Genomic DNA, 123,096 nt, shown 5'->3' on the forward strand with positions numbered 1-123,096 from the left:
GGCTGCTTAATTGATAGATCGGACGTATTGTAAACAGAGATTTTTCTACAATAATTAAATCAACAAAAAGATACACTTATTGACCGTTATTACATTTGTTGAGATAGATGGATAGGTATTCCAACAATCAGTCGATATTGTAAAAAATATATACCAATTTGCATGCGTTTTGATCGACAACTTGTTTTTGTATTCATGTGAAGCAGAAGTAACCATTTTTTTCCTCGACCAAAACGACAACATGCAAAGGTATACACAATTACTTTAGTACAAATAATCTTGATGTACATCTGCAAAGCTGTATTTAAACTGTATAGCTACAAAGCTGTATATACACTGTACATCTGTAAAGCTGTATGTAAACTGTACATCTGTACATCTGTAAAGCTGTATATAAACTGTGGATAGATACCGTATCACACATTTAAGAATGTTTAGTTAATGGACATGTTTACATAGTTTCATTTTATATACAGCTTTAAAAATGTATAGTTTTACAGATGTAAAGTTTATATACAGCTTAACAGATATACACTTAATATACAGCTTTAAAGATGTACAGTGAATATAAAGCTTTAAAGCTGCACAATTTATATACAGTTTTACAGATGTACATTTGATATACAGGTTGAGAACTGTACATCAAAATTTCTTGTACTAATGCAGCTGTGTATAGTTTCACGTTTTTTTGTTTTATTGAGGTTGTCCTGTCACTAAATAAATGAGATGAATAATACTACTGTAAGTAGTATGTCTGTTTCAAATCTTGATACTTTGCTTTATAGCTAAACAGGGGACAACATCAAACTCAAAGCAATGAAAAACGTGAAGATAAAATTTCAATGTTCATCTTCCCATTTCCAAAAAGCAAAACAACTTCTGTCCGATCGTTAGCCGTTTCTATATTTCAATAATTACATTACGCTTTTGTATGTTAACACTTTTACAAACGTTTTAACAAGGATATACTCCTTACACTCATAATGCATCAGCAGAGTTATGAAAAAGAACGACCGAAATGGACACTACATAAGTATATCAGTTACCACCATGAATTGATTGACCGATGCAATGTTGTGTGTATATGTGGTTAACAAGTATAATATAGTTCATTCTGTGTACTTACTTACTAGCTACTGTACTGCACTTTCTAAGAATTCTAGATACCATCAAAGGTCTCAGATGCAATTTTACCGATAATGCTTTAAACCTGATTATGACATTTTCATGAGTGTGGATTCACATATGAGTAATGTATAGGATGAGATGTAATTTGACGACACATTCGGAGCACGCTGTTTTTTCGAGTTCGTGCGATTCATTCAGTTTTTTAACCTTGCTGTGCATCTTCGATTGATCAGATATTCTTATCGTTACATGAATGCTGCCTAAATTTTTAGGTGTGACGACATCTTCGGCAAGAAAACTTCTTTACATATAAGAAAACTTCATAATGCTATTGTTTTTCTTTATATATATATATTAGTCTGTTTCATTATTTTCGTCTGATGAGTTCGACTGTCCCTCTGATATCATTCGCCTCTCTTTTATAGAAGAAGCTCAATTTAAATGGTTCATACAACAGATAGTATCAAACTATCATAGCTGTGAAGTGTTTTTCAAGCCAAACTACTGTTTGAAAGGGAGAATGGGAGAAAAGGTTCAACTGTTGGTTTACTATTATTGACAATGAATAGTTGATAAACTTGAAACCAGGGATGGCAAAAATGGCAGATGAGAAAGTTTATTATATCTTTTCAATTAGGAGTTGTTTTTGTCGTATGTTTATAACTGTTGTATACGTAGCAATGACTGTACCAGTTTTTGTAACTTGTAATATGTGAAATCAAGAAGAAAATAATCACATTTATAGTAATAATAATAATTATTATAACAATAATGACTGAGCAAATACAATAAGTGATACACTTCGTTTTGAAGAGTTCATTAGACGGGTATGGTGTTAACCGAGCATTATATGATATAGAATTATTAGTTGTAGATTAATCTTATAAATAAAGAACATTTCATAAATATTACAAGTACATCATTATTTCAACTATTAGACAATCTCAAATTGTGATATTACAGTAATTAGTCGTTGTCATGGAGATAACACATCATGTTTGATTCCAATAAAAGAGAAATCCTTTGAAGTGATTACTGCAGTGGATAATAATTCTAAGGTTCTATTATTCCGATTTCATTTACCATTGTAAGATAGAGATAACATTTCTGTGTTAATTATATTTATATCTATTGTTATGAATCAATAACTGCTGACTAGGTATATATAAATATATATAGGTACAACTCACCATATCTAGTAATGGTAAATAGATAAGTAGATTATAGTTGTGGTATTGGTATATTTTAGTTGTGAGTCGACTACCGATGAAGGGCGGGAAATAAAGAAACTGTAATTAGAAAAAAAATAAATAACGACAGAAATGTAATATTCCACCTACGGATACAGAGTTGTTGAAAGAATTCTTCGATTTGAGAGAGCTCCATCCTAACGTAGGTCAATTTAAGGCCATATTCTGACAGGAAGTGACTGGTTTTTTTTTAAATTGTTTATCTCGCACAGCCAATAGAATATTCTTTCTCTTGAAGCTTGGTTAAACTGTAAAATGAGAGAAGTACAATGGGCTATATTTTTATACCACAGTCAACCCTTGCTTTTTTGTTTCGAATGCGATAACTTATAACCATAAACCATAAACAGATATAACTTAATTTAACTTTGAAAATTATTATTCCTCTCAGTTTGAAAATGTCACTACAGGAATCGATTGAATCCGGATCTATGCCGTCAGACTGATTGGCGGGCTTTTTATATTTGAATGTCCTTCATGTGTCTGCTACCCCTCATGTCTGATCAAAATTCAAAAAAATCAGCAGAAAGAATGGTTCAGTAGCAACAAATGACATTGGTGTCTTCTATTAAAAAAAAAAAAAAAAATAACTCACTTATAACCAAACAAAATATTAAATTAAAGGGCAAAGTGATAACTGAATTTAAGTTCATGAATTAAATTCTGTTGCAAAAAAAAAATCACATTAGTGCTTAATTTGCTGTCTGAAATAGCCTTCTGGACACTCATATATCGGCAATTTATGGTCAAGTTTGGTTTGTATAGCTATGTAATAACGAATGCTCAAAAGCCTCTGACAAGCTTAGTATACGGTAAATTGCGTAAAGAACCTAATTTGTGAATAGAATACGAGAAACAAATACTTCCAGTTTTAACTATATAAATAAAACTTTGCATTATTTGATAGATTTATATAAATGTGAACTCATATTCAAGGGGCTAAAATGCTTTTGTACATTACCCTTAGGAGTGTTGATCAATGACTCTTATATCATTGTATTATTCAGCTATATATACGAAATGGTGTCAATATGTTACTAATAGTAGTTTATTTATGAAATATTAACAGTGTATCGAAAAAAATATATTTTGCACAATTATATAAAGGGTTCATTTCATTACCGTTTTGGTTCTCCAAAAATCTTAAACTTTGAAACAAATATAGAATTTAAGGTTTTCTTTAATTGCGTTTTTTTACTTTTTTTGTTTTTAAAATAATATCAAATCACTCACCATTTTATGAATTGATAATATTTCTCTGTTCATGCTCGTAACGAGTTAGAGATTTACAAAAGTCTATTCTATTCAGTAGAAGTAAATACATTAATAGACATTTAATCTAAAATTGGATTTTAAAATTAGCCTTTATACTTTAGAATCGACTTGTAGCGTACTATTATATCATAAGCACGAATTATATGATAAGAGACGAAGAAAAATTGATGGACAAGTTTGGTGTCAGTTTAATCGATATACTTGGTATGGAATTAATAGTGTCTGCAAATTACATGAAACTTTGCGGAGTATGTGTTAATTCTGACATTGATAATCGAAAATGTTTCGTTTCATTTTAAATTTGTGAAAGAACCCAGCAGGAACCAGATACACTAAAAGATAATATTGGCAATGTGTCAAAATAAAATATATTGCCGCATGTTTTTTAATTATTGTAATTGGTAAGTTATTAAACTTTGATATGCCGTGTAGCAAAAATTCGATGCAATCTTTTCATTAAACACCTTAACATACAATAACAGAGATCCTCAGACAAACACATTTAGCCAGTTACTTTTATGTTTCTTTAATTTCTTTTTTAAATTGCTATTGTTAAAATGTTTCTACTCTTTGTACGGAAATGAAAAAAAACACTATATTAATTCTAATACAATCGATGCCATATACTAGTTGTAACTTCATTACAGATGCACAAACCCAAATATTTGAAAGCCGATGAATTGTAAATATTTGAATATTTGAAGAATTATATAACTAAAAACGGACATAAAAGAGTAGTCACAATCACCTAAGGTCAGTTATGAATGAGATTGTTTTTTTTTGTTTTTTTTATATAATTTATCAATTCATGGAGGATAACTTGACTGCATGAATGAACTATTGTATGTGTATTAGCGCTAGGTTGATCAATCGTATATTAAGTTGAATAAAACTTATATTTTTATCATTCTCTGTACAAGTCATGGTGTTTTTACACCTCTATTTGGTTTTTTTTCTGGCTTTTACCATATTAAAGTCAGTGAAATATTCGTATGCCCCCCTCAGATTAAGGAGACTGGTGTGAATATAAAAGATGTTGGACAGCAAGTCAATCAGTAAAGACAAAAAACAAATTAGACTCAACATGTATTATCATAGTAAACATTTGTTATACCATTTTGAACAAATTACATACGTCTATAGTATAAGAATTGTTTGTCAATGTAAAACTGACGCATAAGTGAATTATTTGATATTCCAAATTGAAAGTTCCGAAATTGAAATTTCAATTTCGACATCCCTGATGTAGTCAATTTTCAATTCTAAAATCGAAATTGTAAGTTTTGAATTCACTATTATCAAATTATAACCCAGCTTTCATGTTATTCAACTATTACAGTGGATGAAGTTCTGTTTTTATAATAACATATAAGAATGTATTGTATCATTGATGTGGAAATAAAGAATAAGTTCTTCAAACGAGAATAAGACTAAAAATAAAAATAATGTAAATGAATTTCATGATGTTTTAAGTCTTTTCTTTAAATATGTTTTCTTGATTGATAATTTTCTTATATTCTAAAACAATCTATGAGAATTTAACCAAACTTAATTTCATTAAATTTTATTGCAGATGTTAATGTAGCACTTTATTATAGTTTCGTGCTTCCAATGTGTACTTCCAATGTTAGTTAAAACAATACAAGTCTAGGAAGAGAATTAAAGATGATACGTATCGAAGATAACGGGATTAGTATCTGCTGTGTATATGTTTCGCCCATGATGTGGTAACAAGAAAAAAAAATCTTCCCTTTAATCAGTGGCTCAGCAGAGCAAGCAGCATAATAAATAAAGGCAACAGTAGTATACCGCTGCCATAAATCGATTAAGAGAAAACAAATCCGAGTTACAAACTAAATCTGAAGGAAACACATTAGATATAAGAGACAAAAACGGGTTATAAAGTCAAACGGACAATAAGCCTATAATAAACATTTGGAAATGCTTGGCTTATCAGATCGACAGTAAGCACACAAAAGAACATAAGAAAATGAAAGGTACCGATCTCAATATACTCCCCTCTTGTGTGTGAATGATCATGAGTATATGTCGGATTAACAGTTTTCTGTGAATTGATTTAAACTGATTAGATAACCACGAATTTAAAGTTAAATATAATTTTCTTAGCTATAGTCCTGAGATGAACTTTGTATAGATCTGCACTGATTCATTAAAGATACACCGATGATAACATTATACAAATCATTGAGGGTTTGATAGACAACACATACGAGTTGTTGCACAGATAGTTGAATAGACAGTTGATATTCCAATGGGTTCTTATTGTGAATTCATATGATGCACAATTCATTAAAACGATCATCTCAAGATAGAAAAAAAAGATCTATCAATGCAATTTTTCAGTCTTAATTAATTGATGATTCCCTGTCACTCAAATATCCACATCTCAGTGAGTAGATGTATCTCATATATCCCCGATGAACTTCAGATATTGTTACCGGAACTTTCATATCATGGTCATTTAGTCGATTTTGACACTGAAAGCTGACCTAAAACTAGAGTCAGTAACAAACGTGAATTTTTCAACTTTCCACTCATTAACCTCCCATTAAAAGAAGTAACATGTAATTTGAACCAGGTTTAATCCACCATTTTCTACATTTGAAAATGCCTGTACCAAGTCAGGAATATGACAGTTCTTGTCCATTCGTTTTTGATGCGTTTTGTTATTTGATTTTGCCATGTGATTATGGACTTTCCCAATTGATCTTCCTCTAAGTTCAGTATTTTTGTGATTTTACTTTTTGCCCCATTGTTTATCTTTTACATATATGAATAGGTATGTGATTAATCGTGCATGTATACAGAATATGGAACTCATTACACAAAAAGAGGTCTAACGAAGAATGACCGAAATTGAAACTACACAAAATCACGAAACCACATGTATATGTGTATAGTCACTGGAGACGTGTTTTATTAGAATTCTCGACACAAGAATAATCGTCTAATCTGTAAGTATACCAGCTTTATCCCTTTCCTGATTTAGACATTTTTTATTGAGTGTGGATTTCTATGGTGGATGATAAATACATATCATGAGAGATTTACTGTGCCGACGAACCGGTTGTCACTTCCTTAGGAATTCACGATTCCCTCAGTTTTTGTTTGTGAAAGTATATTTATGAGTTTTAAACATCGGTAAACTCATGTTGCCTACATTAAGTATGTGCCTTCAAATATGTCCGAGGCATTGCTATGCAGAGAGGCACATACATAAATAACAATTATAGAATAAGAGGGATTTTGTAATTTGAATACTTTTATCAACCATCGTGTGTGTGTTTTTAAAGAAATGTCTGTATAGTCAAAGTGATCCTTTATAATTGCTATTGTTAGATTATATAAATTACCAAATGATTTATCGCAACATCTGATCATTGTATATAACATTGGAAGTGGTTACACGAGACCTTGATTCGTTAATGGAATAAACTGTTTTTCATATAGAACAAATCCGTTCCAAAATCCATTCATAACAGGAATTTATCAAATATTTTAACAATACTTTAAACAATGTCACAAAAAAGGAATGTAAGCCATCAAAAGAAATTTCATTTGTTATTTCGTACATATTGAAAAAAAGTAAAATCACAAAAATACAGAACTGAGGAATATTCAACAGGGAAAGTCCCCAATTGATTTATATTAAAAGAACAAGGCAATCGCTTTCAAAATGCTATTATTCGCCTTTTTCATTTTTTATAGAACGTTGGCATTTTGATATAAAATAGGAAAATAGCTAACATAAGCTAGACAGATATCTGTAGTTGTATCGATATTGATGTAGATAAACATGTACATTGTAAAAGCAATATTTCTCCATAAATATTCTTGACAAATTAAATTTCACTGACTCCTCTACGTTATAGCTTTATCTAAATGAGATCAAAGGACTCAGTACTTTATAAACGGGATGATATATGTAAAATTGTTTACTAAAAAGAGGTGAGAACGGCTAAAAGTTCATAGTAATTGAGAAGTCTTTAGTGCATGTACTTATGCCATGATATGATTAGTTTTAACCATATCTTATGGTTGAATTTAAAAAAAAAAAGGTTGACTTTTGGTTCGTTTTCAGGTTTCGGATTTAATTGGGGAGATAAACCAATCAAACTTTATGGTGTTTTTTTTTGCCATGATATAGAAGAATGCAAAAAATTAAATTGGGATTGTAAAAAAGAAAAAATGATAAAAATGTTCAAGACGTGGGAAAAAAGAAATCTTTCAATTTTAGGCAAAATACTTATTATAAAAACACTTATCTTGCCTTTATTTACATTTTTTTTAGAAGATTTTGGCTAATTTTCGAAAATTATTTTAAAGAACTAGAAACACCACGAAGCTTTGAATATATTTGGGATGGGAAGCTTGACAAAGTAAATAGAAATCTGATAATACATCCATATGAAAAGGGGGCTTACAAATGGTTTATTTTAAATGTATTGGATATCGCTTAAGGCATAATTGGTATATAGACTTGTTAATGGTAAAGATGGCTACTGGAAGCTTATACCTTTTAAATATCTAAAAGTGTCAATTAATATTTTGTTTATATTCAACATTTATTTAAATGATATAAAACATTTAGAATATTTCAAATATGTTTCACAAATTTATAGGGAAGTAATAAAGGCTTGGATTTTGACTTGGGGTGGGCAAACAAACAGCCAGAAACATATGTTGATATAAGAATGCAAATAATATGCATTAATGTGTAAGGTAAACTGGATTGCTGAATTTCATAAATTGAAACAATCTATTCTACATTAGTGGATTCATATTGTTAAAAAAGAAGATTCTGTTAAAAGTACAGCAAATGTCCATAGAAATAAGATCACATGGAAAAATCGTTATTTTGAGACTACATGATTTTCAAACAAAATGTTATATGATTCACTAGTGTGCAATATCAACGAATCATCAGTAGGGATAAACAAATGGCTTAAGTTTTATCAATGCAAGAAGCTCCAAATATGAGTTCATTGTATAACTCTATTTTCAAACATTCAAAGGAAAATAAATTAAAAATCTACAGTTTATGGTACCAACAAAATAGCTGCTATCACAATGGAAAAAAGCTAACAATAATAGTGTATTTTTTGTAAAAGAGGGACGAAAGATACCAGAGGGACAGTCAAACTCATAAATCGAAAATAAACTTACAACGCCTGGCTAAAAATGAAAGAAGACAAACAGACAAACAGACAAACAATAGAACATATGACACAACATAGAAAACTAAAGAATAAGCAACACGAACCCCACCAAAAACTACTTGTGATCTCGGGTGCTCCGGATGATAAGCAGATCCTGCTCCACATGTGGCACCCGTCGTGTTGCTTATGTTATAACAAATCCGGTAAATAGTCTTATTGTAACCTAAAAGAAGACCTGCTCATTAATTTGTTTATTGTTCTTATTTGACAAGATTTTGGCAACAAATAGATGATCGCCTAAAAAGATGTAATACAGATTTTGTGATACAACTACAACATGTAATATTTGGGTACAAAATCACAGAAAACAAGTATTGCTCAATATTGTTTTAAATCAAAATACTTAGTTTTTCTATATATAAGACATACTATGTATCTGAAGAGAAAACAAAATATATAGATGTCTACAGATTTTTTGTGAATGAATATACTAAGAGAGTAGACACAAAGAGATATAAGATAATAAGTCCAATGATATTAGAAATAAAAAGAAACATAATAATATAGGGTTATTGCATGAATATTGGGGAATATTGTCCCGAGTAGAACTTTATATTGCACGAGCTTGCGAGTGCAATATATGTTCTACGAGGGACAATATTCCCCAATATTCATGCAATAACCCTTTTATTGTATAGCAATATAATATTTGAAAGTAAAAATTGGTTTAAACTAATATTTTGTCATTGATGACGTCATGAATTTTAAAGATTTATTGCACTAGTGCAATAATAGAATTTATTGCACGCTAACTTTTGGTTACTTTCTGTTGGAAATATTATATTACTATACAATAAAATGAATAATGTGATAGTATTGTTATTCTATTGTTATTTAATAAAATGTATATCTGTCAATGAATCTAATCAGCTGATTATTCCCTGGGTAGTCAGTAGAGTGTAACAGGTGGTGTCAAGAGAAGCTTGGAATCTTGATAGTTTTTGTAACAAGCAATATTTGATTATAATGTTGTTAAGAAATGTTGGTTTTTCAAATATATAATCGACTTCAGAACAACTTAATGGTTGTTAATTCTCAAGTTTATATATCGCGTGTTCCCGCGCATGAATGAAAGTCATCGAATGGATTGTTTTAAAACTGGAATTATGTTGAAGGACACACAGGAATGTCAATAAAACAAGTCCTGGATTATGACGATATCAGATAATGGTTTACTTTTACAAATTGTGACTTGGGTCGAGAGTTGTTTCATTGGCACTCATTTAACATCTACAAAAACTATATTTGCTATTAATGTATATCTATGGAATATTCATATATCCAACGTATACATTTGATATAGGTATTTTTCATGTACACACAGATTTAGATATGTTTCCGAAGTGAGTTTATAGAAAAAGGTTACACCAGGTCAATACCGTAAATAGAAAATAGTTCTAAAAACTATATCATTGAATAAATAGACCACTCAAGTCAATGTCCTCCTTGAGTCCAGGACAGGAATCTATCAGCAGTTATCTCATTGGCTTCGTACCGTCAAAGAATAATGACGTTTTGCTTCTGAAGCTCTGTAATTAGAAACCCCTACGGCGGATCTGCATACGACAGAATAACGGCATAGAATACAATCAGTTGTTTGTGTTGAACACAAATAGTTATTTTATGGTGAAAACGTAAGCTGTAGTTCAGTCGCTGACAATGTTATTTAGTAATTACCTTTTAGTATTAAACAAGGAAAATATCGCTGTACGACTTATAAACACAGAATGAGGAAGATACTCTTTGTTTTAGGTCATGGAAGTTCTGACTTGATGAAGAACCACATCGATTACCACACATAATATAAGGATGAAATCATCATAATGAAGGACTTTTTGATTGACATTCCTGTTTAGATAAGTGGATTGACATTCCTGTTTAGATTGGTGGATTGACATTCCTGTTTAGATTGGTGGATTGACATTCCTGTTTAGATTGGTGGATTGACATTTCAGCAAGCACTTGGTATCCCATTTGATACTTACTGTCCACCACTACTGGCCAACATGTTTTTAATACTCATATGAGTTAGATATAGAACAAAACCTTCTTAAAGAAAGGAAAAAAAAACGATCTTAAAAAAATCGTATTTTTCTCTCAGCTACTAGTATATTGACATAATGGATGCTGTTTTGTCACTGAAGTTCCAACAAATGCTTACATGCCATGTATTCTAGTGAATTTTAGATTAAGGAGACTACCGCAGTAAACGGTCTGCTTCATTTGTTGGTCTTTTTGTTGCTTTTGACATAGATGAACGACTGCAAACTTAATTTTATGACAAACATGGCAATTGCGATCTTCCAAAAGTAACCTTCAGATTTTCCTGCAAAAACACACCTTTTTCTCTGGCATTAAAATTTCTCAGTGAAAACTGCATGTAAAAATTATACGGACTTGTTTTCTAACAGGGTTGAGCTCCCTACACAAAAACTGCACCAACGAACTGAATGACTGATATCGGCACCACATACATTTTACTGACATCACGAACTGTTTGACAGAAACGATGTGCTATTGTCTCAATTCACTTGAATATTTATATTTCATACCAGCAAAATCGTTTGATCTCAATTGTTGTCATTGTGTGTCCTTTTCCACACTAGGACCATATTCACTGAGTTTTTTTTTCGAAAAGCTGGTGATTCAAGAAAAGCAGGAGACGCTTAGACTGTTCAACTACCAGTGCGCGCTCTATTTAGGTAAATAATGATTACAATTTCTAATACCTTCACATATACTTGAATATTAAATTCTTGTTTACGAAGTAATTTTTTTCATAATATTCTGCAAATAATTTTGACCACGTGTTGAATAACACTGTATTTTTTCGCTTTCTAACTTTAAATTTTCTGAAATGATTGTTTTCCTTGAATACTTTACAATTTTTTTTTATCTAATGATAAATTAGATTTCAACTTGTATATTGTTACTTTTATTGGTTAGTATTGGTTAGTATACACTAAGATGAGGAAGTTCAGTTGTTTTGAAACGTTCCGGAAGAAACTCAACCATTTTAATCATGACTTGAAGCACTGTGATAATGGTTGTAGAATATGCGGCACCTACATTTTTGTTTAATTAAATTAACATAACAGTAGGTTTATTGTGAAAGTGAAAAATATAAACAAACATTTAATTTTTTAAATTTCTTTAAATTGAAGATCTAGTAAATCAAGGCAAACATGATTATATGACTGCTATCAAGTAGATTGACCGCCTCGACCTAGAGGTCTGGTGTTGAAAGTGGCATAAACATCAATCAATCAATTGATTAGATTTTACAAGAAACAAAACAAATAGTTTGTTTGTGTTCTCTTTTTCACAAACACCTGATATATAAGTCGTCATCAAACAACTTCTATCAATAGATCAATTATAACATTATTCGATTGATCAATATGAGCTAAATTTGATGTCAACGAAAAAGTATTTGTAAAAATAATAACTAAATTTTAAATGCAAATGTTTGTTTGTCATTAATTAAGGTTTATATTCTGTCAAGTCTAAATATCACGTTCATTTATTTTCATGACATGTTGAGCAGTTAATTCAGTTTAAACAAACGGTTCATATTTTTTAATGTTGGTCATATTTAAAAGGGGAATTTATAATAATCATAGAGACCTTTTGAATTTTACTGAAGTATTTTTGTGCTATTTTCACACTTTCCGAGTCGTGCAAGAAAAAAAATTCTTATCACTAGTGAAATGTGTGTTCTTAACAAATGAATGTTCGAAAGTGAATTAGGACGTTAAAATTTCTTCAGTTATCTAAATTTCCTATTGTGACGCCCTGTAAAAGGGCACCTATAACTTATGACGTCACATATAATAACACAACTTTCTGCAAATCTTTGGAAAGGAAGGATAACAATCATTAGACATTCCAAGACAATAACTCGTGTATAATTCTCCACTCTCAACAGTAAAATCTTAATTATCTAAAAAGCTAAGCAGGCCTCGCACTTCAAATACTAAAATTTAACTGTCTCGACTGAAGAAATATCGTAATACACTTGTTGCAGTGATGGAATCTATATGTTACTTTCTTGGTAGACAAAACGTGTGTTTTGCAAACCAAACTACTAGCCTGGTGTTGTTGCTTTTTAATAACATTAACGATTTGCTTCTCATAGCCAGCATTAAATCTGACAATGAGCATGTTGATCGCTTCAAGTTTTCTTCTAATTACCAAATGTTATCCACTAAAATAAACGTACTGATACTTTTGTGTTCATTTCATTTCTTCTGAAAAACATAAATGTAAATAAGATCAGATGGTGTGCTATACAAACATTGCTCTTTCAGGTTTCACTGAAGGAGTTGACAAAAGTGATAAAATTGGTAATAAATGCAATATTTAAAAGGATAAACAGGAATCGGCAAACACTCCACACAGGAAACAAAATCACACCAACACCCATCGCATTTCAAACATACAACAAAGAAAAATACAACAAACAATAATTTATGGTTTATGTAGCCTGACTATGCACTAGCTAAAACTGCAGTAATGATAAATCAGTTTAATATGTAAGTACCCTTCTTTGTCTATCTAGACTATATGTGGTAAAACAAGACCAAACAATAAAATACATTCACAGTGCAACTTCTATCACGGGAGCGAAAGTGTGCACATTATTTGAAAGAATACTCTTATTTATTTATTTGTGTTTAATGTGTATCTTACATCAACATTGAATAAACTAATACGGTATTAAAGTGTGTGTGTATTTTTATATTTATAAAAAGAACTAACATAAATTATTAATAGCTAGAAAATTGGATAAAACATAAATTACTGTTCCAATGTTTAAATTCCATTTGTTTCGTTGAAATTTTTTTTGGCCATTTCGCCGAATTTGAAGGACTTAAATCACGACAGGATAAATCACGTGGGATAAATTCACAAGCTTGCGCCATTATCATTTCTAACACAGCATAAAAGACTCAGTAAGGAACTGCTTAATCAAATTTTTCCTTAATTGAAAAATATACCATTATATATTATACAGTAGAATAGAAGAAAAACTTTGAATAAGATGATGTAACCTCTGTTAACTTTACCGCAGTTAGACGTGAACTTTCAGTGTTATCCTGTATAATTAGAATGACAACTCCGAATAGAGAAGAAATAAACATCAGACATGACGTCTCTTGAACAAATTGATTGCATTTAGTTATTTATAATATGACAAATCTGTGTTACTGGAATTTCATTTATTCAGAATGTAACAATTAAAAGATATTATATACAAACAATATGAATAATTTTTACTTTAACAGTGTATCATATACATATCAAATGAAATGTTATTCCTCTAGACCAGTTTTATCTAATTAGTTTTGAACAGCGGTATACTACTGTTGCCTTTATTTATGTATTCAACCACAAATCAACCTCTTGAGGTAGATATATGACAGCAACTTTTTTGTTTTTGCTTGTAATATATGTGCAGCTTCTACTATGATAATTTTTTCAAATATATGTTTTAATGACGTTTTACTTGAAATCAGCCAAATAGTCAGTGTACCACCACACATTAGGTCTTTAATTCCAAGTATGAATTATAGTACAGACTTCTTTATTGACATTACACCCTTCTAAAAATATCATCATCAGACATGCTTAAGACATAAAGTTTCAAAACAAGGCGATTAAACATTGTATAAAATCAAAACCAAAAAGACTGATACAACACAGGCAAGATTGTATATGGTAATTGTGATTTATTAAAATGCAACACTTTTAATAAAGTTTTACTTTAAGTTCTACATTAGAGAATGTCTGTACCAAGTATGATAGTTGTCGTTCATTCGTTTGATGTCTTTTGTCATTTGAGTTTGCCATTTGATTAGTGAAGTTCCGTTTTGAATTTTCCTCAGAGTTCAGTATTTTTGTTATTTTACATTCTAGTGCGTCCGGTTTAACACATATCTTTGAGATAGTACCAGTACCTAAACATTAGCGAATAAACTCATCATAGATATCAGGAATAAAATTTAATATTTACGCCAGACGCGCGTTTTGTCTACAAAAGACTCATCAGTGATGCTCGAATCAAAAATGTAAAAAGGCCAAATAAAGTACGAATTTGAAGAGCATTGAGGACCAAAAATTCCTAAAAGTTTTACCAAATACAGCTAAGGTAAACTATTCCTGAGGTAGGAAAGCCTTCGTTTTTCAAAAATTTAAAGTTTTGTTAACAGTTAATCTATAATTATGAACAGATCAATGATAACTCAAGTCAACACAGAAGTGCTGACTATCAATGATAACTCAAATCAACACAGAAGTGCTGACTCAGATAGACAGATGGAACCTATCAAGAGCAATGTTTACCCAAATCTTCTGAAGAAAATACATATTTTATATATTAATCTTATACAATTTCAAATCAGTTATGAATGTATTAAAGTCTGGATCTGTAAGAACACATTTTTCAGATCACTCCGATAACCAGAAAAATTGAAAACAAGCTGTCGTCTTTAGTTGATTGATAAATAACGTATTTCTACATTAGAAATGTGCGCTATATCAATTCTACAGACATATGAGGTTTTAACAATGTTTCAGTTAACACTTGTTCAAATAGATTAATGTACATTGCAATAAAAAATAAATAACAACAATAGTTATGTCATCATAAAATGCATTAGCCCGATTTGCATAACTGACGAAAATATCACTATAGTAAATCGGATTTGAATTGAAACGGAATTTTTTATCTGAACAGATTTTAAAACACTGAACATTAAATCAGTAGTCAAGTCAGTGTTTGGTTTAGAACATTCAGTACCTGTTCTGACACTTTGTTTGGTAGAACATTCAGTACCTGTTCTGACACTTTGTTTGGTAGAACATTCAGTACCTGTTCTGACACTTTGTTTGGTAGAACATTCAGTACCTGTTCTGACACTTTGTTTGCAGTCAATTTCAAAGATTTGCCATTTTTGTCATATTAATACCAAAGCTCAATTACCTATTTCTGGAAACAAAAGCACTTTCGTTATTGAGACAAACTCTGTTAATTGGTTTCAGTGAACTTGAAATTATGATGCTATTGATATTAAAAGGACTGCTTCATGCCTTGTGTGAATTCGCTTTGCTACACGATGATTCTTGGTATTTATTCATTCAACATTTATTTATTTAGTTACGATGTTTCTTTTGTAAGCATGTTTAGATATTGTATTTCATTATACTTCACGTTGAAATGCCATATTTTGATTAACTTATAGGAGGGTGTTAATTTACTCTATCACATGGCTGAGCGGGTGACAATTTTTTTGAACGGCTTCGCCGCGGTTGACAATGTTTCCTAGGGGTACCAATCTGCTTTAACCCCTCTCCGTTATGTGTTATTTATATAATGTGTTATGGTTTGTGGTTTGAATTCTGTGTTTTCGGTACATTTCAAACATGTTTTATTAAAAATCGTTAACATGTACCAATAGCTCTGATGTCATATTGAAAAAATAAGACGTCTTGGTTTTTTCCTTATCTTTTCATTCATCTTGTAGTTATAAGGAGTGACAATATATTATCTGGATAATACAAGGAGTTCGACCATTTCGTTAAAGCCGTTTAACTGTAACACAAGTCTTTGTTTATTTACATAGAAAATTTTTCATTTTAAAGTCACGAACCAACAGTTATACATACAGTATTTTTTATATGGATTAGACCATTGGTTTTCCCGTTTGAATGGTTTTACACTATTAATTTTTGGGTCCCTTTATAGCTTGATGTTCCATGTGAGTCTAGGCTCCGTGTTTAAGTCTGTACCTTGACCTATAATGGTTTACTTTTATAAATTGTAATTTGGATGGAGAGTTGCCTCATTGGCACTCATACTACATCTTCATATATCTAGTATTTGATAAATATATTTTCTTTCTACTTGATAATAAATATAATGTTGTCAGTGGCCATTGTCAGTCTGGTGTAAGGACTGGACACTTACATATATATCCTTTTACATAATGATGAATTAATGTAATGATACAGACTATTTAAAGGGCTTTATTTCATAGAAAGGTTTGAAATAGATGGGATGTCATGTTTGTCTAAAGAGTTGTATTTATATTTCATTGATCTTATCATTAATTATTGTACGTTGTCTTGTAATTATGTTTAACCTAGCTTTCAAGGAAATTGTTTACGTGTAAAATCTAATATGACTTATTTGTTCTATATCATGTATATATCTGCATTCATATGAGAAATTATTGAAAATTGAATAAGGCCAAAGAGGGCGATTCATCATAGACGTGGCAGCTCGACTAGATGTGTTCTATTCCAAATCTAGACTTGTTATATTTCAAAGCGAAAAGACTAACATACATAACTGTAGCAAATAACGTATAGACGACTTTATGTTTACTACTGCAGCGATGTATTATACACTTGTTTGACACGAACTGCCGTTTTTGTAATTAATGTATTTCATTTACCAATGAAAGAGATAAAATAATATTTTTCTGTTCAATATCTGATTACCATTGTGTCCAAGTAATACTCCCCGTGAACATATTTATTGACTTCTTTGTCCAGATGTCGTAGAAAAAGGTCAAATTAAGTTTATATAAGAATGACACTAATTTGGCAAACGGTAAATTGAGATATAGAACTATCCTGTCACGTCTGGAAAACTATTTTACATAAATAAAATGATTCTGTTAGTTACATGTTCGTAACATAGAACCTTAACTTTTAAATTAGCAGCAATCTGTTATATATGTACGGTTTTACACAATGGGACATTATTATTTTTGTATTTTAAGCCTCTGTTAATATAAAAAGGAAGATGTGGTATGCTTACCAATGAGACATCTCTCCACAAGAAACCAAAATTACACATAAATTTACAACTATATGTCACCGTATGACCTTCAACAATGAGCAAAGCCCTTTCCACATAGTCAGCTATAAAAGGCCCCGAAATGACAATGTTGAACAATGCAAACGAGAAAACTAACGGCCTTATTTATGTACAAAAAAATGAACGAAAAACAAATATGTAGCACATAAACAAACGAATAATTAACAAAACCAATCATTAGACAATCATCTGGACCAACTTGAACCTAGTCTTTCGACACCATATTTGTTGTCAGTTCAGCACCAAATTCTACTGATGCTTATTATTACGGTAACGACAGACATGCATAACAAACATTACACTATAATTAATACTTGTCTCTATTTCAATACTTCATTTATATTAGCAAAAAAATTGCTCACAACCTTTCCATTTTATTATTACTGAGTGAATTATTTGAAAAAAAAGTGAATAAATGTATAAATGTCTTAAAATCACCAAAATCTTTGAATACCAATCAAAAGTTTTCTCAAATTATTATGTGATGTAGAAACATGAACCTCCGTTAAAATGATGTTAAGATGGTAATATTAAGCTCTTCGACTTCGTTTTTAGGGTATTCGTCAGTAAAAGTAGTTTTCTAAGTGAAATACTCTAATACAAACAAAATTTGTATTGAGCGTAACGTCTTCGCGTTGAAACCCGTTAAGCATCTATATACAAGAACGAAGTCGGCGTCCTTTTATTTTGAGCATTTAATTTATTTGTTATATTTTCGTCAATGGAGAATTGATGAAGCTTAAGGTATCAATCATGTTGCTACCGGTAAACATGCCCAACGTTATCGATTAACTAAATCTTAAAAAAGATAAATTCAAAACTATGATTGCTAGAAAACATTCGGTTTTAATATTCACTAGTGTCCCAGATAAGCTATACAGCTCTTTGAAGCCTCTAGTTTCTAGATGTGTGATTTGTTTTAAAGTATGAAACTATCCAAAGGTCATTTTAAATCAAAATCCAATTATAACGTATTCTTAAATCTATATTTCTTAAACCAACACGCTATACTATAGTAATATTATTTTGATGGATGTAGAGGTCTGTCAAATAAATGAGAAATCTCAACATTAATTCTTGCATTTGCTGCCTTAAACAATAAAGTTAATGTGACTTGAGAATGGCCTCACGATCCGCCTATGTAAACATTGTTGATCTCGTCATTTTGCTTTTATCTTATTATATAACTTCTTTGAAATTAAGACGGACATATTTCTAAACTCTCAGGAAATGTACTTTTGTTGACACGCGTGACATATAGAGGCGAAATATTAAGTAGACAATTCTTGAATACACAACTCCCCATTTGCAATATTGACAGTTTGGAAACAAAAATTGATCAAAATGTCATTTATATCAGAAAAATCGGATTGGAATGCATTTTATATGACAAAAAATAAAGTGTTCTGTTAATTTGTACTGGTAACCCTAGCAGAACGACAACGCAAGTCGGTCTTATTCTGAAATAGTTAGCTTGAAAACACACATTAGATTGAAAACACACTTTAGAGATATACTTCCAACAAACTATTGGCCGGATAAAAGGGAATTAATAATTAAGATACCATTGTTCAAGTACATGTTTGGGGCTTAATTTTTGTTACATATTTGTTTTAGTTCATGCTTCCGTAAGGTTAATTCATTCTACATATCATTGTCTGAATGTCAGACGCCTGTAATTGCTCTGCTTCTCTTTAAAACTTCCTTATATTATAATTAAGGACGTTTTCGGTTTATTCTGTTTTATCTTGAAAAAAGTTTAATGAAATGTTTAAATTCATGTTTAGTAATTAAATTCATAAAAAAAAGTAGAAGTTGAAACATTTTTTTCCGATTTTTTTTCAATGATTTTACATTCTGGTATTAGTATTGAGAATAACACCTTATAACTGATCACTTATAAAAATTACTACTAATTACCACAGATGGGGTCCTTAAAGAACGGTTGAGAGTCGCATTTCAGTTTTGGAGTTATAGACCTATTTCAAAAGAAACACGGTTCTTCATTTTCTTAGCAACGACTAATTCACAACTATGATGGTTTCGCATGATTAATCAAATGCATGAGAGTGCACTCGACTCCAATCTTAATTGACTAGGATTGTCAGTTTTCCTATCGAAGTCGGTGGTTTCTCCGAGCACTCCGGCTTCCTCTACCAATAAAAACTGGCCGCCACGAAATAGCCTAAATGCTGTATTTAAAAGTGACGTTAAAATGCCAAAAATCAATCAGAATCAAATACATTGAGAACAAACAAATCATGTTTTCCAATGGTTGTCTTGTGGCATGTCATATTTTATCAATGATAACAGCATGTCATGTCGTGTTACGTCAACGGTTGTCTTGAGACTTATTTACGACTTTTGACATTTCAAATGCAAAATACAAAACTTTATTCCTAGCTTATACAAAATGATTTTCGAGCGATCATTGGACCACACATTTACGAAATGTAGCAGGTAAATATTTGTGTTACTAACTTATGTTTGAAATGAATTAGATGTAAGGTCTAATTATATAGTGTTGAAAATTTGAAGAAAAATATTGGCGCCATAATCTAACAGATCGAACCAACCTTGTCGAAAATTAAATTGTAATTTTGCCTCTTAAAATGAAAATTGATTTCAGCCAGTCACCTTCTTTACAACTTGCGTTTGCTTTGCTTCTATGGAAGGAAGCAGATAGTTTTACCTACTAAATTAGCATGGAATAATTTACTCTTCAGCTCCTTAACTAAAATGACTGACTAGGTACAGAAATATCACATGAACTACAACGTACGTTGGCTGTTCGGGACCACGACCATCTGTACAAATATAAAACTACATCTAAACGGAATAGGGACGTTAAATGCTATTCAGGCAAAATGGTTGTCCGGTATTCAACAACCCTCTTTTTCGATGGCAGTATAAAAGGTTACTCGTCTGGAATTTTTGAAAGAAATCACACACCAAGTTTTATTGTATATATAGATGCATAGAATATCAAGCCAACTCTTGGTTACGGTTATATTAGTAAACGGTAAATGTTTTAAACGACAAACAAGAACCTGATACTCTTGTCGATTCGTCATTGTGAGTGAATACTGACACATTGTATAACTAATATAATGTTTCATATATGCACAAACTAATGATAATGTTATGTTATTAATATGAATAAAAAAGTAAAAAATATGAGTTTTATGCCATTACAGGAAAGATTTACAGCAAACCAAATGAAAACCTTAAGAAGTTTAAAGTGCCAAAAGAACGTACTTTGCCGTATGTTAAAACATTGTCCGTGTCAAAAATCAAGTATTGATTGTAATGTACAAATAACATATAGAGTTCCATGGAACCATTGACGACACTTAAACAAATATTAATTTAGCATTTCTTTTGATAAATGATCAAAGTCATAACCTGTCTTTTGTATAAACTCATAAAGTACGTTTCTTGTGTGCCGATACTCCATGAAAGACAAATGTCCCGTTGATGACGATGGTTAGAATTGCTGATAAATGTCATCAAAGTAATAATCATATTACAACAAACTATACTAACCTTAAATTATTTGAACTACAGACATCAGACAGATATTTCTAAGCTGCCTATTTTGTACCTCGGGAAACTATTTCTGTTTCAACACCTCAGAACAACGTCGACAATTCCTATACTGGTATTTATATTATGTCGTTGGAAGTTTATCATTTATACTTATGTAAAGTACTGGCGGTAAAACGTTTAGCAACTATGTATAAAAAATAATCTACATTGCCATATTGTTCGATGTGTTATCATGTGGTAAACCTTCTATTAAAACCATGGGTAAAACAGAAAACTCTAAAAGGTTTGGCGGACGATACCAAAGGGACATTTACAGTAATTAGTCGAGGTATGAAAAAATGACAAAGCCAAAGTTAAATGTGCAAAAATCACAGTACACAAAACACAACATACAAAAATATGACTGAGCAACACGAACCCATAAAAAAACTGGGAGCGACTGCCTCAGGTGCTTTAGAAGAGCAAGCAGATGCTACTCCACATGTGGCGCCAATCGTATTGATCTTGAGTTGCAAATACAAACCCGGTGATAAGTCATCTTCGGTAGGCCACGTTCGGGGAAAGGGGATAACGTTTAAACGTCCCTAAATTCGGGAACGGTCAGAAAGAAGTCCATAAGCAAAGTGTTTCTTTTCACAAGATGCAGAATATTTTAGTAATTTGATATTAAATGAAAGCTGAATGATTGGTTAATACTTTTTGACTGATAATTATGATTATGCTAAATATGCATGAAATGGAAAAAAAAAGACGGTAGATTTTGCCTGTTTTTCAGATCTGAAGTACTAAAGGATCTGTTTTGAAACGGTACCATCTTTATTCTGGAAACCAGTACGTTCTTGAACATAATATCTTCTTCTTCTTCCGAATACGGGAGTAGACTCCTAGGTAGGAGTGTAAAACTTCCCGGAACTTGTGTGCTATGTACATATGGACTTAATTTAAAATATATGACAAAGAAAAATCGTTAACAATAACATGTATACATTATGTACAGTGGCTTTGCAGTTTAATAAGTTGTTGTGGATCCTTCAAATGTTAGAGTGCGTATGCCACTTTTGAAGGATTCCAGGGTGCCAGACATACCTATTGATTCAGGAAGTGAGTTCCAGTCCGAAATAGTGCGAGGATAAAAGGAAAATTTATGGAAATCTTTATTTGTTGATATTTGCCTAAATTTATGTTTCCCCCTAGTACGTCTATCAGATATCGTTAAATTGTCCTTAGGAACTTCAACTAACCCCAATTTATTTTATACAGCATAGTTAATCTAGCTTTTTTCCTTCTTATTTCTAAATTTTCCCATTCCAATGATTAAATTAAATTTGAAACTGCTCCAGGTGATCTGTCTTTATAATCATTGAAGACAAACCTGGCTGCCTTACGCTGTACCTGCTCAACCTGAGTGATGTGTTGTTTTTTGTACAGATCCCAGACAGGGGAAAACCTTACGTGTGCAGTTTTTCAAGTTCCTACGAAGGAAACCTAAGGTTTTATTTGCCTTACAGGTAATATTGTTTATATGTGTTCCCCAATCAAGATCATGGCTTATAGTTACTCCTAAATATTTACTGTCTTTTACTAATATACACTGAGAGCTATGAATGCTTGAAATTGAACCATTTAACAAAAAAAAGCAAAGGGTTTAATAATTCATGGTGTACATCCTTAAATCTTATCGTTAGAAAAAGATATTAAATTTCTGAATACAGTAAAAATCAGAGTTATTTCACAAGGCTGATATTGTTTGTAAAATTGTATTGCTAAAATACTTGTTTGATGTAGTTTTATAGTTTTAATAGGTATAGCGAAATTCTTTTTTTTGTTTAATTAACAGGGTTTAAGTTTTGTATAATTTTTTAAATCTGCAGAAATTTGAATATGCATACCGTCATTCTATAAATCCTATAAAGCTTGAACAGTTTTCCAACATTATAATACCTCTTACTATAACAACCCTAAAATAGCAGTTCCTCTAAGATATGAGATACATGTAATTATGAAGTAAGTTCCTTGAATAATTCAAATGACACACCTTTTATTCAGGCGTTAACATCTAGCTAAAAATATTAAGTAAAAATAATCTAAAACAATTTTTTTCAGTAATTGAGCATTAATTTTGTTCAAAAATGCAAGAAAGAACTTCTGGGATAAGAATAGTTGATAGATAGGCGAAATTAAGCAATAAAAATAATTGGGCAAACTCTGTTAGGGATTGTTTAGTCCAGAAAATGATTATTATATTACTGAATAAATATTTTAACTGGTCATAAATATGACAAATTGTGATATATTAATTCTAAAAAGACACTTAGAACATAATTTATATCACCATTTTCTTTATTAATTATGATCTCAATCGAAAATATTAATAAAGAGATTGCTGTTTAAAACAATCAAATTATTTTATAAATACACAGTTTTGTTTTTAACCTAAAAGATAATGAGTTTTGTTTTTAACCTAAAAGATAATTAGAAAGAAAGATTGCAGATCGAACACCAGCGTGAATCATTGAAAGGGAATGATAAGTTAGTGGGTGGGAGAGATTGTTTTCTCATAAAAAGGTTGTTGCACTTAAAAGAACAGAGACCAGGATAGTGTCGTCGTGATATATGTTACATGTCCAATACTTTCCAATTGTGAGGCTTAAACAGTAATCATAGTGTAAATTATTCATCTGACTTTTTATTTATTTCAGAAGCGGGAATATCATGTCAATATCATATAAAGGTTATATTGATCCAGGATGATGTTACCTGGTATGACTTTGAAAAATAATACAACCATGTTATGACTTTCTTGTGTGTTAATATGCTCAGTAATTTGAAGAAAAGAATAATCTCAACAAATTCTACAGGCAGTGTGACAAGAATATGTGTCAAAAACAATAAAAATGTAACTCTTGTTTCGTGTATCTTTGCAGTCGATACTGATTAAACACGTCTTGAAAAGAAATACATCAACATATAATTTCAATAGTTTCTGACAGCCAAAAGTGTGATAATATATTTTCCAAAAATCTGTCAAATTTTCAAAAAAAAAAAAAAAAAAATACAACAAAGTAGTTTCTAGCAATCTCATTACTTCTTGTCACGAGAATTTCAATATTTCATAAATGTATTGTCCCTTTGAAAGTATAAAGCATTAAAATAACTTCATCAAAAGTCTAGATCGAAAAATTTGATTAGAAAAAATAGTTTTGCTTTAAATCTTAAATAATAATTTTAATTTTACTCATTGTTGAATGCCGTTCAGTGTCATTTGTTAATTTCTGTGGCATTGTGTCTCTTGTGAAAAGTTGTCTTAATCTTCTTCGTAAAACAAAGGGTTTTAGAGTTAGAGTATAATTATTCAAATCCTTTGTATAAGACCTCATTCAAACTTCAAATGTAAGTTGTATATTTCACGACAATGCAAACTATTCATCATTTTTATTGGAATTTAAATGTTTGAATCCAACTTCGTTTCAGTAGCACTATACTTATATCCAATCAATTATATTTTCAACCAGGATACCGGGTATTTTATATTGGGTTCACGGTAAAGGGCGTATCAATTATTCAATCGAGTCTTTCCAGGTTTCCAACTCCCTCAGACAAATCTGCCCTTTTAAGTTTTTTTGTATTCTAATATAGATACATGCAAGCTCAAATACAAAATTGCAGCGAACTTTCGACAATTAATAATTTGCCAACGGACGTTAAACATGCAACCAACAATCAATCAATCGACAATCAATACGAGAACTGCATAACAAGATAACAGGAATCGCCAAAAATAAAGTACAATACAAAATGAGAATAGTTGCATAAATAGCGTGCGTCAGAAGTGATTTTTTGGACTAACCCTCATCAAGAACGCTCAATCTGAAACAACTGAAAGCCAAGGATGTATAATAATAGAAAAATGGGAGAATCTGTGTGACGAAAAGGACCTAAAAGTAAACAAACAAAAGATCAGTATATTTGAAACTACTTTAAACCAGATCGCCATTCACATTTTATGTAGTGTACAGTTAATTTTGGCGTGGCTCAGTTTCTTTATACCCCAACAGTGTATTATTGTGCTATCATGGTCATTTTTCGTATTAATGTCTTTCATTTTTGCTTATATGCTTTGTCTGTAGAGTATACAATTTAGTGTAGAAATGGGGAATATGTCAAAGAGACAACAACCCGAACAAAGAGCAGACAACAGCCAAAGGACGCCAATGGGACCTCAACACAACAGCCAGAGGACGCCAATGGGACCTCAACGCAGCGAGAAAATCCCACACTCGGAGATGGTCCTGACTCAGCTTGCCCCCTAAATGAAATTGTGTGCTGCATAGTTCAATGAAAATTGACGTCACACCAGACTCCAAAACATAAAGAAACTAAAATTAAAAAAAAATTGTAAGAGTTCCGCGGAACCCTGTGTCTCGCCTACAGTTGCTGTTAATCACAGGCCCAACAAAAATGAGGAAAAAAATTAATAAATATATTCCTCTCGATACTATCTTTTGATTGTAAGAAGCTTCTGTCCAAGTTTGGTACATGTACAAATCCAAAATAGTTTAAGAAAGTTATTATTTTTTTTTAAACTTTAACCACAGAGTGAATGTAATGTTTCCTGGCAGAAAAACAAAGTCCATTTATAAGTAAAATACGGAAAAACAGGACGATTCCGACGACGACAACGACGAAGCCATGCGCGTAGCTACGTTTACGTCAAAACGCCCGGGCGTACACTTGAATTTGGTCAAACAAAATATTTTCATCTAGATATTATTAAAAGAATTGGTTAACAGTACATCAACCTTCTAAGTCTTTCTTCAATTGCTTGTAATTTGGAATAAAAATGACAAAATTGGTGTCATATTTTATATTTGTTCATTTTCTGTCAAAGTCTAAATCTACCGTGATTTCTATACTCGCTTTTCTTTTTTAAGCAATTCCTTATGTATTAGATTCGAAATGTGGTTTGCATTTTTTTTAATTACTACTGTGAAGATATAGGTTCAGTATGTGGTTGAAGTTTTAATGTATCAATAACTTTGTCAAACCATCGTATGATTTTACGATAGCTGGACAAAACTGTTTATGGTCAAAAGAGTATCCAGCGCATAATCATGGAATTTTATATGATGAATTTTCACGTAATTCAAAGGAATTTCTTGAAGTATTTACATTCTAAAATTAAAATTTGGTACACATAAATTATTTGTAAAACCGTGTTCAAAGTTAATGAAAATTTCTTGGAGGAAAACGCGTATAGAGCAAAAATAAATTTCCATCCTGGTATCTATGATGTCGAGTTAATTTAAATCCTCCATATTTTGTCATGAAACTTGTGCAGAAATTAAATGAAAATATTTCTTTTGTTTAAATCCTGTAATGGACTGATAAATGAATAAACTTTTCGCAGGGAGAAATTTCAGGCGAGAACCAGGGTGCTATTTACACACTTTAATATTGCACCTGAACAACTCAGAAAAATAATCATTTCATGTTCATTTACGATTCTAAATAAACAATGAATAGATTAAACATAAAAAAGTAACCATTTTGAATCTAAAGAATGTTGTTATGGATATGAGTTTTCAATGTCAGGAATGGTATGTCATTCATGATAACTTTAAAACTTCCAGAGGCTTAGCACCCGATCATCTACATTGACCTGGATCCAAATAACGACGCCGACGACGGAATGTAGGATCGCTATGTCTGACTTTTTGGACAAAAGTCGAAAGCTCGACAAAACATACAAGACTAACAAAGGCCAGAGGCTTCTGACTTCGGACAGGCACAAAAATGCGGCGGGGTTAATCGTGTTTTGTGAGATCTCAATCCTCCCCCTATTACTCTAGCCAATTTAGCATAAAAAACACATAGCAATACGTACAGTTAAACTCAGTTTAAAATAAGTCCGAGTCTAGATTCCATTTAATTATTCTTTGTTGACATAGTTGTTTGTTTTTATATAGCAATTAAGATTGTAACACAATGTTTACTGCTGTACCTCAATTTTTGACATTTTAATCTATCATGTCTGTTCGTTTTGTTCACACATTGTTGTCAATATTATGGAATTTTATGCGATTTTTATACAAGTGAGTGGGTTGGCTAGCCATTAAACCAGATTTAATTCACCTGTCAACATTAGTAAATGTGTGTACCAAGTCAGGAATTTGACAGTTGTTTTCTATTCGTTTGATTTTTTAGTTCTTTAAAATATTTTTTCAAAGAGAATCTCATACCGCCAGAGGCTACGAGTGGATCCCCTCAACATATATAATTAACAAAGATTTTTGTTTTGTTTACAAAATGTCAAAATAAATCACCGGACTACACGCATTCGTTTGATGTGTCTGGGCATTTGATTTTTTCGTTTTGAATTTTCCTATGAGCTCGGTATTCTTTGCTACTTAACTTTTTGATAAGAGTATTTCTTAGAACAACGTCATGGTCAATGCAAAATAATGAATTTTAATTTAATACTTAGAAAAAAGGGATTCTGGATAAAGTGTGGTGCATTGTATATACATGTATATACATGTAAAATTGAGAATGGAAATGGGGAATGTGTCAAAGAGATAACAACCCGACCATAGAAAAAACAACAGCAGAAGGTCACCAACAGGTCTTCAATGTAGCGAGAAATTCCCGCACCCGGAGGCGTCCCTCAGCTGGCCCCATAACAAATATATACTAGTTCAGTGATAATGAACGCCATACTAAACTCCAAATCGTACACAAGAAACTAAAATTAAAATAATACAAGACTAACAAAGGCCAGAGGCTCCTGACTTGGGACAGGCGCAAAAATGCGGCGGGGTTAAACATGTTTATGATCTCAACCCTCCCCCTATATCTCTAGCCAAAGTCCGTTCAAGAGAAGTCCGAGTCTGATGTCAATGATGTAACCAAAGAAAATAAACAAAATGACAATAATACATAAATAACATCAGACTACTAGCAGTTAATTGACATGCCAGCTCCAGACCTCAATCAAACTGATTGGAAGATTATGATTTCATCATATGAATATCAGGCACAATCCTTTCTGTTAGGGGTTTAGTATCATACCATCATAACATATATGAGAAGAACATAACCCGTGTCATGCCAATAACTGCTTTTTGAATAAATGTGTTTAGTTCCGATGCAAAGACCCGATAAATGAATCAATATTAACGCCAAAATATGCAATCTTTAATGACCTGACAACAGTATCGTAACTATATCCCTTCTTAATAAGTCTATTTAAATACATTAAAAACCATTATGTTACCAATAGCTATCTCGCATGCATGCTATAGTGAATATTCACGTATAACGAAGGATAACCATTACATAAAAATTACATGTACTTTTGTGACAATCAATGTTTTATGTTGTGTTTAAAATAAAAATAAAAAAAAAAAAACAACATTTAAACACACCATTAGAAAATATAAAAGTCGTAATTGCATCATTGTTGTCTTTAAAAAAATTCAAGGATGTACTATGGGAGCTACCATTTGATTTTTATAGGGGCTAGGATGAAAAATTTTGTCCTGCATTTTTTTAAGCTGTAATTTCCTGACTTTTTTTTACCTATATTGTCCTCCTGACTTTTGTTTTTGCAAGTGACTCATCCTGCCTTTTTTTTACTCAAAACTCCTGTCCTGCTTATTTTTTTCAAATTTTATCCTAGCCCCCCCCCCCCCCCCCCCCCATAAAAATCAAATGGTAGCTCCCTAAGCTATATAAGATTTAGTACAAAGAAATATTTCTGATATATAAGGCTTTTCTCGAATGTGCAAAATGATGACGTCGTTTTATTATCTCTTTGAGCCCTTATTTACCGTAAGCTCATTAATAATTTGTATAAGTAATCTAAGTAATCTTTAGGTTTCCCCACAACATTTGCTATAACTATCAAATATTGGTTGAAGTTATGCATTATAATAAATATTTCATACAGATGCACTTTTTTACCTCTCAAGTTAGAACATGACACCTTGTTCACTTTGCTCTGTCTAGTCGAAATTATTGTTTAAAGTAGCTTAGCTACATGTTTACTAAGTCCCTACTAATTTGCTTGGAACCGTAGACTAATTCCCGATGATCATGACACAAATCTTTATTGTTTTTATTTAGAATTTTATACAATTAGCTTTGTGTGGTTAACCAAGGATTTCTATAGAAAGATAGTAAAAATCCTTAGGTTAACGTACATGTAATAGGAATACAATTGAGAATGGAAATGGGGAATGTGCCAAAGAGACCACAACCCGACCATAGAACAGACAACAGCAGAAGGTCACCAACAGGTCTTAAATGCAACGAGAAATTCACGCACCCGGAGGCGTCCTTAAGCTGACCCCTAAACAAATATATACCAGTTCAGTGATAATGAACGCCATACTAAACTCCAAATTGTACACAAGAAACTAAAAGTTAAAATAATACAAGACTAACAAAGGCCAGAGGCTCCTGACTTGGAAGAGGCGCAAAAATGCGGCGGGGTTAAACATGTTTGTGAGATCTCAACCCTCCCCCTATACCTCTAGCCAATGCAGAAAATGAAATCTACAATTTGGAAGTCCCGCCAGGCCAGTTTTCTAGTTAATGTATAATTCCCGCCGGATCACTCTTACATCAGAAGAAAAACTTAACTCTTTACATGTTGAACATATATACTAAAGACTTAAAATTAATGGGGTCTATCCGAACTGTAAATAAAAATACACTGTATATAACGACTTTAAAAAGTATGGCCAAAATGGCATTGAACAAATTAACCCGAATAATCCAGTTGTTATATTACATTTTTCTCGCGAAAAGTAGTGGATAGTATCGTCACATAGGACCGGTGCAAAAAATAAAAACATTTAATAAAAGTTACAACCCTATGGCTTTCTGACTGAAAAAAAATGATGTCCTATGCCAACCTAGTAATAAAAAAGTTGGTGTCCTATATCCTACTTTTCCAATGTATTGTAAATAAAAGTATACTTAATAGAGGCATTTAACATATGTTGTCTTTCTAATATGACCAAAACCCTCTGACCACCCCTCAAATTAGCCTTAGTCGGTCTTAGTCATTTAAACATAATTCATATCCTACCTTTGGCATGTTAATAAGGCTCTCAAAAGAAAAAGCACTGATGGATTGTCCTAGAAGCATATTTTATTAGACTAATTATGGTCTATATATAAGCAGTTACATTTATTTCATGTTTGAAACGGTGCAAATTTTTAACTTGATATTACTTTTACCAAAAGAAGCATTGTAGCAAAGGAGAAGTATAATTGTGGTCTGAGGCCAGACACACGAAAATAATTGAATTTAACAGAAAGAAAACAAATATCGGACTTTGGAAAAAGGGAGAGGGCTTTTGATACCTTTTATGAAATTCTCCATACATAACATTGCATAATGCAATCAAACCACAAATAGGTGTTTGTTAATAAACTGAAAAATTAATGAAACTGCATACTAGTGTGGATCTAGCCGTCGATAGCAGCCGGCGTTAATATTCATGAGGCCAGCCTTCAATAATATTCATGAGCCGTCAATAATATTCATGAGATGACTTGCGTTCGAAGAAGTGTTGTTAGAAACTATGAACGATAATTATAATTAAATAGCGTTCCTATTTATATTTGATATTACTTCAAATAGGCATGTCAATGGGTGTCTTCTTCGAGGTCCGCGTTTATTGAATCAACTTTGGGTCTTCTTCAAGGTCTGCGTCTTTAAACAACATTGTAAATGTAATAAAAACAATGTAAATGCCTCCATAAATATAAAACAAAGAAATGGTTTTTTAACATTCTGTGATTAGAGAAATAATGTAAACTGAAGCAATAACAAGTTTTAAAAAAATATAATTAAATATAGAAATTAAACGGGACATTACAACAAACAAATAAAGTAAAGAACAGTTCTTATTAAAATTTTGTGATAATTAAATCAATGTAAGCTACAATAAATTTAAAAAATTGATTAAATATAGAAATTTAGGAATGACAGAGAATTGATGGTCATTTGTTCGTTGTCTACAAATATAGTCCAATCATGAAACTAAAACATACAATATTACGACAGTATTTTCTATTTAAACATATCAGAAAAATAGAAACATAGTTAATTGCAGAAATAAAAATAACAGAAAAATAAGAACTGTCAATTACTTTTTCAATGACATATGATTCTTCAAAATTATGGAGACCAATCTGAGTCATTATTAACAATTCATATTATTGCCTCTAAAATGGCCAATAGCACTTATGCCCTAGACCCGTACGAGTTAGTCAGGAGAGAATAAGGGGGTACCCTGGTATATCACAAATTCGAAAATGAACTATTGCCGGCTGGCCAAACAAAGAGATTCTCCACGTGGGCAATGGTATCAGACGAAGAGGTACTTATTGCCTTTAAAATGGCCCATAGCACTTATATCCTAGACCCGTACGAGTTTGTCAGTAGAGGGTTCAAAAGGGGGATATGGTATCCGGTTTACAACGAATTCTTACTGAACTATTGCCGGCTGGCCAAACTAAGAGATTCTCCACATTGACCATCATAACAGAGGTAGAGGTTGGTATTGCCTCTAACATGGCTCATAGCACTTATGCCCTAGACCCGTACGAGTTAGTCAGGAGAGGATAAGGGGTACCCTGGTATATCACAAATTCTAAAATGAACTATTGCCGGCTGGCCAAACGAAGAGATTCTCCACAAGGGCAATGGTACCAGACGAAGAAGTACTTATTGCCTTTAAAATGGCCTATAGCACTTGTACCCTAGACCCGTACGAGTTTGTCAGTAGAGGGTTAAAAGGGGGGATGTGGTATCCGGTTTACAACGAATTCTTACTGAACTATTGCCGGCTGGCCAAACTAAGAGATTCTCCACATCGACCATCATACCAGAGGTAGAGGTTGGTATTGCCTCTAAAATGGCCCATAGCACTTATGCCCTAGACCCGTACGAGATAGTATGAAAAGGATAAGGGGGGTACCTGGTATATCACAAATTCGAAAAAGAACTATTGCCGGCTGGCCAAACGAAGAGATTCTCCACGGGGGCAATGGTACCAGACGAAGTGGTACTTTTTGCCTTTAAAATGGCCTATAGCACCTGTACCCTAGACCCGTACGAGTTTGTCAGTAGAGGGTTAAAAGGGGGATATGGTATCCGGTTTACAACGAATTCTTACTGAACTATTGCCGGCTGGCCAAACTAAGAGATTCTCCACATCGACCATCATACCAGAGGTAGAAGTTGGTATTGCCTCTAAAATGGCACATAGCACTTATGCCCTAGACCCGTACGAGTTAGTCAGAAGAGGACAAGTGGGTACCCTGGTATATAACAAACCCGAAAATGAACTATTGCCGGCTGGCCAAACGAAGAGATTCTCCACATGGGCAATGGTACCAGACGAAGAGGTACTTATTGCCTTTAAAATGGCCCATAGTACTTATACCCTAGACCCGTACGAATTTGTCAGAAGAGTGTTCAAAGGGGGGATATGGTATCTCGGATACAACGAATTCGAACTGAACTATTGCCGGCTGGCCAAACTAAGAGATTCTCCACATCGACCATTATACCAGAGGTAGAGGATGGTATTGCCTCTAAAATGGCCCATAGCACTTATGCCCTAGACCCGAACGAGTTAGTCAGAAAAGGATTAGGGGGGTACCCTGGTATATCACAAATTCGAAAATGAACTATTGCCGGCTGGCCAAACAAAGACATTCTCCACGTGGAAAATGATACCAGAGGAAGAGGTACTTATTACCTTTAAAATGGCCCATAGCACTTGTACCCTAGACCCGTACGAGTTTGTCAGTAGAGGGTTAAAAGAGGTGATATGGTATCCGGTTTACAACGAATTCTTACTGAACTATTGCCGGCTGGCCAAACTAAGAGATTCTCCACATTGACCATCATAACAGAGGTAGAGGTTGGTATTGCCTCTAAAATGGCCCATAGCACTTATGCCCTAGACCCGTACGAGTTAGTCAGGAGAGGATAAGGGGTACCCTGGTATATCATAAATTCTAAAATGAACTATTGCCGGCTGGCCAAACGAACAGAATCTCCACACGGTTAATGGTACCAGACGAAGAGGTACTTATTGCCTTTAAAATGGCCTATAGCACTTGTACCCTAGACCCGTACGAGTTTGTCAGTAGAGGGTTCAAAGGGGGGATATGGTATCCAGTTTACAACGAATTCTTACTGAACTATTGCCGGCTGGCCAAACTAAGAGATTCTCCACATCGACCATCATACCAAAGGTAGAGGTTGGTATTGCCTCTAAAATAGCCCAGAGCACTTATGCCCTAGACCCGTACGAGTTAGTCAGGAGAGGATAGGGGGTACCCTGGTATATCACAAATTCTAAAATGAACTATTGCCGGCTGGCCAAACTAAGAGATTCTCCACATCGACCATTATACCAGAGGTAGAGGTTGGTATTGCCTCTAAAATGGCCCATAGCACTTATGCTCTAGACCCGTACGAGTTAGTATTAATAGCATAAGGAGGGTACCCTGGTATATCACAAATTCTAAAATGAACTATTGCCGGCTGGCCAAACGAAGAGATTCTCCACGTGGACAATGATACCAGAGGAAGAGGTAATTATTACCTTTAATATGGCCTATAGCACTTGTACCCTAGACCCGTACGAGTTTGTCAGTAGAGAGTCCAAAGAGGGGATATGGTATCCGGTTTACAACGAATTCTTACTGAACTATTGCCGGCTGGCCAAACTAAGAGATTCTCCACATCGACCATCATACCAGAGGTAGAGGTTGGTATTGCCTCTAAAATGGCCCATAGCACTAATGCCCTAGACCCGTACGAGTAAGTCAGGAGAGGATAAGTGGGTACCCAGGTATATCACAAATCCGAAAATGAACTATTGCCGGCTGGCCAAACGAAGAGATTCCCCACTTGGGCAATGGTACCAGACGAAGAGGTACTTATTGCCTTTAAAATGGCCCATAGCACTTATACCCTAGACCCGTACGAGTTTGTCAGTAGAGGGTTCAAAAGGGGGATATGGTATCCCGGATACAACGAATTCTTACTGAACTATTGCCGGCTGGCCAAACTAAGAGATTCTCCACATCGACCATTATACCAGAGGTAGAGGTTGGTATTGCCTCTAAAATGGCCCATAGCACTTATGCCCTAGACCCGTACGAGTTAGTAATAAAAGCATAAGGCGGGTACCCTGGTATATCACAAATTCTAAAATGAACTATTGCCGGCTGGCCAAACGAAGAGATTCTCCACGTGGACAATGATACCAGAGGAAGAGGTACTTATTACCTTTAAAATGGCTCATAGCACTTATACCCTAGATCCGTACGAGTTTGTCAGTAGAGGGTTCAAAGGGGGGATATGGTATCCCGGATACAACGAATTCGAACTGAACTATTGCCGGCTGGCCAAACTAAGAAATTCTCCACATCGACCATCATACCAGAGGTAGAGGTTGGTATTGCCTCTAAAATGGCCCATATCACTTATGCCCTAGACCCGTACGAGTTAGTCAGAAAAGGATTAGGGGGGTACCCTGGTATATCACAAATTCGAAAATGAACTATTGCCGGCTGGCCAAACTAAGAGATTCTCCACGTGTACAATGATACCAGAGGAAGAGGTACTTATTACCTTTAAAATGGCCCATAGCACTTGTACCCTAGACCCGTACGAGTTTGTCAGTAGAGGGTTAAAAGAGGTGATATGGTATCCGGTTTAAAACGAATTCTTACTGAACTATTGCCGGCTGGCCAAACTAAGAGATTCTCCACATCGACCATCATACCAGAGGTAGAGGTTGGTATTGCCTCTAAAATGGCCCATAGCACTTATGCCCTAGACCCGTACGAGTTAGTCAGGAGAGGATAAGTGGGTACCCTGGTATATCACAAATCCGAAAATGAACTATTGCCGGTTGGCCGAACGAAGAGATTCCCCACGTGGGAAATGGTACCAGACGAAGAGGTACTTATTGCCTTTAAAATGGCCCATAGCACTTATACCCTAGACCCGTACGAGTTTGTCAGTAGAGGGTTCAAAAGGGGGATATGGTATCCCGGATACAACGAATTCTTACTGAACTATTGCCGGCTGGCCAAACTAAGAGATTCTCCACATCGACCATTATACCAGAGGTAGAGGATGGTATTGCCTCTAAAATGGTCCATAGCACTTATGCCATAGACCCGTACGAGTTAGTCAGAAAAGGATTAGGGGGGTACCCTGGTATATCACAAATTCGAAAATGAACTATTGCCAGCTGGCCAAACGATGAGATTCTCCACGTGGACAATGATACCAGAGGAAGAGGTAATTATTACCTTTAATATGGCCTATAGCACTTGTACCCTAGACCCGTACGAGTTTGTCAGTAGAGGGTCCAAAGGGGAGATATGGTATCCGGTTTACAACGAATTCTTACTGAACTATTGCCGGCTGGCCAAACTAAGAGATTCTCCACATCGACCATCATACCAGAGGTAGAGGTTGGTATTGCCTCTAAAATGGCCCATAGCACTTATGCCCTAGACTCGTACGAGTTAGTCAGGAGAGGATAAGGGGTACCCTGGTATATCATAAATTCTAAAATGAACTATTGCCGGCTGGTTAAACGAAGAGATTCTCCACACCGGCAATGGTACCAGACGAAAAGGTACTTATTGCCTTTAAAATGGCTTATAGCACTGGTACCCTAGACCCGTACGAGTTTGTCAGTAGAGGGTTCAAAGGGGGGATATGGTATCCGGTTTACAACGAATTCTTACTGAACTATTGCCGGCTGGCCAAACTAAGAGATTCTCTACATTGACCATCATACCAGAGGTAGAGGTTGGTATTGCCTCTAACATGGCCCATAGCACTTATGCCCTAGACACGTACGAGTTAGTCAGGAGAGGATAAGGGGTACCCTGGTATATCACAAATTCTAAAATGAACTATTGCCGGCTGGCCAAACCAAGAGATTCTCCACGTGGGCAATGGTACCATACGAAGAGGTACTTATTGCCTTTAAAATGGCCTATAGCACTTGTACCCTAGACCCGTACGAGTTTGTCAGTAGAGGGTTAAAAGGGGGGATGTGGTATCCGGTTTACAACGAATTCTTACTGAACTATTGCCGGCTGGCCAAACTAAGAGATTCTCCACATCGACCATCATACCAGAGGTAGAGGTTGGTATTGCCTCTAAAATGGCCCATAGCACTTATGCCCTAGACCCGTACGAGTTAGTCAGGAGAGGATAAGTGGGTACCCTGGTATATCACAAATCCGAAAATGAACTATTGCCGGCTGGCCGAACGAAGAGATTCCCCACGTGGGCAATGGTACCAGACGAAGAGGTACTTATTGCCTTTAAAATAGCCCATAGCACTTATACCCTAGACCCGTACGAGTTTGTCAGTAGAGGGTTCAAAGGGGGGATATGGTATCCCGGATACAACGAATTCGAACTGAACTATTGGTTAAAAAGGGGGATATGGTATCCCGGTATACAACGAATTCAAACTGAACTATTGCCGGCTGGCCAAACTAAGAGATTATCCATATCGACCATTATACCAGATGTAGAGGTTGGTATTGCCTCTAAAATGGCCAATAGCACTTATACCCTAGACCCGTACGAGTTAGTCAGGAAAGGATAAGGGGGGGGGGGGTACCTTGGTATATCACAAATTCGAAAATGAACTATTGCCGGCTGGCCAAACTAAGAGATTCTCCACATCGACCATTATACCAGAGGTACATGTTGGTATTGCCTCTAAATTGGCTCATAGCACTTATACCCTAGACCCGTACGAGTTTGTCAGTAGAGGGTCCAAAGGGAGATATGGTATCCCGGTAAACAACGAATTCGAACTGAACTATTGCCGGCTGGCCAAACTAAGAGATTCTCCACATCGACCATAATACCAGAGGTAGAAGTTGGTATTGCCTCTAAATGACCCATAACACTTATGCCCTAGACCCGTACGAGTTAGTCAGGAAATGATAAGGGAAAGTAGGACTCTTGTATATCACAAAGACCAAAATAAGAGATTCTCCTTGTGGGCTATTAAAAAGATTAACGTAGGTGTTTCTCTAAAAAGGCCCATATATCGTATATCATAGATCCGTACGTAGTGGTAGGAAAAGGATAAGGGAAGTACTCTTGTATATCAAAATATTCAAACATATTTTTACTTGCTGGCCATTTTAAAGGCAATTATTACCTTAACCTCTGTATCATGGTCCATGAGGAGAATCTTTTAGTTTGACAAGTCGTCAATAGTCCAATTCGACTTTGAGATATATAAAGGTACCTACCTTTCTCTTTGCTGACTAAGTCGTACGGGTCTAGGGAATAAGTAATATGGGTCATTTTAGAGGCAATGTCTACTTCTTCCTCTGATATAATGACCCACGTGGAGAATTTCTTAGTTTGGCCATCCGGCAATAGTTTGTTTCGACTTCGTGATGAGTCAGAGTACCACATACCCCTTTTTACCCTCTACTGACAAACTCGTACAGGTCTAGGGCATAAGTACTATATGGGCCTTTACACAACTACTACATCTACCTCTGATGTCATGACCCATGTGGAAAATGTCTTGGTTTGGCCAGCTGGCAATAGTTCATGTCGACTTTGAGATACATAAAGGTACCAACCTTATCCTTTCCTGGCTAAGTCGTACGAGTCTAGGGCATTAATGATTTGGGTCATTTTAGAGGCAATGGGTACCTCTCCCTCTGATATAATGGCTCGCGTGGAAAATCTCTTCGTTTGGCCAACCAGTAATAGTTTATTTCGACTTCGTGTTAAATCGGGTTACTACCCTTTTAACCTACAGCTGACAAACTCGTACGGGTCTAGGCTATCGTTTAGTGGATAAATCGGGCAACTATATGGCTAACAATAACAAATCTCTCTATTCAAGCCCTAATGTCAACATGTCACACTTAGGTGACGTTACAAAGAATAGCGGCAGCGAGAACGTTACGTTTGTGATTTTGCTCCCAACATGCTTGGGCCGCACATGAATTACTTTACAATAAATGAAAGTAATCACAACTTTAATTATTAAAGTTCTAATAAAATAAATTAAAACTTGAAAGTTTATATGTAAAATATTTAGCAGCCCACTTTTTATATTCATTTTAATGTCCATATGCTAATCACACATTATCATTTTACTTTTCACAATTTGCATTTAACACATGTAAGTCCAAGTTTTTGTTTTCGTCTTTGCCTCACTCTGAGCTGCTCTATTTTCAAGTTCCAAAGAATTCAGTTCTAACGGATAAAATTTGATAATTGGTCTAGATATCAAACCAGTTTTTGTTCGATTATGGCTGATCGTGTAAGTCCATCTTTGCCGTAAAATAATTTGTCAATTATTGCCGAAGTCCAATTTACTCTTGATACATAGTCCTGAATCTGAACTACATCTCCGACTTTAATGTTCTATGTGTTTCGATCTGTGTATCGGTAATATTCCCTAAGCGAATTTATGTATTCCTGCTTCCATCTTTTTATGTAGTTTTTAAGAGTTTTAATGAAAGAAACTTCGATTGTCTAGCCAGTTACTGATTCATGCGTAGTGTCTTTGGTTCCTGGTTGTAAACTACAGTCTTCAAGTCCGTTATACGGTAGCGTCCTGGTCCGTTTTCAATATAATAAATGTGACGGACTAAGGGGTTCGTCGTCCGTTTGATCCGATGAAACGTATGTTAGTTTGCGATCACTGAGTAAACTTTCTACTTCAGTAATTATCGTGTTTTATTGTCCATAAGTGCTCGTCCTTATACTTTTTTAATGCAGTTTTTCGTTATTCATCTCAATCTCTCCCACCATCCGCCGAACAAAATTGTTCCATAAGAATTAAGCTTCTCGGTTCCATATGATGATTTTGATAAATGTTCAATTTCTTATGCTCCCGCATCATACAAATCATTTACAAATACTCAACGTGATGCATGAAAGAAGTCTAATAAAGCTCTTTGTTGATCAAAGCTCGAAATAATATTGTCGACATAAAAGTCTTTCTTTAACATTGTTGTCCAGTCTGTGGAATTGCAGTCAAATGTTTACGTATAACAGCATTTAGGATAAACGGAGAGAAAGTTGCTCCAAATTATACTGACTTGAATCTGTTTGCGGTTAGTTGACTATTTGGGTCATCCGGGTTACTAAGTTAAACGAATCTGGTAACATCACGATCCTCTTCATCCAACCCATATTAAGAAAGGCTTTTTTCTATATCTGACTACACGGCGTATTTGTGCATTCTAAATCAGAGAAAAATTCCGGTTAAATCATTAAAGTTTAGCCAAAGATCCATCAAACAATCATTTAAGCTTAGACTAACAGGTGAAGGTTTGCAGCTGCAATTCTGATGGGCGTGGTTGACGACTTTTTACAGTATGATGATGCGGTATAGAATGAACATTTGTTTTGGTTGATCGTTCATCAACTCTCTCGATAAATCCACGTTTTTCTTGTTCATTTATAATATTTCCGTTTTTCTATAAAAGTGTAAGTTCACGACAAAGACGCTTAATGAAATTTTCTGTTCTCCGTTGTGCAATACTTCTGTTGTCTAGTAAGGTGTGGTGTTCCTCCTTACAAGGTAACTTAGCAACATATCTTTCTGTTTCCATATGGTAACCTCTACTATTTGATTCATATACCTCTTGGAATTGTCTGTTTTCAGATTTGTTGTCAGTATTATTTATACTAGCAGCTTCAACTTCCCAAAATTTCTCCAATATATGCTCTTCAACTTTGTGACCTACTAATATGTTCATCATTGACGTAAGTGTGTGATCTGGATTTGCAGGTGTTCAATTGATAGTGCCGGACAGAAGGTTACGGATTTCCGACTTTACGGTAGTAGGTCCTGCTCCTCATACTATTCTATCATCGACAATTGACCAGTAATAATCGAATTAGATAGAATTCAATAGAGAAACTTCAACCATTGGGTCATGTGAGACCGGATGGGCTAATTTCAAGACAAACAAATACTTTAAATTTGTAATATTATGTACATAAGTTTTCATTGGTACAGCTATTTCTGGTACAATCAAAACGTTGATAGGTAATTTTCCGTTGTCTGTAAGTAAGTAAATGGTACCATTATTTAGATGTCGAACTGTTTTGCCCTCACTTGTGTCACCAAATCCTGACAAGTTTATGGTCTCCTGTCTGGTTATTGTCAAATCAAGCTCTGTAGCTTATTTTTCTGTGATGAAAGACATCTGTGCGCCCTTGTCAAATAATATGTTTGTGTTAGTACATTGAATGCCCGAACTTACTTGCGCTACAGCAGTTTTTAGTCTGTGTCTGTGAGTGAAGAACTGAGCCCGTTTTCTTCGCGTTGTGTTGTGTTTCCTGAATTGTGTTAATATTTACATTAGTGTTACTCTGTTTTTCATCTTTTTCAACCTCGTCTTTGCATAAACTAGTATGGTGTCATATTTTACATTTCCTGCAACTTTGGTGTGATTTGCAATCATCTATATTGTGAGGTCAAAGACAGTTAAAATATAAACGATCGCGTTTAACAATAGAAATATTTGCTGTGTGATCAATTATCTTAGTGCAGTTAACGGGGACATGTGATTCGTTACAAAAGTACACATGATTTTACGTTTATTTGTCTGTTGATTTATTTTGTACGTACCTTTGCATTGGTGTTAAATGCTGCTGTAGCGGTATACGTTTCCGTATGATCATGCAGAGGAATTGCCTTCCTCCATAATGTTGAGTTCGTGTTAGTAGTAGTTCATTTAATAGCCAACTATTTGATTCATGGTGTCTTGTTAGATTTATGCGTACGTCCCCCGGTAACTTTTTTCAATATGATAGGGACCAATAATGGGCCATATGTATTCTCTGTCTGACCAAGGGATTCTAAACCACGTACATATGTTTCAATTTTCTTGTAAAAAATAACGTCAGCTCTTATATGAAGGTATGTAAAATAATGCATTCATGTACTTTTGTGTGATGTTGTGAACTTGTGGCATTTGTGTTTAGCGTTGATGTTTGTACTTAGATAAATTTTGCTATTTAACGTATTTTTGTTTCTAAAATTAAATAAGTACTCATCAGAGTCAACGATTTCTGTTTCGAAAGTTCATCGGAATCAACAAGTTCTGTTCCGCTCTCCCCATTTTCGTCGAATTTCTGGAATATTCTGAAAACGGCGCTATGTCCTGCTAGTATCGATTTCAGCTTCAAATTCATCCTGGTCACTTGACACCAATATCGTTAAGTGGATACATCGGGCAACTATATAGCTAACAATAACAAAAGCGAAAAGAATGTATGTATACCTATTCGGACTCTAATGTCAACACGTCACACTTAGGTAACATAACAATGATTAACAGCAGCGAAAACTTGATCAATTACTCCTTAACAAATTGTTTAAGTATCGGTACCCAATACGATTGTAGTACGTAAGTAAGCGTAGCACTGAGTCCAAAATGAAGTGAACGCTCGCGTGCGTCTGTCACTATCAGTTTGGTAAGTAAATGATTCGCAGGTAATAAATACGGAAATTTGGTATTCTCTGAAATCGTTGCGGTGTGAATCCTTCCATTGCATCTCACAAAGCCACGTCATCTATGAAGAGTCCTAATTGTTTAATGCTAGGATATTTCCTTGTGTTTTTATCTCAGATGTTTGGTATATCGGTATATTGGTAGTTGGATATGAACCACTGAACGTAAGCAGTTACTCGAATCACTTTCCTGAAAGTTCCATATTTCGAATTATCTATAACGTTACTGATACCATAGTGATCAGTATGAACTTCATTGTTTAGAAATTCCTCGTCTTCGTTTTCTTCTGTAATTGCCAATACCTTTAACTAATTCGGTCGTTTTTTAATGACACTATCGATGTATTGATCGACGTCAATTCCTCGTGTTAAGAGATCGGTTGGGTTGCATTCTTTTGGGCAATATCTCCATTAATGTTGATTTTGTAGATTTTATTACTTCTCGCACTCGATTCACAATAAATCGTTTAAACGGTTTCGATGATTTTAACCAGTGCAATACTATACAGCTATCCGACATGAAAACCACGTTTTTACATTCAAAGGTCGATTTTACATGAAAAGCTAGTCTAGTTCCAATAACTGCGGCCATATGTTCTAGTTGCGGTTATGTTAGGTTTTTCACTTGCGCTAATTTGCTTTTCGCAATCACTAATGTAGTTTCGGTTCCGTTGTTCAGATATGCAGTCGCAAAATACGTGTAGTTCAAGGTATTCCGAAGATTAGATGAAGCAAAGGAGAATACAAATTTCGATGAAGTAGAAGTCATGCCAACACTAGGAAAACTTGTGCAAAAACAAACATTGTTTAAGGACTTGAATGAACAAATTCTAAAGTTAACGGAACCGGAAGATGTGGTAAATAAGATTATTTGATTCAGATGAATTTTCGATTAATATGGTAAGGAAGATTCGACACGTACGTAAGTTCATACAAAATGTCCAAAACCCTGCTGTCCCGTCATATTGAATCAAATACTTAAGTAGTAGAACGCACACTTTAAATCCAGAAACTATACCGTTTGTTTCAACGCACAACATAGCCAACCCACACAACGTACAGTCGTTTGAAAACCAGTTTGCCCAATCTAGTCTCACTATCAACACGCAACAAAGTACATTTTCTGCAGCTATTAACCAAAACTTACGCTTCCAACTTTCTAAGGCACCATTTTAGAATGGCAAACCTTCTGGGACTCATATGAGTCGGCCGTACATCTGAACCTGTCACTTACAAATATACAAAAGGTGTAGCTGCTTGAAAGCTAGAACACGAAGCACTAGGTTTAGAAATTCCTTCGCCTATAAATCAGTTAACAAGCTTATGAAGTTTTTACGATCAAATTGAAGATAGTCAGGGTCTAGAAACTTTGGGTCAGACACATGAAACATACGGCACGCTACTTGTTCCCATTATTGTGAACAAATTACCCGTGGAAGTCAGAAAATATCTCGCGCGAGAACATAGAACAAAAACCTTTGTATTACGGGATCTCCGTAAAAGCATATAAGATGAGATCGTTATACTGGACACAGGACAATAGAGTCGACACCCGAAATTGATGAAATCTAAATCTTATAAGAATATTGAGACTAGACCTAGCGTTTTCTGTCACGAAATACACGCACTAACTCATTGCAGTAAAATAGCCGACACAAAATCCCGTATGAACAGCTTAGTTATTCTTTAACTGCCTTGTTATACACAGACTAAACGAATGTAAATCTAAACACACATGTACACATTGTAATGAGAAACACCATACAAACTAATGTAATGCACTTCCAAGAAACAACATAAAACAAGGGAATGAGGTTAGCCATAGAAACAAGGGTAGAAACTCAGCGCATACGAATTTTCGCGCAAAAGGAAATCAGAGCAGCAACCCGTTAAACCCACAATTTTCGAATTCGACCAACGTTCAACTCATGAATGCCATTCATAATACGGAACATGATGCTACTATTTTGTATTCTCAATCGACAGAATTGCAATCAAATGTAATTTTGTAAACTGCCGTCGCACAAGTAGGCTCAAATCAGTACTTTATCGATACGAATATTCATTTTGACGAAGGAGCGCAAACATCTTTTTTAACGCAGAACTTAACTTAATTTACAGATAGCGGGAACAGAAATAATATATTTATCGGCATTTGGAGGTGCAGAGAAAAACGCGAGACACATAGAAAAGTCAACAATCTATCTGAAAACCGTTGCAGGACACGTCTTGTCAATCAAAGTACAGATGATCGGCATGCCTCTACAGAATCACATACGTAACATTGATAAACAGAACGGTTATTTGCGTGGTTTAAAGTTAGCGCACACGGTGACAAAGCACGATTCATTCGAGATATCGTTGCTGGTAGGCGCATATCACTACGGGGACATTGTTAAAGATTATGTAGTACGTGGAAACGATCCGACCGCCGTGAAAACCAAGATCGGATATATGCTTTCGGTACTTACACACGGTACGAAAACAAACACATCGAAAACTAGTATGTTTAATGTTCTAATATCACACAAAGTTGAAGAATACAATCTAGAGAGATTTTGGAATTTAGATTCAATAGGAATAAAAAGCAGGGAGGTAGACGAAGACGACAATGCATATATTAAAGTCTATCAGGACAGATCAATTGAGTTCTGAGAAACTAAATATTTCGCTAGGTTACCTTGGAAACATGATGAATTGCCTATAAATTAAGCAGTCACGAACAGAAGGACAGAAAACGTCCTTCAAAGACTTACTCAAAACTCAGATATGTTAAAGAAGTACGGAAACATTATACAAGAACAGGAACGAAGAGGATTCAAAGAGAAGGTAGATGAAACAGCTAAACTTAAGAAAAATATCACTACATTCCTAATCATCCTGTACAGAAGGAATCAAGCACTATGCCTATCAGAATTGTTTACGACTGCAGTTGTCGACAGTCGCATAATTCGCCAAGTTTAAATGACTGCCTTTTGGATACACCGCCGAAGCTAAACGACCTGAAAAAAATTCTGATGAGATTTACAGTCAATCCTGTCGCCATAACAACGGATATTTAAAAAGCCTTTTTACATGTAGGATTAAAAAAAGGGTGATCAAGACGCTACACGTTTCTGGTGGCTAAGTAACCCATCCGACCCAACAAGTTATTTACAGACTTAGAAGTTCAAATCCGTTCTGTTCGGAGCGACTTGTTCGCCGTTTATACCAAACGCCACAATACTTAACATTTACAACGTAATAACACTATAACAGCTACATTGATGGAAAGAGATTTTTATGTGGACAACATTCTGTTAAGTTTACAGAACGAGGGTGTGCTGACTATAAGGAAGGGAGAACAATGATGGAGGAAACTGGATTCTATCTACGATCCTGGACGTCAAACAGTGTGGATATACGTAAGCTAGCTAAGACAGAAAAAGTACTATATGCGGACAAAACACAAAAGTACTTTGTATGTTATGGAATAGCTGATTCGATGATCTAATGTACCAGAAATTAATACGGCCGCTTTGTGAAAAACTGTGCAAATCTTGCTACAAGAATAAAATTTGGCATAGACCTTCCTCAGCTATAACTCTTTTATTTCAGATAAGGAGGCATTTGAAAAAAATGTCTCACTTCCGGTAAAAACCCAAAATGGCCGACATCATACTTAAAACATTCAAATATCAGAGGCTAGTGTGTGAAAAGCGGTTTTTATCATGCGGCTATAATAATATTTGGTACAAACCTAGGTTATGTACTACTTTTGGATATATTATATAGATTAGATGTCTTTAAAAACCCTACTTTCGGTAAAATCCAACATGGCGGACATTGTACTAAAATAAGCTTATTTTTTAGGGAGGGTGATTGAAACGTGTTTTGACGCATTGCTACTATCATTAAATTGTTCATGAACCTTTATTTGATGCTGATAATGGATACAATAAATAAGAGATATGTCTTTAAAATCATTACTTCCGGTTATGGATTTGGCTTTAAGTTATCCTCTAAACCACTTATTCTATTCTATAGATAATGATTAAATACAAAGTTAACACTTCCGGTAAATAAAACCAATTTTGCGTAAATTTCAAAGATGAGTCCTCAGTCCATATCTTCCATGTAGAGTTTTGGATAGATTGATGAAAATAAAATAAAATCACTTTAGTACTAAAACATCTTTAAAATTACGGATTAATGGCCGCAAATACTCACAATCGGAGAGCTGATTTTCCTCATTTACAAAGACAGTGGTATTGTTTCTTACATCAATAATGTACAAGCTCCTGATAAGGTGAAGAGGCCTCACAAAGAGTTGTCCAAAAGGGTTCCAATGGTTCATATTTTTCCTTTCGCCATACATAAGCGTCTGGAATAGTAAGCATAGAAACCAATCCCAAGCTTGTTACTCATCCACACCCGCTATGGTATATTGCACGTTTTACATGCTGAAAAAACTGGACCGAGTCGTTCAAATAGCCTCATAAGCGTCTGGACTAGTTAGCATAGGAAAAAAACAAGCTTGTTACTCATTCAAACCCACCATGGTATATTGCACGTTTTACATGCTGAAAAACACTAGACCGAGTCGTTCAAATAGCATCAATAAGTCTTTCCACTTCCAAAAACATGTTTTCTTGCTTCATAAACCCCATCTGATAAGTTTGTTCGATCTTACTACAAAACCACTTATCGTTTTATCAATGACATTATCAAATCCATATCTGGTGATGTTGGCTGATCAATCATCATTCTAAATCATAAAGTCACATCTTCAAACGCCATCCATGTCAACAACGAAGTTCCCTTTCAAGTAAACGTGCATTGGAAAGGTCATGGATAGATTATATCTAAAGCTTTTCCCACTTCCAAATGCAAGCCAAAGTTCGTCTGCCCCTTTGTCACGGAATAACGAAACAGCAATGACGGCAGCATCAGTATCGACTGTTCAAGTCATGACTCAGTTAAGTCTGTGTATCACTGCATTAGACACATGTATATTGATTCTATAGTATAAGCCTCTTCATTTTAACATGGGGCTAAACTTGAAACACCATCATGTGGTGAATAACACAGAACATCCTGAGCATTTGTTGCTACAACTTACTCTCCCTCAAAATCTATTGAGCAAGCTCCTTATAAAAAATAAAGACTAAAAAGTTCGTTCTTAATGTCGTCTTCTCTCAGAAAACTTTACCAATTTTGAGATTTGTTTTGACTCTGGATTCGTCTATGTATTCCCTTACCCCTAAATGTAGCTCTTTTTTCTTGTGGCAGCCTTCAAACTACCGGTATTGTCTATGTACGCATTCATCCACTGTTGTTTACAGTTTCAAGTTGTTTCATAACGAGTATGCTGATAGGGTGTTATGCCCTTACCTTAAAAAAACATGAAACTATTATGATGAAGTCTTAAATGCATATGACAGTTGTAGCAACACATGTTCAGGATATTCTATCTTTACCACCACGTGATGCATTTCAAGTTAAACACCATATTCATATTAAAAGGCTGACACTAGAATTATGGTGCATGTGTCTGATGCAGTGAAACACGAACTTAAACTTAATTGCACTTAAGCGGCAATTATTCGAACAGTCGTTTCTGATGATGCTGTCATTACTGTTTCGCTATTCCGTTACATAGGGGTAGACAAACTATGGATTGTGTTTAGGAGGAGGAAAAGCTTTGGATACATATATATCAATGACCTTCCAAATGCACTAGCGATGAGTAATCACACACAAATATTGTGATCCATATATTTTCCGGTTGTGATACGGTTCTCTGTTTTCTTGAAAAGGGAAAAAAAAGACTGCTTGGGAGACATTGCATTTGAAGATGTGACTTTAACATAAAGAATGATAATTGATACGCCTAAATCACCGGTGTTTACTGTAAGATAGCACAAACTTATCATATGGGGTTAGCATGGTTAACAAAGCAAGAAATATCTATTTACGCAAAAGGGTAGGTTAATTGAGGCTATCAACTTAGTCTAGTCTTTTCCAGCATGCATGCAAAACGTACAATATACTAAGACACGTGTTAAGGGGACGAGCCTGAAATTGGCTCTTATGCTACCAAGTCCAGGCGCTAATGGATGACGACGGGACAAAGAGGATCACTTTAAAAAAAAACTCCTTCTGAGGGATCATCATGTTGTCAGAAGCTTGCACATTGTGGATGTAAGAAAAGTTGTCGCGGTTGTTGTTAATGTGGAAAATCAAGTCTCCCGTGCTCTGCGTCGTGTGCATGTGGTGGTAACTGGGAATAAACATATTTTGTTGGCCAAATGGTAGTTTTTAAAATGTTTTATTACTTAAGTGATTTTATTTTGTTTAAATTGTGACCAGGTGGAATAAGGCTCAGATAAATCTAATTGCAGAAAGTTCAGATATTTTAATAAATATAATATAGAAGGCAACGACAGATCTGAAATATACAGATAATGACAAATAAATACAACTTTACATATAAATGCATATGAATATATCATTTTGTAGCAAATAATGATTATTATGTTTAATTACACAATTGCAAATAAATAATAATGCAAAACACAGTTAAATGACAACTCTGAATGTAAACAATTTGTTAATCAATGCTAATGAAAACTGTTCACTAAAGTAAGTTGACCATACTACTATATAAAATACTATATAACATTGAAAGTTAATTACAGGTAAATAAGAAAATATAAAGTTTGAAATGCAATTAGCAAAGTAAATAAAACTAAACAAAATATTTAAGTCAAAAACATTTAACCATAAACTAATTTGAAAAACCCTTAAATGTAAATACCTTATAATGCTGGCTACGGCTCTTGATGTTGTTTCTGGTGTTACTTATTCTGCATTGACAATATAGTTAAAAAGTACAATATATATAGTCAATAGGTGAACTGTTAAACTAGATAGAACCAGATAAAACAACTATTAAGAAAGGTAGTTTGTCCAATAGCCAGTGGTGAGTGAATATCAAAGAGCCCAAATAGAGTATTTTGGATTCATTGAACCATATAATACAAAATATGTTCAATATAGTAAGATCATTATAGTATAGGGTAAAATAGATATAAACTAAGTACAAAGTTGGGAATAATATCAAATAGATAATATGTATATAAATGAACTTGTCCACAAAATCAATCTATCCAAAACTCTACATCGAAGATATAGATTGAGGACTCATCTTTGACCTTTACGCCATATTGTTTTTTTTACCGGAAGTGTTAACTTTGTATTCCAATATCAACTACAGAATATGATTAGTAATTTAGAGGATGAATTAAAGCATAAAGTTAATGACCACCACAAAAAAAAACCACTTTCTTCACATTTTGAAAAGAAGTTAAATATCAAAATAAAAAAAATGATATATTTATGTCCGCCATTTTGAATATTACCGGAAGAAAGGGTTTTTAAGACATATGTCTTCTACATTGTATCCCTTAAAAGCATCGAAGAAAGGTTCCTGCACAATTTAATGATAGTAACAATACGTTAAAACACATTTCAATCACCCTCCCTAAAAAATAAGCTTATTTTAGTCAATGTCCGCCATATTGGATTCTACCGGAAGTAGGGTTTTTAAAGACATCTAATCTATATAATATATTCAAAAGTAGTACATAAAAAAGGTTTGTATCTTTTAGTTTTGCCAGTCGGCAATAGTTCAATTCGACTTAGTGATATACCAGGGTACACCCCTTTCTCTTTGATGACTGACTCGTACGGGTCTAGGGCATAAGTGCAATATGCCATTTTAGAGTCAATGCCTACCTCTACCTCTGGTATTATGTCCTACGTGGAGAATCTCTTAGTTTAGTCAGCCGGCAAAAGTTTATGACGACTTCGTTGTAAACAGAGCTACCACCTCCCCCTTTTTACCCTTTGCAGACAATTCGTACGGGTCTGGGTCATAAGGGCTATAGGCCATTTTAGAGTCAATTCCCACCTCTACTTCTGGTATAATGGCCTACATGGATAATCTCTTAGTTTAGTCAGATGGCAATAGTTTATGTCGACTTCGTTGTAAACAGAGCTACCACCTCCCCTTTTAACCCTTTGCAGACAAACTCTAGTGGGTCTAGGGCATAAGTGCTATAGGCCATTTTAGAGGCAATACCCACCTCTACCTCTGGTATAATGGTTGATGCGGAGAATCTCTTAGTTTGGCAAACCGGCAATAGTTCAGTTCGATATCGTTGTAAACCAGGAAACCATATCACCCTTTTAACCCCATGCTGACAAACTCGCACGGGTCTAGGGTATAAGTGCTATAGACCATTTAAAAGGCAATGAGTACCTCTACCTCCAGTATCATTGCCCACGTGGAGAATCTCTTGGTTTGTTCAGCCGGCAATAGTTCATTTCGAATTTGTGATATACCAGGATACCCCTGACTAACTCGTACGGGTCTAGGGGATAAGTGATATGGACCATTTTAGAGGAAATACCCACCTCTACCTATGGTATAATGGCCAATGTGGAGAATCTCTTAGTTTGTCCAGCCGGCAATAGTTCATTTCGAATTTGTGATATACCAGGGTACCCACCTTGTCCTTTCCTGACTAACTCGTACGGGTCTAGGGGATAAGTGTTCTGGCCCATTTTAGATGCAATACCTACCCCTACCTCTGGTATAATGGCCGATGTGGACAATCTCTTAGTTTGGCCAGCCGGCAATAGTTCAGTTCGAATTCGTTGTATCTTGGATTCCATATCCCCCCTTTGAACCCTCTACTGACAAACTCGTACGGGTTTAGGGTATAAGTGCTATGGGCCATTTTAAAGACAGTAAATACCTCTTCCTCTGGTATCATTGCCCACGTGGAGAATCTCTTCGTTTGGCCAGCCGGCAATAGTTCATTTTCGAATTTGTGATATACCAGGGTACCCCCCCCCCCCCTTATCCTTTTCTGACTAACTCGTACGGGTCTAGGGCATAAGTGCTATGGGCCATTTTAGAGGCAATACCAACCTCTACCTCTGGTATAATGGTCGGTGTGGAGAATCTCTTAGTTTGGCCAGCCGGCAATAGTTCAGTTCGAATTCGTTGTATCTTGGATTCCATATCCCCCCTTTGAACCCTCTACTGACAAACTCGTACGGGTCTAGGGTATAAGTGCTATGGGCCATTTTAAAGGCAGTAAGTTCCTCTTCCTCTGGTATCATTGCCCACGTGGAGAATCTCTTCGTTTGGCCAGCCGGCAATAGTTCATTTTCGAATTTGTGATATACCAGGGTACCCCTCCTTATCCTTTTCTGACTAACTCGTACGGGTCTAGGGCATAAGTGCTATGAGCCATTTTAGAGGCAATACCAACCTCTACCTCTGGTATAATGGTCGGTGTGGAGAATCTCTTAGTTTGGCCAGCCGGCAATAGTTCAGTTCGAATTCGTTGTATCTTGGATTCCATATCCCCCCTTTGAACCCTCTACTGACAAACTCGTACGGGTCTAGGGTATAAGTGCTATGGGCCATTTTAAAGGCAGTAAGTTCCTCTTCCTCTGGTATCATTGCCCACGTGGAGAATCTCTTCGTTTGGCCAGCCGGCAATAGTTCATTTTCGAATTTGTGATATACCAGGGTACCCCCCCTTATCCTTTTCTGACTAACTCGTACGGGTCTAGGGCATAAGTGCTATGGGCCATTTTAGAGGCAATACCAACTTCTACCTCTGGTATAATGGTCGGTGTGGAGAATCTCTTAGTTTGGCCAGCCGGCAATAGTTCAGTTCGAATTCGTTGTATCTTGGATTCCATATCCCCCCTTTGAACCCTCTACTGACAAACTCGTACGGGTCTAGGGTATAAGTGCTATGGGCCATTTTAAAGGCAGTAAGTACCTCTTCCTCTGGTATCATTGCCCACGTGGAGAATCTCTTCGTTTGGCCAGCCGACAATAGTTCATTTTCGAATTTGTGATATACCAGGGTACCCCCCCCCCCCTTTATCCTTTTCTGACTAACTCGTACGGGTCTAGGGCATAAGTGATATGGGCCATTTTAGAGGCAATAATATGGACTGAATTTAAGATTAAAGACTCTTATTGATCTCCGTAATTTTGAAGAATTATGTCATTGAAATAGTAATTGACAATTTCTATTTTTCTGTTTATTATATGTCTTCAATTAACTATGTTTGTTGTTTAATGATCTTTTTAATTGTGTGATACTATCATATGTATTGTATATTTTAGTTTTAGAATTGGACTATATTTGTAGACAACGAACAGATTATGGAATGCCCATATGACAATTAATTCCATTTAATTACCCTCTATTTAATCATCTTGTTTTAATTACTAAAGTTTACATTGTTGAAATAATAACAACATTTTAATGATCATAATTGCTTTGTGTTGTGTGAGGCAATGCAATTAAACTTCATTTACTTTCATTTTAAATGACGCGGACCTTACAGAAGACACCTATTGGCTTAATATTTCTTAATTACTTTATATTGCTATAAATAGCATAACCATAATGGATATTGACAGCAAAATTTATTTTATTGTCACAATCTAATAACTACCCAAAACATTTCATCGAACGCGGTTTTGATCTCATGAATATTATTGACGGCTAGCCTCATGAATATTAACGCCGGCTAGATCCACACTAGTAAACTGCATGTATCTTATATAGAATTTTATCAATACCTTTAAATATGCATTATAAAAATAAGCTCCAGGAGAAACATGAAACTCAATAGCATTTGGTTTAACTCTCTATATATATTTGAACCTGAAGACCCATAGGTTGCCTTGGAATGTGTGTTTTTTTTTTATTAGGAATGGTAATAATTGCTTTAACATTTTCCCATTTACAGAAAATGTACCTGATGTGATCCCGAATGATTTTTGCTACTTTGTTAGTTGATGTAATGTACATAATGCATGTTTGTTGCACTTCACCATATACCTTCTTATTACTGAATTTAATAATTACATGTACATGTAGATAACTCTGCAATAAGGGAGGTAACAGTCATGTATAATGAAAAGACTGAATAAACAAAAGGAGATATTCAAGCATGACTTTTTAGATGTCTTTACTGCAATGTCTGAATTTTAAAATGACCATTTATCTTAAGAGGGTGGTAAAAGGGGGGGGGGGGGTGCTTGCACGAAAAAAAAACGTGAAATAAGACATAATTTCACGTTAAACGTGAAATAATTTCTGTAATGAACGTTGCACGAAAAATAAATACTTTTATTTGAACCTTTTGTGACCTTCTTGTATATATTAACTCTTTGTTTTACTTGATATTCCCGATTTAGTATACACATTTATTATATAATTGGTTTACGGCTTTTAAAAAAGTATTTCTTGACGATCCCTGTCAAGTGTTTGAATTTTATTTGAAAAATACCGAGCACGCAAAATAAGACTTTGAAAATCACGATGCACGTAAAATTAAATAAGCAGAACACGTTGAACGAGGCACCCGTCTTGCACGACTGTACGTCAAATAAAAAAGTAAAAACACGTTGAACGTGAAATAAAAAAACGGCGATCACGTTGCACGAAAATAACCCTTTACCACCCTCTCTTAATGTAATGTAGTCTTGAAATTTATTTGGCAAACAGATACGTCTTGATCTCGATGAACAAGTGTGCAAAATGATTTCACTTTGTAGGTCACTATTTTCCTCTTCACTTTCATCGCTTTGAATTTAACTTGATTTTATGATTTTTCTTATTCTAGTCATTACATGTAGTTAAAAATGCATAACTTTATTGACATTATTTTTTTAATTCAATTTATTAAAACATTACTGTTTACATGTACATAGTTATTCCAATTATGTTAATAATTCCAATTTCATTAGATAGTTAGATACTTCTTCTCTATTCTTTCCTCCACTATCTGGAGTACCACTACATTTGTAGTGTAGCACGGATTAGCAACTGATTTACTGTAAGCAACTGCATGTGTGCATGTGCAGGAATATTATACAGTGTATATGATCGGTGCATATAAAACCAGTATTATTTCGCCTAAATATATTGTTCTAGATACTGGTGTAATGGACGTCAACACAGCCTGGCGTACCCACCACCAATTTACAACGCAACGGCAGTTGGTCTTATCCAAATTGAGCTAAGGCTGCGATCCCAGCTAGGAGCTCAATTCAAACATAAAACTTTAAAATAACTTAATGTCAAATCACTTTTGTAAACGTGCAGGAAACTGTTCCATCACCATACTATATACATTTGAACTCCATATAAATCACATATGTTATATCAAATATACACTAATCAATGTCTATTACTTTAAAAGTTCATGCACTGTGGCATATACTAAAATCTAAAATTACTTCATGTACCACCAAATTATCAATGTTACTGTGGCAATTTGTTACTCAGCATATAACTCAGCTTTTTATTGTTCATTCTAAATTAAACCAATATGCCATCTTAATTGGTACTTCACTCAAGTTTCCTTACACTGCACCAGTAGCCTTATATCTCCTACTTCACTAGAAAAAAAAACACACAACAATTTAAGTTGCTTACATAATAGTTACTTTATCACTTAGATCGTCTTTTACATTTATATGTTATACTATAGACTGTTATTTCAAGTTTTGTTATAATGTTAATAAAAATTATTTCAAAGTAATCGTTTGAAAAAAAAACTTGTGTCCTATGGATATTATCTGTGAAAAAAGTGATGTCCCAACAAAAGCGATTCCGGAAAAAGTATCTGTCCTACTGCACTTTGCATCGGTCCTATGTGTAGGTAGATAAATTTTGACCGGTCCCTTACGAAACGGAAATAATTCCGTGTTCAATTTGTATTTTACCTTTCAGAAGCTATGGTCGGCAAAACTCTTAAAAGGACGATAATTTGGACGAAAGATACAAGCTACGTAATTGCATCGAAGAAAAAAGAAAAAATAGATAATTTTTGCGAAATCTTACTTACAGTTAGCTTTTAGTTTTCATTCTATCTCCAAGATGCATAGAAGAGGCCATGGAATAGGAGCAATTAATAAAAAGACGTTAGCACAGGTAACCAAAGTGTAGACTGTCATATCATGTCATATGTTTACATGTTGGATATAATTTGGCACTATAATTCAAACTCCTGTGATTATTGTAAATGCTGCAAATTGCAGCATTTACAATAATCACAGGAGTTTGAAATCATAGCAATAACGGTGTAAAAATATGCCAAACTCGACTATCACAGTAGAGCTTCTCTCTTCGCAGTAGAGCTTCTCTATTTGAGAGAAGATCTACTGTGATAGTCGAGTTTGGCATATTTTTCGAGAGAACCTCTAATTATCAAAAATCTGATGAATAACTGGATACCATTAGCAAAATGATTAGAAGAACAACAATGAATGAACGGACTTGTTACATTTGAGTTATTATATTTCAGACTTTAATCTGATGTACAGTAGTTGTTGTTTGTTTATGTTTCTCGTTTCTCGTTTCTCGTTTTTTTATATAGATTGGACCTATGGTTTTACACTTGTAATTAAGGGGCCCTTTATAGCTTGTTGTTCGTTGTGAGCCAAGGCTTCGTCTTGAAGAATGTACATTGACCCATAATTGTTTACTTTTATAAATTGTTATTTGCATGGAGAGTTGTCTCATTGGCACTCATACCACATCTTCCTATACCTATTTAGGTCAGAGCTCCAGATAAGAATTCACAAATTGGGTTTTTTACCCACCATTTTCTTATATAATTGGGTGATAAAGTTTTTTAATTGCATTATCAATTCCAATTCACCCCTCATGTTAATATCAAATTGGGTTTTTCACCACCAAGCTCCTTAATGTATTGGGTCTTTTCATCAACACAATATTGTATATTTAGGCAATATCAACCCCAGATTTTTTTCTATCTTAAATATGTTTCTTTCTTTGTTTAGCTGTTTTATTTGGTTTATTGACTGAGAAGCAATTGTAGGTTTAATTTGTGTTCCGTTTCAAACCTTCTGCCAGTTTTGTTTTTTCTCATATAAACTGTAAAAAAAACGGATATGTGTATTCACAGGCACTCGTCTTATACCTTTATATAATAAATTCTGAGACCAGTGCCTTTGTGTGTATTCATTAATTAACCGTAAAATAAAAAAAAAAAAATAGTATATAAACTCTAATTATACTTGAATGTTTTTGTTTTATTCCAATTTTCATAAATCTGGGTTTAGTTGTCTTTTATTAGAACTTTTCAAGTTTTGGTTTCTGATGCTTCATCATGTCATAATTGATTTGGCCTTTCATCTTTCCAACTGATTTCGTTTTTAAGGAAACCCTGCTTTTATTAGCAATGTTCTCTTTAAGGTTCGCACACACGCCCGTGTGTTCGATGGACGCTTCCTAAAAACACTGGCTGAGTCTTGTTATCATCATAACTTTCCCTAAGCTTTTCAAAAGAAGCAGAAAACATGCTTCTATTCAATATTTTTAGCGTACATTCACTTTTGTTTTAATTCAATGTATGTTATGATAAATCCCGAGCAATGCGAAAAAAAATATGACTTCATGACACACGCTTATTGGATAAACGCCGAGAAGATCGAAATGTTTTTAAAAACATGTGTACCTATTGAGCAATGGAAAACTCTAACAGGGACCCGGCCATTTCAGCTACTTGATGCAGGGATCTATTTTCAGAACGAAAGGAAATTTCCAATTATAAATATTATAAAAATAGTTTACGCGACGACTGTAAACAGATAAGGGTAAATAACGCAAATGGTAGCCAATAAAAGGGTTGAGAACTCATGGTTTTGGAATATAATTGGGTTTTCCTTTGAATTAATTGGGTTATTGAACCCTGCAATGGGCAATTGCATTGGATTTTTTATTATTTGTATTGCGTGATCACGCAAATACGCAGCTTATCTGGAGCTCTGTTAGGTCATGTAGGTGTTTTATTGTAATAGACCATTTGCAAATTATCGATTTGATTCTGTTATTACACACTTTTTAAACAAATTACTTCCCTTTGTCAATTGTAGACTGGTTCCATACTGGACAAAATGGCTTTCACCAATGCAAAGTATGATGAATTGAAAGTGATGTATCGGAGGTTTAACTACTTTTTCATAAAAAATAATTTCTGATGTCAAAAGTATTTAGATTAACAACAAATTAATGTTATTGAAAGATTTGAAAGCCTTAAATATTACTCAAATTATGCACAGGTAAATTTGCTTGTTCTACTATCTCTCCATTATAAATGAAAATTAATGTCCCTCATAAGGGAAACATCTGAAAGAGGGATCTCTAATTACAGGGTCAATTATGGGAATTGTCAAATAGCCTATTGACATAACATTTTTTTATTCTGTGCTTAAATAATTCTAAATATTGAAATTTATTATTCATAATTTCTGTTGCTAAAATAGCCATTACTTATTTCACTTTATCACGAAAAGGGATTTTGAAATCTTGCACTAAAATGGGTATTGATCAATAAACCTTACACTAAAATGGGTTATACTTTGGCACTTCAGTGTGCGATTTAATTTTCTGAAATGTCCTCCGCTGCTATTAACTCCAAAATTATTTTGGAGATTATATACATATATTATTGTAACAATATTTTCTTTTAATAATGGAGGGGATATACAATGTTATAGATGTAAAAATGTATATACAATGTTTATAAATGTGGACAGATATATGTATGTGTATGTTTGTAAGATTATGTATCATGTGTATAGCCAATGTTTATTGTTTTGGTAACAATCCTATAATTTTGGATTTTAAACCAATTAATTATCTTACATGTATCTTCTCTATTGTTGAATTTTTGTTGTAGGCTAAGTACAAGGACAAAGGAACAGAAATAGCCGCAGACCAATTGAGTCAGGTAAAAGAATTCTAAAAGTATAGACATGAGAGACATGACACACAGTTCACAATCTCAGTGTTTCCAAGGCTGTTTTAGGATGATTTTCAGAAATAAAAGGCTACTGCAAAGTATGAAGTGTCAAAAGGGATATGTACAATGAACATGTATAATGGTTTTGAACCAATTTACAATGAAAAATGAAAATTGGTTATAAAAAGTTTTAGCTTATCAAAAGATTAAATATCTTGTTAAGTGAAGGTAAATTAATTGTGTATATATATATATTTTAGTACATCATGTACATTATGCACAGATAGTCATGATAATGTTGTTCTTTCAGCAAGCTCTTCATTTTCAGTAGGAAAGCAAATAGACTGTTAATGATTCAAGTTCAAAAACCATATTGTAAACATAAACATGATGAAGATTAAAAAAAATTGTGAATTACAATGTTCAATTATCATGATTATGTCAATACATTTTGTACAATTGAAAGCAGGATACATTGAGTTAGTCTGAAATGCCCTTACAGTACAAAAATATAACAGTTTCCATCCCACAGCCTTCTAGAAACAATTTAACAAAAAAAATATTTTGGATTATATGATCATGTTGATTGAATATTATTGTTAATGTATTTTAAGATATATTGAACAGAAAAGCAATCATGGCAATATTGATAATGAAAGTGGTAATGTTTTTTCAATTTTTGAAATGAGTAAATTTCTTTTTTCTTAAGAGCAGACATATTTCTCTATATATATTTTCTGTGAACACTTATATTTCAATTTATAAAGTTCTAAATTTATGACAAATATCCAAAAGATCTACATTATTTCAATGTTTTTATATTTTTTTTAGTTTTTAAAAGATTTTAAAAAGGTATAAAGCTATGATACAGCTATATATACATACTAGAACACACTGCGAAATTGCGGGCATATACAGCTTGTGAACTGTTGTAGGATGATTTTTTGTAAAAGATATTATGTATGGAGATTATTTCCTTTCTGTTAAATTCATAAATATTCGTGTTTCTGGCCTACGACCACAATTATTCTTCTCCTTTGCTACAATGCTTCTTTTGGTAAAAGACAAATCAAATTAAAAATTTGCACCGTTTCAAACATGAAATAAATGTAACTGCTTATATATATAGACCATTATTAGTCTAAAAAATATGCTTCTATGACAATCCATCAGCGCTTTTTTTGAGAGCCTTATTAACATGCCAATGGTAGGATTTGAATCATGTATAAATGACTAATACCGACTAAGGCTAATTTGAGGGGTTGTCGATGGGAGGGGTCCTGATCCTGAAATCCCGGGCTTAAAACCATGAAATCCCGAGATGCAGAATTTAAAGAAATTCATATCTCGAAATCGATAAATATATTCCCGGATCCCGTAAGGATCAATCCCCAAATCCCGCGCTTAAAAACACCCGATTCCGACGCCTCAAAAAAGGTCCTGCCTCCCTCTAATCTCTACCTTACTTTCATTTTTGCCAAATCACTATTTTCCCTTTTAACAATAAGTTATGCCCCAATTTATATAGGCATTATATTTTGTAGTCTGTACATCCCTGCATTCGTTTGTTCGGTCGTCCGTCCGTCTTGTCCTTCTGTCCCACTTCAGGAAAAAGTTTTTGGTTGAGGTAGTTTTAGATGAAGTTGAGCATGTTTTACTTATTTTAATATATATGCAAGTGGTATGACCCCTTAAATGGTAAACATTTCAAAGAAAACAGTAAACAGAATCAGGGACTTTCTATACTAACATAGAAATTCCCTGACAGAATACAAAGAGTCACTATATATTAAAGTAGTATAATCGTAGTTTACATGTAGATAAATGCGAAAAATATTTGTCCCTTCTAAGGAGGTATAATAGTTGTGATTTTTGCGATCTGAACACCATGATATGGAGAACGCTCTACGATTGGTTGTACTTGTGTCACATGTTTTACTTATTTTAATATAAATGCAACTGGTATGACCCCTTAAATAGTAAACATTTAAAAAAAAAACAGTAGACAGAATACAGAGAGACTATATATCAAAGTAGTATAATCGTAGTTTACATATAGATAAACGCGAAAAATAATTGTCCTCTCTAAGGAGGTATAATAGTTGTGGTACTTGCGATCTAAACACCATGATATGGAGAACGCTCTGATTGGCTTATCTATTTTTCATTTTTGTTATCTATCATACGATTGGTTGTATTTGTGCATGTTTCAAACAGGAAGTCTTATCTATGACTAAAAGTCAGTCTGATGACGGAATCATATCCGGACTCCTTTTTTGTCGTTTTTCTCCCAAAATAACTCAATCTGAATAATCATAAGAATGGATGACAAATGCGACTATGCATGTTACCTATAGGACACAGAGGCATGATGATTGATTTATTGTGGAAGGAAGAGAAGCGACACACAAAATGAGGTCTTCTCGTTTAATAGTATAGATATGTATGAAGAAAAGTACATTTACATTCATATATATTATAAATTAAAGTACATCAAAACAAATTTCTTTTATAAGAATTATATTTTACTATTGATAAATTCATGTCATCTTTAATTGGTGGATACTAGTTTTCCATGGATCTGGTAGGGGAACTACATATTGAAGTGTTTGACAAAGTTTCCATGGATCTGGTATGGAAACTACATATTGAAGTGTTTAACAAAGTTTCCTACAGGGTTGTAAACAAATATTTGTAAAACAAAAAAGTCAAGTATACATAGAAATACTCTTTTTTTCTTCAATCCATGAAATTTTTGCCTTTAAAATATGAATCAACAGTATTACAGTTAAACCACCAGTTCAAGGGGAGATAATAATTTAAAAATATATATCACTAGCTATGTATACATGTACAAAACCTGTATATGAAATTGAAAATTAATTATTTGATAACACCATCATCATACATGTATGTTTTGCAGGAAATGTAACTCATTAAATTGTGATCTTACTACAGAATATTTTTCATTGCACTTTTTTTAATTGTTGAATTTTTATCATAGAACTATTTTTTTTTTATTGAAAACACATATTATAAAAGGAACATTAGGGTACATGTACATTGTAGTAATAGAGTAACCTAATAACTAAAATAAAAGAAGGAAAGATACATGTATAGTCGTTCAGCATACATACAGTCTTCAACATTATAACATTTCTTTACATAGAATCAGGCTCTAAATTAGCCTATATAGGTAAGTCTTATAAGAGTTGTAAATAAATTAAACAGGCACAATTAAGATTATATTTATAAGATTTAAATACGTAGGTGTGATTTTTTATGAATTTATTTTTTACCATTTAAGATGGCTAAACAAATGGAGTCCTTCAAAGGGTATTTGGAAGACTTTGCTGCTAAGCACAAAGATCAGATTAAAAAAGATGCTGAATTCAGAGTAGCTTTTCAGGAGATGTGTTCCACAATAGGAGTAGATCCTTTAGCTTGTATGTATAATATGGGGACGAAGTCCCCAATTACAGTAGAAAAATCAATAAAAAAAAAAAAAAAAAAAATCGGGAAAATTTTCCCGAATTTTTCATTGTACTAATGAACTCAAAATCGGGAAAATTTTTTTTTGTCGTGTTTTTTAATTTCCGGAATTGCGCAGAACGCAGAAATCTACTTCCTTTTTCCGGTCTTGTTGTCGTGAGACTTTGATTAGTCTAGTAAAATATAGGAACTCAAGGAACACAATACCAATATTTCATTTTTAATCATTCTTTGTCTTTGATATGAATAAACGTTACCTGATGCATTGCGTTATTTTGTTTACATTGAACATGACATCATAACTTAAATAACGTCACAAGTAAAATCCCTAACAACAGAACCAAAATCGGAAACGTTACGGTATTTCCGTTTCTTTTTTTCACAAATATTTTAAAAAGTTACAAAAAAAAATCATACAGACTTCATCCCCATTCACAGGTAATGCCTGCCTCATATTAGTTATACCACACATTACATTTTTCTCAGTAGCTACAAACAATATCTTTTATAGGATATTCAAATTTAAAGCTTCATATGAATTAATGTACTGTAGGTCTGTCATACACCTACTATTTGTAATCATGTGTCCTCCTTTATCTTTGTCCATCACAGATTTTTCTGTTGAATTTTTATCATTAGCCCACTAATAATACATCTTGGTATTTAGTTATTATCTTGCAACTACTATATATATGTATCATTTTCATATTTTTACCCAAACATGTATGTCTCAGTTCCATGAAATTTTCTTTTCAAATCTTTTCGTATGCAAACAGATGTGCATCATGTGCATGTTGTTCTATAACTTGGTAGTATCACACCTTTCCATGAGGATTCAGCCAATAGGTCTCATACATGTACAGGTTTACATTTATGACTGGTTGCACACATTATATGCATCTGTGGTTTTACATTAGTTACCACTGTCTAGTTGACTTGGTTATAAGGAAAGAAGTTATTTTTGACAACCCTTGGTCTAAATGAAACTACGGGAATCAAAATCTAATGAAATAGATACAAACTAATTCTTCCCATATATGAACAAGTTTTTCAAACACTCAGTTGTTTCATTAATAATGTTATAAGATAAAATTGTATTCAGGAAAAGATCTGCCATAGGCCAATGCAACACATAAGATTACGTAATTTAGATACAGATATTTTGGTAATTTTGGTTTGACAAAAATCTATATATCCTGTGTATGATTTTTTTAAATTCCGGTGTATCCAATATTTTGATAATTAGTGTAGCTTGCAGTTCACATGTGGTCTATTCCTTATGTGAACTTCTCCCCTTAAAGTCGTCATCGTAAGTTACAAATACAAAATTCGTTCATTGTGTATGTGTAACATTTAATGGTTTAAATCTTTATTTAAAAGAGAGAGATATGCAATGTTCTCCCAGCTTTCTTCATTTCCCAGCAAGTACAAATACAGGTTGTATTTTCCTACAATGTACAAAATAAATGTTTTAGGGGACAATTTATGATTTACGCATGAAAACATGTACCTTATATTTTACCAACTTTAATTTTCAATAAAATCGACAATATTTTAACGGGGACCGAAAAGTAAACTGCAACATAAAAAATGATTTCAATATCCGTTAGCTTCTAATAGAAACAAGATAAAGGATACTTATATACTTTTATATCGATATAGTAAAATGGCCGACTTCAGTCCTTCTTCCAGCATCACACGGAAAACAACATTTGCCTCAGCCGACAAAGCACGGTTAGGTTTAAATTAAGTAAGTCATGGACATTTGGTTTAAAGTTGTTAATCAAATATTCTATATTTATCAGCATATTCATTTTTTTCTTGTATTTATAAACGACTGTTCACGTCATAATCAACAGAACGTTTACTACGTCTATACTTTAGCGGACCATCGCACTTTAGTGTGTGTAGGCATCGCACTTTAGCGAAGACCATCGCACTTTAGCGTGACCATCATACTTTAGCGTCCCCATCGCACTTTAGAGTCCTACATATATATATATATGTAATGTATAAATAACTAAAATATTTCAGCAAGCAAAGGTTTTTGGGCAGAAATGCTAGGTGTAGGCGACTTTTACTATGAATTGGGAGTACAAGTAATAGAAGTTTGTATAGCAACAAGTCACAGAAATGGAGGTAAGTTATTGATTAATTCAAAGAATTTTTTCAGTGGAGATTGACAATTTGTGCACCATGTACATGTGGATTCCACCACTGCATTAACCAGTGTTAATTTTTTCAAATATTTTCAAAAATTAAGACATATGACTTGCTGATCTTTTGAATTAGATTTTACTGTTGAGAGTGGAAAAATTAAGTACATTTGTTGTAATACATGAGCTAAAATGGAGGGATCAAGTCTTTCATGATTTTTAACAGACATCGTAACAAAGTTTATCCTTCCTTTTAAAAGATTTGCAGAAAATTGCTGGTTGAGCACAAAAATATATGGTCTTTTCATACTCTGAGCAGTTTGTAGTGTATGTTAATGATAATCAAACAACGATCAATCCATCTTATTTTGCATTCTTATCACAAACATATGTATTGTAACTTCCTCTATGATATAGCCTTATATAGGCAAGTACATGAATTGACTTTGCATTAACCCTTTGCTTTAAAATTGTATCATAATAGAAGACTTCAATTAATCATTGTCTTTTCTTCTCTGTTGAATAAATACCCTTTTTATACAGAAGATTTTTTTCTTTCATTAACTAATTATCATGATCAATTTGGACAGTTTTGAAAGGCATAATGATCTTGTTAATATGTACCAGTATGTTGCAAAAAAATCATCTTTTTAGGAAATTAGATCAGTTTACCGTAGTAATATTATTTTAATATAACTTGAAATAGTGCATCATTTTAAGCTTATATTTTACATGAATAATGATGTTTCTCCAATATAGGCTATCCCTTCCTTCACATCATTTGCCAATACTTTTGTAGGATTAATAGATATAGAAGAATTAAGGAGTAGATTGTTAGCCTCCAGAGGAAAGAAAAGTCAAGATATATCTGTGTAAGTTGAGAACAATGGAGAACAGATCAATTGAATTATCCCTCTTTGCTTGTCATAGCAGTGCAGATGTTGAATACAAAACTTTCATACTAGTTTTCTGGATATTATTGATTAAACAAGTAATGCCATGCATAAAAGATAAGTTGAATGCACTCTTGTATAGAAATACTGTAATCTATTGATAAACTGTAGACAAGACTTACAAGACTATGTTAAAACAAACTACACTATACCAGTACCCCAAGATTGAAACCATCATTGTTCCAGTTTGCAACCAAAGATTTTACAAAGTTTTCCAATCAAACTTACATGTTGAAAAATTACTAAAATGTGTCACATTAAATCAAACCAAAAAAGTATTTGCAGTAATTGATATTTGAAAATAAAACTATATGTGAAATGATGGCAATAAATTTTCAATAAGCTGGATAAGAAGTTGAAAATGATCTCCCTTCAATATTCACCAACCTCTCAAGTATATAAATATTTCAGTCTCAGAAAAGAGATATGTACCTTAATATCTTTCATTTTATTAAAACAGATATGTGAGTTACCCTAGTTAATGTATTTATAATGATGATTTTAGGGATGATTTACTGAGAGCAATAAAGAAACTGAAAGTTTTAGGCAATGGTTTCACTGTATTACCAATAGGTACAACCTACCTAGTACAAAGTATTCCAGGAGAACTAAGCATGGATCATACAGCAGTGTTACAACAATCAGAGGTAAGATGTTCATGGTTGCACTGTACTACCAATAGGTACAACCTACCTAGTACAAAGTATTCCAGGAGAACTAAGCATGGATCATACAGCAGTTTTACAACAATCAGAGGTAAGATGTTCATGGTTGCACTGTACTACCAATAGGTACAACCTACCTAGTACCAAGTATTCCAGGAGAACTAAGCATGGATCATACAGCAGTTTTACAACAATCAGAGGTAAGATGTTCATGGTTGCACTGTACTACCAATAGGTACAACCTACCTAGTACAAAGTATTCCAGGAGAACTAAGCATGGATCATGCAGCAGTTTTACAACAATCAGAGGTAAGATGTTCATGGTTGCACTGTACTACCAATAGGTACAACCTACCTAGTACAAAGTATTCCAGGAGAACTAAGCATGGATCATACAGCAGTTTTACAACAATCAGAGGTAAGATGTTCATGGTTTCACTGTATTACCAATATGTACAACCTACCTAGTACAAAGTATTCCAGGAGAACTAAGCATGGATCATACAGCAGTTTTTCAACAATCAGAGGTAAGATGTTCATGGTTGCACTGTACTACCAATAGGTACAACCTACCTAGTACAAAGTATTCCAGGAGAACTAAGCATGGATCATACAGCAGTTTTACAGCAATCAGAGGTAAGATGTTCATGGTTGCACTGTACTACCAATAGGTACAACCTACCTAGTACAAAGTATTCCAGGAGAACTAAGCATGGATCATACAGCAGTTTTACAACAATCAGAGGTAAGATGTTCATGGTTGCAAAGCCACTGTACTACCAATAGGTACAACCTACCTAGTACAAAGTATTCCAGGAGAACTAAGCATGGATTATACAGCAGTTTTTCAACAATCAGAGGTAAGATGTTCATGGTTTCAATGTACTACCAATAGGTACAACCTACCTAGTACAAAGTATTCCAGGAGAACTAAGCATGGATCATACAGCAGTTTTACAACAATCAGAGGTAAGATGTTCATGGTTGCAAAGCCACTGTACTACCAATAGGTACAACCTACCTAGTACAAAGTATTCCAGGAGAACTAAGCATGGATCATACAGCAGTTTTTCAACAATCAGAGGTAAGATGTTCATGGTTTCAATGTACTACCAATAGGTACAACCTACCTAGTACAAAGTATTCCAGGAGAACTAAGCATGGATCATACAGCAGTTTTACAACAATCAGAGGTAAGATGTTCATGGTTGCACACTGTACTACCAATAGGTACAACCTACCTAGTACAAAGTATTCCAGGAGAACTAAGCATGGATCATACACCAGTTTTACAACAATCAGAGGTAAGATGTTCAAGGTTGCACTGTACTACCAATAGGTACAACCTACCTAGAACAAAGTATTCCAGGAGAACTAAGCATGGATCATGCAGCAGTTTTACAACAATCAGAGGTAAGATGTTCATGGTTGCACTGTATTACCAATAGGTACAACCTACCTAGTACAAAGTATTCCAGGAGAATTAAGCATGGATCATACAGCAGGTTTACAACAATCAGAGGTAAGATGTTCATGGTTGCACTGTACTACCAATAGGTACAACCTACCTAGTACAAAGTATTCCAGGAGAACTAAGCATGGATCATACAGCAGTTTTACAACATGTAGAGGTAAGATGTTCATGGTTTCACTGTATTACCAATAGGTACAACCTACCTAGTACAAAGTATTCCAGGAGAACTAAGCATGGATCATGCAGCAGTTTTACAACAATCAGAGGTAAGATGTTCATGGTTGCACTGTATTACCAATAGGTACAACCTACCTAGTACAAAGTATTCCAGGAGAATTAAGCATGGATCATACAGCAGGTTTACAACAATCAGAGGTAAGATGTTCATGGTTGCACTGTACTACCAATAGGTACAACCTACCTAGTACAAAGTATTCCAGGAGAACTAAGCATGGATCATACAGCAGTTTTACAACATGTAGAGGTAAGATGTTCATGGTTTCACTGTATTACCAATAGGTACAACCTACCTAGTACAAAGTATTCCAGGAGAACTAAGCATGGATCATACAGCAGTTTTACAACAATCAGAGGTAAGATGTTTATGGTTGCACTGTATTACCAATAGGTACAACCTACCTAGTACAAAGTATTCCAGGAGAACTAAGCATGGATCATACAGCAGTTTTACAACAATCAGAGGTAAGATGTTCAAAGTTGCACTGTACTACCAATAGGTACAACCTACCTAGTACAAAGTATTCCAGGAGAACTAAGCATGGATCATACAGCAGTTTTACAACAATCAGAGGTAAGATGTTCAATTTACAACAATCAGAGGTAAGATGTTCATGGTTGCACTGTACTACCAATAGGTACAACCTACCTAGTACAACGTATTCCAGGAGAACTAAGCATGGATCATACAGCAGTTTTACAACAATCAGAGGTAAGATGTTCATGGTTGCACTGTACTACCAATAGGTACAACCTACCTAGTACAAAGTATTCCAGCAGAACTAAGCATGGATCATACAGCAATTTTACAACAATCAGAGGTAAGAAGTTCATGGTTGCACTGTACTACCAATAGGTACAACCTACCTAGTACAAAGTATTCCAGGAGAACTAAGCATGGATCATACAGCAGTTTTACAACAATCAGAGGTAAGATGTTCAAGGTTGCACTGTACTACCAATAGGTACAACCTACCTAGTACAAAGTATTCCAGGAGAACTAAGCATGGATCATACAGCAGTTTTACAACAATCAGAGGTAAGATGTTCAAGGTTGCACTGTACTACCAATAGGTACAACCTACCTAGTACAAAGTATTCCAGGAGAACTAAGCATGGATCATACAGCAGTTTTACAACAATCAGAGGTAAGATGTTCATGGTTTCAATGTACTACCAATAGGTACAACCTACCTAGTACAAAGTATTCCAGGAGAACTAAGCATGGATCATACAGCAGTTTTACAACAATCAGAGGTAAGATGTTCAAGGTTGCACTGTACTACCAATAGGTACAACCTACCTAGTACAAAGTATTCCAGGAGAACTAAGCATGGATCATACAGCAGTTTTACAACAATCAGAGGTAAGATGTTCAAGGTTGCACTGTACTACCAATAGGTACAACCTACCTAGTACAAAGTATTCCAGGAGAACTAAGCATGGATCATACAGCAGTTTTACAACAATCAGAGGTAAGATGTTCATGGTTTCACTGTACTACCAATAGGTACAACCTACCTAGTACAAAGTATTCCAGGAGAACTAAGCATGGATAGTACAGCAGTTTTACAACAATCAGAGGTAAGATGTTCATGGTTGCACAGCCACTGTACTACCAATAGGTACAACCTACCTAGTACAAAGTATTCCTGGAGAACTAAGCATGGATCATACACCAGTTTTACAACAATCAGAGGTAAGATGTTCAAGGTTGCACTGTACTACCAATAGGTACAACCTACCTAGTGCAAAGTATTCCAGGAGAATTAAGCATGGATCATACAGCAGTTTTACAACATGTAGAGGTAAGATTTAGGAAATGGTTTCACTGTATTACCAATAGGTACAACCTACCTAGTACAAAGTATTCCAGGAGAATTAAGCATGGATCATACAGCAGGTTTACAACAATCAGAGGTAAGATGTTCATGGTTGCACTGTACTACCAATAGGTACAACCTACCTAGTACAAAGTATTCCAGGAGAACTAAGCATGGATCATACAGCAGTTTTACAACAATCAGAGGTAAGATGTTCATGGTTGCAAAGCCACTGTACTACCAATAGGTACAACCTACCTAGTACAAAGTATTCCAGGAGAACTAAGCATGGATTATACAGCAGTTTTTCAACAATCAGAGGTAAGATGTTCATGGTTTCAATGTACTACCAATAGGTACAACCTACCTAGTACAAAGTATTCCAGGAGAACTAAGCATGGATCATACAGCAGTTTTACAACAATCAGAGGTAAGATGTTCATGGTTGCAAAGCCACTGTACTACCAATAGGTACAACCTACCTAGTACAAAGTATTCCAGGAGAACTAAGCATGGATCATACAGCAGTTTTTCAACAATCAGAGGTAAGATGTTCATGGTTTCAATGTACTACCAATAGGTACAACCTACCTAGTACAAAGTATTCCAGGAGAACTAAGCATGGATCATACAGCAGTTTTACAACAATCAGAGGTAAGATGTTCATGGTTGCACACTGTACTACCAATAGGTACAACCTACCTAGTACAAAGTATTCCAGGAGAACTAAGCATGGATCATACACCAGTTTTACAACAATCAGAGGTAAGATGTTCAAGGTTGCACTGTACTACCAATAGGTACAACCTACCTAGAACAAAGTATTCCAGGAGAACTAAGCATGGATCATGCAGCAGTTTTACAACAATCAGAGGTAAGATGTTCATGGTTGCACTGTATTACCAATAGGTACAACCTACCTAGTACAAAGTATTCCAGGAGAATTAAGCATGGATCATACAGCAGGTTTACAACAATCAGAGGTAAGATGTTCATGGTTGCACTGTACTACCAATAGGTACAACCTACCTAGTACAAAGTATTCCAGGAGAACTAAGCATGGATCATACAGCAGTTTTACAACATGTAGAGGTAAGATGTTCATGGTTTCACTGTATTACCAATAGGTACAACCTACCTAGTACAAAGTATTCCAGGAGAACTAAGCATGGATCATGCAGCAGTTTTACAACAATCAGAGGTAAGATGTTCATGGTTGCACTGTATTACCAATAGGTACAACCTACCTAGTACAAAGTATTCCAGGAGAATTAAGCATGGATCATACAGCAGGTTTACAACAATCAGAGGTAAGATGTTCATGGTTGCACTGTACTACCAATAGGTACAACCTACCTAGTACAAAGTATTCCAGGAGAACTAAGCATGGATCATACAGCAGTTTTACAACATGTAGAGGTAAGATGTTCATGGTTTCACTGTATTACCAATAGGTACAACCTACCTAGTACAAAGTATTCCAGGAGAACTAAGCATGGATCATACAGCAGTTTTACAACAATCAGAGGTAAGATGTTTATGGTTGCACTGTATTACCAATAGGTACAACCTACCTAGTACAAAGTATTCCAGGAGAACTAAGCATGGATCATACAGCAGTTTTACAACAATCAGAGGTAAGATGTTCAAAGTTGCACTGTACTACCAATAGGTACAACCTACCTAGTACAAAGTATTCCAGGAGAACTAAGCATGGATCATACAGCAGTTTTACAACAATCAGAGGTAAGATGTTCATGGTTGCACTGTACTACCAATAGGTACAACCTACCTAGTACAACGTATTCCAGGAGAACTAAGCATGGATCATACAGCAGTTTTACAACAATCAGAGGTAAGATGTTCATGGTTGCACTGTACTACCAATAGGTACAACCTACCTAGTACAAAGTATTCCAGCAGAACTAAGCATGGATCATACAGCAATTTTACAACAATCAGAGGTAAGAAGTTCATGGTTGCACTGTACTACCAATAGGTACAACCTACCTAGTACAAAGTATTCCAGGAGAACTAAGCATGGATCATACAGCAGTTTTACAACAATCAGAGGTAAGATGTTCAAGGTTGCACTGTACTACCAATAGGTACAACCTACCTAGTACAAAGTATTCCAGGAGAACTAAGCATGGATCATACAGCAGTTTTACAACAATCAGAGGTAAGATGTTCAAGGTTGCACTGTACTACCAATAGGTACAACCTACCTAGTACAAAGTATTCCAGGAGAACTAAGCATGGATCATACAGCAGTTTTACAACAATCAGAGGTAAGATGTTCATGGTTTCAATGTACTACCAATAGGTACAACCTACCTAGTACAAAGTATTCCAGGAGAACTAAGCATGGATCATACAGCAGTTTTACAACAATCAGAGGTAAGATGTTCAAGGTTGCACTGTACTACCAATAGGTACAACCTACCTAGTACAAAGTATTCCAGGAGAACTAAGCATGGATCATACAGCAGTTTTACAACAATCAGAGGTAAGATGTTCAAGGTTGCACTGTACTACCAATAGGTACAACCTACCTAGTACAAAGTATTCCAGGAGAACTAAGCATGGATCATACAGCAGTTTTACAACAATCAGAGGTAAGATGTTCATGGTTTCACTGTACTACCAATAGGTACAACCTACCTAGTACAAAGTATTCCAGGAGAACTAAGCATGGATCATACAGCAGTTTTACAACAATCAGAGGTAAGATGTTCATGGTTGCACAGCCACTGTACTACCAATAGGTACAACCTACCTAGTACAAAGTATTCCTGGAGAACTAAGCATGGATCATACACCAGTTTTACAACAATCAGAGGTAAGATGTTCAAGGTTGCACTGTACTACCAATAGGTACAACCTACCTAGTACAAAGTATTCCAGGAGAATTAAGCATGGATCATACAGCAGTTTTACAACATGTAGAGGTAAGATTTAGGAAATGGTTTCACTGTATTACCAATAGGTACAACCTACCTAGTACAAAGTATTCCAGGAGAATTAAGCATGGATCATACAGCAGGTTTACAACAATCAGAGGTAAGATGTTCATGGTTGCACTGTACTACCAATAGGTACAACCTACCTAGTACAAAGTATTCCAGGAGAACTAAGCATGTATCATACAGCAGTTTTACAACATGTAGAGGTAAGATTTAGGAAATGGTTTCACTGTATTACCAATAGGTACAACCTACCTAGTACAAAGTATTCCAGGAGAATTAAGCATGGATCATACAGCAGGTTTACAACAATCAGAGGTAAGATGTTCATGGTTTCACTGTTTTAACAATAGGTACAACCTACCTATTACAAAGTATTCCAGGAGAACTAAGCATGGATCATACAGCAGTTTTACAACAATCAAATGTAATATGTTTATGGTTGCACTGTACTACCAATAGGTACAACCTACCTAGTACAAAGTATTCCAGGAGAATTAAGCATGGATCATACACCAGTTTTACAACAAGCAGAGGTAAGACTCCTGCATCATAGAAGGGGGATATCCTGATTTTCCTCTGTCCCATGGCCTGACTGTCTGTTTTTCATGTATGTATGTCACAATTTTCTTAGGAACTGTTATTAACTTTTACTGATAAGCAGCTCATGCAAAAGATCTGGTCAATTTAGTACAGACGTGTGTATCAAAATTTAAAGGTCAAATGTCCATCTTGTTTGGAGTGCAAATGTGATTTTGTGTTACAGGTGGGGAAAAAAGCACAAACTTTCTGCACCAACACAAGAGAAATGTAGCTTGATGAAAATTTAAGAAAAAATCTTTATTCATTTAGAATTTATTCATAAAATTTAACCTGGATTGCCAGTGACAAGCAGGTCTAGTTATAATTAGATTCTGTCTGTCAAATTCACATTTAATTGTCAAACAAAACTATTTTTGGCCACTAAAAGCTGTTAAGAGTACCTTGTTTCTGTCGTACGTAACTCAAGATTTCAATCTGATTAAAAATGTGTTATTCCTATTTTGGGGAAATTATTATTTTTTCTTTGTTTTCCAATGTGTTTGAAGTTCCAAGGATCCGGATTTTTTTTTAACCTAAATTTGGTCATTTTGAGATAACTTTAAGTTGGTGCCCTTTTTCAAAAAAAGATTGTTAAAATCACATTACTAAGTATGCTCATACTTGTAGCCTCAAGGAACTTGTTTTACTGTTGCTTGCAACGCATTTACTGCATGAATTTTCCTACCATTTTCCTAAAATCGTTCAAGGGCAATTAAGGGAAAGCAACAGTTTAAAAATGGAATGATTTTAATGACTCAAAACGATAAATTTCTCAGACAAGGCATATGTTTCTTTTGATTTTGAAGACAAAATTAAAACCGGATGTTTTGCGAAATTCTGAAACGAGCCATTCTGGACATTTCTGCGTTAAGTCTTGTTCATCAAATTCACAGGAAATCATCGGCTTTATTTTTTTTTACCTTTGATAGTGTTTGAATATGAATGATAATAGTTGCACTTGCTTTATTTAGCATGAAATCATTTTCAATTTACGAATTAATGTCTAATCTGCAGAAGAGGATTTTGACATGCGTATTACATTGTAAACAAACTACGTTTGTTAGTAGTGACAAAATACTTTTTTCTAGACTACGTAAATGAAATCAAGTTTTAATTTAATTTCAAATCAGAATTGACAATTGTCTTAGCTGAAATTTAATTAAATAATGAAGACATTTGTTATGGAGCTTGTGATTAATAGCCAGGTGTGAATTAAAAACACAGGTAAATAGATTAGAGATCATTAGCTAATATTCCCCTGAGGCATTAATATAGATATTAGGAGGGCCTTCAGGATTATAACACTATACTGGAGTGGCAGTTTTATTACAGGAAAGGGATAACAAAACAAAAACAAGTTTAAAATGGGGATTTAGAAACTAGATCTTAACAAAATGATCGAAATTATTTCTATTAAAAAGAAAATTTGTCCTAAATCCCAATTCCATGTTTAGGACAAACACTTTCAGTTTAGGACAAGACTTGTAAATAAGACCATTTCTGGACCCTTGGTTGGAACTTATATAGCTTGTTCGGGTAATCTGCCTGAATATCCCAGTCATAACTATACTCATTCATAGATATATGTCAGTGCTATAAAAATCAGCCTTATTCTTAACTTTTGAATGAAGGCTTTCTAATAAATAAATATTTCATCCTGAATATTAAACAAACAATAATAGATCAATCTTATATATAATGCTCTTTATGTGTTAGACACTTACTAACAGTAGTTTGGTTGTTGTAAGTCAAAAGATTCTATTAGGTGTGAAATAATGCAATGACGATAGCAAGGTCATTAATTATTCAAATTTCATGTATTTTAATTCAAAACATGGTTTATATTTGTTTACCAAAAGTCATCAGGGAATTTCATTTGTAAAAAAATAAATTTCATTTGTAAAAAAATAAATTTCATCAGAAAAGTTTTTTTAAACATAGTTCCATTGGGGTAACAAAGTATAACTTCATTAAAATCAATCTTCATAAATATGCAATCAATGTTTTGTAAATTTTATCAGTTATCTTTGGAGTTCAAAAAACAGTCAAAAGTTCTGAAATGTATTAATTACGAAAGGTTATATGAATTGAGAATAAGATAAGAATTTTGTTTTCAATACGTGTTTGTATTTACTGATTTTTTTTTACATGTTTAAACAAACAATACATCAAATGAATTATTTATATCTTCATATTTAACTCTCTGGTTTGTTGATAATTAATTCAAGAAATTTTGTTTTGGACTATTTTGATCTTTTATATTTTCATTCAATCTTTGTTTTTGATTACTATCTGGATTGTTAATGATCATTAAACTTTTGTATTTGGCCAGCTGGTTATTTTATAATCACAAAACATCTTTGAATATGATTGTATTGATCTCTTATTATTGTATTGATCTCTTATTATCATATCATGCATTTGTATTTGACTCTCTGTTCTTGTAAACTTAGCATGACAACCTCTATGTGATAAAAAATTGACATTAATGTTATGTTATCCTGAAGCTGTCAAAAATGTTTGTCCCAGAGAGTTATTTTTTCAGTCTTGAATTTCTTTTCTGTTTGTTTAAAGACTAATCTCAATGTGAATGAAAAGTAAAAGCATTTGATGGAACAAATTAAAAAAAAATTTTGGCCCAATTACTTCAAATTGAAGAACTTAAATTTTATATACAACTAGCTAATATTACTCATTCATGTTGGAAACTTGAAACACAAAATTTCTTGTGTCTACTTGGTCAAGTTTTCATCAATATAAATACTTGCAAAATATGAAGACTCAGTCCCTTAGTTTCTATCACCTTTTCATGCAAATGATTCAGTGATTGACATTAAAAAGAGTTTTAGTTTATGTATTTTAATATTTTCATTAAGCATTAATTAAAGGCAACAGTAGCTATTCAGATGTTAGATTATACATAGCTGATCTTGTTCTCAGTTCAAACATTCATAGACAATTATGATCAACAGTTTTAGTATTGAGTTTACATAATTGTGTAAGATTAATCATAATTTAAAGCTCTTGTCTACAACACAATTATACTGGTATTATCTTGTTTCTTCTCTGCTTAACACATGAGTTAATCTCTATATACTAGAGTAAGATAATACATATTGCATGAACCTGATTAATTGTATAATCTAACTCTTTACTTTCCTGAGACTAACAGTAATTTGGTGTTTTTTTACAGTCTAATGGTTTTATTACGAAGACTGAGTTGATGTCCCAACTGAAGTGGGAGGATGAAAGAGCTAGCAGAGCTTTGGTAGGTTTTTCATACTAATGAGTCTTATGTTGAAATATGCTATTGAGATGAAGTTCAGTTAGTGTAGGAATCATACACATCTCTAGTCAAATGTTGTAAGACAAAGTTCAATACAGAAAAAGTACTTTTGATATTTGTGTTAGCAATGATTTAAACGAGTTCATGGACTGTCTACTCTTGGTCATGCACAAGCGAGTTTCATAGCATTTATCCCCTCAAATTTTATTATCTTTCAGATATAACTGTTTGCAGTAATAACATATAGCTTAGAATAAATCAATTGATAGATACAAACAATTGTTGACAGATTTTTAATGATAGTAATTCATTGCTTTTTAAAAGTACATTTTATGCATTTATTGATCTAATTCTCACATTTCTAATGGATTGTAGCTTTAAAAGTATAATTACTACATATATTATTATTTTGATATTCATATGCAGTTCTAAATGCATACAAACTTTTCTCCCTATTATAAGATCACTATAATTGTCACTTAAAGAATTTGCTATCATTCATGATTTATAATCAGAAGCTGTTGCATTATAATTGGAGATCTCATTTCAAGATGATTGTTAATCCTGTCTCTTTTAAAGTACTACTATTAATCTGAATTAATATAATCCTCACTAAATTGTTACTATTTTTGGGATAAGGTTCCATAATTTTGTACATCACCGCTAGTTTTTGGTGGGGTTCGTGTTGCTAAGTCTCTAATTTTCTATGTTATGTCTTGTGTACTATTATTTGATTGTCTGTCTTTTTCGTTTTTAGCCAGTTTATTTTGGAACTATGAGTTTAAATACCCTGCCCCTCTTTTCTTTTGCCTCTAAAAGTAGTTGTTTCACATTAGAAAAAAACCTGTAACTGAGAAAGGGTGATGATGACAGTGTAGGATGGTACTATCTTTAAGTTATATCATCTGAAAAATACCTGTACAAAACTTGGAGCTTTCAGATTCTATTTGTAAATGATAGAAATAAGTTAAATGATGGTGTCATAAAACTATTTTTAAAGATTTGTTAAAGATGATCTTTTTTGAAATTTTTTGGCAAGGTAAAACCCACTCTTATAGGGATTCTAATGGTTTCTAAAATAAATTGATGGTATGGAGTATTTAACTGTGATAGAATGACTCCTTTTAATTAGTTCTGAAGTTTATCAATTTCTTAGATATTTATCAAAATGTCAGAGAAAATATTAATTGACATTATTTAAACTAAATTGGCACTATTTTATAGATCTTTGAGTTGTGATGTAATCGTTGTACATTGTATTGTCGTAATTGTATAATATTTATCAGTGTTAATAAATTCCAATTATAATCAAATTTAACAATGTAAAATTAATAAATTTTATAATGATAAGTTGTATAGTGCAAGAGATTTTGAGATTTGCCAAGTAATAAAAAATGTAGTACCTTCCTATTTTTTTACAATTCTTAGAATTTTTATTTTCCCTTCTGAGCATAGATTTTTTTTTGTTACATATTACTCAGATTCTGTAATATGAAATGAATTGCTATTTAGTCTGATATTTTGTAAGATGAGATGTGATGATTTTCATATTTGCTGGCCATTGACTTCCTGGTGATGAATCCTGATGATAAGTTGATACCCATTGATTTTTTATACCCACTTAACATGGTATTTTTGATCAGTTTTAGTCAATGTTTGATACCAAATGGGGGTATATACAGTCAAACCTTCTTTAGACACCACCTGTATTATAAGACCATAAATTTTAGATCCCTCTGTAGAACATTTCATAAAGTTCGAACCTGTATTAAGGATGTACACCTCTGAGGAGCCAAAAATTTCTAGAATTAAACTTTTTTTCTTAACCTGATTTTAGGGTTTTTAAGACTTAAAAATTATTAGTGAAGGAAAAATCATATGGTGGTGCACTTCTTTTTTTGCTACAGCCCTTTGAAAATGCCCAATTTTGATGATTTTCCCATTTTTCATCGATTTTTGGAAAATGACGCAGTCATTGTTCCATTACTGGCGACCTGAACTTCATTACATTTCTCTGCCTACCGCGCTTGGTTTCGTATTTACTATTTTCTATACAAACTGGAATTTGCTTGTGTTATCATTATGCATGAGAGGTCATTGTGTAGTAATCAGCCAGGAACCAGTTTACAAACTACTGGTTTCTGCTTGTATTCCACTACACTCGAACAAAGTGTTGTAGTTTGACGGGAACCAGTTTAGAATTTGTAAACTACAAAACGTAATCGGTTATTGTTCATTCCGTTTTGGTATTTCATACCGACTTTTATGGTTTGAATAAGCTTAAGACCCTTCAAACATTAATGTGATAGGTATATTAAAGACTGTTTTACAAAAGGATGGAACTGTTTTGCTTTCAAAGTCGTACTATAGTGATATCTGTTATGTACGGATTTCCACTCTCACCGGTTAATTTCTTCTTTTACACGTGCTTTTGAAACTTCCTGTTTAAACATCGCAAGTTTTAAAATTGTTTTTTGAGTGAATTTAACTTATTTTAACAATCATGAAGCGTTCCAGAATCATTTTCAAGCAGTTTCTTCTTCTCTTTGATGATGGAAAATAGGTTTTTCTCAAGAAAATACCGCAAACGATCGCAGAGGAATTGAAACGTACAAGTCAAGTCGGCACCTGGTTAAATTGGCATCTAGTCAAATCGGCACCTATTTGACGTCAATTCGGCATCCAATAATTTTTGTTATAATATTTTCTATTCAATTAATTAATAACTGTTACCAAGTACATAGTGAATATGTTGTTGTGTATTTAGGTAAACAACGAAACCAAAGTGAAATTATGTTGTTGTGTATAAAGGTAAACAACGAAGCCCTTACCCAAGCTGTTGTTTTAACAATTAGACAATTATTAAAATGAAATGGAAAACTATGAGTCCCTTTCAATAAATCAAACTTTCATGCAAAATAATAAGCAAATTTAAGGTGTTTTTTCCAGTAAAGTTTAAAAAGCATTAAACAAACAATCCTGTAAAATGCTCAACTGGTTTGAAAGTGCATAAAAATATCCAATATCTCATGTATTAGTCCAAATAATTATGACGTCTGGCAAGGCTATTTTATTTTTTTCTGTGATGTCTTCCTACAAAGTTCGTAGGAAGGCTTCGTAGGAAGGCGTCCCAGAAAAAAATTAACATAGCCTTGCGGTCATAGAAAGGTGTCCCAGAATAAAATTTAAAAAGCCTTGCCAGACGTAATAATTATTTTGACTACTCATATATATATATCATTAAAAATACACCAAAAAAGTCATTAAGTTGAGAAAAATAAATATATACAAAATGTACATGAACACCCAAAAATGTGAAAGTTAGTATTTAACTCTTATTGCTTAAATACTGAAAAAAATTCTGGCAACCCCTTACTTATTTTTACTCTTTTTGCTTAAAATACTGTTCAAATTTATATTTAACATGGGTAACGAATTGACTATATCAGGTGTCGATTTAACAAGGTGCTGATTTGTCCAGGTGCCAATTTAACCAGGTGCCGGTTTGACTAGAATTCTTTGACAAATGTTAGAAATTACCTGAGTTTCATTAGACCTTTGATAACAGTAACAAAAAAATTATTTACTTAATATTTTGTGGGAGAAGGGGGTTCAGACTATGTGGTATCAGGTCTGTTCGCGCCCAATACACTTTCGCACCCTACACGTTCGCACCTCGCACGTTCGCACCCAAGGTCTGTTTGCACTCTACTCATTCGCGCCCAATTTTAATTCAAATTCAAGTTGAATAATTGGAAAATCATGATTGTTGTTTTAAATTGCTTTGGTGTAAATACTGAATGTATTTATAGCTTGGTATGAGTAAAACATTGAAGATTTTAAAGGAAAAACACAAAAGATAATTGTTTTTAACAGCTTGGTCCCTTTGATCTGAAACAACGAAACAATAAAATATAGGAACCAAAATATAGCAATCCACTATTATAACCAAAACATGATAAAATCTATTCAACACACAGAAAAAAACATAGTCAGAATCTCACTTCATTTTGAAAGAAGTCAATGAAACAAAGTTATAGCAATACACTAACCAAAACATGATTAAGAGTTATTCAACACAAAATAAAACGTTGACAAAATACCACTTTATTTAGAAAGGATTATTATAATTTTTAACAATACGCTATCTAAAACATGATTAAGATTTATTCAACACAAAAAACAAATGCTGTCTCACTTTATTTTGAGACAATGACAACAATTATACTTATAAGAAAACACTTGCTTACAGAGTTATTAAACACAAAACCAATTAAGATTGGGTGCGAACATGTAGGGTGTGAAAGTGAAAGGGGCGAACATGAGTGGGCGCGAACGGACCCCGATTCAGACTATGTACCAGTGAGAAATATACAAGCCTTTCTACGGTATTTATTTTTACAATTCAGGTAGTCTTGACCTATTCATTTGTCTTAAAAAACAGCCAGTTGTCACCTTCACTTCACACACACACACATATACGAATATCAATTATATGCTTACGAGACATGTTGCATTGTTAAACTAATTACGGTATGTGAAAATCAAGACTTGCATAAAAACTATCCCAATATTAGAGACAGTGGCGTCATTTTTCTTCAGAGCTTTCAGCTCTTTGATTACCTATTTTGGGGCTATTATTGTGAAAAAAGTCACAGTTCTACAATTAAACTTTTTTTTAATACTTTCCATAAAGATGAAGTGGACCAATCTGAATAAATTTCACTTAAAAAAAAACTATAGGTAGGTGTTAATATAAGAAAGTTTTATCATATTTTGACGCTTTTTTGTGTAAAATTTACCATGCTGTCCATTTTGTATTTTTGTGATTTTTCTCAGTTTGAAGAACAAAATGCATATTATTATACCCCACGCAATGAAGTTGCGGAGGGTATAATGTTTTTGACCCGTCCGTCCGTCAGTCCGTCCGTCCGTCAGTCCTGTTTCTTGTCATCGCAACTCCTCTCAAACCACACAACAGAATTTCACAAAACCTTTTTATATGAAAAGGACATGTTATGTAGTTGTGCATATCGACAGGAAATTACGATTCAATATTTTTTCTAGGAGTTACGCCCCTTTGAACTTATTTGCCTCAATGTACTACTGCAACAGTTTGTCATCGCAACTCCTCTCAAACCACACAACAGAATTTCATGAAACCTTTTCAGATAATAAGGACATACTACGTAGATGTGCATATCGACAGGAAATTACGATTCAATTTTTTTTCTAGGAGTTACGCCCCTTTGAACTTATTTACTTTAATGTACTACTGCAACAGTTTGTCATCGCAACTCCTCTGAAACTACATAACAGAATTTCATGAAACCTTTTCAGATAATAAGGACATACTATGTAGATGTGCATATCGACAGGAAATCACGATTCAATTTTTTTCTCTTTGAACTTATTTGCTTTAAGGTACTACTTCAACAGTTTGTCATCTCAACTCCTCTAAAAACATACAACAGAATTTCATGAAATTTTGTAGATAATAAGGACATACTATGTAGATGTGTATATTGACAGGAAATTATTATTCAGTATTTTTTCTTATACAATTTTTTTTTCTTATACTTACTTATTTAATTTCTCCAATGACAATGTGGGGACGTGGGGTATGTGAGCGTGCTCACTAAGGTTCTTTAATTTCAACTTTTTTGTTATAAATGATTGGAAAAATACATATCTAAGAAATTTGAAAAGACCAAAATGATATGGGATGTACATGATTCTTGAAAAAACATTTTTTGTATCCCTAACCCATTTTCTCAAAATTTTGGCTAAAAATACTGACTTGATTGGTCGTAAAATTTGAAAACTGGATTATTCAAAAACTATTCATTGTAAATACACAATTTTTTCACAGAGTTATGTTTGATTATAACATTTTAAAAATTCATTGATATTTTCCACTTGTATCACATGTTTTGGAAATAATTCAAGAACTAGATTTCAACGAGACTGAACGAGACTGATAAGTCAGAAGAATATATCCTTAAAAGACCACCTGTCTTTAGAGACCCCCTGTATTATTCTCCCTTTAGTGGTCTCTCAAAAGAGATTGCACTGTATATATACTTTGCAGGACATCACATCATACAAAATTTGTATAAAAGTTTTTGTTTGTTTTGTGTTATTTGATCAACTGCTTTATATGTTAACAGTATTACACAGTTAAAAGCTGTCAATGATTTTATTACAATGCATGTGATACAGATCTGTGTGTTTTACATTTGAATTATTTACTATTTAGCAATAATGAGTAAGCAGTATACTTACACGTGATCAATTTGAAGTATTTAATATGCTATTGCATCTACCTCCATACTTCTTACATGAAGGCAGATTCTGCAGTTATGCACCAATGACTTTGAAATTATAGAATTGATCATGTTGATATGAATGTTTATGAAGTAGTAGTTTACAACATTTACTATGTATGATTTGCTGTTGAAATACAATTTCAATTTCAAACAGAATGTTCAGTCTTACTTCAGTGACCATGTGCAAATGATAAGTTTTCTATGAATAATGTGTAAGATAAAGTATTTAATTTATGAGATGCTTTTATTATATCCCACATAAAATATAACAAAGTTGCGTAGGGTATGATGTTTTGACATGTCTGTCAGTACTGTTTTTATCACAAAAACTTACTTGATACCACAAAATCTTAGTAGATAATAAGGACATACTAATGTAGATGTTAAAACCATGAATCATGGTTTATTTCTAGTTTTCATTCACTTTCAATTTAGAAATTAGGACATAATATACTTTTTGATTCAAGCATCACTGATTAGTCTTTTGTTGGAAGAAATGTGCGTTTGCATACAAAATATTAATTCTGGTATCTATGATAAGTTTATATACTATGGCAACAGTTTTTCAGCACTACTCCTCTAAAACAAACTACAGCATTTCATGAAACTTGTTATTGAAAACATAATATGTAGATGTGCATATTCATAAGACATTTTTATCGGTTGACTTTTACAGGAAGAATAAAGGCAACAGTAGTATACCGCTGTTCAAAACTCGTAAATCTATGGACAAAGAACAAAATCGGGGTAACAAACTAAAACTGAGGGAAACGCATTAAATATAAGAGGAGAACATCAACACAACATTAAAATGTAACACACACAGCAACGGACTAAGCATTAGACAAAATCAATTGAGAATAACAAATATAACATCAAAACCAAATACATGAATAAGGGATAGAAAAGTACCATGACATGTCTTATACTATTCTAGAGGGATAGAAGTTATGGAATTTACAAATGTACCAATATGAATTAAACAACAAAATGACTCTATTAAAGGTTCGTTCCAATGCATTGGTTATTTTTGACCAATTCTTGCATTTTTTGAAAACTTGAAAATTATAATAGTTTGGCTGAAATTGTAAACAACAAAAGAAATCAGCAATAAAAAAAAATCTACAACAATGCCAAATGACTTAAACCATCAATTGTTTTTGAATAAATAATATTTGTTTTGGAGAAGCAAAATAAAGCTAAAGCAATTGCAAAATAGCATACATTTTAATGACAATTTACAATGATTAATGACAGTAAACAAAAAACTACTCAACAAAGCCATGTCAAGCATATAACTACAACTGTTATGAAATGAAAATTTATAATCTTAACTTATGCAATACAAATACAAATACAAAGTTTTTTGTTGTCAATTATGACGCCCAATAATTTGAGCGGTACATTTAAGATCAATTTCATACAAGTGATTACATATTGATTACATTGATTATTTAACAATTAAACAAAGTCAAATCTTTTTCAACAAAATAATTTCTGCAGAAATAATATATATAGTTTTGAAATATAATATAGATGGACAAACTACCAGTGACTAAACTGTATCTAGAATTGATTTTCTCTCTTTGAATAAAGTACACAATAATAAACTTACTTTTTTAATTATAACATTATCCTCAGATGACATTAACCATATTGATTTTGATTTATTTGGGAGGCTTTTGAAGTTTTTGTTAACCTTAACCTTATGTGCTGCATGAAGAATTTAACACAATTTGTTTTGTTACTCCATATCATAGTTTTTATCCCTTAAATGATGATTTGTGACCAAATCTTGTATTAATTTCCTCTATTTTTTTGCTAACAATTAACCATATAGTGAGGCATACAAAAAAGACAGCAAAAAAATATCAGCTCCTAAAATATTTAAAAATCATAAGTCATTCTTTATGCATACTAATTAGTGACAAATACTGTCTCCTTTGGGAGTCTCTACTTTTTTCAATCTTCCAACATTTCCTCTGTTGTCAAACTTTTATTTAAATTAGAAAAATAACAGTTGCCAATTACATATTATTTTTAAGTAAAATAATTATGAAGGGAAATGAAGGACTTGCAGTTGTGTAATTTGGTAAATGAACACAACATGTTATGCATTTTATATTGATACAGTTGATTTCAGTAAAAGTTGCTTTAAAATTTAAGGATTTTAAATGGTTTATTCGGTAAACTTTAATTTATACAAGGCAATGTTACTTGAGAATATAATTGCATGTACAATATATATCTGATGCAAATCATACTTTAAGTAGTGTAGAAAGGTAAGTATTTATTAATGGATGATTATCAGTTTGGGATATATCCTTCATTGTTCCCCACTGTCAGTGTTGGCACTAAATACATATTAACAATATTGATTTATGAAGGATTTTAAAATTGAATTCTGCCCAGATAGTAAATTAAAATGCTGAAGAGTAAATTTATTCAGAGTGTTGACTTGATCATCATTTCCAAAGGGAATTATCATTGTAATTTAGAAATGTATTAGATTACTGTTTTTTTTCCTAATTAACTCTCTGTTGCTAAATCTAGTGTGTAATGGCCATGTATAATGATACAACCTTATCAGCTTATTATAGTAAACTTTTAAAAAGCATGCTATTTACATGATCAGTTGGGATTTCCTCTGTAATGAACAATAGGATTAATCTAGTCTTTTGAGTTGCCCACTACAATTTTCCTTCCTTCCTGTTTTATACAGTTTGTGATTTGAGTAGAGAAATTTGATGATGTCCAACCTACAGATACATGTAATACCCTCCTACTTTACACTATTATAATTGAACACATTGTCATTCATGTGCAAGAATGAACATATCATTAGTTACCAATTCATGATTATTGAAATAGTATATGGTAATCATTGAATATTTTACTTACCAAAAAGAAAACTTAACAGGGAATTAACTCAAATATTATTGTCTGTCTAAATAACATCTTTTAAAACTTATGGTGTTAAGGGGGCTCCTTGGTAAAAATCATTTTTTTTTTGTAATATAGGATTTCGCTATATTTTTTTATAAACGAACTTTATCATATTCTTAAAAGAAAAATGAAATAAAAAAATGGGGTCACCGTTCATTTAAGCTCACAATCTGCCTCCAGAAGAAGCATACAATTTTGTTAATGTCCTTTTTTTCTGTTGAACTAATAGGAGAAATAGAGGTAATATCGAAATAAAAGAATAACCTAATTACAGAAATCGATTAAATTTTACAATTATTTAGTTTATGTACAGCTTATTTGAAAACAATAATAAAAAATATAGGTCACTGATGAGTTAAAAAAGATATTTCAAATTTAATGCCAAAAAATGGCATTTTTGCACCAAAGGGAGATAATTTGGAGCTTTTTCAATGTTATAAACATTTAAAAAGTCATCTGGGGCCAAACCGAATCGATTTTTTGGGTTGATTTTTTTACCATATCATAAAGTAATAACTAATAGTGTAATAAATAAAATGTGTAATGAAAAAATAGAGGTTCATTTTTTTGCTGAAATTTTTGTACCCGCGAGCCACCATAATCATGTTAATTGAATGTGCCAAAAATCACTAGGCATCTATCTTGCTTTTCTATCTGAATTGCTTTTAGATATTTAAGATTGTACCAATTTCAACAGCTTTCATCTCAAATTAACTAATGACTACCAACTTTGAGTTGTCAGCTGCTTGTAAACATATAAAGTTTTGATTATTTCAGTAATTGCCTCAATCCAAATTTAATTCAATGTTTTTATTCATTGTTTAGAATGCAGCAAACAAACACTCTCATACCTGAAAATGGTTTTCAATTTCAGTTAAAATGGTAATATTATTTTTCTCTTTTAAAAATTTAAATAGTAACATGCCATTTTCCAATTCTTATTTTACTCTCAATATGAAATTGATATGTCATGGTTAATTGAAAACGTTGGATGCATTTACCTAACAAGTGATTTGGAATTATTTAGATCTGTTGAATGATTGTAAAAGTGTAGTCTTCTTATCATTGACATTTGACGGCAGATTTTGATTGTTTATAGAACATTCACTCACAGCTTGACTAGACAGTTGAGATCTTGGCATGTTTTTTTGGCATCTAAGGCTACATTAGAAAATGAAAATGAAACAATACTCCATTACAAAATAACAAGATATCTAAATTAACATACTCACCACTTATTGCAAAACTTTTAGGAATTTTGGTCATCAATGCTCTTAAACTTTGTACTTTATTTAGCCTTTTTAACTTTTTTTGGATTCGGGTGTCACTGATGAGTCTTTTGTGGACGAAACGCGCGTCTGGCGTATATACTAAATTTAGTCCTGGTATCTATGATGAGTTTATTATTAACCTCAAAGATTAGCTCAGAGATACTCAAAGTGACCTATATGAAATTTGAGTTTAATATTAAAGATAATAAACCAAAAATTAACATCACCAAAATGTAAAAGCCTGAGAAGTGAAATTCATGTGCATTGGGAACATAACCTTTAAGAATTAAGTAGTTTTACATCATTTTGTCAACTGAAAATTTCTCAAGTGTCACTTTCATAGCTATATCACGCCAGTTCTAAAACATTAAATGTTTGGTTTATTTATTGTACATGGGGAAGCTTCTTTTCTTGCTTAAAGTTACTAGTATTAGAAATTACAAATTCCTTTCATCAAACCATTCAGCATGGTAAAATATACTCTTCATAATCCCTAGTGAAAAACATATGATTAACTGGAAATATACATGGAAAGATATAAATTTCAAAGGTTTAAGCTTTTAAAATTAACATGCTTGAATGTAAAATGTGTATGCTTTAGTAATCAGAGTCTGTAAACAGTAAAGTTTTCAACAAAAACAATAAATTCCTTTTCTAAGACCTCAAAAAAAAAAAAAAGATGGAAACTGAAATGAATTATTCAAACTACAACTAAAAGACTAAGCAGAATACAGGAAGCTTAGTTACTGGTAATTTGTATTTGATTTTAAAACGTTTCATGTTTTAAAAGTTTGCTTAATTATGTAAATACATATCTGGTAAATTATTCTTACATTCTTTAAAAAAAGATCACTTGAAATCATGCTGTATTCTGAATAAAGGACCTGACTTCATAGATTTGATGAGAGATGCATGTTACCACGCCCAACATCAGTACACAATTTACTTCTATTGAAATTCACTAAATTCATTACACACTTGTTTACTATGATATTAAATGAAACGTAGGACGTGTGTGGATGTACATGAGACATGAAATCTAATTATCACGAAAGATGAACTTTTTTTAACAAATATTTATTGAATTCTGTAATGAGATTATGAAGAAAACTTTTATCTGTTTGGTACACTTAAATTGCTGATGCTACTGACACTTTATATTACAATCAAGTGTAGACCTACTGACACTTTATATTACAATCAAGTGTAGACCTACTGACACTTTATATTACAATCAAGTGTAGACAGTCATGTTGTAGACACTTTATATTACAATCAAGTGTAGACAGTCATGTTGTAGACACTTTATATTACAATCAAGTGTAGCCAGTCATGTTGTAGACATGTTAAGGGTTAATTAGGGGGAAAAATCATTTATAAACATTTATTTTGTTTACAAGAATTACTTTTAAAATTGCTTCATAACTGTAAATTTTAGAAAATCACAATTCAAGAATTTAAGGATTACCAGTCTTCATGCTTGACAACAGTTGACAGGCTTTAAAAATATCTTAAATTGCTGAAAAGTCAAGGAGAAATATTTCTCTAATATCAGTAACCATACAACTTGTGAAAAGAAATTCTGACAATTGATAACACAATTATATACAAATACTCCAAAAGACCAGATGACATGAAAGATTACTTTTGCTTACAGTTATAAAATTTGACTAATTTTCTTTCTCCGACTCAGTGATCAACCAATCTAAATACTGGACTTGTGTTTTAAACACAAATTCAGTATTAAAAAAATGTGTACATGTATGACTGCATTCCTGATGTATATTTTCAGTGTTTGATCTCTTATTGACAGTTAAAGATCCCAAATGGTTTGATCCAGTTCACTTGGTTTTGACATAATAACTTAAGAACGTTCGATGGATACATATAGTTTTCTTTTCTTTTTTTCAGCTTTCATAATATACACTGAGAGAACCTGCATGAATTTCTTGTCATTTTTTGTTACCTCAATGCAGAAATTGGGGAACTACTATCCATTTCGCCAGGGCTTTGATAATTTTATTCGAGTTTGGATAGTTCCAAAACACAGTCAGCACAGGTTATGTTCACATTGACAGCTTTTATTTCTGCTTGAAGTTATCTTACAAATCTTTCCAGTATGTGGTATATAGTCTTAGTTGGTTGTATTAAGCAGATAGTATGCATTTTATGTTTACTGTTCGTTGTCAGTTTTATTATTAGTAAAATACCCTTCCACAGTAAACCAATACAGAGAATCAGTCCTAACTTTTGAAATGTAGTGCATTTTGAAAATCAACTTGGTATAGATGTCCATTGGGTTATTCAGGTTCCATCAAGACATTGAGCTATTCAGTATGAATGTAAGACTATACTGTAAGTTCATTAAGTCTCCCAAACAAAGTTTGGAGACTTATTGGTTTTGCTCAGTTCTTATTAAGGTCTTTCCTTTTACAAAAGGGAAAGACCTTACTGTATTTCTTCTGTTTATTATTAAGGTCTTTCCTTTATCTATAAGGAAAGACCTTACTGTATTTCTTCTGATTAAGGTCTTTCCTTTTACTAAAGGGAAAGACCTTACTGTATTTCTTCTGATTATTATTATTATTATTATTATTATTATTATTATTATTATTATTATTCTTTTTGTTCCGCCAAACTTTGACGAAGTTAGCCTCCGTAACCGTAAGACTTGTCGCTTTCATGTTCACACTTTGTATCGGTGTCATGAATACCTATCCGGAACTCACCCTGTGAGTCGAAATATTTTGTCGGTTCGGAGTAATCCCTCCGAAACCCAAAAACCTTGTTATCATTCAAACTCCATAACCATAATAGGTAGAAAAAAAACAAAGGGAGGAATTTGTTCAGGAACAGACCCCGGTTCTTCGTTACATTTGGATCGAAAAGATTCAACGACTCATTGATAGGGTTATGCCCCTATGAAAATTAACCGGTGTCGGTTGGCCACCAAAACTCAGAAACCGTAAGTCGTAGACACCTAGGATCTTCACCAATCATCATCAATTCATGTATCTTTGAAAAAAACCTCAAGGTCAAATTTGTATTTTGACCTTGACCTTTGACCTAACACCTTGTTATGGGATAATCTCAGAAACCATTATACTTACAGAAGTTTTAAATAGTGGAAAATGTTAGGGTCATTACGGCGCAACTTTGTTACATTTCGACCGAAGAAATTTAACCTATTTTTAAGGGGCATAAAGCCTGTTTTAGGTTTCTGAAAAGACAAAATCAGCTTTTACTACATAACCAAAGGTCCTAGACCCATGGGGTCTTCAGCAATGACATTGGGGACTAATGACCTTGACAAAGGTCAAAAGGTCAAAGGTCAAGGTCAATTCCCATATATCTAATTATGTGTTTTTGACCTTATTTAAAGGATTTTCAGTGTGTTTTAAAGCTTTTCAATGCATTTTACGTCCATTGAAACATGTATTTTACGTTATAAAAGGAAAGACCTCTCAATTGTTCAAGAACAATTGACAGTTTAATTATTATTATTATTCTTCTTGTTCCGCCAAACTTTGACAAAATTTCCCTCCGTAACCGTAAACCATGTCGCTTTCATGTTCACACTTTGTATTGGTGTCATGAATACCTATCCGGAACTCACCCTGTGAGTCGAAATATTTTGTCGGTTCGGAGTAATCCCTCCGAAACCCAAAAACCTTGTTATCGTTCAAACACCGTAACCGTAATAGGTAGAAAAAAAATGAAGGGTGAAATTTGTTCAGGACCAGACCCCGGTTCTTCGTTACATTTGGATCGAAAAGATTCAACGACTCATTGGTAGGGTTATGCCCCTATGAAAATTAACCGGTGTCGGTTGGCCACCAAAACTCAGAAACCGTAAGTCGTAGACACATAGGATCTTCACCAATCATCATCATTTCATGTATCTTTACAAAATACCTCAAGGTCAAATTTGTATGTTGACCTTGACCTTTGACCTAACACCTTGTTATGGGATAATCTCAGAAACCATTATACTTACAGAAGGTTTAAATAGTGGAAAATGTTTGGGTCATTATGGCGCAACTTTGTTACATTTTGACCAAAGAGATTTGACCTTTCTATAAGGGGCATAACCCCTGTTTTAGGTTTTTGAAAAGACAAAATCAGCTTTTACTATATAACCAAAGGTCCTAGACCCTTGGGGTCTTCAGTAATGGTATTGGGGACCAATGACCTTGACAAAGGTCAAGGTCATGTCCCAGATAGCGAATTTAGTGTTTTTAACCTTATTTAAAGGATTTTTAGTGTGTTTTCGAGCTTTTTTAGGTTGACCTTGACCTTTTCAATACATTCTACGTCTGTTGGAACATGTATTTTACATTAAAAAAGGAAAGACCTCTCAATTGTTCAAGAACAATTGACAGTTTAATTAAGGTCTTTCCTTTTACAAAAGGGAAAGACCTTACTGTATTTCTTCTGTTTATTATTATTATTATTATTATTATTATTCTTCCGCCAAACTTTGACGAAGTTAGCAGCCTAAACCGTAAGACGTGTCGCTTTCATGTTCTCACTTTGTATCGGTGTCATGAATACCTATCTGGAACTCACCCTGTTAGTCGAAATATTTTGTCGGTTCGGAGTAATCCCTCCGAAACCAAAAAACCTTGTTATCGTTCCAACACCGTAACCGTAATAGATAGAAAAAAAACGAAGGGTGAAATTTGTTCAGGACCAGACCCCGGTTCTTCGTTACATTTGATTCGAAAAGATTCAACGACTCATTGGTAGGGTTATGCCCCTTTGAAAATTAACCGGTGTCGGTGGACCACCAAAACTCAGAAACCGTAAATCGTAGAGACCTAGATTCTTCACCATTCATCAACAATTCATGAGACTTTCAAAAATACCTCAAGGTCAAATGTGTATGTTGACCTTGACCTTTGACCTAACACCTTGTTATCAGAACAACTCAAAAACCATTATACTTACAGAAGTTTTAAATAGTGGAAAATGTTTGGGTCATTACGGCGCAACTTTGTTATATTTTGACAGAAGAGATTTGACCTTTTTTTAAGGGGCATAAATCCTGTTTTAGGTTTCTGAAAAGACAAAATCAGCTTTTACTATATAACCAAAGGTCCTAGACCCTTGGGGTCTTCAGTAATGGCATTGGGGACTAATGACCTTGACAAAGGTCAAAAGGTCAAAGGTCAAGGTCATGTCCCAGATAGCGAATTTAGTGTTTTTAACCTTATATAAAGGATTTTTAGTGTGTTTTCGAGCTTTTTAAGGTTGACCTTGACCTTTTCAATACATTCTACGTCTGTAGGAACATGTATTTTACATTACAAAAAGGAAAGACCTCTCAATTGTTCAAGAACAATTGACAGTTTAATTAAGGTCTTTCCTTTCTCTAAAGGGAAAGACCTTACTGTATTTCTTCTGTTTATTATTATTATTATTATTATTATTCTTCCGCCAAACTTTGACGAAGTTAGCAGCCTTAACCGTAAGACGTGTCGCTTTCATGTTCACACTTTGTATCGGTGTCATGAATACCTATCCAGAACTCACCCTGTTAGTCGAAATATTTTGTCGGTTCGGAGTAATCCCTCCGAAACCCAAAAACCTTGTTATCGTTCCAACACCGTAACCGTAATAGGTACAAAAAAAAACAAAGGGTGAAATTTGTTCAGGACCAGACCCCGGTTCTTCGTTACATTTGGATTGAAAAGATTCAACGACTCATTGGTAGGATTATGCCCCTATGAAAATTAACCGGTGTCGGTTGGCCACCAAAACTCAGAAACCGTAAGTCGTAGACACCTAGGATCTTCACCATTCATCATCAATTCATGTATCTTTGAAAAATACCTCAAGGTCAAATTTGTATGTTGACCTTGACCTTTGACCTAACACCTTGTTATGGGATAATCTCAGAAACCATTATACTTACAGAAGTTTTGAATAGTGGAAAATGTTTGGGTCATTATGGCGCAACTTTGTTACATTTTGACCGAAGAGATTTGACCTTTCTGTAAGGGGCATAACCCCTGATTTAGGTTTCTGAAAAGACAAAATCAGCTTTTACTATATAACCAAAGGTCCTAGACCCGTGGGGTCTTCACCAATGACATTGGGGACTAATGACCTTGACAAAGGTCACAAGGTCAAAGGTCAAGGTCATGTCCCAGATAGCGAATTATGTGTTTTTGACCTTATTTTAAGCATTTTGAGTGTGTTTTAAGTGTTTTTAAGGTTGACCTTGACCTTTGACCTTTCAACTTTTTAGTCGATATCTCAAAAACGGTTAATCTTACAGAAATAGTAAACAGTGAAAAATGTTAAGGTGACTGAGGCACAACTTTTTTACTTTTTGACCGAAAGGATTTGACATATTCTTAAGGGGCATAACCGCCGTTAACGGTTTCTGAAAAGGTAAAATTAACTTTAACTCTTGAACGAAAAGTCCTAGACCCATGGGGTCTTTTACAATGACATTGTGGACCAATGACCTTCACAAAGGTCACAAGGTCAAAAGTCAAGGTCATGTCCAAATTATCGAATTTATTGTTTTTGTCATCTTTTATCGGTTTTATGTGTGTTTGAGAGCTTTTCAATGCATTCTACGCCTATTGGAACATGTACTTTACATTTCGAAAAGGAAAAACCTCTCAATTGTTCAAGAACAATTGACATTTTAATTAAGGTCTTTCCTTTTACAAAAGGGAAAGACCTTACTGTATTTCTTCTGTTTATTAAGGTCTTTCCTTTTACTAAAGGGAAAGACCTTACTGTATTTCTTCTGATTATTATTAAGGTCTTTCCTTTTACTAAAGGGAAAGACCTTACTGTATTTCTTCTGATTATTATTATTATTCTTCTTGTTCCGCCAAACTTTAGACAAAATTTCCCTCCGTAACCGTAAGACGTGTCGCTTTCATGTTCACACTTTGTATCGGTGTCATGAATACCTATCCGGAACTCACCCTGTGAGTCGAAATATTTTGTCGGTTCGGAGTAATCCCTCCGAAACCCAAAAACCTTGTTATCGTTCCAACACCGTAACCGTAATAGGTAGAAAAAAAATGAAGGGTGAAATTTGTTCAGGACCAGACCCCGGTTCTTCATTACATTTGGATCGAAAAGATTCAACGACTCATTGGTAGGGTTATGCCCCTATGAAAATTAACCGGTGTCGGTTGGCCACCAAAACTCAGAAACCGTAAGTCGTAGACACATAGGATCTTCACCAATCATCATCATTTCATGTATCTTTAAAAAATACCTCAAGGTCAAATTTGTATGTTGACCTTGACCTTTGACCTAACACCTTGTTATGGGATAATCTCAGAAACCATTATACTTACAGAAGTTTTAAATGGTGGAAAATGTTTGGGTCATTATGGCGCAACTTTGTTACATTTTGACCAAAGAGATTTGACCTTTCTATAAGGGGCATAACCCCTGTTTTAGGTTTTTGAAAAGACAAAATCAGCTTTTACTATATAACCAAAGATCCTAGACCCTTAAGGTCTTCAGTAATGGCATTGGGGACCAATGACCTTGACAAAGGTCAAAGGTCAAAGGTCAAGGTCATGTCCCAGATAGCGAATTTAGTGTTTTTAACCTTATTTAAAGGATTTTTAGTGTGTTTTCGAGCTTTTTAAGGTTGACCTTGACCTTTTCAATACATTCTACGTCTGTTGGAACATGTATTTTACATTAAAAAAGGAAAGACCTCTCAATTGTTCAAGAACAATTGACAGTTTAATTAAGGTCTTTCCTTTTTCTAAAGGGAAAGACCTTACTGTATTTCTTCTGTTTATTATTATTATTATTATTATTATTCTTCCGCCAAACTTTGACGAAGTAAGCAGCCTTAACCGTAAGACGTGTCGCTTTCATGTTCACACTTTGTATCGGTGTCATGAATACCTATCCAGAACTCACCCTGTTAGTCGAAATATTTTGTCGGTTCGGAGTAATCCCTCCGAAACCCAAAAACCTTGTTATCGTTCCAACACCGTAACCGTAATAGGTAGAAAAAAAACAAAGGGTGAAATTTGTTCAGGACCAGACCCCGGTTCTTCGTTACATTTGGATCGAAAAGATTCAACGACTCATTGGTAGGGTTATGCCCCTATGAAAATTAACCGGTGTCGGTTGGCCACCAAAACTCAGAAACCGTAAGTCGTAGACACCTAGGATCTTCACCATTCATCATCAATTCATGTGACTTTGAAAAATACCTCAAGGTCAAATGTGTATGTTGACCTTGACCTTTGACCTAACACCTTGTTATGGGATAATCTCAGAAACCATTATACTTACAGAAGTTTTGAATAGTGGAAAATGTTTGGGTTATTTAGGCGCAACTTTGTTACATTTCGACCAAAGAGGTTTGACCTTTCTGTAAGGGGCATAACCCCTGATTTAGGTTTCTGAAAAGACAAAATCAGCTTTTATTATATAACCAAAGGTCCTAGACCCATGGGGTCTTCAGCAATGACATTGGGGACTAATGACCTTGACAAAGGTCAAAAGGTCAAAGGTCAAGGTCATGTCCTATATAGCGAATTATGTGTTTTTGACGTAATTTAAAGGATTTTCGGTGTGTTTTAAAGCTTTTCAATGCATTTCACGTCTATTGGAACATGTATTTTACGTTATAAAAGGAAAGACCTCTCAATTGTTCAAGAACAATTGACATTTTAATTATTATTATTATTATTCTTTTTGTTCCGCCAAACTTTGACGAAGTTAGCCTCCGTAACCGTAAGACGTGTCGCTTTCATGTTCACACTTTGTATCGGTGTAATGAATACCTATCCGGAACTCACCCTGTGAGTCGAAATATTTTGTCGGTTCGGAGTAATCCCTCCGAAACCCAAAAACCTTGTTATCGTTCCAACACCGTAACCGTAATAGGTAGAAAAAAAACAAAGGGTGAAATTTGTTCAGGACCAGACCCTGGTTCTTCGTTACATTTGGATCGAAAAGATTCAACGATTCATTGGTAGGGTTATGCCCCTATGAAAATTAACCGGTGTCGGTTGACCACCAAAACTCAGAAACCGTAAGTCGTAGACACCTAGGATCTTCACCATTCATCAACAATTCATGAGACTTTCAAACATACCTCAAGGTCAAATGTGTATGTTGACCTTGACCTTTGACCTAACACCTTGTTATGGGATAATCTCAGAAACCATTATACTTACAGAAGTTTTAAATAGTGGAAAATGTTTGGGTCATTACGACACAACTTTGTTACATTTTGACCGAAGAGATTTGACCTTTTTTTAAGGGGCATAACACCTGTTTTAGGTTTCTGGAAAGACAAAATCAGGTTTTACTATATAACCAAAGGTCCTAGACCCATGGGGTCTTCGGCAATGACATTGGGGACTAATGACCTTGACAAAGGTCAAAAGGTCAAAGGTCAAGGTCATGTCCCATATAGCGAATTTGGTGTTTTTAACCTTATTTAAAGGTTTTTCAGTGTGTTTTAAAGCTTTTCAATACATTCTACGTCTGTTTGAACATGTATTTTACATTACAAAAGGAAAGACCTCTCAATTGTTCAAGAACAATTGACAGTTTAATTATTATTATTATTCTTCCGCCAAACTTTGACGAAGTTAGCAGCCTAAACCGTAAGACGTGTCGCTTTCATGTTCACACTTTGTATCGGTGTCATGAATACCTATCTGGAACTCACCCTGTTAGTCGAAATATTTTGTCGGTTCGGCGTAATTCCTCCGAAACCAAAAAACCTTGTTATCGTTCCAACACCGTAACCATAATAGGTAGAAAAAAAACAAAGGGTGAAATTTGTTCAGGACCAGACCCCTGGTTCTTCGTTACATTTGGATCGAAAAGATTCAACGACTCATTGGTAGGGTTATGCCCCTATGAAAATTAACCGGTGTCGGTGGACCACCAAAACTCAGAAACCGTAAGTCGTAGAGACCTAGGATCTTCACCATTCATCATCAATTCTTGTATCTTCGAAAAATATCTCAAGGTCAAATTTGTATGTTGACCTTGACCTTTGACCTTACACCTTGTTATGGATTAATCTCAGCAACCATTATACTTACAGAAGTTTTAAATAGTGGAAAATGTTTGGGTCATTACCGCGCAACTTTGTTACATTTTGACCGAAGAGATTTGACCTTTTTTTAAGGGGCATAAAGCCTGTTTTAGGTTTCTGAAAACACAAAATCAGCTTTTTCTATATAACAAAAGGTCCTAGACCCTTGGGGTCTTCAGTAATGGCATTGGGGACTAATGACCTTGCCAAAGGTCAAAAGGTCAAAGGTCAAGGTCATGTCCCAGAGTGCGAATTTAGTGTTTTTAACCTTATATAAAGGATTTTTAGTGTGTTTTCGAGCTTTTTATGGTTGACCTTGACCTTTTCAATACATTCTACGTCTGTTGGAACATGTATTTTACATTACAAAAGGAAAGACCTCTCAATTGTTCAAGAACAATTGACAGTTTAATTATTATTATTATTCTTCCGCCAAACTTTGACGAAGTTAGCAGCCTAAACCGTAAGACGTGTCGCTTTCATGTTCACACTTTGTATCGGTGTCATGAATACCTATCTGGAACTCACCCTGTTAGTCGAAATATTTTGTCGGTTCGGAGTAATCCCTCCGAAACCAAAAAACCTTGTTATCGTTCCAACACCGTAACCATAATAGATAGAAAAAAAAACAAAGGGTGAAATTTGTTCAGGACCAGACCCCGGTTCTTCGTTACATTTGGATCGAAAAGATTCAACGACTCATTGGTAGGGTTATGCCCCTATGAAAATTAACCGGTGTCGGTGGACCACCAAAACTCAGAAACCGTAAGTCGTAGAGACCTAGGATCTTCACCATTCATCATCAATTCATGTATCTTCGAAAAATATCTCAAGGTCAAATTTGTATGTTGACCTTGACCTTTGACCTTACATCTTGTTATGGAATAATCTCAGCAACCATTATACTTACAGAAGTTTTAAATAGTGGAAAATGTTTGGGTCATTACCGTGCAACTTTGTTACATTTTGACCGAAGAGATTTGACCTTTTTTTAAGGGGCATAAAGCCTGTTTTAGGTTTCTGAAAACACAAAATCAGCTTTTATTATATAACCAAAGGTCCTAGACCCTTGGGGTCTTCAGTAATGGCATTGGGGATTAATGACCTTGCCAAAGGTCAAAAGGTCAAAGGTCAAGGTCATGTCCCAGAGTGCGAATTTAGTGTTTTTAACCTTATATAAAGGATTTTTAGTGTGTTTTCGAGCTTTTTATGGTTGACTTTGACCTTTTCAATACATTCTACGTCTGTTGGAACATGTATTTTACATTACAAAAGGAAAGACCTCTCAATTGTTCAAGAACAATTGACAGTTTAATTATTTTTATTATTCTTCTTCTTCCTCTTCTTCCGCCGCTTTAAAAAATGAACTTGTCCGCAGCGTTTCTCCAAAACCGCTTGTCAGATTGACTTAGGATTTCATAAAATGGTAGACTAATATGTCTAGGTGAGCCATCAATCTTTTGTTTGTGCATTGGGGTCTATTAAGGGGTATTTTGGGGGGTAGAAAGCAGGGAGGGTTTTACTATAGAACCCTATGGGATTTTATTTTCAAATTTTTTTAAATGAATATAACTTGAAAACTATAAGTGATAGATACATACAGTCTTCAGAAATAATTAAAGGACAATAAAATAAATCACATGAAATATAGGGGGATGCCCTGGGGGTCATCCCCACCCCCTTCAATTTGAGAATGTGCTATTCTCTTGTAAACGGTTCAGATCCCCACCCCTAAACCATATATATTCTTGTAGGGGACAATAAAACAAATCAAATGAAATAAAAGGGAAGTCCCTGGGGGGTCACCCCACCCCCTCTTGTTGGAAAACTTTTAAACGGTCCAGATCCCCACCCCTAAACCATATATATTCTTGTAGGGGACAATAAAACAAATCAAATGAAATAAAAGGGAAGTCCCTAGGGGGTCACCCCACCCCCTCTTGTTTGAAAACTTGTAAACGGTCCAGATCCCCACCCCTAAACCATATATATTCTTGTAAGGGACAATGAAACAAATCACATGTATTTAGATGGAAGTTCCTGGGGGTCACCCCTACCCCGTTCAATTTGAGAATGTACTATTATCTTGTAAACAGTCCAGATCCCCACCCCTAAACCATATATATTCTTGTAGGGGACAATAAAACAAATCAAATGAAATAAAAGGGAAGTCCCTAGGGGGTCACCCCACCCCCTCTTGTTTGAAAACTTGTAAACGGTCCAGATCCCCACCCCTAAACCATATATATTTTTGTAAGGGACAATGAAACAAATCAAATGAAATAAGAGGGAAGTCCTTAGGGGGTCACCCCACCCCCTCTAGGTTGACAACTTGTAAACGGTCCAGATCCCCACCCCTAAACCATATATATTCTTGTAGGGGACAATAAAACAAATCAAATGAAATAAGAGGGAAGTCCCTAGGGGGTCACCCCACCCCCTCTAGGTTGACAACTTGTAAACGGTCCAGATCCCCACCCCTAAACCATATATATTCTTGTAGGGGACAATAAAACAAATCAAATGAAATAAAAGGGAAGTCCCTAGGGGGTCACCCCAACCCCTCTTGTTTAAAAACTTGAAAACGGTCCAGATCCCCACCCCTAAACCATATATATTCTTGTATGGGACAATAAAACAAATCACATGAAATTAGATGGAAGTTCCTGGGGGTCACCCCCACCCCGTTCAATTTGAGAATGTACTATTATCTTGTAAATGGTCCAGATCCCCACCCATAAACCATATATTATCTTGTAGGGGACAATAAAACAAATCAAATGAAATGTAGGTAAAGTCCCTGGGGGTCACCACCACCCCCTCCTGTTTGAAAACTTGTAAATGGTGGAGATCCCTACTCGTAAGTCATATATATTCTTGTATGGGACAAAAAATCAAATCAAATGAACATGGGACCATATGAATGAGGAGTTATCGGAGCTTTGTTTGGGAGACTTCGTAACAGCATCCTGTTACAATTACTTCTTGTTTATTAATTAATTCACATATATCTCTTGAGTAATTGCAAAGAATCAACATTTTTAAAGCTAATCTTTATATCAAACCATTTCTGTTTCAGAATTTCATGGTAAAAGAAGGACTTGCTTGGGTAGATGATCAAGGAAAAGAAAGGCAATTTTGGTTTCCAAGTTTTTTCCCATACTTGAAATCTGCAAACAACTCTTAGTGCAATTTGTTTAAAGTGTATAGAATTTTATGTATTATTACGTTTTAATGAAATATAAATTATAGATGAAATATTTGTTTTATTATTCACCCATTCATAAATATTTTGTGTTAATGCAAATTTGAGAAAAAAAAATGCATTTTAATGGCGAGATTCAGTAACAAAAGAGTAATCATCGTTAATGATTTAGGTTATCTAGTTTAAAAAATGTGTCTGTTGACCCATCCAACCAACCAAGATTGCCACCATGGCTAAAATTGAACATAGGTGTAAAATGCAGATTTTGTATTATTTTTAATTTTAGTTTCTTGTGTACTATTTGGAGTTTAGTATGGCGTTCATTATCACTGAACTAGTATATATATTTGTTTAGGGGCCAGCTGAAGGATGCCTCCGGGTTCGGGAATTTCTCGCTGCATTGAAGACTTGTTGGTGACCTTCTGCTGTTGTCTGTTCTATGGTCGGGTCGTTTTCTCTTTGACACATTCCCTATTTCCATTCTCAATTTTATTTGGCTTATATCTCTGAAACAAAATCATTTAGACCAAATCTGACATGTGGTAAAATTGTTTATAAGGTTAAGATCTATCTGCCCTGAAATTTTCAGATGAATCTGGCAACCCTTTGTAAGGTTGCTGCCCCTGCATTAGTGTAGTTTCATTTATCATCATTTATTTACAACCGCTAAATATATTTTACCTTTATATAGTTCTTATTCAACAAATGTATGTTTCTGTGTATATATCAACAAATGTATGTTTCTGTGTATATATATCAACATATGTTTGTTTCTGTGTATATATCAACAAATGTTTGTTTCTGTGTATATATATATCAACATATGTTTGTTTCTGTGTATATATCAACAAATGTTTGTTTCTGTATATATATCAACAAATGTGTGTTTCTGTGTATATATCAACAAATGTGTGTTTCTGTGTATAAATCAACAAATGTTTGTTTCTGTGTATATATTAACAAATGTTTGTTTCTGTGTATATATCAACAAATGTTTGTTTCTGTGTATATATCAACAAATGTGTGTTTCTGTGTACATATCAACATATGTTTGTTTCTGTGTATATATCAACAAATGTTTGTTTCTGTGTATATATCAACAAATGTTTGTTTCTGTGTATATATATATCAACATATGTTTGTTTCTGTGTATGTATCAACATATGTTTGTTTCTGTGTATATATCAACATAAGTTTCTTTCTGTGTATATATCAACAAATGTTTGTTTCTGTGTATATATCAACATATGTCTATGGTAGAAAACTAATCAAAGATACTATACATACAATTCATTTTTCTATATGCACATACCCTTTACAGTTTAAAACGAGCAGATCAAATATAATGTTGAAGAGAATTAAAGAATATTTAAAAAAAAAAGTCCCAAATATGGCTAAGACAGTGTTTTCCCGGAGTTAAAGTAATTAAACGTTTTTTAAAAGTAAAATTTACAAAATAAAAAGAATTTGTCAATGATATATTATGTCTACACAAAAGTGGTGATTACTTGGTTGGTGAAAACTTAAAGGATGAAACACCCATCAACAGTTGCATCGACCCAGGGGTTGTTTATCATCTTAGATATCTAGCTTCTAATTTGGTTAGCCAGACGTACAATTTCTATACATAAGACTCATCAGTTGCACACTAAGAAAAACCCTTGTATGAAATTGAATAGCATTCAAACACTTATATTTGTACCGAAAATGAATAATGCAATATTACTTATTGATGGTAGAAACAACGTTTATGACAATACAACAGTTCTGACTACTGGGATGGTGATACCCTCGTGAGCAAAATGTCCACCAGGAATGAATTATTCCAAGGGGTTTTAAAACTCAAAGATATCACACTGAGTTCTCACTCGTTCAAAATGTCTTTTAGGAATAGGACACAATTAGTTGAATTATATATCGGCTGAAAATACTTGTATCTAAATATAAAGACACCAAAACATGTCACCAGTAAGATAAATAAAGGCGATAGTAGTATATTACTGTTCAAGAGTCATAAATTGATTCAAATGAAAAAAATCCGGATTAAAAAACTGAGGTAAAAAAATCAATTATTAGGAAGAAAAAAAAAAACAAAAGAAACAATAAACTGCTACAAAACCAAAAATAATAAGGATGGACTATTTGATGACAACTGCTATATTCCTGACTTGGTACAGGATATTTTAAGAAATAATGGTGGGTTAAAACTGGTTTTATGGCTGGTCAAACCTCCCGCTTATAAGACAACGATAAAAATACTGCCAGAATGACAACATTACGTGACAGGAATACAGTACAAATAGATGCAAGAACACCCAGGACAGAGAAAAACATAAATTAATAATATAATTATACATTTCAACACGTAAACAACAGAATAACAACGACTATCTAAAATAAATTAACGACAGTCCACAAATACAGCCAAATGCGTCACACAAAAGTATCAAAACCATAAAAAGTGAAATCACAGGAAAATTTCTTAAAATAGAATATAAAATTTGGATTAAGTTTAATGGTGTTATTAGATGTATTTTCTAAACCTCTGACACATCGTATCGGTAAATTTTAAACTCTTGATAGTGACCATAAAACTTATGAAGGGTCAATTTCAGTCGTTCGGCATTTTTTTAGAGAATATGTTTAGACATGGGAAGTTGACATTTGGAAATTCGAAATCATCCAATTTGTTATAGATATAGATATAGTTTTAATTCATCCATCTGTTCACCATAAAGTAAGTTACGGTTAAGCATTTAAACAAGAATATAGGTATAATCGATAACAAACATATGTTCAAACCTGACTAACAATATTTAGTATGCATTAAAGAATTATTGTTGTAACTGATGAACCTCAATGTACTTAAGCTATTGATATGAAATCATGCATCTACGATCTAGTATTGTAGGTTGTACTTCGTATATATTTGGCTGCACTTTCACAATACTAATAAGGCTTAATGGTTTACCAATATGTAAATAAGGATATGAAGCATGTTTGCTTTCCTTAGACCAAATAATGAAAACAAGGTCGTTACCATACGAAATCAACAATGAAAACACCAAACCATATAGCAAGCTATGAGTGGCCGTGGTATGACAAAATGTGAAGCAATTCAAAAGATTTGTTCTATAACAATGAACGACAATCAAATACGACAGACAGCAACAAACGACAATAACTGCATTGCAGGTTCCTGATTAGGAACAGTCACAAAACGAATATGTCGGGATTAACATGTTTTACTCCGTTTACCGGTTTTGTACTAACATGACTAACACGACGAGGTCCACATGTGAAACAAGATCTGCTTACCCTTCCGGAACATCTGAGATCATCCGCAGTATTTTGTTGGGTTCGTATTGCTACGTCTTTATTTTTCTATGTTGTGTGATGTGTGCTATTGTGTCTGTTTTGTGTTTTCGCCATGGCGTTGTCAGTTTATATTCGATTAATGAGTTTGGATGTCCCTCAGATATTTTTCGCTCTACTTTTAAAGTCTTTTGTTTTGTCTCTACTATGTATTTGATACCTAAAGTAGACTTAAAACCAGTTCAATATCGTTTAATCAAGCTTGCAGTAAGTGTTCTTAATAAATCTTTCTGTTCCCGACTACAGACCAAGAAAATATAGTTGTATACATTTGGGTAAAAAACTCTTTGAAAGTATTTCACAAATTACATGTTTTAGAAAACCGTTTCATTTTGGTCGACAGTTATGACGTAGATTCTACATTTAATTAAAACAACATATTATCGAACAGAAGTTTTCTTAACTTAAAAAATAGTCAAGTAAAAATTCTCATTGAAAATTATTTGCCGCAAGTCATATTGAGCCTTTCTCTGTAATGAAGGTATATATGCTAATACATTTAATAGATTTGTATTCAGAAAGAAGTAAAAAAAAAAAAGAAAAAAAAGAAATTTGAATGAAAATTCAAAACGGAAAGTCTCTAATCAAATGGCAAAAACCAAAAGCTTTAACACATCAAACGAAATCATATTCCTGACTTTGTACAGACATTGTCTTAATATGTAGAATATGGTTGACTAAACAGGTGTTATAGCTAGATATAGCTCTCACTTGAATTACAGTTGCATAAACCCTTTTATATTGACAACAATGAGATGAGATGATTAAAGCTGTTTTAAATATGTGAACATGCTTTTATGGTCGCTTAAATTGACTGTTATCAGCCCATCAATTGGGCGCCTTTTATTATAGACCTCTTTGTATTGTTATCAAACAGTTTATGGCCAAATGCAATAAAGAGATGCAAAATTCCATTAAATAAATTAATTGAATATCACTTATAATATAAAAAAGAAGATGTGGTATGATTGCCAATGAGACAACTATCCACAAAAGACCAAAATGACACAGAAATTCAAAACAAATTAACTTAATATGTTGGCTTTATATATTTAATAGTTGTCTAATTAGCTAAGTAAATTTATTTGAAGCAAACTTTTGCCCTGGATATGCATTTAATTAAATCTGCCTTTGAACGTCAAACAGCCATCCATCATCATCGTCGTCACCCAAGAGAAATGCCTTTAAATAAATACAAAGTAAAAAGCTACAATTGTCCTTATTATTTGGATATATCAGTTTTTCACGGAAAACTGTACAAAATATACGAAAAAGACATATTTTCGTTCCCCTTTGTTTCTTTTTCTTTTTTAGAAGGTGGTGTTCCTTATGCCCTATCTTACGGCATGTATATTTCCCCAATCGTTAATTCGCTTTAAATGTATCTGTATTGACATATTATATTCATTGAGAATAACTCATGTATACATATCTAGGTATTTAGTCATGGATAACGGAACCACAAATTACTTGAAACCTTTGAAAATTATTTTTCGGGAACAAATATATTTTGTGTGTCACAAAAAACCTATCAATTAAATATCCTCATTTTTCTTCTGTTGGTTGTTTTTGTATTGTATTGTTTTGTTTTGGATTGTATTGTTTGTTTGGTTTTTGCCCTACTTTTTGTTGGGAAAGGGGTGTGTGTGTGTATTTTTTAAGGATGTTCGCCTGTCATGTTTTGGAATTTTTGTCAGATTTTCGGAATCCTGTGGTTTTATCCATTTGAATGCCTTAAAAAATTTTGCACATTGACCCCCATATTTCTTTATATAAATCTTTTGCATGTATAATTGTAAGTTATTTGTAAAAGTCTTATAAAATCTTATTTATTTTTTAATAGTTTTTGAGAATTGATAAAACTATGAAAAGACAAGAGAGAACATTTTCCCGCCAAAATTGCAATGGTTAATATCTTGAAAACAACCGCATTGACCTATTATTTGCTTTATTGATTCCTTAATTAATCCCCTATCAATGTATACTAGTTTTATGAAAAGCTATATATTTTGAAACTAAGTAGCGAACTAATAAGATATCCCCAAAAAACAAAATATTAACGTTGCTGTAAAAATTTCTTGTTTTAAAATATATTCAATTTAACATATTGATTCGTAAATATCCCTTTTGAAAAATCAAAATAAAAATAAGGAAATTTTGGGATGATTGCCAGTGAGGCTATTATCCACCACATTTCAAATGCAGTGGATGCAAGTAATCAAAGGAAATCGTTACTTTACATATTTTTTTTCAACATCAACTGATACCTCATTAAGTTTATTTTTAAGTGAAATAGCAAATTGATTAATACAATACATAACAGGAAACATATTATATGTGTATTAAATACTACTAGGGTTACGGACATCAGATCACAAAAACCATTAAGCAATACTAATAATGATATCAATTTCCAGAATACCTGTTTAAATTACTTAGATTTAGGAGATCATGACTAGTAAGTGCTATTTTAGATTTCTGAAGCCAAGTATTAAAAGCCAATGCAGAGGTATAAAAATACTGTTAACTTTGCTTTGAAAAGATGCAATCAAGCGCTAAATGACATGAAGTTTGACGAAATTTAAGGCTTTATGAGAAGAATTTCATTTTATTCATAACATAAACGGCACCATTTTTTCTGATATGAGATAATCTGTCAGATATAACTTATATATGTTTTTTTTCCTGTCCAAGTATGGGAAAAATTTGGTGTACGAATGTATTGTCATTTAAAAAGTGTAACAAACAAAAATCTCTGTTTATAAATGCTGTGGAATTAGACTTACAGATTTCATCATTTAAAATAGAACCATCCCCACCCACCCTCATACAATTTCACTACCGAAGCTTAGATTATATTACTTTGGTTAAGTATTTCAATGCATCATACAGGGATCAAACATTTGCCATTTCTTTAGTACTACTACGTCTTTTGTAATCTAGTTATCTCTTCAGCAATGCACTATTTATTGTTCCCAGACACGGTAGGTTTGTAAAAGTTTTAATAGATCAATAGATATAATTCGAAACTAAACTTTATCAAATTATCGTAACTTGTACCTTTGTTTTTCTTCATACAACCAGTGGATAATTTACTTCAATGTAAAAAAATTATAAACAATAAAAGGCGTGTATCAGGAAAATTATTATCTGAATTGGTTCAAACGATCGTTGAACTTTTCTTGAAGTTGCAGTAAAGGTTCCATTGACTTTGACATAATGACCTGATAATGGAAAGTCTCTTTCTTGACATCGTATGCGTCAAGAAAGAACTTTTCACTGTAGTGCAGGACAAAATAAAACTGTATGCAAGTCAAGTATTTCTTAATTAAATACAAATAAATTTTCTGCACGATTTAAAACAAAAGAGTCAACCCCAAAAAATGTGTAATAAGGCGAAGGTAATTTATAGATATGGTACCTTAAATAACTATTATCATGTCGTTATGTTCAGGAAAATGGCAATTGTTTTTTCTTCTTATAATTCGTATATGTGGTTGCTGCATTGTCGTTCTGGTTTCTGTTGCACGCTAGTGTTTCTGTTGTTTTGTTGTTTTCCTCCTATATTTTGATGTGTTTTCCTCAGTTTTAGTTTGTAACCCGGAATTGTTTTCCTCTTATATTTGATGTGTTTCCCTCAGTTTTAGTTTGTAACCCGGAATTGTTTTCCTCTTATATTTGATGTGTTTCCCTCAGTTTTAGTTTGTAACCCGGAATTGTTTTCCTCTTACATTTGATGTGTTTCCCTCAGTTTTAGTTTGTGACCCGGAATTGTTTTCCTCTTATATTTGATGTGTTTCCCTCAGTTTTAGTTTGTAACCCGGAATTGTTTTCCTCTTATATTTGATGTGTTTCCCTCAGTTTTAGTTTGTAACCCGGAATTGTTTTCCTCTTATATTTGATGTGTTTCCCTCAGTTTTAGTTTGTAACCCGGAATTGTTTTCCTCGATCAATTTATGACTTTTGAACACTAGTATACTACAGCCACCTTTAGTTATATTACGTGCGCCTTTTTAGCCGCAAATCTGCACATTCACCTTTGATAATGTATGTTATCTCAATAATATCTTTATTAAATTTATTTCAAAATGGAATAATTTGAGTGGATTAAGTCTAAAAAACGCAAGGGGATAATAATTAGGGGTTTATTCATGCTTGATCTTTCATTTTAGAAGGAAGAATATGCCACATTCAGTATTTTGGATCTTTTCCCTTGTTTCTTTTCTTGGATAAAAAATAATTTTCTCCGAGAATAAATCTGTAAATAATAAATACTGTACCAAGTCAGGAATATGACAGTTGTTACGGATTAGAGTGCAACCTTTGCGGATTGGTATACGTCGGTGAAACGAAAGGAAGGCTAAACAAACGTATGTGCGATCATAGATCAGACATTAACCTCAATGCTTACGACATCCTATACCAGCATTTTCAATCAGCCCGATCATTCCACCGTTTCTATGACAGTTCGCATTATCAAAAAGATATACCATAGCTCTAACAATCCTAATCTTTCAACGACCTTCCGTAGACAAAAAGAGGACTACTGGATTAGACAATTGGGAACTACGACACCTTATGGTTGCAATGACAAAATTGATGGTATAGGTATTCTATCTAGTCCTTCGTGTAACTCGGCGAATGTGATGAATATTTTCACTCTCAACTCGACTCCTCGACGTAGACGCAGTCATGGTCATCGTCATTATACATCACCTTCTCTGCATGATGTCTCTATAAATGACTTGCTGCCATTTATACAAAAGACGTTAGGTGTTCATAACATTCGCACGAAAAGTTTATTCATTACCCCTTTCAAAACTTCATTTTCTGTTCAATTTATGTTTATAATCTACTGTTGCAAATCCTCATTCAAACTAATAACAAACTTGAAGCTATAATTTCGGATATTGCAAGTCACACACTTTTCAAGCCAGTCCGCATTGGATAAGATGAAAAAGAGAAAAGATCTTTCCTTAATCTTTCCTTTGCCAACAAAGGTCTCGATGGCGTCAACTTAGGCAATATCCTTCATCATAAATTAGTTCAATCGAAAATACTTCCTTATTTCAAAGACCAGTCTGTACCAATCCTTTCTAATACCTATACCAAACCTATTGCAACTAAAATTTTCAATTACAAATACGTTTTGCAGGATCTCGGTATTGACGACTTCAAGTCTAAACCTCCTGATTGCACTTGTGCCTGTTCCCAATTCACATATAATCCGGCTGGCCACGTTATTACCGGTGACCTAAATATTGTTTATAACACTTTTTACGAAAGGTGTTATCGAAATATCGTGAGCTTTAATCCATCAATTGGATTGGAAATACAACTTTCAAATTTTGCGCGAGAAGGAAGACGTAGACACTCTTTCCGAATTGATTAAGGCAGTGAGGTCGTTGATAAAAATCAGAATTAAGAAACTGAATGGGTCCATCAATGCCCATGCTACGTCAATCTTTAAAGACCCAAATGTTGCAAAACACTTGTCCTACCTCCATGACAAATATCTTGTTGTCCCCGCAGATAAACCCCTAAACAACATCGTTTTTGTGTGTAAAACTCATTACATAAACTGCTTGATAAACGAATTAGGTATTGACAATTCACTTGGAAATTCAACATATACACTCATGACACCTACCAAAGAGGAAATCCTAGATAATTATAGGTCTGTTTTATGTTCTTTTGGAATTTGAACAAAAGATGAAGAACTGGATCTTTCATCACTGTATTGGATACCTAAACTACATAAGTGTCCTTACACACAACGGTATATCGCTGGGTCTTCACGAAACCTCTTTCTAAATTATTAACATCTATTAATGAGTTTTGAACAGCGGTATATTTCTGTTGCCTTTATTTATCAGCAATCAAAGACGGGCTTCAAATTTATTGTGAAACTGCCTATTCTAGAGGTTGCGTGAATCAGATGTGGATACTTAAAAATCCATAGATCTTTTAGAGTCCATACAATCTAACTCTCTTTCATCTTGTAATAGTATTAAAACATTTGACTTTTCTACTCTTTACACAAGTATTCCACATTCCAAACTAAAAGACTAATTGCAAGAGTTGGTATTGCTTTGCTTTATCAAAAATAATGGCCAACGTAGATACAAGTATCTTGTCTTAGGGAGGGATACACCCTACTTCGTAAAGGATCACTCTGATTCAAACAGAAAATTCTCTGAAAGTGATACTATCAAGATGCTTGATTTCTTGATTGACAACATATTTGTTACGTTCGGAGGACGTGTTTTTCAACAGACTGTCGGCATTCCAATGGGAACAAATTGTGTCCCTCTTCTTGCCGAATTGTTTCTTTATTATTATGAGGCTGACTTCATGCAGGAACTTCTTAGGAAGAAAGACAAGAAGTTAGCGATATCCTTTTACTCTACTTTCTGCTAATAAGATGATGTTTTTTCACTAAGTTCTTCCAAATTTGGTAACTATGTGGAACGCATCTATCCCATCGAACTAGAGACAAAGGATACAACAGCTACAGTTAAGTCGGCCTCATATCTTGACTTACATCTAGAAATTGACAATGAGGATCGGTTGAAAACAAAACTTTAAGAAAAAAGAGATTTTTCAGCTTTCCAATTGTGAGACTTTCCATTTCAAAGTAGCAACATTCCAGCAGCACCTGCATACGGGATATATATCTCCCAATTGATACGATATTCCCGTGCTTGCATTTACTATCATGATTTTCTTGATAGAGGGTTGCTGCTCACAAGGAAGCTACTAAATCAAGAGTTCCAACTGGTGAAATTGAAATCATCCCTTCGTAAATTTTACGGACGCTATCACGAGTTGGTTGATCGTTATGGAATAACCGTTTCACAAATGATATCGGATATGTTCCTTACGTCGTAACTACAATCCCCTTCCCTTTCATGAATGTGACCTACCGAATTAGACTATTTACCGGATTTGTTATAACATAAGCAACATGACGGGTGCCACATGTGGATCAGGACCTGTTTACCCTTCCGGAGCACCTGAGATCACCCCTTTTGGTGGGGTTCGTGTTGTTTATTCTTTAGTTTTCTATGTTGTGTCATCTGTACTTTTGTTTGTCTGTTTGTCTTTTTCATTTTTAGCCATGACGTTGTCAGTTTATTTTCGATTTATGAGTTTGACTGTCCCTTTGGTATTGCCTATGTAAATTTTAAAATTGTTTGTATGCACATTGAACGACAAATCTATTTGACGTATAAAATTTTGTGACGTCAGACACACAAATCAATGAATGTGTTTGTAGATAGATGTTGTTGTGTTCTGTTGAAATTGTTCCTTTTAAAATTGTTATACGATGATGACTGATGTACCCATATTTTGACTATTTTATTTATCGTGTCTGTTTAGTTAACGCATCAATGTAAATTTAAATATAACGGAATTTGACGAGACTGTCATAAAAGTGAGAGGGTGAGCGCTATAAAACCAGGTTTAATCCACCATTTTCAATATAAGAAAATGCCTGTACCAAGTCAGAAATATGACAGTGGTTGATTATTTAGATTTTGCCACTTGATAAGGGACTTTTCGTTTTGAATTTTCCTCGGAGTTCAGTTTTTTTGTGATTTTACTTTTTACTTCATTCTTTGCTGGTGATATTCATTTCGGTTTCTGAAGTAATGTACTTTAATGAGATAGTTTAGTTTTATGTCACTGTGTCAGTAGTGAAGTCTAAGATTTATAGTTGAATAATATTTTCATTAAGAGAGATTCAAATTTCTAAGCGTTGACTTTCATTAATTTTATCAGAAGTATAATAAGGATTTATTATGAAGCATTTTACTTTCAGGGTTATAAGAAAAATAATATGTCACATCTAGTGGTTTATGGAAATAAAATTTATACGCAATAAAAAGTGTCTTTTTTCATTATTTTATGATAAAGTAATTATGTTTATTGCTATGTTACGAAATTGTTTTTTGATCCTTCTGACTGATAATTTCCTTTCTAAGCACAGTAGAGTGAAATGATAAATGATCGCTAGAAACTAAGAGCGCACGTGGTCTTCGTCATTAAAATTAACAACGTCGTCATAGGTAAAATAGCGATAAACAATTTATGCTTATCAAGTTCCGATTGGCATGTAGTGACTATATCTGTGTCTTTAACCACAAAGACAACTTCAAAGTAACCGCAATATATTCATGTCTTGGAATATCCATTTTAAAATCACCTTCAGTAACTCATTGCTTAAATTTTAATTTATTTGATACGAGACTTCGTTTATTGATACAGGTCTATTCAAAAAATGAATCGGACCTTTGCGTGTTTATTTTGCATAGTTTATCTTACGGCTTATACAAGTCTTTTTAAGAAATTATATCGATAAACTATTTCTTAGTAGTTTCTCTTTGATTTCAAATTATCATAAAATGTCCAGACTCCGAGCGAATTGAAATTCCACACATGATAGAAAACTTAAAGTGTTGAGGACTGCATCTTGAATTCTTAATGTTTTAATGTATTATGGTTTGAATCGATTTCTGATAGACATATCTAATACACTGTGTTTGATTCATGTTCAAGTTAATCGTGTTGCCCTTGTGTTCAGCACAATGCAATCATGTGCTCCGATATCATGAGAAACAAATGTATTTCTTCAGTTGATATTTAGTAGTAAACTGATTATACGCCTAATTCACTTCGTTTTAATCTCATCTTTCAATTTATACATTTTAAGGAGAGAGAAAAACGGAATAAAACTATTTGATTACAGATCAACACTATTCTTTTAGCTTCGACGTATATAAATAAGTCTACATGTCGAGACTGTAATTAAATTTGTAAATAAGAGCCTTCGTTTTTTCTCGATCTTCCTATATTGCAATCCTTATATAAAACAGAAACATTTACTACACTTTCCTTCTGCTGCAGTAAGTAATCTCATCAAAATCATTTCAACAACACTGTGAAGACTGTAACATTTTATCACTGGTAAACATCAACTCTCTTTTAATTCTAAAGTCAGTTTATGTGTTCCTTGAGTTTGTGTTTGATTCCTCATATCGCGCTGAAATAAATGCATTTCGTCTTGTACTCTACTTTCCTACGAATATTTAAGGTCAAACATATTCTCAGTCTTGAGATTATTTGAATCGAAACTTTTTCAAATAATACAAGACAGGACATTGAGATGGCAAAACAAAATGTTAATTCATATGAATTATATAAATGTTAAACACAGGAATTGGTCACACGAAAGAGGGTTCTTGAAATGACACCACTATGCAATTTAGAGCAAAACATATATTTGGAAATAGGTTAGAGTATCATGTTTTATCTCTCTTAGACTCATGCTTCCGTTCTTTTGTTCTGAAACCAATAAATTAGTATGTAGATACTTTGGGATGTACTATCAGTAGCATCTTCTATGCAACTATCTGTGTTATTAGAAAACAAAGAATACCTTTGGAAACATATGTGAAAAATTGTAGGAATATATTCTTATCTCCTTTTCATAACAGATAATCCCAGTTATTATAGATTAACGTAATTAGTATCAACATATGTAATCTATATTTTCATTCATTGAAATTTTTTTTTACATCCTTAAAACAAATGCTAGAACTTGAAACCTGATATAAATGTGATTGTGTGTCAAAGAGGCTGTTAACTTCATCAATTGAAAAAAAAATCTTGAAACCTTGTATCTCGTGTTAGATAATTTTATTTTGTTCTGTTGTTTGGAATATTTTTCATGGTAGTAAAATTACACCTTTTCTATTGTGAGTTCATATTATCTAATGAATTACTTAAAATGATATGGAATTATTTTTCTCTAATAATCCTTTTTTAGTTTTGTTATAACTGTTTTTAACTAAAATATCTTTGTATTTTTAATATCCATTATGTCAATAAACATGATAAATATTTCCATTCCTGAAATATCTTTCTTTTAATATAAAGTAAATAAAAATGATTCAATTTTCCTAATGTCTTTAAAATTCATAATAGTTTTACCCGAAAGTCTACTATTTTGTCTTATCAAAAAGTGATAAAATGTAGCAGTTTTGTCAATATAAAAAAAAGAAGATGTGGTATGAATGCCAATGAGACAACTCTTCACAAGAGACCAATATAACACAGAAATTAACAATTATAGGACACCGTACGGCCTTCAACAATGACAAAGCCGATACCGCATAGTCAGCTATAATAGGCCCCGAAATGACAATGTAAAACAATTTAAACAAGAAAACTAAGTTTACTTATCAATTCTAACAGTTTAAAACTAATCAAAAACAAATATTGATTTTATATAAATATCTATAGCAATATGTGTGTTGTCGTATAAGAAATACATTGTAGGTAACATATTAAATGTTGGCATTCGGAAAGACACCTTTGAATTCACTAGATAAGTAATGCACGAGTTTGAGGATAATAGGGTTTACTATTTACCTGTAAAACAACATGTACTAAGATATCAAGAATGGTTAAGACTGGTTAAGCATGGTCCAAGATTCAAAAAGAGGGACGAAAGATACCAGAGGGATAGTCAAACTCATAGATCGAAAATTAACTGACAACGCCATGGCTAAAATAAAAAGACAAACAGACCGATAATAGTATAGCGGCTACAACATATAAAACTAAAGACTAAGCAACACGAGACCCACAAAAAACTGGAGGTGATATCATGTGCTCCGGAAGGGTAAGCAGATCCAGCTTCACATGTGGCACCGTCGTGTTGCTTATGTTATTACAAATCCGGTAAATAGTCTAATCGGTAGATCACAGTTGTAAAAAGGAAGGGTATTGTAGTTACGACATAAGGAACATATCCGATATCATCTTTGAAACGGTTATTACATTACGGTCAACAACTCGTGATGTCGTCCGTAAAATTCACGATTCAAAGTTTTATTTAGAGTAGATATTTGATAAACTATATAAACACAAGCTCTAGTGAGCTTTTCAAATGGCTGAATAACAAACTATATAAACACATGCAAAAGTCATGAAAACAACACAATTTTTAAAACATATAGTGCATAGCAAGATACAATAGATGACATATAAAAATAAAAGCATAGTCCGCAATTAAAACATAGCACAATAACAAAATTGCACAAATAAAACAGTCAAACAACAAAAAATAAGAAATAAAAGAAACTCAGACATAAACACTATATGCATGCACTACACTGATATGAGCTGTTATTTGGATCCCATGTTTGTATCATTTTTTTAACTGATCAAAAGATGTTTACATTTGACAATGGTTCGGCAGCTCATTCCAGATTTGTGCAACATTATAGCGAAACGATCTTAAGCCATGGCTAGTAGTTCTGTCTCACGGGAGTACTACTGTTCCCTGTGATCTTAAATTTCACTTCTTTATTTTAATATCAATCAAATCATGAAGGTACATCGGACCCTTATTTGGGAATTATTTTAAATATTTCTATTGCAACTGTTTTTATTATTCTTATTTTTAAAGATTTTTCAGTTTTTTTATGAAATATCATAATCTCCATATATGAACCTACAATGTAAAAGCTCTTTCTTGATTTGTTTTCGCTACAGTGAGCCAAATTACTGGACAATAGCTAAAATTAAAAAAAGTATGAATGATTAGTATGCTGTTAACCTACATGGCCGGTTTAAATATTTATCCGTACGTTTTAGAATATTTAATTGTCTTGATGCCGTTTTACATATACCAAATATATAAATGTTAAAATTTAAGTTTTATAGTTATTCCTAGAAGTTAAACATTTTCTTTACAAGAAATTAGGTTTCCATTTAAATCAAATACCAAATTATGTTTATACGGTTCCCCCCCCCCCCCCAATGGCTATAGCCTGGTTCAGACTCGTTTAAAATGTTTAAGTACTGGTCGAATACGAGTTCAGACTGTATGGTTCAGATTGCAATCGAGTAACATCTAGTAAATTGAATCCAATGTAGACTGGTCGAGTAAAAATCAGTATAACGAGTACTAATATAGGCTATTTCAGACTTTTATATGTTTACCACCACAGTGTGTGACTGTTCTAAGTCAAGCTATGTGGGTCATGTGTTTTTCGTTGTTTTTGTTCACGTTTTTTAACGTATTCCAATACGTATAGTACTTTAAGTGCTATCCAATTTATGCATAAAAATTCAATCTACTTTATTCATCTTTAAAATTTAGCCATTTTGAACCATAATTTCGCCAGTAACTGAAATTAAACAATGTGAGCAACAAAACTTATTCGTTTAAGCTAATAAAAGTGGTATGTTTAAAGTTGCTCAGTATGGGAGTTTGCATCGCAAAAGTTAACTATTGCTCGTTTTAAGCATTTTAGGCATGCAGCGCTAAGTTCGTGCCTATAACAGATTAGCATGATGTAGGACTATGTAAATTTACTAGAACTTTGTATTCGATACAATTCAATGTCGCACAGTAATTACTTTTTGTATATCACATGAACTATTATGGTCATGACGAAATAATAATTCAATGTATGAACATTTCTGTTTGCATTCTCACAAACAAGATGTGTTATTAAATGACTGTCACATATCCTTAACCGTTTTTACTCCCAATCGTCATTTCATATCTATGTTTATCTTAATAATCTATTTAGTGATGATAAGTGGAAGAAATGCAATTACCTAATTGACACTTAAAAAATATTTTGTGTATGCTCTCTCTCACTCGAGGCAATAAGCTAATAATGGAAAATTGTTTAAGAGAAACCTAAACGTAAAATAGATACACAAGTGGGTTCGAATTTCCACTTATGAATCATTTTTGCAACATATAAGACGAGTTCGGAGTGTCATACATTTAACAGAAAATACAATTATAAATTGTATCTCATAAATTTTTCTAGTTTATACACATGTTACCGAACTGGTCAATTATTGAAAAGCAATATTGAAAGTGCAAATGCAACTGATCCAAATACACTTCCAATATCAATACGAGTCGAAATAAATGTGGCAAGTTAATCAAGCTGAGGGTAACAACTGCCTATCAAAACATTCAACGAGCTTGACAATATTGCATATTTATTTGTCTATAGATTTGTTATTGACGGAAGCTGTACGCTGACCTTCAGATATATATGTATAAATATGTTTTTGTCTTTGGGTTGCTGTTTCATTGACATATGACATTGAGAATGGAAATGGGGATTGTATCAAAAGCCAAAGGTCACAACCGAATCTTCAAAACAACTAGAAAATCCCGCACCCGGGCCTATCTTACCCTTAAACAAGAATGTGTACTAGTTCTGCAAAACATATATCCAAGTGAATAAATTGCAATGATGAATTCTGATGAATAAGTGCACTATTATTGTGAGCCCAAGAAAGTATGTACAACTTAACAATCTCACAAGTCAAAAATGAATTGTTACGCCGAAGCTAAAAAGAAGAAAAAACAAACAAACAAACAGCAGTACACCAAACTTCAGACTGAGCGACACGAACCCCACCAAAAACTAGGGTTATCTCAGGTGCTTCGGAAGATTAAATTAACGAAAACGATCAACCTTTAAAGCAGGTTCAGAGGCAGAGAGTAGATTCAGACATAAAGATATCATAGGAACATTGGTAGTAGGAAAACAGGGCCTTGATACATCAAAAGTTTGCTCCTGGAAAAACGCTAACACAAAAGATTTCGAAGTCATTTTCAATGAGAGATAAAATCTAGAGAAGAAGAAAAACAGATAAGCAAAGACAGCTGAATTAGGGGCCAAGGTTCTTGGTCGAGATGAGAATTAGAACAATGATCCCTTACATGGTTAGTAATATGGCGATATTCTCAGTACCAACTACAGTTACTTCTGAGATCAGTGTATGATGTGTTACCAACACCTTCAAATGTACACAGGTGGAAACTATCAGAAACACCAGATTGTCCTTTGTGCGGAAACAGAGGAACTCTATTACATGTACTTTCAGGGTGCAATATCGCTCTTACACAGCGGAGATATACATGGCAACACAGTCAAGAACTGCAGAGATTTGTTGAAGTGATAGAGAAACAGAGGAAAGAAGCAAAATAAACCTATTAAGATTCAGTTTGTGAAGGAGGCAGCACCCTATGAGAAAAGTAAAAAGATCCCATCAGGAATATTAAATCAAGCGAGAGATTGGCAGTCAGAATTAGAGCTAGGGAAGAAACTGTAATGTCCTGATATCGTACTGGTCTTTTAGAAGTAGAAAAGTAATGATTATAGAGTTGACGTTTCCCTGGGAGGAGAGCTTTGGCGCAGCCAATGAAAACAAAAAGGCCAAGTATGATGAACTGTTGGAAGAGTGCAAAGATAGAGGATGACAGACATGGAACTTTCCTATTGACGTTGGCTGCAGTGGATTCCCTGCACTGTCAGTGTAGAGGCTGTTTTCTGCAGAAGGACTGACTTGCCGTCATAGAAGAGCAGTCATTCAGAAACTACGCTAAGCAGCAGAGAAAGCGTCCTGCTGGATATAGATGAAGAGAGACAGTAATAGCTGGAAACCTGCCAACAACGCACAGTGATTGACCACCACTGTGAACTCCCATCCTGAAAGTGTACCGAGCTAGTGGTCGACACACATAATAACAGATGGCCTGGACTGAGAATAATAACGGTGTTAGCAGTAATTCCATAAGTACTGTATGCAGGTAAACGTTTTTTTTCTTCATTTTTATTCCTGAATGGAACTACTATAACTTATTTATTTGTCTATTTATCTTTACTTCATCAAACTGATAACCGGCACAGGTTATCTACCATCAGGATAATTGCTAATTTGTTTTCCCTTCTATAGGTAGCTAGCAAGGGTAAGCGAAAGAAAAATCAAAAGTTACATATCAAATAAGTTAAGATGTCCATTACAAGTGCTAAAATGTAACTTTTCATTCTTTTTCTAATTACATTTATTTATCTGTTGGATTTAACCGAATACACCTATTTTTTTATATAACCCTTTATCTTACTTGCTATCCAATAGGAATATCATTGTCATGGACGTTGACCAAACAATAGTCAATAATTCTTTAATAAGCTGTTTGGTGAATGTGTTATTTAGTTTACTCATAAAGGTCAACTGATTACGTTTTCTTCCTTATAGTTATAATCTGGAGAAAACAGTATATTTTAAGATATACCTCAAATAGCTACTAGTAATTGAAACTTTACGAAGATTATTAACAGACTATGTGCACTAGTCGTCACTTGAAATCAATGGGATTGTTAAGAGAAATGAGGTGAATGATTAACTGGCAATTCGCCAGCTGATGTCCAGAACCAAATTACATTGTTACTGCTTGTCAGATGTGTCCCTAAACAATAATATACAACCCTAATCATATTTGCATCAAATATAAGGTAGAACTGGATTTAAACAAAACTCCTATAGTGCGTACTGTATTCATGGTAACCTTATTATAATTAATGAATGTCCTTTTAATTGCTGAACGTCATATCTTAACTATTTGACAGTATTACCCCTACATACTGCTTCGTGAATATTTGTCATTCTTCCAATTTATATGATACTTTATATGATCGAAAGCAAGAATGAACATGTTGAATAGAAAAAAAAAACAAAAAAAACCCTACAAAAGTACAAGTTTGTATCGATATAGACGTAATTAGTTCGAATAATATTTTTAATATACAAGATTATAGAATAACACTTTACAAATATTCCACACAGTGTGCACGGAATCAGAACCATACATTTTGATAATTAAATCCTTGGTTTTGCTAGAGAGAGTATGACTATGAAACAAAAGTATTTCTTTCATTATTTTTCATGAACCAATGTCTCTCTAATTTGGATGTCGTTAACAAATTAATCAGGAAAAGCACCATATCGACAATGGTGGAATCTCACGAGACTTAGTGGTTATGGGGGCACAGCCCACATCTACATTGATATTTTATTTGAAGGAATTCAATCAATTTACACATTTTTCTATCATTTTACTCCGTTACAGTCGCTTCATGGCAAATGCATAGATATTCAGACTTGGTATTTTCAAGAGAATTATTTTTTGTGACATTCAAAGGAAAATTGTTTCCATCCCGCAAATAGCAAAGGAATATAACAGTGAGGTATAAATGTCAAAAATGCAGAACACTCTCATAAATGGTGAAATAACTATTTCAAAGCATTTGTAATTTAATGTTTCAGTAAATAAAATAATATTATTGATTGTGTTAACTCAGATGGTTTTTATTATGCATTTAGCTTTAAAAAGTATTTAAATGAGATGAGAATGTCATTTATTCCGATTTCTCGGGGGATTTGTTTAAAGCATCAAAATAATTATGTAACCTTAAATAGATCTAATGGATCAAATTTTCAAGCATGGAGGTTTACATAAGTAGTCATTTGTAAAATAATTACTAAAACTCCGAGAAACAAACAGCATTTGTTGCATACAAAAGCTAAATATAACATTAACACAGGCAATTGAATTAAAGTAAAGTGATCACCACATAAGAAATTGACCCTTTGAAAGATATCCCTAATGTGTATAGGTTGCAGTCTTGTAATTGACTGTTCCATAGTCTTACATGCAAAACAGTTGGTCTTTGAAAAAAAATGATACATGAACAAAAAATCATGTTCATATCATGTATGTACTAATGTAAAATTGTGTTTTAGTGGAGAAAAAAATATAGAGAATAAAGTTATGTAACCCTGAAGTCAAAGCTTTTTGTTTCTACTTTCTGTTTGCTGTTTTTACTAGGGCGCACAACCTTCAGAGAATCACTCTGATTCAAACGGAACATTTTCTAAAACTGACATAAACAAGATGATGGACTTCTCGATTGACAACATATTTGTTACGTTTTGAGGACGTGTTTTTCAAGTAGACTCTCGGCATTCCAATTGGAACCAATTGTGCCTCTTCTTGTCGACTTGTTACTTTATTATTCTCAGGCTCAAAGCAAAACTTTACGACACAAGGCATGATTTCAGCTTTCGTCATATTGTGAACTTTTCATTTCTATTTTAACAACATTCCAACAGCGCCTGCATACGGAGTATATATCTCCCAATTGATACGAAATTCCTGGGCTTATATTTCCTGATATATTATCATGATTTCCTTGGTTGCTGCTTACAATGAAACTATGAAATAAAGAGTTTCAATTGGTGAAGTTGAAGTCATGCCTTCGTAAATTTTACGGACGCCATCACGAGTTGATTGACCATTATCGGATAACCATTTCACAGAATATATGTTCCTTTAGTCATAACTACAATCCACTTCCCTTTTCACCAGAACATAAGATCACCACAAGTTAATGACGGGGTTCGTGTTGTTTAGTCTTTAGTTTTCTATGTTGTGTGTTGTGTACTTTTATTTGTCTGTTTGTCTTTTTCTATTTTAGCCATGATGTCAGTTTATTTTTGATCTACGAGCTTGACTGTCCCTCTGTTATCTTTCGCCCCTCTTCCAGTAAATATGATATCCTTCTTTTTTTCTTGAATTGATATCCACAAAAAGATGCAAGATTTTTTAAAAATCTATATGTATTATTATAATTCAGCATTTGATTATGGACTTTCCGTTTTGAATTTCCTCGCAGTCCAGTATTTTTGTGATTTTACTTTTTCATAGGAAGACAATATTTTTGTCCCTATCTAACATTTTGGTTTTATTCCTTTCTTTCCGGTTGATCAACTTTGCAGAAACTACCCATTGGATTTATTTCTTATTTATTCTTGTCCTGAATATGCATGACATATTTGCCAAATGAGGAAAAAAGAAAAACAAACAATCAATCAATCACTCTTTTCAAAGTAAAAAAGCTAAACGAAATTTCCAAAATTTTATCAATTTTAATTGTTAATATCAGTTTTGAAAATATACATATATAACATGGTTTATGTCATTTAATGGTTGTATATTTTCCGTCTGTCATATGTGCTGTTTTGATCTTAGTATTTGTCTTTATCTTCACAAAGGTCATCTTGATGGTCAACATTACAACTGACACATTTATTTGAAATGTTTATCAAATGTTTTGTCTTAAGTTGTACTCACAAAACAAAAAAATGAATAAGCATTCAGGCAATTATCTAAACTGTTCCAATCAAGGAATGCATAACTGCCACGAGCAACACGACAGGTGCCATTATTGGATTACATAACCACCAAGAGTCTATTTTTGGTGAGGTTCGTGTTGCTCAGTCCTAACGTTTCTGTATAATGTTTGGAAACGGTTTTCTATTTGTCGTTTTATTTATGACTAGAGTATTGTCTTGATTTACATTGATTATTCTTTGGTTTGAAATCGTATTTAATGTTTCACATGTATGTCAGTAGCATATCCATTGCTACATCGTTTGCAAAGACCTTTAACTCGTTCATATTATAAATATAAAGGATCACGTTCAGTAAAATAATGCATAGATTTAATTGAAGTGATATAAATTAATAAATAAATAAATACAGATATGCATTCTTAAACCAGTGCAAACAATTACATGCAAAACAATGCCATATTAATCTAACAAAAAAAAGTTAAATCACAAAAATACTATATATATCTTCATTTCTCAACACAAATTACAATGGTATAGAGATACACACAATAATTACATAGTGTATATGTACAAACATACAAAAATTATACGAAAGCAAGAGGGCGGTACATTATGATTTCCTGATTTCAATCTACATATTGTGATAATATTTCTATCATCTAAATTTTAAAATAATATTCAAATTCACAGTTTTCTTAATACATACGGTAGTTTATAGCTTTTGGCGATTCTTGCACGTTAGTGTGCCATTTCTGTTTAAATTGATCAAAAAGATTTTGTTTAACAATAGTATATAGCCATGTATCGTTTACAAAATATTGGGCATCCCACACAAATGATAAACCAGATTCATGAAGAATGAATTTAACATGTTTCAACAAGTTATATCATTTTTATATTTATACAATGAGTACTTGTATAGTATTGCAGGAAGTTTTTCTTGTTTTCCAGACAATAATTTAGTCCAGTAGTTAGTTATACGGAGTTTTATATCAATTTCCATAGGATATCTGCCCAATTCGCCGTATGTCATGACACTAGGTGTAGAATTTTAAACCTTAAGCAAAAGTTTGAAGAATTTCATATGAACCCTTTCTATAACCGAATTATTACCAAAACCCCAGACTTCACTCCCATAAATTAAAATAGGTTTAACAATCTTATCAAATAATTCAATTTGACATTCAATAGAAAGATTGTGCAATCTTCCTTTTTTGATAACGTCGTACACAGCACACATTGCTTTATTTGCTTCTGCATTTTTAGCCTAAAATACTGAACTCCGCGGAAAATTCAAAACGGAAAGTCTCTAATCAAATGGCAACATCAAAAGCTCAAACATATCAAACGAATAGATAACCACCGCAATAATTTAATGCTTATGTTTGTATTGTTCACATGTGCTTTAATATTTAATGTAATAGTTTAAACATATATATTCTCTGTAACTATTTAATTTGTAGTTAATTAGAAATAAAATTCATTCATTCATTCAATAAGCCGTAAGTTATTTAATTATCATATCTAAACCGTATTAAGTATTGAAGGTATCAGTTTTAGTTCCCAGTACATGATATTTGTATACTGTCAAAGATGACAGAAATATCAATTTACTTAAATAGATATAATCCGCAAATAATATATTGGGAGATCAATCCTTTCTTACACTTCTGCATGGCATCCTGTCAAGTTGGCTAGACTTGTCATATTCTATGAAGACAGTGATTTTGATTTTTTTGTCGTTATAGGATGCGGTATCATTGACGTATACCCATATCTCCCTTTATTCATATCAATATTTTTTACAACCGAAATTTGATTATCATTGCTATTAAATTGTTCTTTGGCTCCATTTATGTTTTGTAATTTTGACAGTTTGTAAGTATATAGATCGGCACCAAGTGCGCCTCTTAAATAACAGATGAATTGATTTATTGTTAGTGTTTTATGCAACATTCGGAACTATTTGCAATGTCGTGGTGCTCATTTGTTATTGGTGGGGAAACCGATGATACTGTAACCTGCTTTTTAGTTTGCTATTTTTTAAATTCATGTTGTATAATACAAAGCAGGAACAACAAATGTCACGGATTTTGTACTTACACAGTCTTATATACAAACGATAATAATAGAAAGAACCTTCTACTAAAAACTCAAAGTTTTAGGTAACCTAAATGTTAACGTGCATTTTGTTTTTTATAGATTGATTGGTTTGTATATGTCTAATTTGAATGGGCTTCCTATCCTCCTTCTGTATAACAACTACAACACTAGAATGAATTTTACTGGGATTCAATAATTGAATAACAAACACGTTGTTTTATAAATACCCCTGCACTTTACACCTCCGTGATATTATTTCATACAAAATCTTCAAAAATGTTACCATACCCTATACATGTAGTACGAGCATAGTACCATATACGGAGTAAAAAATCAAATCATTTGAGCTCCATCCTTTTAAATTTCTCCCA

At 33.6% G+C, this 123,096-nt stretch overlaps 1 protein-coding gene across 1 annotated transcript; it reads left to right on the forward strand.

The window, feature by feature from the left end:
• The first annotated feature begins 54,724 nt into the window (after positions 1 to 54,724).
• Positions 54,725 to 99,273, forward strand: LOC143065152 (vacuolar-sorting protein SNF8-like). The gene is made up of 8 exons (XM_076238541.1): positions 54,725 to 54,939; positions 57,713 to 57,763; positions 61,083 to 61,221; positions 63,302 to 63,406; positions 64,223 to 64,295; positions 64,882 to 65,023; positions 75,317 to 75,391; positions 99,095 to 99,273. Exons 1-8 carry the CDS (start codon positions 54,886 to 54,888, stop codon positions 99,200 to 99,202), a joined length of 747 nt encoding a protein of 248 aa, XP_076094656.1. The 5' UTR covers positions 54,725 to 54,885; the 3' UTR covers positions 99,203 to 99,273.
• The last annotated feature ends 23,823 nt before the right edge of the window (positions 99,274 to 123,096 follow it).

This window comes from Mytilus galloprovincialis, chromosome 2 (genome assembly GCF_965363235.1).
Source record: "Mytilus galloprovincialis chromosome 2, xbMytGall1.hap1.1, whole genome shotgun sequence".
In the NCBI taxonomy this organism is placed as follows: domain Eukaryota; kingdom Metazoa; phylum Mollusca; class Bivalvia; order Mytilida; family Mytilidae; genus Mytilus; species Mytilus galloprovincialis.

Excerpts from the sequence above, each read along its gene's own strand:
- LOC143065152 (XM_076238541.1), top strand. The coding sequence starts at position 54,886 with ATGCATAGAAGAGGCCATGGAATAGGAGCAATTAATAAAAAGACGTTA. Across the intron at positions 57,764-61,082 it reads CCGCAGACCAATTGAGTCAG|ATGGCTAAACAAATGGAGTC; the intron begins GTAAAAGAATTC and ends TTACCATTTAAG. Across the intron at positions 75,392-99,094 it reads AAAGAGCTAGCAGAGCTTTG|AATTTCATGGTAAAAGAAGG; the intron begins GTAGGTTTTTCA and ends TTTCTGTTTCAG.